This window comes from Theobroma cacao, chromosome 5 (genome assembly GCF_053813885.1).
Source record: "Theobroma cacao isolate CCN51 chromosome 5, ASM5381388v1, whole genome shotgun sequence".
Classification (NCBI taxonomy): Eukaryota; Viridiplantae; Streptophyta; class Magnoliopsida; order Malvales; family Malvaceae; genus Theobroma; species Theobroma cacao.
The window spans coordinates 39,778,831-39,899,989 of NC_142643.1; the positions used below are offsets into that span (position 1 = coordinate 39,778,831).

Genomic DNA, 121,159 nt, shown 5'->3' on the forward strand with positions numbered 1-121,159 from the left:
AGTTCTACTCTTACCTACCAATCGTAACTCTCTTTGCTCATTTACATACACATTGCTTGGTTGCTCACAAGCTACTCATGACCATCCAAATTCGACCTTTTGTAAATAGTCAAACTAGTGCATTTTCACACTTTTCCATACATTTCCAAAACACTTAAGCACTTCCTTTAATACAATTTTGTTGAGGATTTAAACAATCAAAGGCTTATCTCCAAAGCCTTTCATAACCTTAACATTTCAATGTATGCTTATTAACATTTCAGTTCATTGGTACCCAATGGACATTATTTTAAGATCTCCCAAAGTGTCCATGTTCTTAATCCGGACCATATAGAACTCACTTAGTATGATTACATTGATTATCCTTAAGCTTTTTATGCACAACGTAACAACATTCATATTTCTCCCATCATTCATCTCACTTTTCATTCACTCTTTCCTTAGCTTTTTAACAAGGCTTAATCTCTCGTCTCCCTTAATTCTTAGGACTTGGCTTTAGTCTGCGTAATGTTTATCTTAATATTTTGCATAGCAATTTAGAAACTTCTCTATTCATTTGTATAAAGACTTTCCAGGACTTTAAAACTCCAATTAACGAAGCTTAACATCAAGTCCAATGACCATAATTCAGCTTGTAAGTTTAATTTCACGCTTTTCCACCTTTTATTCATGCGTCCTAGACATGAAGTGTTCCTAGCACCTCGGCACGGTAGCTGTTGGAGTTTACTTAATCAACGTTATTCATCTAAATTTAAGGTTACGACATTAATCATCCTCAACCGTTTGGTTTTCCTCCAAGCTTACGTCACAATTTCCATAACTATTTATATTCTCTTGTGCTTATCACATATAATAGGCAAAGCCAATATTTTCAAATTCATCTCATCCTATAACACTTGTCAACAATCAATAAATCCCCCTTAATACTTAGATGTACAAGCTTCAAGTAAATCTCAATGATCATTATTTATTCCAATCAAATTATGCCTCTTATTACCATTATCGTATGTTCTCCTTTATATTAACCTCAAATACCATCCATAGTCATCAAATTTGCTTCCTTTTGACAATTATGACTCAAATTTTAACTTCACCAAATGACTACATTATTTTGAACCTATCAGTCCAGCTTTACTTTCCTCCATTCTTAATCGGAAGGATGCGTCATTACATTAATATTTCATTAGGAGCATTTTGTTTTAAGATCTTTTCAATAATGGCTCGTGTCTGGGGTGGCATCTCAAACCTAGGAAACGGTACCACTTATGCCCTTTATATGACGATAACAAAAGGGTAGGTTACTAAGAATAAGAGTTTATATAGCCTCATATCTATGACTTGTGCTGCAGTCACAAACCATAAACAAGACTCTACATTAACTCCGACAACTCCGTTAACTGACACAAGTATTCTTAGGACTCGACTAAACCTATGGCTCTGATACCAACTTTGTAACGACCCCTCCTCGATCACTATTGGCGTCCAAGACCTCCTGGAGATCTTGTCAAGTCCCAAACAAGCCTGAAAGAAATTTCTCAATAACTTATTGTACACTTATACTAAACCGTATTAATGTTTGATCTATATATATTTATAACATGAATTCAATAATAAGCATAGCCATTAAATTTTGACTTTAAGTCATGACATCACAATTAAATACATTGAGTTCAAAAATCCCAAATCTTCGTTTATATCAAAACTAATATTTGTTTACATAGTAAAACCAGAGTACTACAACTCAACCTCTAACAGCGGAGCGACTTGGGATAAAATGCTATGAGATGCCTTTACCTATTTGCGGTGGACCGTACGCGTCGATAATTACGCACTAGGCTAATCACTGTCTGTAAAAAGGAAAATAAAAAGGGGTGTGAGTCTCACAGACCCAGTGATCATCGGCTCCGTGAGTAGGGCGTAGATTGGAAACAAGCAAACAATAGATCAGTTGATATTAAAAATGCAAGATTATAAAAATAATTTATTTCAAACGGACGTTTGTGCCTTATATGAAATAATGAGAATTTCTTACGCATTATAAACACTTCAATTGGTAAATTAACCAAGGCAGATAAAAATTTTCGCTACAAAACAGATCAATAACCTTATTCAAGTCAATCATTTGAAATATTGAATTAAAACAATTTTTACATAAAGAAAATTTCGCCGTCAAGATCAATTGACATTTTTCTCAAATCAAACCAATATATTCGACAAGCTCCCATGAAATCAAATGTTAATCAAACTCATACGTAAATCACAAATCGCCTTGCACTCAAGGAGTTAAAATTCATTTCACCGCAAAAATAAAGGAGCTGCAGAAAAACCATTAAATTCCATTTTCACCATGCAAAGAAATATAAGTTTGAAAACCCAGAGATGCCGCTCTCGAGTAGGGAATGAAACTAAACCCGTGGTCCTGCTACCACGTAATAACATCCGGGAGCCTCTCTCCACCGGATCCCACATGCCATGGCCGTCTCACGATGTTAGCCGACATCGGAGATATCCGACCGTCACAACCGCATAAATCACTGGTGGCCTAGCCACGCATACATACATCACAGGCCATGGTCCCCACCACGCCTAACCGCCCGTCGGTGACCCAAAGGTTCTCTAGCTAGAGCTCACTCGTGCACGAGGGTCACACTTAACCGATGTGACATTCGGCCTACTCTCGACGCCCTCGGTTTGTAAAACCATTTTTTGAAATCGTTTTATGTCCTTAAAAACTCGTCTCAAAATTATTTCCAAAGCATTCAACATAGTGTATGATAAAATCTATCATTTTCTCAAAATGAATTTATGCATGAATTTCAAAACAATAATTTGCATGGTGGATAAGCAATATAACCATGGATGCACATTGCACAAATATAAGGCACAGATTTTGAGGTAAAACAGTGCGAAGGGCTTGTTTCTCCATTTTGAAAGCACTTTACATATAATTTATACATATATATATATTCAAAACAATTTTTGAAAATAATTTGCATTCACAATTCCCTAAAATTTCTACCAGCACATGCTATCCAGAATTTTGCATCTAAAATAAAATATACATACTTTTATACTATTATGAGAATTATAAAATTGACACCCCCTGCTCACCTCACAATAGCGGGATGTTACGTCGCTATTAATTCAAAAATGTATCTACTTATTCCTTCTTACCGGTCGCTCGTTATTTCCTCCGGCCTGCCAGCACAATATACCACCTTTACTCATTTCTCTTAAATATTGAAACCCACTATATATATATATATATATATATATATATATATATATGTATATTTTATTTTATTATATATATATTTTTCCTTTTATGCCCCCATTACCTTTCCTTCACTCGATCTCTTTCTCATCCTTTTTGCTACAACCTTCATCCTTCCTCCTTCACTCTCAACGCTGGCAGCAAGCTCTCTACTTTCACTCTCACCTCCGGTCACCATAATAGCCCAACTTACTCTCTTTTCCTTCCCAAAAATCCAGCAGCACAAGGTTTCTCTTTCCTCTCAAAAATCAGCTCCTTTCCCTTTTTTATTTAGCTCCATAAATGTCTTCCTCTCTGCTCTATTTCTCCCCTTAAGACCGGCTGCAACCACCCAAGAAACTCTTCCTTCAACACGTGACACTTCCTCCTTTCTCTCTCACATTTCGGCTCTTTTTCCCTTTCTCTTTTTCTCCCTAAATGGCTAAGGATAAAATGAAATAGACAAAGAAAGGTTGCATTTGATATGGCTTCATGGTGGGGCCGCCAATGACAAGTTTCTTGTCAATGTTCCCCCACTCCTTTTTCCTTTCTTCTTCTTTCTTTCTCTCTAAAATCCGGCTACTACTCCTTTAAATGGCTTTGACTTTTCTTTGCCTTTCTCTCTTTCATCTCTTCTATATCACTTGACCGGCCCCTCTTTTTTTTTTTTTTCTCTCTCCCTTGTGTTTTTAAGTCAGCCCCTACCATCATTTAACTTAAAAAAAATATTACATTTTGGCCTCCCTATCCAACACATGGGCGGCTGCCCATGTGATCTTTTATAATAATTTTTTTTTATTGTTGTTAGTATTTATTTTATTCCCTTTAATTATTAAAATTTACATGTAAGTCCTCAATTTCATTTTATTTACTACACAACCCTTCAACTTTCGTATTTTAAAATTTGATCTTTTCGATGCATTTAAAAATTTTAATTTCCATCTATCTTTCTTTCTTTACACGCGTACAACCAGAATATCAAAATTGCGCTTCAACGCGGTGTCACCATAATATTTTAAATATTTACTTACTCGCACTAACTCGATTTAATAAAATCACGCAAGCACAATTATCATCGTTTTTCTTTGAAATTCTTTCTTATTTCTTCTCTCACACTTAGATCAATCATATAATCCTTTTTCATGACTAATTCCAATAATAGATAAAATATTAATATTTTAATATTATTTTATTCATAAAATAATATTTTATTTTAAAATATTTTTTTCACTCGTAACCGCTTTTTGACCCTTAATTTACATCAAGTGACTCTTCGTTTTATCAATAGGATCTTATTGATGGTTAAACGAGAGTACAGGGTGTTACATTCTAATTGTCTGATCACCAATTAGATTGAATTGGAAACCTAAGTTAAACCTTGACGAAGGAGATTTAGGTAGACCTTGAATAGAAGAGCGTATGATCAAATGCATTTAGTTGATTAGGTGATTTGATTTGCACGTAGGGTAGATATACACCTATAAGCCATACGTAGTCAAAATTAGAGCACGAACTTAAGAAATCTTTCTTCAATTTAATTTGTATAGACATATAGTAAATTAATTGAGAGATATATTTTTATAAGAAACTCAACAAAAACTTATAAATAATTTAGAACTCTAGGTTAGCAACTTAATCCATTAAATTAAGTTAAGAGAGAGAGGCAATAATCAAATGAAGTATTGAGAGATATCATAATCTTAAGTCTGGTAATCACTAAAAGTTAATAAAATAATTTTGATAATATATTTTAGATTAGTTATTAGTTTAATTAGTTTTAATTTTAATTTTAATTGTGACATGGGGTGTTGTAAAGACACCTAGAAGTTGTGAAAGACACCAATCATGACGAGATTGAAAAGCCCATTAAGGTGAATCACCAATCTTGGCAAGGTTGAAAACCCCACTAAGGTGAAAAATAACGAAAATTCCAATTTGGTTGGTTAGGCCAAAGATAATAAAACGTCTTACTCTTTAAAAAGAGCCTAGAGAAATAAGCACTATTACTTAAGAAAATATTATTTATTAACTTTTAACTTGAATGTGTCATAACTAAGCCTAAGGGTCCTATTTATAGTATTATTGGCCCACATTCTAATAAAACTCTATTTCTAGTTGCCTAATACAATTAGAATAATTAACAAGAGATTTAAATAAAATAGGTGTTCTATTCTTAAATAGAACATGACTATCCAAATCAAATACTAATTCTTAAAAGTATTAAAATAAAAATAAGAAAAGAATCCTAATCTAAATAGAATAAAGAAAATAAATCCTATATCAACTAAAATTAGAAAAACTAAATAGAATCCTAGACACTCCTGCGTCAAATTATTTGGATAAAATTTGGGTGTGTTAATTTTCGTAATTAACAATAGGAATTAAAACAACTCTCTATGGGAACGATACTGTATTTCATCATTATATTACTTGTTAACGATACGTGCACTTGCATGAGAAATCAACAACATTAGCATAATTCATGCAAATCAAATCAATTAAAGAAAGAAAGCTTATCTAGTAAATTGCTGAAAATTTGGTTTTCTATTTTCTTTGTCAACATCAACCCTATCCAATGTTACAAAAACCAAAAGCCAATTCCCTCAATGTTCCAGTTGCAGCAATCATTATTAAAATGAAATAAAACCTTAATATTGTTAGAACACCGGCACATCAGCATTATGCCATGTCAGCATTGTGCCACATCACCGTGACCATGCCATATCAACACATAGTCAACGCCACATCATCATACTTAACGGTTAAATTTAACAATGTTAGAATTAAAGACTGTAATTAACAAATTCATAAAGTATAATGACCCAATTTACATAAATTATTATATAGGGACTAAATTGACTTATTTGATAAATAAACTAATCTCTTGATAATTAGTGAAGAGACAACGTGTGTCGAAGAATGACATCATTCTATTGATGTTTATAGACACGCTATACTTGTTGAATTTTTTTCCGTCACTTTGATTATGTTGTCTTTGAAATATTTTGACGACAGAATGACAACATGTTCATATTTAAGTTGAATGTTGACTTTGAATTTAATAATTTTGTTAAATTATTTTTATATGTTTTATTATTTTATAGTTAGTTTTCATGTAATATTGGCAACTGAACAAAAACAGTACAAAATTCACGTATATATTTTCAAGAATTAAATTAAAATCTTGCGTTCTTGATTTTAGAAATCCCAATAAAAGGATCACTCTATAATCCAACTAATTAGTGCAACAGAAAGAAGAAAATTCAAACAAATTCATTTTTGTCATGTCTACCTTTCTTGAAAAAGTTATAATTACTAGTGCTTACTCTCTATCCTTTTCCTAATTACACCAACTATATTTTTCTATTACTTATTTTCTTTTATTCTTTTTTTCTTTTAATCATTGTTTAACTTCAATAGATCATTTTTTATTTGATAAATAAACTAATCTCTTGATAACTAATGAAGGGGCAACGTGTATCAAAGAATGAAATCGTTCTATTGATGTTTATGAACACCCTATATTAGTTGATGCTTTTTCTGTCAATTTGATTGTGTTGTCTTTGAAATAATTTGACGGAAGAATGTCAACATTTTCATATTTAACTTGAATGTTAATTTTGAATTTAATAATTTTATTAAATTATTTTTATATGTTTTATTTTTTTTATGGTTAGTTTTTATGTAGTATTGGCAACTGGTCAATAAAATAGAAAAATTTAGGTATAAATATTCAAGAATTAGATTAAAATATTGCATTCTTGGCTTTAGAAATCCCAATAATAGGATTATAATAGGTCAACATTGCCTCTTTGGTCTCTTTCACAGGTCTCTATACGTGATAAAAAAAAAAAAATTCAAATAGTTGATTGCTATTAGCAGAAACAATGATATGCGAGTTTATTCCTCATTTTTTTTTCCTTTGTTCTTTCGACTCACCTTTTTTCCGGAACAACTAACACCTTCTAGAAGACGCACCCATTTTTGCGAACCATTCCCCCAAACAATCAAACCATTCTTGGAACTAATCTTAATTTTAAACACCCAATTTAGCTTTCAAATACGGATCTTCGAAAGTAATCAAGCAAAGAGTCCCAAAAATCCTTCTCACCTCAATCCCCATTCTCTCTTTCTCCTCTATCAGCTCGGCAATGCACTCAGATTCTATCAAATCCCTACATACCCCCACGATACTCCTCTCCAACAAGTGTAGAGTTTGCACCTCCACATGACCAGAACATTTTAAAACGTCAGTGTTCTTTTGTGATTCCTCCACTGACTAAAATATTGCTGCTTCACCTGATTCCGTAAATGCTTTTGCTTCCGCTTGATTGTAAATCTGCCCTCTCTTCTGGTCCCTCATTGCAAATCTATGTCTATTCATTTCTTGATTCTAATAATATATTTACATAAGCATAGGAAATGCTTAAGTTAATTGACTAAGCAAACTTAAAATGAAATACCATTTAAAGAGTCAGGTTGGCAAACTTATGGTTTGAGGTTCCCGACCTAGGAGACAAGTGTTTGCATAGAAGATTTAATGAGTAGGCACTCACCAAGATCAAGATTGAGAGCTTGATGTGTGTGTATATATATTGCGATTCTTGATTTGCTTATTTATATTGTGTAAAGTAATAAAATTATTACACGAAATTATATAATTTAAAAAAATTGAAGATAAAGATATAAGAAAAAATAGATAAAGAAAACAAGATCAGATCAGCAAATATTGTCATATTGCTAATGCTTTATGCTCAATAGTAGTTGGTGACTTAAATTATGAGTTCTTAAATTTTAATTTATTTAAAATATTAAAATTGTGAATAAAAATTATGGGCTTAGTTTGTAAGATCCTAACATCGAATAAGAAATCAAATTAATGAGTAAGGAAAACAAAGCGAGTGGTGGGAACCGCTTGCAGCGCCCAACCTCAAAGGTGCGCAAGAATTTGTAGAGGGATGATAGGCTGGTCGAGCGCTGACGCTGTGCTTACTTTGTGCAGAACTCGCTCGAGCGGGCCTCCCAATAAAAAAAATAAGAAATCAAATTAACCAAACTTAATTATTATATTTTAGTTTGATTTAATTTTTTTCATTATAATATGATTAGGTTTGATTTTTTCTAAAAAAAATAGAAACCAAAATTTACCATTTGATTTAGATTATCCTTTTTATTTTGACTTGCCCATTTGGGTAGGTCATATATAAGACTAGGTTTTCTAAGGCATGGTAATAGGTAAGACCATAAGAGAGGAGAGAGATAGAGGAATAAAAGCATGGAGGTGATACAAAATTTAAAAACAAAAAAACTTTGCTATCAATGACGATTCTTGCATTGATATGAGGGCATGAATCTTTTAATTACAAGAAGAGGTAGATGAATTGTCCTTTGCTGTAACAAGATCTTACATATAATTACTCTAATTTATTTAAACTCTGAATTCTATAAAGAGCCCTTTGTGACTTGAACAAGTGATATACAAAAAGCGGAAAAAGCCAATAAGAACTTGTAGTTTTACCTCCTAAATGTTGATAACCAGAGTTGCATTTATGTAGAAGGTCGTCATCCAGCTCATATATGAGATCAATGGCACATGCTTTTACACATAAATCGGAAAATACTGTACAGCTTATTTGATCACCATCTTCCAATTCACCCATAAATCTCCAAGAACTAAACCAATAAATGTTGTTCTTGATTTTAGGAATTCCAATGAAACATTTATGATGGATCCATTTGGTATCTTTGGTCTTATTGACAATCTCAATATGAGATAAAAAATCAAATATTTGATCATCTTCAGCAAAAAGAATGGCCATCAAGTTTAGATAGCCAATATGATGACCAGAGCTTCTAGGTACTATAAATGAAACCTTGTTCCCAGTAGCATGATGGCTGTACCTACCCTCCGGAAAACCGTATGTACCATATATGCTAATTATTCCACAATCATATAACACCTGTAATAATATTAAATTAATTATAAGTTATAAAAAGAAAAAAGAGATAATAAACGAAAAAGATTAGAAAAGAGATCAAGGAAACCTGAGGGGAAGCAATCATTTTTGATTCCTCTAAATAATTGTCAATTTGCATTTTAATGTTTCCACTGGTGTCCAATTTGAGTAACTCTTCATTTACTTTCAACTCAATCTCTTTCCAAGTACCTTCATTTTCTAAAAGATGCAAGAAATAGATGTGTCATTATTGTACAATTTTAATCATCAAATACTATGTTTCCATGAGAATTCCTATATAAATAAATTAACTTTAGAATATAATAAATCAAGCCCTTATAGAAATAATATAGTGGTGCATGATAAAAATCGTTAAATTTTAAAATTAGTATCCAATTTAAAATTAATGTTAATATATTAAAGGAATATGCCCCAATAATTAAGAATTTGACACCCAATTAATTTAGAAGACTTAAGTTCAAATCATAGGAAAAAGGATGAGAATACATGAGAAAGTGCGACATCTCATTTACGTAGCTTAAGATCATATGTATAAGAATATGGACAATATTATAAGTGAAGAGGTCATTGTTAAAGGGGAAACATCTCACATTTTTAAGAACCAAGGACTTTATTATATATGACTTATAAGTAAAGCCATGCCCCTTTTTCTATGAGGTACCTTTTCTTAAAAGAACAAAATCACAGTAGTTAATCTCAAAATGGATAATATCTCGTAATTGGACGCAATCCAACAACTCTAACACTAACAAATGGCTTTGTTTGTGGGACTCCCATACTATGATCCTCAAAGAAAACACAATCTACCCTCAACTGGGGGTTAATGTTGAGGGGAAAAGATTTTACATTTTTTTTTCTTAGAAAAGTTAGGTTCCACGTCTTTAAGAGCCTATGATTGGATTCTACCATATAAATAAGGGCATGTTCCCTCGCAAGTTGCCTTTTTTCAAAATGATAATATCGTGAGGGTAAGCCCCTAAAAGAGCAATACCTTATAACATGGTGCAGTCCAAAATCCTAACATCATCAGTTCTTATTATATTTATGGCTATACTTAATCTAAACTGATATATAGTTCATATTGACCTAAAGCAAGCATATACAGGTGCTTATAGGATAGACCAAGTCTAATTAACAATTCTAAAACTTAAGATTGGGCGACAAGGCCTATTTATTTTACCGTTTATTATTTTAAATATTAAAAATATTTTTATATTAATATTTTAAATAAATTTAAAAATTAAAAATAATAGAAATATAAATATATATTTTTATTAAAATATTATCTTTGAGTTGAATTTGACCCTAGAATTTGAAACCCAAGCCCCACCCCAAATGAACCGAGCCTTTGGGCCTACACGGTAAGTTCGGCCCTTGAATATATCTACTAGCAATGTCAAGCTTGACAACAATATTCTAACTTTTCTTCTTGGGTCATGGACCAAGGTGTTGTCAAAGTTAAAATAGGCAAGTCTAATGTACACACAATTATGTTGGGTCATTAGTATCTATCCCTATGACACTTTGCCCATCTCAATAAGTAATATATGGAACTTAACAATTACCGTTAAAAAGGTGGGATATATATATATATATATATACTCTTATTTCATTTTTTTAATTTAAATCATCAAATATATTTTTTTATATATATTTTACAGGTGTAAAAAATCACAATATGAATAACAATGATTTAAAATTTAATTTTAATTATCAAATCTATTAAAAAATATAATTAAATTTGCTGGGTATCTAGTTAAATTGCTTGATTACATGAAAAGTTAATGATTAGATATTCTCTAATGTATACATGATAGTTAAAAATATTTCGTACTTATTTTTATTTTCTAAAATATTCATAGATTAATATCAATAATTTTCATGAAGAAAGCAAGATATAAGAAACTATTGATATATAAAGTCAAGCCAAAAAGATGAAAAGTTCTTATAAATGCTATCAAGTGCAACCATACCTTGAGAGTATTGTGGAGTGTCATCTTCATACATTTCCTTGGTTTCTGATACACATGTAACACCAAATTCTCTTACGTTCAAACCAAAAGTTGATAATTTGCAAGTCACCAAATCACCATTTTCCAATTGGTAATCTTTTACTGGCCAATGGATTAGCCATAAGATTGTGTTACTATTGGTTTCAGGAATTCCAAGGAAACTTGAGAAATAAGACCACGTCAACTTCTTGGTCTCATTGATAATATGCACCGATGGTAGAAACTCAAATATTTCATCGCTAACAAGAGAATAGACTATGCATAGGTTTAGCCAACTAACTTTTTCACTGGGATTTTGTGGCAAAGAAAATGAAATTTTAGACCCTTCAGAATGATACTCAAACAAGATTGGAACCTCACTTCCAGAGATAAAGCAGCTAGTTATGCCGCAATCATGAAATACCTGAAACGTTGAAATCATTATTTATGAAAGTAATGAATGATGTAAAATAAGAAGAATAATAACTTTCAGTAGATTGAGAAAAGACCTGTGGAGTAGTAACCATCCTTGTGTCCGTAATATAGCTATAAATTTCCAATTGGATACTTTTGATTGAGTCCATATTGAATAAGCTTTTGATCTGTTCCACTTCAAAGTTTTCAATTGGTACCAACTTAAACACACTTTCAACCTCGGTTAGCTTTTCACAACCAAAAACAATACACCTTTTCAAATTTAATAAGTACGACAAACTTGAAATTCTGTACGACGATTGAGACCTTTTCACGAGCAAGCCGTTCGTTGGAAGCTTTGGAAGCCTTTGGAGCTCTTTGCAACAAGTCAGCAAAAGTTCGTCAAGCTTTGTAAGGTGGATAATGCTCTCAGGAAGGCTATGAATTGGGTTTCTACTTAAATTTAACGATTTCAAGGAAGGTAAGTAGCTAAAATCACCGGGCACAACATCATCAGATAGTCTACAACTTTGAAGGCTCAACTTTACCAAAGAACATGGCAAAGATACCCAAAAAAAACCCAACCCTTTGCTTATTTTCAATGATAGCCAAGACAACCACGAATTTGATTCACAAATAGCAGTTCCATCTAAATTAAGCACCCTCAATGATTTCATATTTTGCAAATTCCTAGGCACATCATCAAGTGTTGAGCAACCAGATAAAATAAGCTCTTCCAAATATTCTAATGAACCAATTGTCCTTGGAAGCTTCTTAAGACTTTTGCAACCTTTAAGGTTTAAAATAGTAAGAGTTTTTATCTCACCAATGGATTGATCAACTGTAATCAACTTTATGCAATCTTTCAGTATCAACCTCTCAAGACTATGAAGACATGATAAGTTAAGGATTTTGAGAAGGCCATGGGAGTGACTGAGATTAAGGATCTTCAAATTTGGGAGAAAGTACTGTAGCAAAGGAAAAAGAAAAAACATTTAGCCATATAATTTTGTTTTCACTTCACAAAAAGTAAAGAGAAATTAAATAGTATCATACCTTTGTGTCATTCCAAACACGTTTAAGGCTACTGTTGTGCATCTCAAGAACAACTAGCTTGGAAATATATAAATTTCTAGGAAGATATTCTAGAGGAAATCCATGCCAACACAACCATATTAAGCTTCTCGGAAAGTCTTTGTAGTCTCCTTTAAGTTTTACATAATCTAGCTGAAGTAGTTTAAGTCTCTGCATCTTTGCAAATGCGTCAGTTTCTATATCTTCCTCAATTGACATGAGAAGTGGATTTTTTGAATGATTTGCAATTGTCTTTCCATACTTGTCTTCCAGCAATCTATGTAGGTCAATGGTAAGGCACCTAATTGTTTTCGTACCCTGTTGGAAAAAAATGTTAGTTAAAAGACTACGATATAAGAAAATTGCATAACAGAAAGTAGAAGATAATGAAGTCTTTCTTACAATTTTTTCTCTTAATGCATCAAATGCGTCCTTATGCCACAACCTACTTCGTTTCCCAAGGTTAGGAGATTCTTGACGAATAATGTTCCTTCCTATCTCTCTAATCATTTGATGCATCATTAGCTTGTTTTTTTCATTAACAACTAAAAGAAACCTATTTATGAGATTTTCAATACCAATTGCTGTATAGTAATCACACTCATCTAGAATTGTAGTTGTGTAATCTTGATCCTTCCCGACGAATACACAAGCTATGTCAAGGAATAGATTTTTATCATGATCATCTTGTAGAGAATCATAGCTTATTCTTAGAATCTTTTGAATTTTGCTATCAGGGATTGCTTTCAATTTCTCTAATGCACTTCTCCACACATTTATACTTTTACCAGATAGAGAAGAACCTAAAACTTGAAGAGCTAATGGAAGCCCACCACAGTGTTCCACTACACTCTTTACATATTCCATATAACTGTCAATTGGATGACACTGTCCAAAGGCATACCACTTAAAAAGTTGAAGAGAATCATTAAAAGCTAATTCTTTTACCTCAAATACCTTACATAACTCTCCATAACTTGATGATGCTTCAAGATCAAACATTTGCCTAATAAAAGGATCACTCAGTAAACATCGATGTCTGCTAGTTATGATGATTTTACTCCCTGGATGAAAAGGAATTTGTGCTCCAATTATTTTAGTTATTTTTTCCGGATCATCCACATCATCTAGCACAAGAAGCACACGTCTACGATATATAGCTTCTTTGATCTTAGTGATTCCATCATCTGAATTGTGAATTTTGTTTACTTTGCCCTTCAAGATATCTGAAATAAGTTGTCTTTGCAAACGAACTAGGCCCTTGCGTTCTTGAGTAATCTCTCTAACATCAGCAAGGAAACTGTAACTTTCAAATCTTTGGATGTTAAGATTGTAAACAATTTTGGCAATGGTTGTCTTCCCAATCCCTCCAATTCCGCAAATTGTTGCTATGCCAACCTTATTTGATCCATCTCCCAACCACCAATTAATGCACGTCACAAGAGAATCTATTCCAACCACAATAGGAGGGACATATAAAGCGGTGTGATGGAGTTTATTTTGAACCTGTTTAATAATATCTTGAATAAACTGCCACTCATGCCTACAAATTTTAAAATATTTAAGTTATAATAAATATTCAAAATATAACTTAACAAGTGACATCTTGAAAATTGAGTAAAAATCCTTTAACATATTTGTCTATTTTTGCGTAATTTTGATTTTTAATTTCATCTTAACTCATCTTACTTGTCCTTAAAATTCTCAACTGTATGTTAAATATTAAGGGACACTTTTTTAGAAAATCTCATAAACTATTTTAGTAAATTTATTTAATAGGTTACTTTTTTAAAGAAAAAATCCTTACTTTTTTATTGGTATTTTCAAAGTTACCATTGAAAATTAGGGAGTCAATGGAAATTGACCATACCTAACCCAACCCAACTCTGTATTTTCTTATTTTGAACCCTCTCTACATTGACACTAGATTGACAACTTTAATGCCCAACCTCAAACAAAAGAAAATTGTATAACCCGTGTTTTTCTTGTGTTGCCTCAAAATTGTTTTTCTTTTAAGTTATTTTAATTTAATTTTCATATAAATTTTTATATTTTAATGTAAATTACATCTTAATTACTTTTAAATATATTATATTATTAAGTTAATACCTCTAATTTATAATAAGTAATAACTTTATTTGTACACTACACATATATCTATAAATATAATATAAAATATAATGTTTTCTATATGTACCTTGAGGGAGCACTCTAAACCTTGATCCGATTATTTATTAATGGTCAAAGTGCCCAATAAGTCCTTGTAGTATAGAGTTTTTATGAATTTAGTCTCTTTACCCTAAAATTGGTCAATTTAGTCCTTATACTTTGAGATTTTATGTAATTGAGTTCCTTCTCTTAAAGCCATCCAAATTAACTATTAATAGTACTGATATGGCATTGACATGTCAAACTATGCTAATGTAACGATGACATGCTGACATGGTAATGATAATGTGGCATGCTTGAGAAAAGAGTTTTTAGATTTTTTTTTTGGAAATTTTTTTCTCATGTCATTTTTTGGTAACACATTTTAGGATTAAATTGAATAAAAATGTAAAGTAACCGAGACTAAATTGAACAAAATTATGGAGTACAAAGATTTCTCATATTGGGACTAACTTGGGTACTTTTATCAGTTTTTTGTTTAACATTACGTTTTTACCAAAAAATTACTTTTACCCATTAGAGGTTATTCTTTAGTAATTAAAAATCATTAACTTTTCATTTTTTTAACTGAGGGAAGAGGGATTTGAACTCTGCTCTTTAGGCTGAGGGATCATGGATTAACCAATTAACCAAATGCTCGGATTCCATTAACTTTTCATTTGTACAATATAGGATATATTAATAGGAATGTCAACTTAGAAGTCAGTGAGAGCGAAGACACAAACATATATAAATATTTCAATTTCTTCCACTTAGAATATTATGCATAAACAATTTTAAGAAGTGAGATAAAAGTGATTAATTATATTCAAATTATCAATAATAATATGTAATGGAACTAATTCAATTAGTATTAAGAATTAAGAGACGTTAACTTAATTAAAATTATGAAAAAAATAAATAAAATAATAAAACCACATATAAAAATAAAGATATATATATATATATATATTCTTTTTTGTACTTACTCAATTCAATTTAAATTTCTTTAATATCTATTCGTTTCTCCTCTTAAAAAATTGCAAACTTTTATTTTAGAATTTTTCAAAAATTGTTTTTTGAAAATTTAATTACATATGAGAATATAATAAATAATAATCTAAGTTGATTTTATATGATTAAAAACAAGTGAAAGTGGACATTTGATTTGAAATAAGAGTAGTAAAATAGTTTGTTCACCCACGTAGTGAAAATACATAGAACTAGTGTCATGAAATAATGAGCATATATAAGTCTGCAATTTTTAAGAAGAGATCAAATAGTTTCCAACTTGCTTACCCGTCTTCTAGAAGCATGCCTCCCAAATCCGCAACTTCTGTTAAAGCAGCCCTCCATCTTTGTACCATGTCCATCTCAGACTTGAAGCTCTCTTCATGTCCAGCAAACGCTGCTGCAAAACTCCCTGTCTGCTTCTGGACTTGAGATGGATTTACGTCATAGAAAATTGGCAAAACAATGTGTTTGGAGAATTTGCTATGTTCCATTATCTTTACAAGTTCATTAAGGCACCATGTTGATGAAGCATAATTCTTTGAGAAGACAATGATAGATATTTTTGACTCATAAATTGCTCTTTCAATTTCATTTTTTATGTTCTCCCCTTTTCCAATTTCATCATCATCTCTAAATGTATGAATCCCTGCTTGCACCAAAGCCATGTAAAGGTGATCCGTAAAATTCTTACGCGTATCTACACCTCTAAAACTCAATAATACATCATACGTGTATTGAGAATCTGACAAGGAAGACTCCTGGTGATGGACCATTGAAACAGCCATTGAAGAAGAACACAAGAGAATCTGGATTGACTGATGAGGCACCTAAAATAATGTAGAACAACTTAATTATGTCATCAAAGAAACAATTTAATAAAAAAAATTGAAGGCCTTGTACCAAGATCAAAGAATAAAAAATAAGTAGTTATACAAGTTAAAGCTAGAGCTAGGAATATTAAAGATCATAACTAACCTGGTTAATGAATTTAGACAAGACAGCACCTTGCTAATACCTTTTCGTTGCACTTGTACTCTCTATGAAGAGAAAGTGGATTGTAAGACCAGAATAATGATCAAGAAATCGATAACTTTTGCTTGTTATATAAATATTAGACAAGATGGGTTCTAATGAACTAGGAACACTAGAATCAAGTACCAGCACTACAACCCTTCGTAATGTATTTTTATTTTTATGTATTGTAATTTTCACCTGCTCTTCACACCATAAATTAAAGGAGTTTAACTTAAGGAAAATATCATAATTCAGTATTTATTCACGACTAAGATTGCTAGAGTGTATATCTCAACATTTCGCTTGATGAAAAGCATATATATCTGTTATTTGAAAATTTTGTTTCAAATTTCCCTTTTTTTAAATAAGAAACTAGACTGTCAATGATATTCATATATGTTAATCATATTTAAGAAATTTTTTTTTGTAAAAGAATAACCTCAAGAAAAGTTGAGTTGGATATTATTTTTTTTTTATGAAGTGATCATTGCAATTCGTAACCGACGTTATATATTTTGGATATATAATTTGAAATACATATGAAGGAGTTAAATAAGAGAAAAGTTAACTAGAAAAAAAAGCCTAAATTGGAAACAATTTTCATTTAGGTTAATCATAACTAGGAAACTTTTCTTTTTTAAGAAAATAACATTAAGAAAAAAATAACAGTCACGAAGTAGGTAGAGCTTTTACATATATATCTTGGATATATAATTTTTAATATATATATACGTCATGAATTACAAGTATCACTTCACCAAAAATAATATTTGTCAATAAAAAATTTTAAAAACATATATGAGACAACAAGTTATAGTATATATAAATAATATCATAATAGTTTCACTGGATTTTCTAAAATTGAAATCTTGTGGAACTTGTTAATTTGTTCCTTCTTTCCACTATTTTAAGAGAAATTGTTTTTAATTACTATAACTTAATTGAGGGTTAATTGTAATTCATTAAAAAAATTAGTCGTCATATCATATCCAATCTCTGGCAAGATTTTTGCCCTTTTTTTTTCTCTCAATAGTGCAATTTTAGACCAGGACTTAATTTGCTGTCTCTCATTTTCTTGGCCTCAACACTGGAAACACTGTTAGAACAATCTCCTGACTTGTTGTGCAAGTTGCAAGTGAGTTGAGATCCAAAAGTTTCCGGCCGTTTATGGAAATCAATTTATGGTAAACGGTCAAGTCAAGCAAATGCATTTCTACTCCAAGTACATCTGCGGGTGAATCACTCCATATACCACACCAATTCACACCTCGAAAGAAGAAAATTCAAGAAAAATTCATTTTTCGTCGTGCCTACTTTTTCTAATTCATATTAATGCCACTCTTTATCTGTCAAACCCTACTTTGTAAAATAATTATAATGTCATTCACATGCTCGATAGAATGTTTGTATATTTAGGAAGTTCGAGAAATCGTTAAAAGACGATATTGCCCCTAATGGTATCATTGAGTCGATTAAGCCTCGAACTAGTTCAAATAGGAATTTTAAGGTGAAATTAAGAGTTTCACAGTTCAAGGATGACTCAAAATGGTAATTCGGAGTTCGAGGATCAATTCGGAGTCAAACAAGAATTTTCACTATCTAGGGGCAAAATCGTAATTTTACCACCCGAGGACGAAATTGAATTTTTCGAGAGAATTTAGATCAAATTTGATTAAATGGAGCATGATATGAGTATAAGGAGTGAAAATTATGCATTTTGGTAATTTTTCAATTTTTGGGGTAAAAATGTAATTTTTCACTTTACAGGGGTAAAAGTGTAATTTTTAAAAATTTGCTCCACCAAAACTTTGGAAAATTCTAGAAATTTCATGGAAGACATGGATAAGTGAAGAGGATTGAGTGGTGGAAAAAGAAAGTCAAAAAGATGGCTAGAAAAAAATAAAATAATAAAATATTCAAAAAATAAATAAAATAATAATATTTTATTAAGCCTATTAAAAGGCTTGAAAATTCCAGAATTCTTCATTTGGAGGGTCAGCCAAAACCAGCAGGAGAGAGAGAGAAATAAGAACAAACCCTAGAGTGAGAAAATTCAAAGAAAAAGTGTGATTTTTCAAGGAATCAAGTGTTTAAAGGTATGATTTTTCAAGCTTAGCTTAAGATTTATCATTTTCATGCATTTCTCATCATTTTCCATGGTTGAATCATGTGATTTGAGGATGAATTCAATTCTGGAAAAATGGGTTAGGAGAGAGAAACTTGTTAGATTAATTTGATTTTAAGTTATGTTAGTGTTTTAAGTTAGTTTAGCATATTTAGGAACAAAACAACAAGAAAAGAATTTATTTTCCTCCATTACCATTATTGGCTGAATTTTCTAGGGGAATATTGGCTGATGATCTTGATGTTTACTTGAGCAATTATGATGAATAATGATGAATTATGAGTCTAGAAAAATAATGGAAATTTTCGGAGCAAAAATACGAATTTTTACCCATTAGGGGTATTTTCGTAATTTGTTATCGGGACTGATAATTTGCACCACACTGAGGGACATTAAGTCAATTTGGGTGCAATTGAGGTATAGAAACTGAAAAAAATTAATTTGAGATTAAATTGGACGCGTTAGTAATTTAATCGAGTAATAGGCCGAATTAGGTTAGCACCGCATTTAAGCGGTAGTCGGATAAGTTGCATGTCATATCATGCATATATACCGAGCCTGAATTGATTTTATAATGGTCAAGCATTGATGTGGTGAATTATGTATTGTACATTGTGGATAGGTGGTGAGCAAATTACACTGGTAAAAGTACCAAAATTGTGCTTGAAGACTGGGATTAGGAGTACATCGACTCCTAGAACTGTGAGTGGACAATTTATCGTCTTAAATATCTAGAGTAATTATACTTGTTTGATGTTTTTATTGAATGGTGAATTTAAATTATAAAATATTATGTTTTCCAATTAAAATGTTTTTTTAATAAAAAATGAGATTTATACTGGTTTTGAAATCAAATATTGTTTTGGGAAAATTGAGTATATGGAGACTGTGTTGAAATTTATGATTTTATATGTTATTGAAATTGGGGCTTATGACACTATGGTAGCATGATGGCTAAATTTTTGGGGTTGGCATGAAATATATGAACAATTTTGGATTGGTCTCGGTAGATTGGATTACATTTTATTCGCCATATTATGCTACTGGAATTTTTATGGGTCTGGTGGTATATTAAACGGTCACTGCAGTGGTGGGGGTTTCCGTGGACTACCTATGAGAGGGGCACGGTAACTCAATTATATACTTACCTCCGGGGGGAGATGTTGGGTGAAGTATCTCCTGAGGTATGATTTGAGTGCACCTCACGTTCGGGCCACCACGTGAGAGTGAGACTCAGCCAACGCCAAGGAACGGCTGTGTGTCAGATGTGAAAACATGTTTATGGGTATGGGTCATTGAACAGCCTTGGCGGTCTCAGTGGGATACCTTGACGAAGGTACCCGCGAGAATGATATTGGCAGGGGCCAAGTTTAAAAAATTCATAAGTCGGGGAAATTTTGATGAAAAGAAATTATTTGGTATAGATTGAAACGAATTTTGTGTTATGAACATTATTGAGATATAACGTTTTTATATTGTCTCCATCTACTCGGCTTTAGATGCTTTTGATGGTAATTGTTTACTCACTGGGATTATTTAATCTCACCCCTCTTCCTATCCATTTTTCAGGCTCAGGACAGTTTGTTGATAGTTGATTAAGACGAGAATTAATCTCGGAGTTGCATCATAGGAAGTAAGAGTTCGTAGCTCTACACCTTCTTGGTTAATTGGGGGCCCACGTGTCACTGTAAACGAAATTTCATACTTTAATTATCTTTATTACTATATGAATAAATTTATTTTACTCTTACGCTACAAAAGTTATTTTAGGAAGACTTTGAAAATATTGTGTTTTAAGAAAATAGAATATTTTATTTAATGTTTTTATTATATTCAAATAGTTATAATTTTACTTTAAACGAATGTTTTAGACTTCAAAATTTAATTTAAATCATGAAATATGTGTTTCCACTTACATATTACATTTTTTCGGATTTCGAAATTTCAAAAAAAAAAGAAAATGACGAAAATGCCCCAGTGAGCTAGAAAATAATATTTTTATTGTTTTGAGTTGGAAACAACTTATGATTTCTTGAAATGCGAGATTTAATAACTGTCGCTCACCGGGGAGATGCGGAAGTTGATGCTAAGCCTTGCGGGGTTTCGATCGGCATTCGGGGTAATGAGTGCTTATCGGGACGTCGCGGCGGTTGTCACGGGCCCGATGCGAGTTCCGGGTCGTGACATTATCTTTTCCCAATTATACCAACTACACTTTTCTATTATTTCTTTTTAATTTTTTTTGTCTTTTCTTCATTTTATTATTGTTTAACTTATATTGAAAATATTTTATTTGATGTTTCAATTTTGATCCCATGCTAAAATTATTTTTTTGCCCCTCCGTTCGCTTTCTTTCTTTCATCTTCCTTGTATATATTAGTTAAATTCATGCTTATCATCATTATAATTTTTATTTTAGTGATTTATTTACTTTCTATAATTCTTTTTTCTTTCCTTCTTTTTTATTATTGTCTATTAAATTTATAATTTTCTATTGATTTAAATTAATTCAATAATGAAATATATTTTTACCTCAACATATATATTTTTCTCTCCTTTTTATATTTTTCAATGATGACAAGATTTTTGCCCTTTTTTTCTTCTCTCAATAGTCCAATCTCAGACCAAGACATAATTTGCTGTCTCCCATTTTCTTGGCCTGAACATGACTGTACAAACTATTAGTCCAATCTCCTGACTTCTTGTGCAAGCTGCAAGTGAGTTGTGATCCAAAAGTCTTCGGCCGTCCATTTCTGGAAATCAATTTATGATTAAAGGTCAAGTCAAGTAAATGCATTTCTACTCCAAAAACAATCACTCCTTAAACCACACCAATTCATACGTCAGAAGAAAAAAATTCAAGAAAAATTCATTTTCGTCGTGCCTACTTTTTCCAAATCATACTGGTGCCACTCTTTATCTTTTTCCAATGATACCAACTACTCTTTTCGATTTTTTTTTAAATCGTCTTTTCTTCTTTTTATTATTGTTTAACTTAAATTGATAATATTTTATTTGATGTTTCAATTTTGATCCCATGTTAAATTTATTTTTTGCCCCTCCATTCTCTTTCTTTCTTTCATCTTCCTTGTATATATTAGTTAAATTCATGCTTTATCATCATTATAAATTTATTATAGTGATTTATTTTCTATAATTTTTTTTCTTTCCTTCTTTTTATTATTGTTTATTAAATTTATAACTCTCTATTCTTGTCCGCTATAAACCTTAGCTGGGAGCAAAATTCTATCCATGCCTTGGTTTCACACCACATTCATACGAATCATGTCTAAATTCATACCAAAAAGCAATTTATGGTAAAAGGTCAATGCAAACAAATGCATTTCTACTCCAAATACATTTGCGGGTCAATCACTCCACTGACCACACCAATTCATACGTTAGGACAAGAAAATTAAAAGAAGTTCATTTTTGCGGGTCAATCACTTTACAGGACATAATGCACACCATATACCACACCAATTCACACCTCGAAAGAAGAAAATTCAAGAAAAATTCATTTTTCGTCATGCCTATTTTTTCTAATTGATGCTAGTGCCACTCTTTTATCCATTCCCAATTATACCAACGACACTTTTCTATTATTTCTTTTTAATTTTTTTGTCTTTTCTTCTTTTTATTATTGTTTAACTTATATTGATAATATTTTATTTTATGTTTCAATTTTGATCTCATGCTAAAATTATTTTTTGCCCCTCCGTTCTCTTTCTGTCTTTCATCTTCCTTGTATATTTTGGTTAAATTCATGCTTATCATCATTATAATTTTTATTATAGTGATTTATTTACGTTCTATAATTCTGTTTTCTTTCCTTCTTTTTATTATTGTTTATTAAATTTATAATTTTCTATTCATTTAAATTAATTCAATAATAAAATATATTTTTACCTCAACATTTATAATTTTCTCTCCTTTTTATTATTGTCTAATATAAATTTATAATTATTAATTTATTAAGTTAAATTAATTCAATAATAAACATATTTTTACCTCAATAATAACGTACAAGAAAACTAATGGCACATATAAAATACATCCAAAATCAACCCAACTAAAATATAACTAAACACTTTTGAATTTTTTTTAACCCAACCAAAAAGCCCCAAACGTATTAAATCCTAATTTAAAAAAAGTCCAAAAACCCACCCAAACAAAACCAACCCAATTTCCTTCCACCACCCTTTGAACAAATTGTTGCAAGTCAACACCAAATCCCTCAAATGGCAGTCCCTAAATCCCCATGCACTACCTCAACAAATTTTTCGCCCACTAAGCATAAAACTTGTGTAGCTGCTCTACTAGCTATCAACTACTTAACTAATCAGTGAATGATTGTTTAGCCTATGTTCAACCTATTTAAAGTCAACTGACTCAGATTAAAATTAATTAAGAGTTATCTTTATTTTATCGAGGTTCTGATAACTCTTTGTTTAGAATGTAAAGCTATAGGAGCTTTAATGCTATGTTGTAGTCCTTCCGATACTAGAGACAACTATTCTAGGAATCAGGTTTTAGGACGTACCCTGGCGTAGACAAATCTCCCCATATTGATGTTGCTCTTGTTGCTACCCATTCCAAGCTATCAAACCAGAAATCATGAGTTAAGTTTTGTAAGAATTATCGCCAAAAAGGTCACAACTTTTCTGATTGCTCTACAATATAAGGTTGGGCATATTATTGAGAACTGCCACGTTTGTTTACCTAAATGAAAAGATGACACCTTTAAACCTAAGGTAGATTTCTCAACATCTTGAACTTCATCCATTGCCACTCTTGCATTCAACGGCCCTCTATTAGTCTCACTATAAGTGATATTGAGGCTTTACTAAACTAGATTAATTCTTCCAATTCTTCTTTTCATACTACCCTCTCTTTTACTCCAGGTGATTCATTTTCGCTCCTTGATTATACTTGTTGTAATTATATGACTCTTAATCTTTTTATCTTATCCACTAAAATGTCCTCTTTGTCTTTTCCTTCTACCCATACTATCAATAACGATGGACCAAAGAATTTTTATGAGTGGTGTTATACTTAAGAGTAAGACTTAATTTTTTGAAAAAATAAAGTAGTTTAGGTTTTGTCTTTCTTTTAGTAAAATCTTAAATTATAAAAGGAATTTTTTTTGTCTTTCCATATAGTATTTAAATATGAGTATGTAAAATACTTTTTGATCAATCTAGGTTGACTTTGAGTCCTTGATCCCACTTTCTACAAAATTACAAAAAAGTTAGTAGATTCGTTATCATCATTAAATCCATAAATCTCTAACATAAATAGTATAACAAGTGAAAATTTTATATACTTTAGTGAATAAGTGGTGTCCTGTGACACTACTTGTCTAAAGGTAGGTCCGCCCACTGACTACCAATGATACAAAAATGAATATCACTCACATTAGACATTGTTTCTAAATCTTAATCTTTCAGATACTTATTGTGTACTTTAGCATTGAATCTTATTTCTATGAGTCAATTACATGATTGAGGCTTCACTATTCTCTTCTGTTCTTCTGGATCTTAGGTACAAGACCACAAACAAGGAAAATTCTTGGAACACCCGCAAGGTGGAAGGATTGTTGAAGCTTGTCTTCTTCTACCTCCATATGCAACATGTGTCTGTGTCAGTTGCCACTATATTTAGTTCTTTGAATCAATGGCATCTTTTTCTAAGTCATGCTTTAGCAAGTAATTACTACATCCTTTATTTTCTCGTGGGTTGTTAGGATGACCAGTTTTTTCATTTAATAATAATATTTCTATTTCAAATTAAAAATCAAAAGATTCAAAGAATTCTTCAAAAAGTTAAAAGAGGTAAAACCATTCAAGAACCTGAAAGGTTAAGCATAAAGAATCTTTAAAAGCTTAAACTTTAAAGATTGTTTTTATTTTTTTCATTTGAATTTTCTTTAATCTTGTAACATCGAATCTTTTAAGATTCATTTTTAGAAATATTGTTTGGTTAGAGAAAAAAGAATAAACAAAATTTAATATTGTTTTTTTGTCAAGAGTGAGAATTAGTCATCCAATCAATAACTATAAGGGTCCAGGACTATGAGGGAATCATACATGTACTTTTAGTTTGTTTAAAACAAAAGTAAAAGTGGCGTATATTTGTCTGCTTAGCATTTATCATGGGTGGATTGTTCCTGATAAGAGTTTTAGTCCATGCCTTGAATAAATTGAAGAGCTCCTGTAGAAGAATTTAGCCTTTTTGTCTCATGCTCACATTTGCTTACATCCCAATTAGAAGTTTTATTAATCGAAAAAAAGCCAAGGATTCTTGGTTTGCAAGTGCATAATTATAATAATTGAAGGATTGAGAAAATAATTACTGGAAAAATCATCTAAAACAGAGAGGCTGCTCCTCTATCTTGCCACCATTTAGTCTATTTTTGTTTTATTTCTTCTTGTATAGCTTAAGTTCTATTTGCTCGAGTTCTCTAGTTGGGATGTTTTGTAAGCAAGCCCTCGAAGTCCAATATGTAAAAAGTTTAAAACTAAAATCAAGTGTCAGATTATCAACAAAAGAATGTACATTCATTTAAATGATTGAAATGTAAGAAGGGTGGGAGATTTAATGATGTCTGTTTGGCAAATTTGCAATCCTAAAATAATGTAGAGCAATTTAATTATCTCATCAAAAGAAAGAATTTAATAAAAAAATAAAGATTTTATACCAAGACCAAAGAATTAAAATAAGTAGTTATAAGAGTTAAAGTTAGAGCTAACAATATTAAAGATCATAACTAAGCTGGTAAATGAATTTAGACAAGACAGCACCTTGCTAACAGCTTTTCGTTGCACTTGTACTCTCTATAAAGAGAAGGTGGATTGTAAAACCAAAATAATGATCAAGAACTATATAACTTTTGCTTGTTATATAGATATTAGACAGGATGGGTTGTTATGAACTAGGGACACTATAATCAAGTACCAGAGCTACAACCCTTTTTATGCTTCAAGTGCACATGACAAAGCCCTTCCTATTATATCTTTAGTGTTATGTGTTGTCATTTTCAGCTGACTCTTCACACCATTGAACAAAGGAATTGAACTCAAATGACTCATTATTTATTCACAACTAAGATTGCTGGATTGACATATCTCAACATTTCATTTAATGATAAGTGTATATATCTCTTATTTAAAAAAATTGTTTCGAAATAGTCTTTTCTTAAAAAAGAAATAGACTGCCAACAATTTTTACATATGTTAATCATAACTAGGATTTTTTTTTTTTAGCTAAATGCTCAAATTGGGGTTAAATATTTGGCACTTTTTCAATTAAATGTCAAACGTTTCAATTGTAACAATCAAAGGTCAAACATTTTTGATTCCTTACAATTAATGACTAAGTTAATAGGTGGATAGAGTGTGAATCACATGCGACAGAAAATTGTGTGAGCTAATGTCATGGCAGTTGACTTGGCATGTTATTCAAATTGTGTCATTTTGATCTAAATCCTACACCTAATTTTCCTCCAATTTAACCCGTTCTACTTCATCTCCTCTCTAATTCAGCTCTCTTCTCATCAGAGATAGGCACGTGAACGGTCATCGGTAAGGTGATACCAACTCATGACATCAAACATCGCAAAATGTGATAACTCGTGTCTGAAGCATACAAGACAAATGTCAATCACCGTTTTGATTAAGTTCATTAGATACATGTTCTAGCATTGTTTTCATGAGCGACACGAGCAAGTCATCAAAGTTTCCACGCCCTGCAAGCCTTGGGCTACCTCTCGGTTGATCCAAAAATTCAATGAAGCACATCATTTTACAGTTAAGCCTATCGATCAAGTGGATGATTTGTATATGAAATGTTAGCCATTTCCATTAGATGTTAACTTATTAATGATTTGTATGAAGTGTTGCTAATGATTTGCACAAAGTGCTGATTTTTTTTTTAAAAGGAAACAACACTAAGAAGAAAAATTACAGATAGCATTTCTAGGAAATCCTAGAGCCACAACTTAAGTTTCTTCTCTTTATTCTTTTCTTTGACAAATTTATTCTTCATCTTCCTTATCACCTTCTCATCAAACATCTCGTACAATCTCCTCAACTGATCCTTCACCTTCTCCCCACACCTTTTTATTTGGTCCCCGTACGTCACATATATCAAAGGAACTATCATGACCATCTTAATGCCTATCTAAAAAAGTGTTGATATACCAAGATGTGTATGCTTTTTGGGTGTCTATGAACTCTTCAGAATATGCAAATATGTGAGAGCCAGGCCTGTATAATGTGTTGTTAAACGCCATGGTCAAAAAAATTGTTCCACAGCACGTAAAAAAAATGATGTTGAATATTTATTACACGACATGTTGGGAAATGTTATTGTTACTTTTTATGAAAAAAATATTGTTATTGCCATGTTGAAAAATGTAGTGTCATGCGCCATGTTCTAAAATTTAGTTGTTACACGACATATTGAAAAATGCAGTTGTTACACGTCATGTTGAAAATTTAGTTGTTACACCTCATGTTGAAAAAAGTAGTTGTTATATGTTATGTTGAAAATTGTAGTTGTTACATATCATGATGAAAAATTTAGTTACTACCTAACTGTTTCTGGTTTGGCCAACAACGACAAGATGATGGCGATGGGAACCCACAAACAAGTGACGCTTGATAAATTGATAGCAACGACACCCAACTGGACGGTGAGATGGTGAGAGGAAAAATGATCCGAGAAAAAAGGTGGATCGGAGAGGAAAAAAGGCATAGTGTGGGTAATTTAGGTCGATGGTGGGAAAATCGAAATGGTGGGAAATTTGATGTCACGACCCGGAACCTGCCTCAGGCCCATGACAATCGCCGCGACGTCCCGATTGACACTCATTATCCGGAATGCCAACCGGAACCCCGCAAGGCTTACATATCAGTTTCTTTCCTTTCCTGTGAGCAATCATTGTTAAATATCGAGTTTTTAGAGAATATATACTATTTTAGATCAAAAACAATCAAAATAAAATTTTCGTCACACAAGGGTATTTTGGTCATTTTTTTCTCAAAAATTTCAAAACTGGCTAAAACGTAATATACAAGTACAAAATACATAATTCATATTCAAAATGAGTTTAAAAGTCTAAAATCTTCATTTAAAACGAAATTACGATTATTTGAATATAATAAGAAAATAAAAGAAATATTAAGGGAAATATTCTATTTTCTTATAAAACAATATTTATAGAGTTATACGTGAATAATTTTTATAGCGTAAAAGCTAAATAAATTTATACATACTGAAATACAGTAAGCCAAAATATTTAATTTAATTTACAATAACAAGAGGGCCCCCGAATAAACCAAAGTAAAGAGGACTGTGAACCTACGGTTTGAAAAATGCAGATCCAATGGTAGTCCTCGATGAGATCAGCTATCTACAGTCTATACTGAACCTGAAATGGGTGGAAATGAGGGTGGTGAGATTATAAAATCCCAATGAGTAAACAAACATTATCATAAATATCTAAAGGCGAGTAAAATGGAGGCAAGTTTAAACAACAAATTTCAACCTATTTCATAATGTTTTCAATTTATTTCTTAAACCATAAAATATTTGTAATTTACCAAAACAGTTGTTAAGGGTTATGTCTTTTATTAAAGCAAGGCTCAAGCCAAAACTAATCCTCGGGGATACCTTGGCCGAGGCATCTAACTGAGTCCGCCAAGGGTGTTAAAATATTCACACGTGAAACACATTTTTATTTTTAAAAACCAGCCGTTCCTTGGCGTTGGCTGAGTTACACATTCACGTGGGGGTTCGACGTGAAGTGAGCTCTAATACTATCCCAAGAGTTACCCTCCTCGCCTCTAAGACCGGAGTAACTATATAACTGGGTTTACCGTGCCCCTCTAATAGGCAGTCCACGGAAACCCGTCACTGCAGTGACTAACCCACCAATTTTAATAAAATTTCGACAGTATAACATGGCTTTTATTTATTTATCCAGCCTGCATAGTAAAATCAACTTACATAAATTTCCCAAATGCACTCACAAAATATAGCCACATATACTCATTTCTCATAAGCCATTCCTAGGAAAATATATATTTTTCAAGTGAGTTTGCAGCCTCCAATTACTCAATTTCATAATCAATACAATATATTTTTATTTATCACATTTATTCCTAAAACATCAAAAATCCCGTTTTCATTTCATAAAATACATAAAGGGCATTTAAAAATAAACTCTAGATAATTTACAATAATAATAAGTTTACTCACCGTTTGTACAAACTAAAAGCTTTCTAAGCGCCCCGATCACTACTCGTCGGGTACGACTTCTTTGCCTTTTTCGGAAGGCTCTCCTCCTAGACACATTACAAAAATTTACACAATTCATCACATTGATGCTAAATCACTATATAATTAACTTAAATCCTATACTAATGCATGGTATGAAATGCAATAGCCTAAAACGGCTTAAACGCGGTATTAACCTATTTTTGGCACTTTGCCCGATAAATTGCTAACGCGCTCCATTTTAGCTCTAAATCATCCCATTCTCTCTCCAACATTTCTAATCATTAAATATCAACCAATAACCTTCTAAAAACAACAAAATCAGCTCACTCCCTTCCTTGGAAAATTTGGCCAAAAATGGGACATTAACTCGGTTAATTTTCTACTTTGTTTTTCTATCACGTTTTATCGTTTTTCATCATTTCTCTTCATTTTCCTTAGAATAAAATCAATTCATCATCATTGTACAGCATTGAGCATCCAGCCAAGAGTGGGTATTGTGAAAATTCAATGATTTCTTGCCCAATTTAATTTCTAAACACATTTAACTAACTAAAACTATCAATTTAACTAAAAATCAAAACCTAAAAATTTCAATTTCTCTCCCCTAGAATTTCGTCCAGGCCTTGATATCACTTTTTGATCTCTCTCCTCAAGCATGCTAAATGGAAATAAAGGCATAGGAAAGGTAGAAATCAAGCTAAAATCTAAAAATCTTACCGTTAGACGCGTAAACGGTCGAAAATCGCGAATTTCCCTTTGAATTTTCTTGTTTCTCTTTGGTTTTTCTTTTTTTCTTCCTTTCCTCTCTATTTCCTCTCTTGTTCTTCCTTATGGCCGGCCAGCACTCAAAATTTGGGTTTAAATGGGCTGACTTTTCATTAAAATAATATTATTTCATTAAAAAAATGCCACATGTCACTTTCCCATTGGCCCATTTTTAAAATTTCATCCATTTGTTTCCAAATTTTCACCATACACTTGTCTCATATATTCATAGCTTAGATAAAATTCTCAGACTCATCCAAAGTCTCGGTGGAGTAATTTTATAATTTACACTTTTGCCCCTGCAAAAGTTAAAAATTACATTTTTGCCCCAAAAATTGAAAAATTGCCCATAGACATATTTTTCACCCCTTATACTCATACCATTCTCCAATTTATCAAATTTGATCTAAATTCTCTCAAAATCTCAAATTTTGTCAGTGGGTGGCAACATTACGATTTTGCCCCTACACTCTAAAAATCATCAGAATTAAACTTTTTCACTTCCTATCATTAAATTATACTCCAAATAGTTAATCTTGGTCAAAAATTTCACTCAATGATCAAATTATTATCTTAGGTGGCAAAATGACGATTTTGCCCTCGAATATCAAAATTTCTAATTTTACCCCAAATGAACCCTCGAACTCCGAACAATCATTTTTAGTCATTCCTGGACTATAAAATATTAAATTTCATCCTACAATTCCTATTTGAACTAGTTCGAGGTTAAATCCATTTAAGTGTACCGTTAGGTACAATATCGGGTTTCGTCTATTCTTAGGTGCTTTTCTAGCGTAATAGCATGCTACTCAATGCATGTATGTCATGACATGTATTTATAGGGTCGGGTTTTACATTTGAATTGATGGGAGTAATCAAATAGGGGAAAACAAAATTATTTTTGCTTGGACAAAACGACGTCTTTTGCCAAAAATCCAATTCACCTACCATGTGAAAGGAAAAATCCAAGTTAGCGTCCACCTTAGGCGTGTGTCCTACACACGCCGAATACCTCTCATCTTAGCCCTTAATTGTAAGGAACCGAAAACATTTTGCCTTTGATTGTTACAGACTAAATAATCAATTTGGGGCCAAAACCTTCGGGTTTTTGTCAATTTAGGACCAAACATTTCAATTATAACAATCAAGGGCCAAACATTTCGGTTCCTTACAATTAAGGGCTAAGGTGAGAAGTGTTTGGTACGTGTAGGACGTACGCATGATGTGGACGTTGACTTGCCGTGTAAGATATAAAAGGGTAGCTTCGTCATAAAGCCTTTTTTGTCACGACCCGGAACTCCCATCGAGCCCGTGACAACCGTCGCGAAGCCTCGACAGACATTTTTTCCCCGAATGCCCTTCGAGACTTCGCAAGGCTTTTGTACCAGTTTTTCCATTTCTCTCTCTTTTTTTCTTTTTTTTTTTTTGAATAATAAAATAAACTAAAAATATTAATTAAAATAATCTATTTTAATGTAAAACAATATATATATGTATATTTTTGAAACATCAAAAAATTAGTTTTCTGCACATAAAAACAAAATAAATTTATACATACTGTAATATAAAAAAACTGGAGTATGCAATTTAAATTACAATGACACGTGGGCCCCCAAATAACTGAGAAGGTTTAAGTCTATAACCTTGCTTTCTAGGATGCAACTCCAAAATTTACTTCTCGATGCAATTGACAGTCTACTGCCTATTCTGAGCCTGAAAAATATATAGGAAGAAGGGGTGAGATTATAAAATCCCAGTGAGTAGACAGACATCATCAAAATAATCTAAAGCCGAGTAATAGGAGACAATTAAAATAATTCATCCCAACCTATATAAATAATTGGATTTCATTCAATTACTCAATATGGCTTATGCACTTTTCAAAAACTTGGCCCTTGCCAAAAATCCATTCTCGGGAATACCCCGCGGAGGCATCTTACCGAGACCGCCAAGGCTGTTTATTGTCACACACACAAACACATTTCACCTCTGACAACACAACCGTTCCTTGGAGTTGGTTGAGTCCCAATTTCACGTGGTGGCCAGCGTGAAGTGTACTCAAATCCTACCTCGGGAGTTATCCTACGCGCCTCTCCAATCGAGGTAAGCTCAATAATTGGGAACCGTGCCCCTCTAATTAGGCTGACCCACGGAACCCCCGTCATTGCAGTGCCCACTTTATAATCCACCAACCAATAAAATCACAATAGTACGACATGGCTCACTTAACACATTCAAGGCAAATCAAAGCAGTTCACATATTCTTAAAATCATAAAAATAACCAGTCATACCCACATTTACCATAAGCCATTTAATGTAAAATCAAGGATAAACAACACAATCATAGTATAGGTCTCCAATTACTCTATTTTTGAAATCATTATTAAATTTTCAAAACTTTTATAAAATTATTTTATAAAATCTCATTTTCCCATAAAACACAATAATTTTCCAATTAAACCATTTTTTCATAAAATCACACAATTAAATAAATCTACTCTAGATAATTAAGACGATAGTAAGTTTACTCACTGTACTAGGAGTAGATATACTCCTATTATCGGTCCTCGGGTGTAGTCTTTTACCCGTATCAGATAGCTCACCACCTATCCACAATACATGACACAAAAAATTCAATAATTTGTGTCAAATCAATATATATTATTTCAGGTTCTTATCCATGCGTATGCACTAGATAGGGTGTGAAATGTTTGGACAATCGCTTAATCACAGTGTCCGACCTAACTCACCTATACACGGTGTAAACTTCTAAAATCTCCAATTCAACTCCAATTCCATCCATTTCAATTTCAATTATCCAATTATATCCACAATACCTCAATGACTATGAATGTGGTCCAATTTATCAGTTCGGATCACAAATTACGCTTTTACCCCTAGTGGGTAAAAATTTCAATTTTTTTTTTGCACCAAAAATTCCCATTTAATTTCCAACCTCATAATTCATCATTTTTCCATCTAATTCTCTTAAAATAAAGTCAACCTCATCCTCACACACCATTGGCTAGATTCGGCCTATAGAAATTTATGGAGAAAATGAATATTTTTCTTATTGTTTTACTCATAAACATGCTAAACTAACACTAAACACTAGCATAGTTCAAAATCAAATTAATCTAACAACTTTCTCTCTCTAAACCCATATGATCAGATTTGAATCCATTATCAAAACACATAATTTAACCATGGAAAATAAAGAGAAATGCATGGAAATGATAGATCTTAAGCTAAGCTTGAAAAATCATACCTTTAAACACTTGATTCTTTGAAAAATCACACTTTTTCTTTGAATTTTCTCACTCTAGGGTTTGTTCTTATTTCTCTCTCTCTCCTGCTGGTTTTGGCTGACCCTCCAAATGAAGAATTCTAAAATTTTCAAGCCTTTTAATAGGCTTAATAAAATATTATTATTTTATTTACCTTTTGAATATTTTATTATTTTATTTTTTTTTAGCCATCTTTTTGACTTTCATTTTCTACCACTCAATCCTCTTCACTTATCCATGTCTTCCATGAAATTTCTAGACTTTTTCAAAGTTTTGGTGGAGCAAATTTTTAAAAATTACACTTTTGCCACCGTAAAAGTGAAAAATTACGTTTTTACCCCAAAAACTGAAAAATTGCCCATAGACATATTTTTCATCCCTTATACTCATATCATTCTCCAATTTGTCAAATGTGATCTAAATTCTCTCAAAATCTCAAAATTTATCCGTGGGTGGAAAAATTACGATTTTGCCCCTAGATAGTGAAAATTCCGATTTGACTCCGAATTGATCCTCAAACTCCGAATTACCGTTTTGAGTCATCCCTGAACTGTGAAACTCTTAATTTCACCTTAAAATTCCTATTTGAACTAGTTCGAGGCTTAATCGACTCAATAGTACCATTAGGGGCAATATCATCTTTTAACGATTTTTCGAACTTCTTAAATATACAAACATTCCATCGAGCATGTGAATGACATTATAATTATTTTACAAAGCAGGGTTTGACATTTTTCCTCAAGTCAAAATGGTTCAAATTATGGTGTGACGTGTAACAAATTTTTCATCATGACATGTAATAATTAAACTTTTCAACATGATGTATAACAACTAAATCTTCAACAAGGAGTGTAACAATTACATTTTTCAGCATAATATATAATAACTAAATCTTCAATATGGCGTATAACAACAAAATTTTTAACATGGCGTACAATAACTACATCTTAAACATGGCGTGTAACAGCTATATTTTCAACATGGCTTGTAACAATTAAATTTCAACATGACATGTAACAACTATATTTTTTAACATGGCGTATAACAATTAAATTTTCAACATGACGTGTAACAACTACGTTTTTCAACATGATATATAACAACTAAATTTTCAACATAATGTGTAACAGCTACATTTTTCAATATGGCGTGCAACACCTAAATTTTCAACATGACGTGTAACACATACATTTTCAACATGACGTATAACAATTATTTCTAACATAGCGTGTAACAACTATATTTTAGAACATAATAAGTTAGTTGCCATATCATCAATTCACGCGATTTTTTGTCGCGTGTGATACACGCTTCATCCACCTATTAGCTTAACTCTTAATTATAAGTAATCGAAAATGTTTGGCCTTTGATTATTACAATTGAAACCTTTGATCCTTAATTGCAAAAGTGTCCAAATGTTTAGCTTCAATTTGAGCATTTAGTCATTGTTGTAATTGAAACATTTGATCCTAAAGTGACAAAAACTCAAAAGTTTTGACCCCAAATTGAGTATTTTGTCTTTTTTTTGTTAAGTGACCATTGTAATTCATGACCGACTACTAATGATAAAATTTGCTTTAAATAAGATTTGATTGGTTACATTAATGCTTTTGACTGCTAAGGTTTTCAACACTTTTTCATTGAAAATATTTTATCTAAGTGGCTTACAAAGTGAGTTATCAAACACAATAAAAAATTTAAATCATTGAAACCCAAAGTCATGTAACAGATATATTATTTTTGATATGATTGATTAGTAATTTCAACACTGGGTAGAAATTCAAATATTCTAACACTAACGAGGGAAAACACAATGCATGTATAGATTAAAACAATTTATCTGCTCATAAAGATATGGTGGCAAAGAAAAAGCAATCTTAGACCCTTTAAACCCACGCTCAACCGATCCTGGAACCTCACTTCTCGAAACAAATGTTCTACTTATGCCACATTCATCTAATACCTAATTAGCCATTGAAATTGTTAGTTAGTTATGAAAGTTTAGATTACTGCAAAATAAGGAGAAAAAAATAATATAAAACCTTATACTAAGTGAAAATTTACAAAAATATTCTGTCTGTAATTCTGTTGGTAAAATATGCAGGATAGATCTTTTATATGTTTGCATTTTCATTGTTCCCTCACTCAGTTTGATAAAGCAGCGTAGTGAATTGGCAATGTTTTGAAAAGCGAATTAGCGATTTGATTACTTTTTCAAAAGTAATCAAGCAAAGGTTCCCAAAAATCCTTCTCACTTCAATCCCCATTCTCTCTTTCTCCTTTATCAGCCCGGCAATGCACTCAGATTCTATCGAATCCCTACATATCCCCACGACACTCCTCTCCAACAAGAGTAGAGTTTCTACCTCCACATGACCAGAGCATTTTATAACATCAGTGTTCTTTTGTGATTCCTCTGCTGACTAAAAAATTGCTGCTTCACCTGATTCCATAAATACTTTTGCTTCCACTTGATTGCAAATCTGCCCTATCCTCTGGTCTCTCATTGCAAATCTATATCTACTCATTTCTTGATTATAATAATATACCTATATAAGGATAGGAAATGCTTAAGTTAATTGACTAAGCAAACTTAAAATGAAATACCAACTTAAGAGTCAGGTTGACAAACCTATGGTTTGAGGTTTGAGCTTGATTTGTATATATATTTTTTTGCAACATTTGATTTGCAAATTTATATTGTGTAAAGTGATAAAGTTGTTACACGAGATTACATGATTAAAAAAAATTAAAGACAAAAATATAAGAAAGGATAGATCAAGAAAACAAGATCAAATCAGCAAATATTGTCATGTAGTTGATGCTTTATGCTCAATAGTAGTTGGTGACCTAAATTATGAGTTCTTAAATTTTAATTTATTTAAAATATTAAAATTGTGAAAAAAATTTATAGACTTAGTTGCAAGATCCTAAAATAGAATAAAAAACCAAATTAACCAAACTAAATTATTATATTTTAGTTTGATTTAATTAGATTTTCACTATAATATGATTTGATTTATTTTTTTTAATAGAAACCAAAATTTATGATTTGATTTAGATTATCCTTTTTATTTTGGCTTGTCGATTTGGGTCATATATAAACGTAGATTTTCAAAAGCAAGGTAATAGCTAAGCTTGTAAGAGAGGAGAAAGATAGAGAAATAATAGCATGAAAGTGATATGAAATTTAAAAAATAAAAAACTTTGTCAGATAGAGGAATAATAACATGGAAGTGATACGAAATTTAAAACATAAAGAAACTTTGCCATCAATGACAATTCTTGCATTAATAGGAGGACATGAATCTTTTAATTACAACAAGAGGTAGATGAATTGTCCTGTTTGTTCCAACAAGATCCTATATATAATTACTCTAATTTATCTAAACTATGAATCCTATAAAGAGATCTTTGAGACTTGAACAAGTGATGTAAAAAAAGTGGTAAAAGCCAACCAGAACTTATAGTTTTACCTCGCAAATGTTGATAACCAGAGTTGCATTTATGTAGAAGGTCATCATCTGGTTCATATTCAAGATCAACAGTACATCTTTTTACACTTAAATCAGAAAACACTGTACAGTTTACTTGATCACCATCTTCCAATTCACCCATAAATCTCCATAAACTAAACCAATAAATATTGTTCTTGGCTTTAGGAATTCCGATGAAACGTTTATAAAAGATCCACTTTGTATCTTTAGTCTTGTTGACGATCTCAATACGAGATAAAAAATCAGATATATTATCTTCTTCAGCATAAAGAATGGCCACCAATTTTAGATAGCCAATATGTTGACCAGAGCTTCGAGCCACTACAAATGAAACCTTATTCCCAACAGCATGATTTGCATGACGGCTGCATCCATCCTCCGGAAGGTCATATGGATTAAATGTGCTAATTAACCCACAATCATATAACACCTGTAACAATATTGAATTAATTATAAGTTATAAAAAGAAAGAAAAGAATAATAAATCGAAAACATTAGAAAGGAGATCAAGGAAACCTTAGGGGAAGCAATCATTTTTGATTCGTCTAAATCATTGTAAATTTGCACTTTGATATTTTCACTGGAGCCCAATCTGAGTAACTCTTCATCTTTCAACTCAATCTCTCTCCAACTATCTTCATTTGCTAAAAGATGCCAAAAATAGATATGTTTTTATTATACAATACTAATCATCAAATACTATGTTTCCATCAGTATCTGTGTATAAATAAATTGAATTTAGAACAAACAAAAAAAAAAGCACTTATAGATACAATAATACAATGGTGCATGAAAAAAATTAATTAAATTTTAGAATTAGGATCCAACTTGAAATTAATATTAACATACTAAAAGAATGCCACAAAAATTAAGAATTTGAAACCCTATTAATTTAGAAGACTCAAGTTCAAATCATAGGAAAAAGGATGAGAATAAATGAGAAAGTGCTAGATCTCATTTTTGTAGCTTAAGATCATATGTATAAGAATATGGACAATATTATAAGTGATGAGGTCATTGTTAAGGGGGAAAGATCTCGCATTTTTAAGAAGCAAGGATTAAATTATATATGACTTATAAATAAGGGCATGCCCCTTTCCCTACAAGGTACCTTTTCTTAAAAGGACAAAATCAAAATAGTGAATCTCAAAATAGATAATATCTTGTAATCAATCCAATCCAACAACTTTAACATTAACAAATAGCTTTGTTTGTGGGACTTCCATACTTTGACTTTAAAAAAAAAAACACACACACACACACAATCTACTCTTGATTGAGGGGTTAATGTTGAGGAAAAAAGATTCCATAGTTTTTTTTAAAAAAAAAGTTAAGTTCCACGTCTATAAGAGCCAAAGAAAGTAAGGACATGTGCGCTCACAAGATGCATTTTTTCAAAAATGATAATATTGTTAGAGTAGGCCCAACAAGAACAATACCTTGTAACATGGTGCAGTCCAACAATCCTAACATCATTAGATCTTATTATATTTATTGTTGTACTTAACGTAAAGTGATTTATAAATTATATTGACCTAAAACAAGCATTTGTAGGTGTTTATATGATAGACCAAGCCCAATTAACAATTCAAAAACTTAAGCTTGGGCAACAAGGCCTATTCATTTGCCTATTTATTATTTAAACATTAAAATTATTTTTAACATAATATCTAAAAAAGTTTTTAAACTATTTAAGAAAATTCAATAAATCTTTATACTTTTATTACTTTAAACCAAGTCTTAATATTTTTATTTTGAATCAAATAAGTTATTTGTTGTTTGATGCCACGTGATGCTACCATAATATGTTAACATGTCATAATTAATAATGATGTGGCATGTTGGTATATTATAATTGATGATAATGTGACATGCTAATGTAGCATAATAATATAATTATGTGACATTTTTTACCTTCAATATCAATACCATGTTAGTGCCATGCAAATATAAATTAACAAGTCACAGTTTGATTAATGACAATTCGTCAATCGTTAGTCATAATGACTTATTTGATCTAAAATAAAAATATAAGGGTTTGATTACAAGCAATAAAAGAAAAAGTGTTTATTTGAATTTTCTTATATAGTTTAGAGACTTTTTTGAGCATAATGTCAATATTTTTATATTAATATTTTAAATAAATTTAAAAATAAAAAATATATTATTAATATATTAAAAACTTAAGTTTGGGTAACAAGACCTATTTATTGTATTGTTTATTATTTGAAATATTAAAAATATTTTTATATTCATATTTTAAATAAATAAAAAATATATAAATATATATTTTTTATTCAAATATCATCTTCGAATTGAATTTGATCCTAAAAATAGAAGCCCAAGCTTGACCCCAATTGAACCGAGCTTTCGGACCTAAACGGAGAGTTCAACCTTTAAATATATCTACTAGCAACATCAAGCATGACAACCATCTTCTAACTTTTCTTATTAGATCTTGTGTAGACACAATAATGTTGCATCAGTACATCGATCTTAACAATTATTGTTAAAAAGGTCGAATATATTTGCACTCTCATTTCATTCTTTTAGTTTAAAATCATCGAATATACCTTTTTATATATATGCTTTTTATATATTTTACAAGCATACAAAATCACAACACGGGTAATTATGACCTAAAATTTTGATTTACCAAATCAATTAGAAAATATAATTAAATTTGCTGGGTTACTACTTAAATTGCTTGATTACAAGAAAAGTTCATGATTAAAATATTCTTCGATGCATATACAGTAGCTAAAAAATATGTCATAGTTAGTATTTCTTTTTCAAATATTCATAGATTAATATAAAAAATTTCCATGAAGAAAGAAAGATATAAGAAACTATTAATATATAAAGTCTAGTCAAAAAGATAAAAAGTTCTTATAAATGCTATCAGGTGCAATCATACCTTGAGAGTTTTGTGGAGTGTCATCTTCATACGTAACCTTGGTTTCTGATAAGCATGTAACACCAAATTCTCTTATGTTGAGACCAGATGTTGATAATTTGCAGCTCACCAAATCACCATTTTCCAACTGATAATCCATTACTGGCCAATGGATTAGCCATAAGATTGTATTACTATTGGTTTCAGGAATTCCAATGAAACTTGAGAAATAAGACCACGTCAACTTCTTGGTCTCATTAACAATATGCACAGATGGTAGAAACTCAAATATCTCATCGCTAACAAGGGAATAGACTATGCATAGGTTTAACCAGCTAACTGTTTCACCAAGATTTTGTGGCAAAGAAAAAGAAATTTCAGACCCTTTAGAGCGATACTCAAACAAGATTGGAACCTCACTTCCAGAGACAAAACAACTAGTTATGCCGCTATCATGAAATACCTGAGACATTGAATCCATTATTATGAAAATATTGAATAATATAAAATAAAAAAATAAAAATTTTTAGTAGATTGAGAAAAAACCTGAGGGGTTGCAACCATCTTTGTGTCTGTAAGATAGTTATAAATTTGCAATTCAGTGCTTCTGATCGAGTCCAAAGTGAATAAGCTTTTAATCTGCTCCACTTTAAAGTTTTCAATTGGTTCCAACTTGAACACACCTTGAACCTCAGTTAGTTTTTCACAACCAAAGACAACACACCTTTTCAAATTTAATAAGCATGGCAAACTTGAAATCTTGTACAATGATTGAGACATTATCATGTGCAAGCCACTCGTTGGAAGCATTGGAAGCCATTTGAGCTCTTTGCAACAAGTCAACAAAAGTTCATCAAGCTTTGTAAGGTGGATAATGCTCTCGGGAAGGCTATGAATTGGGTTTCTGCTTAAATTTAACGATTTCAAGGAAGGTAAGTAGCTCAAATCAGAAGGCATAACATCCTCAGATAATCTGCAACTCTCAAGACTCAACTTTACCAAAGAACATGGCAAAGATGCCCAAAAGAAACCTAACTCTTTGCTTCTTTTCAGTGATAGCCAAGACAACCACGAATTTGATTCATAAATAGCAGTTCCATCTAAGCTAAGCACCCTCAATGATTTCATATTCTGCAAATCCCTAGGCACATCATTAAATGTTGAGCAACCAGTTAAAATAAGCTCTTCCAAAGATTCTAACGAACCAATTGTCCGTGGAAGTTTCTTAAGACTTTTGCAACCTTTAAGGTTTAAAACAGTCAGAGTCTTTATCTCACCAATGGATTGATCAACCTCAGTCAACTTTATGCAATCTTTCAGCATCAACCTTTCAAGACTATGAAGACTTGATAAGTTAAGGATTTTAAGAAGGCTATGGGAGTGACTGAGATTAAGGATCTTCAAATTTGGAAGAAAGTACTGCAGGAAAGGGAAAAAAAACACTTAGCCATATAATTTTGTTTTTGCTTCAAAAACAATAAAGAAAAATTAAATAGTATCATACCTTTGTATCATTCCAAACACGTTTGAGGCTACTGTTGCGCATTTCAAGAACAACTAGCCTAGAAATATCTAAATCTGTAGAAAGATAATCTTGAGGAAATCCATGCCAACATAACCATATTAAGCATCTCGGAAAGTCACTGTAGTCTCCTTTAAGTTTTACATAATCTAGCTGAAGTAGTTTAAGTCTTTTCATCTTTACAAAAGCATCTGTTTCTATAACTACCTCATTTGAATTAAGAAATGGATTTTTTGAATGATTTTCAATCATTTTTCCATACTTCTCTTCCAACAATCTTTGTAGGTCAATTGTGAGGCACTTGATTGTTTTTGTACCCTGTTGGAGAAAGAATAATTTAGTTAAAAAAGTAGGACATATGAAAGTATATTGCCTAAAAGAAAATAGAAGAAAATGAAGTATTTCTTACAATTTTCTCTCTCAATGCATCAAATGCATCCTTATGCCACAACCTGCTTCGTTTCCCAAGGTCAGAAGATTCTTGACGAATAATGTTCCTTCCTGTATCTCTAATCATTTGATGCATCATTAGCTTGTTTTTTTCATTAACCACCAAAAGAGACCTATTTATGAGATTTTCAATACCAATTGTTGTATAGTAATCACAACCATCTAGAATTGTAGTTGTGTAATCTCTATCCTTCCCGACGAATACACAAGCTATGTCAAGGAATAGATTTTTATCATGATCATCTTGCAGGGAATCATAACTTATTCTTAAAATCTTCTGAATTTTGCTATCAGGGATCGCTTGCAATTTCTCTAATGCACTTCTCCACACATTTATACTTTTACCAGATAGAGAAGAACCCAAAACTTGAAGAGCTAATGGAAGCCCACCGCAATGTTTCACTACACTCCTTGCATATTCTATATAACTGTCAATTGGATCATTCTGTCCGAAGGCATACCAATTAAAAAGTTGAAGGGATTCATTGAAAGCTAATTCTTTTACCTCAAATACCTTGCATAAGTCTCCATAACTTGATGATGCTTCAAGATCAAACATTTGTCTAATAAAAGGATCACTCAATAGACATTGATGCCTGCTAGTTATGATGATTTTACTTCCTGGATGAAAAGGAATTTGTGCCCCAATTATTTTAGTTATTATATCTGAATCATCCACATCATCTAGGACAAGAAGCACACGTCTACGGCGTACAGCTTCTTTGATCTTAATGATTCCATCATCTGAATTGTATATTTTGTTTGCTTTCCCCTTCAAGATATCTGAAATAAGCTGTCTTTGCAAACGAACAAGGCCATTGCGTTCTTGAATAGTCTCTCTAACATCAGCAAGGAAACTAAAACTTTCAAATCTTTGGATGTTAAGATTGTAAATAACTTTGGCCATGGTTGTCTTCCCAATCCCTCCAATTCCACATAATATTGCTATGCCAACCTTATTTGATCCATCTCCCAACCACCAATTAATGCGAGTCACAAGAAAATCTATTCCAACTAAATATGGAGGGACATATAAAGTGTTTCGATGGAGTTTATTTTGAACTTGTTTAATAATGTCTTGAATGAACTGCGACTCATGCCTACAAATTTTGAAATATACAAGTTATAATATATATTCAAAGTATAAATTAACAAGTGACAACTTGAAAATTGAGTAAAAATCTTTTAACAGATATGTTTGTTTCTTGCATAATTATGATTTTTGATTTCATCTTAACTCGTCCTTAAAATTCTAAAGTGTATGTTAAATATTAAGGGACACTTTTTCAGAAAATCTCATAAACTATTTTATTTAATTCATATAATAGGTTACTTTCTTTTTAAAAAAAACTTATTTTTTATTAGTATTTTCAAAGGTACCATTGAAATTGAGGAGGCAATGGAAATTACCCATACCCAACCCGACCCAACTCTATATTTTTTTGTTCTGAACCCACTCCACCTTGACACTAGATTATCAACTTTAATAACCAACCTCGAACTGAAAAACTACATAACTTGTGTTTGACTTGTCTTGCCTCAAAATTCTTTTTTTGTTAAATTATTTTAATTTATTTTTCATGTAAATTTTTTTACTTTAATGTAAATTACATCATAATTACTTTTAAATATATTATATTATTTAGTTAGTCCCTGTAATTAATAATAAATAATGCCTTTATTCATCTACTATACATATATCTAGAAATATAACAATTAAATATAATATTTTTATATATACCTCTAGGAAGGCACTCTAAACCTCGATCTAACTGTATGTTAATGGTCAAAGTGTCCACTAGGTCCTTGTACTAAGGGTTTTTGTCAATTTAGTCCCTCTACCTCAAAACTAGTCAATTTAGTCCATATACTTTGAGATTTTGTGCAATCAAGTCCCTTTCCTTAATGTCGTCCAAATTAAAGGTTAATGGTGTTGATGTGCCATTGACGTGACACTAACATATCAGACTCTGCTAACATGGCAATGATGTGGCGATGACATGGTAAAGATGATGTGGCATGCTTGAAAAAAAATTTTTTGATAAATTTTTTTTTGAAATTTTTTTCTCATGTCATTTATTGGTAACATACCATAAGAACTAAATTGAATAAAACTGTAGAGTACATGGATTAAATTGAACAAAATTGTAGAGTATAGGGACTAAATTGAACAAAGATCTCTCATATAGAGACTAAATTGGTTACCTTTACCAATTTTTGTTTAGCATTATGTTTATACCAAAAATTTATTTTTACACATCCAAAGTTATTTTTTAGTAATTAAAAACGATTAATTCTCCATTTATACAAAAGATGTATAAACTAATTATACTATTTTTTTGTCCCTATATTTTAACTTTTTGGTCTTGTACAATTTATTGTGTAATATAGGATATACTAATAGGAATGTCAACTTAGAAGTCACCAGAGAGTGGAGACATAACACATATAAATATTTCAATTTATTCCACTTAGAATATTGAGCACAAATAATTTTAAAAAGTGAGATAAAAGTCATTAATTATACTCACATTAACAATACTAATATATAATGTAACTAGATAAATTAATATTAAGAATTAAGAGACGTAAACTTAATTAAAATTTTGAAAAAAGTAAATAAAATAGTAAAAACACATATAAAAATAAAGATGTATATTCTTTTTTTTTTGTTTGCTTACTTAATTCAATTTAAATTTCTTTAATATCTATTCTTTTTTCCTCTAAATAATTGTCTTTGTAGTATACCTACTTTTTTATGTACTCAAGTAATAAAATAACTAGAATTGTTACTTTCTTTTTTTTTTCCCCCTTTTGCTCAATGCTAGGTAAAAATTTAAAGTAGAATCCTAGGTCAGTAAACCTAAACATACGGCCACCTAGACCCAAGGAAGAACACGCCCACATGATAAGTACAAATGAAATAAGGTCTTAGATAAGGGTGCCCTCTTTCACCCCTATTGTTTAGATGATTTTTAAGGCTGAGGAAATTCAGCTTGTCCAAAGGGTTAGGGTCGAATCATCAAGAATCTCATTAAGTTATTTGCAATATGTCGACTATATGTTTATTTTCTTGGAATCCAATATCTCCTTTATTATTAATAGTAAATGCATATTGAGATCTTTTCAGGTCATCTTAGTTTTAAGAATAAACTTTTAGAAGAGTTCTTTCCTGGAAGTGGGGTAGATCAGAATCTTGTCGTTGATTGGGCAAGCCACATTAACTGTAATATGGGTACATTGCATACTACTTATCCGAGTATGCCTCTTGAGGCTAAGGTGACATCTGTTAGTGTGTGGCAACTTACTATCAAATGGGTTGAAAACAAACTAGCTATGTGGAACGCTAGATCCATGTCTATGGGTGCTCGAGTTACTTTGCTAAAATTGGTAATGGGGAGTTTGCCCAATTTTACATGTCATTGTTCTCCTTGCCTGCTACAATTTGTCAAATCATTGAGAAGATTCAACGAAGGTTTCTATGAAGGGACCTAACTTGGTCAAAGAGCTCCACCATGTGAGATGGGAGGTGGCTGCACTTACAAAGATATGGGAGGACTTGGGATGGTTGAGTTGGGGCTTAAAAATAGAGCCATATTGAACAAATGGCTATGGAGGTTCGAAATGAGCCGAAAGGTCTGTGGCAAAATATTATTGTTGAAAAATTATAGCTGGATAGCAAATCACTTGTGCCCAGAGGAGGAAGAGGTAAGGAGGCCTTAGAGTCTATGAAAAAATATTATCAAACCCCCATCGAGTGAAGGAATTTATGGAAGTTTTATGTTGGCTGGTATTGGTATTTCTATTGGTGATGGTAGACGAGTTACTTTCTAGGAGGAAGAATAGATCGAAGGCTTTATACTTAAAAAGGACTTCTTGAGAATTTTTGCTTTGTCTAATAAAAAAGAAAGTAATGTTAAAGAATTTGGTACTCGGGATGGGAACAAGTGGATATGGAATAGAGCTACGATGTGCAATTTTTGGTTGGGAAACAGAACAATGGAGTAAATTTTTTATGGTAATCAAAGACCAGGTTCTGGAGAGAGAGTTTGATGACAAGCTCATTTGCAAAGGTGAACTTAGTGGCTCCTATTATGTTAAAAGCTTTTACGAAGAAGTCCTGGCTTCTAACAATTCTTAATCTAGTATCTATAAACAATTATGGATAGGACTCGCTCCCCATAAGGTCGAAATCTTCATTTGGTAGCTAATTTGGGGCAAACTTCAAGTTAAAGACATGCTGGCTTTATTGGGTATCATTGGTGAAGCTGCTTCTCTTATTATGATGTGCAAAAAGGAAAAAGAAATGGTGAGCCATTTATTCTTTGGTTGTTTTTACTCTTGGCATCTTCGGCAATTATGGTATGGACTATAGGACCTACAATGGGTTGCACATAAGGACCCGATGATTTGCTTTTCATCCTGGTTTGGATTGGAATCTTTGATGCAGAATGGAATGATATGAAAAATGGCTTTTTTCACCATTTGTTGAGGCATATGGACTGCTTAAAATGAACTTGTCTTTAAAGGTAAATCTTGGGATGAGGACATGATTTTTGAGTTGGTTAAAGTTCGAATAGCTTGGTGGACTAAGGCTAAATGGTTGAACCTTAATATTTTAGTGAAGGACCTAATGAGATTCCTAAATCAAGGAGAAAATCACTCCTTCTCTGCCATTGCTAGAAGACAAGTAGCTTGCTCCAGGCCGAATGATGGGTGGATCAAGTTTAACATAGACAGTGCATCTAGAGGCAACCCAAGAGAGTCTAGCATTGGTGGAATCCTTAGAGATAGTAGAGGTACGATTCTTGATATATTCTCTAAGTAAATGAGGATCAATGATTCTAATATGGCTGAGATTATTGAGGTTAGGGAAGCTATTTCCCTGTTTGTTGGGTCAAATTTGAGTGATTACTAGTTGGTTATTGAATCAGATTCCACAAATGTGGTTAACTGGGTCCAAAATCCTCATGTGGTTCCTTGGAGGATGAAACGGGTGCTAATCCAAATCTCTAATTTGCTCCACTCTGTTCAACAATGGAAAATCAAACACATCCCTCACTGTTCCAATAGGGAAGTTGATGATCTTGCTAAATATGGGGTTCAAAGACAGTTAGAGATCAGGAGGAGTCGATGGATCATTTTCTTTTGAATGTTCAGAGAATTGAAAGATTTAGACAGGATTAACTAAGCAATAGGGCATTAATTGGGAGGCGCCTATTAAGGTAGTTCAGTTTTTCTTGACTGGAATGACCTAATGCATAAGGGTGATAAAAGATTGTGGCATCTAGCGTTTTTTGCTATCATTTAGTCCATCTGGTTAATGAGGAATGAAGTGATCTTTCAAGGCAAAGTGTGAGATAGCGAGTAATGTTTAGATATTGCCAAGTTAAGAGATGCGTGGTGGGCGAAAACACGATGACTAAGTGAATTTGGACAAATAAGAGAGACCATGGGATGTCCAAAAATTAATAAATTGATAAGCCCCAATAATAAAGAAAGGAAAAATTCAATATGAGAACCATTGCCTAAATGATGGCTCAATTTCAATATAGACAAGGCGGTAAGAGGGAACCTGGTCCGGTAGCTATAGGAGGTGTGTTGAAGGATGATGAAGAAGCAATAAAGATTATGTTCACAAAACCAATGGGAGTTAATGAGGTTAACATGACCAAAGTTCTGGCTATTTGAGAGGCTTTCAAATTGTTCAGCACTTCAAAATGGGTAATGAACTGGTCATTTCTAATTGAGAGTGACTAAAACAATGCTATTAGAGAGGCTTTCAAATTGTTCAACACTTCAAAGTAGGCAATAAACTGGTCATTTCTAATTGAGAGTGACTTAAACAATGCTATGGGTTGAATACTTGATCTTAGTAAAACTCCTTGGAGAATAAAGAGAGAGTTATTAGGATTACAAGTTTTTAAGAGAGGGGCAGGGGAGTGGCAACTTAGGAAAGTTCCTAGGGGAGTGAATGAGATGGTGGACAAATTGGCAAAGTCAGGCCTTTACAGGGAGCAAGATTTGGTCCTAGTGGCGGAATAATGGAAGGTGTACTAGAAGGAAAAGAAAAGGGAAAAGGGAAGAAGAGGGCATTTTTCTTTTTACTTTTTTTCTTGGTTTTACAAGTTTCCTAGTTTAACCTTTCCTCAAGATTTTGTGCAGGGTTCAAGGTGAGGCTTTTTTGCCTTTTTCTTTCCTTTCTCCTTGGTTTCAGTTAAACTTGACAATTTTGGACACGACATGTTAATACAACACGAGAAAACATAGGGTTAAACAGGTTTGGATTGGCTTTAACATGTTTCACATCTAATCGTGTCTAACACGTTTCATATAAGAAAATTTTCATATCTTAACGTGTCAAATACAAATAACACGTTTAATTAAACATGTTATCATGTTTAAATGTGAATACGTAACATGTTTATCAACCTATTAAAAATTAATAGTCAAAGACTATTTTAGCTTTACTTAAATAATTTTGATTTGGGTGTTTGGAATTGTTCATGGTTGATGATGTTGTTAATGATATGTATTTAATTATAGATAAACATTATGGATGATTTTATATATTATTAGTATTTTAAAGTTAGATGTTAATAATGGATTTTATCATATTACATGATAAAGAATTTTATGTTTGTTATTTATGTTAAATTTTATTATATTTGATGTTATTATAATTTTGTTTTGTTATAATTGTTTTTATAATTATTGATTTTAAATTTAAATAATAAAATTATATTTACTTGTAAATATTTTATTTAGTCGTGTTAAACATATCAATCGTATTATTAATGGTATCATGTCGTATATTGACACGTTTAATAAACATGTTAATCGTGTCATGTCGTGTTACACAATAATTAGATATACACATATACGTGTTTTAGATTTAAGACACGAGTATTATTCGTGTTGTGTTCGTATTTAACCTTAACGTGTTTTGTATTTAATCGTGTTTAACACGTTTAAGACACGAAATACGAATTGTCAAGTCTAGTTTCGATTGCTAGGAGCCTTGAAGGAACAAATTGGAAAAAAAAAAAGGAGAAAATTAAAAGGAGAGGGAGAGAGAGAAAGAGAAGATAAAGAAGTAAAAGGAGATTAAAAAATTGTAGAAAGAAAGGAGTGAAAAAAAAAAAGAGAGAAATAGGTAAAGAGAAAGAAGTGAGTGAAAGAAACAGGAAAAAGAGATGAAAAAAAAAAAAAAGAGAGGATATGAGAAAGGACATTTGTCTGATTGGATTGAGGACTGGTGGTTTGTCGTTCTGTCTTTGGGGCACTTTCTTTTGTTGTCCGCACGTCTGCTTTGAGAGAGTTGTCTTTTGCTTTTGGGTGTGTGAGTTGTGACCACTGTTTCTTCCCTTTCATGCTGTTCTTTTTTATTCTTGTGGGTGGTTATTTTGTGATTTGGCCTTGAGTATCTTAGGGTTTTGCTTGCTCCGAAGGGGGGTTGTATGGGCAGTGAGAGTTTGGCTAACTGTTCCCTGGCCTCGTTTTTTTTTTTCCTTCCTGTTTTGTTCTTGGTCTGTTGATGCTCAGGGATAGGGGGAGATCTTTTTTCTTTCCTTCTTTTCTCTTTCTGTTCTTGGTCCTTTGTGCCCTGCTCTTTGTTCTTGTCATGTTGAGTGCTGTTCTCCTGACTTTGAGTAGTTTTTCTTGGTTTTTTGACATTGGGTTTTTGGTGAGGGCTTTTCATCAATATGCTCAGGGCAAGCTCTTGCTATGGTGCCCAGATACTATTTTTTGCAAATAAAATAAAATAAAATAAAATAAAAAAAGAAGAGAAAAAACAAGAATGAAAAAAAAAAGAGAGAAAGGAAAAAAGAGGTGAAAAAAAAAAAGAAGAAGGAAGAAAAAAGAGAAAAGAAAAAAAAAAGAAAAAGCAAAAAAGAGATAAATGAAAAAAAACCCAACATAAATCCTCATATAAAGAGGAACAAATCTTCAGAACGCAGTCTTTTTCTTTCTTCTTGGGGGGCATTGTTTGATCCTTTAGGGCTGTTTTGACGAGTGGTTTTGTGCTGTGTGTTACCCGTTTTTTCTTTTTCTTTACAGGCGGGTGTTTCATGTTTCATTTCAGGGCTTGGATACTGGGGGTTTGGGATGTTGGAATTTTTAGGATCATGACTCCAGCAGGTCGACGAGCTTTTGACTCCTGTCTCATGTTTGATTGAGAATGGTGACGAATGGTGGGTGGGCGAGTGATTCGTGAGAATTCTGATGAGTGTGGGGGGTGGAGGTAGGGCCTTGAGATGTTACTGTGGGTCACTGAAGTGAGGGGCGCCATTTGGGGGGGTTCCGATTGTTTTTTCTTTCCTGGTGTGCTGAATCAGTTCATGCATGAACTCATGTGGTTTCCTTTTGGGGTGGGTTTCGGGGATGGGTTTCTTCTAGTCTGGGGGTTGGGTTTGATGATAGGGTGGTCGTGGATCTTGTGCTTCACGGTTGCTCTCATGTTTGGTCGTGATGATCTGACGGGGGACTCTTTTTTCTCTCGGTGGTGTTTAAGCTTTGTGGCCAAGGGGTTCCCTTTGACATTTGTTGGGCTGATGAGTTTTGGTTGTGAACTGCGTCCGTGGTTGCGGTTTGTTTTTGAGGCGGCTGCGGGCTGACAGGTTTCTTTTTTGATCTCTTCGTGGTTCGGGATGCTAGTTGTGTTTCTCTGGTTTTACGCTTGATGCTAGTTGTGTTATGCCAAGAGGAGTCTTACACTGATTTGGTGTGAGACTTGTGTTGGCACTCAAGCTCGATTATCTTATGAATTCACCTTTCAAAAAAACCAAGAAAAGGCAGTTAGATTTCATGTGGACTAACCCTGAGGTGTTACAGCCCGTGTGTTGATGCTTGATGTTCATTGTTTGCAGGCTGTTTTTTTCCTTGGCTTAGTGTCACGTTGTTTTGGCTGATCCGAGGCTTTGATGTTTATACTTCTTGTGATTTTTTTTCTCTTTTGCTTGTAACTATACAGAGCAACTATCTAGGTTTATACCCAAGCTGTGGGGATGTAACAATCCAAAATCTGAGATTCTTTTGTATTTGGAGAGGGCGTGCTTTCTAAGGTATAAAATTCTAACTTTTAAAAAAAGCAAAAAAAAAAAAAAAAAAAGAAGAACACGCCTTGGCACAAAGTAATCCCATAAAAACATGCCAAAGAAAAACATCCATCATACAACTTACCCACCTAACACACTATATATATTATATAGAATTGCTATTTTCTTATATTCTTTTCTTATTAAATTTATTTTAAGTACTCTCTTCATTTCAAAATTGAATATTCACTTTCCTTTTATTGAGTCAAACTTAATCACTTTGAATTTTAATTTTAAAATTTTCAACATTTAAAATAATTAAAATTGCTTAATTTGTTTTCAATATACCTTGTGGAATTAAAAATTAAAAAAATAAATTTTTTATTTTAGAATTTTTCAAAAATTATTTTTTGAAATTTTACTTACATATGAAAATATAATAAATAATAATCAAAGTCGAATTTGTATGATAAAAAGAAGACATCCGATTTGAAATAGAAGTAGTAAAGTAGGTTGTTCACTAACTTAGTGAAAAAACTATCATCAAATTATGGGCATATATAAGATTCCAATTTATATAAGATTGTTTCTAAGAAGGGATCGAATAGTTTCAAACTTGCTTACCTATCTTCTAAAGGCATGCCTCCCAAATCAGCAACTTCTCTTAAAGCAGCCCTCCATCTTTGTACCATGTCCATCTCAGACTTGAAGCTTTCTTCATGTCTAGCAAACCCTTCGGCAAAACTCCCTGTCTGCTTCCTCACTTGAGATGGCTTCACGTCATAGAAAATTGGCAAAACAATGTGTTTGGAGAATTTCCTATGTTCCATTATCTTTACAAGTTCATTGAGGCACCATGTTGATGAAGCATAATTCTTTGAGAAGACAATGATAGATATTTTTGACTCATGCAAAATTGCTCTTTCAATTTCATCTTTTGTGCTCTTCCCTCTCTCAATTTCATCATCATCTCTAAATGTATGAATCCCTGCTTGCACCAAAGCCATGTAAAGGTGATCCGTAAAATTTTTACCCGTATCTGTACCTTTAAAACTCAAAAATACGTCGTAAGTGCATCGAGAAATTGACGAAGAGGACTCTTGAAGCATCGAAACAGCCATTGAAGAAGAACACAAGAGAATTTATATTGGCTGATGAGGGACCTAAAATAATGTAGAATAACTTAATTATGTCATCAAAGGAAAGAATTCAATAAAAAAATGAAGGGCTTATATATAACCAAGATCAAAGAATTAAATATAAGTAGTTATAGAAGTTAAAACTAAAGCGGGAATTAAAGATCATGATTAAGCCGGTTAAAGAATTTAGACAAGACGACGGTACCTTGCGAACAGCTTTTCGTTGCAGTTGTACTCTCTACGAAGAGAAAGTGGATTGTAAAACCAGAATACTGATCAAGAAATAGATAACTTTTACTTTTCTATAGATATTGGAGAGAATGTGTTTTTATCAACTGAGAGCAGTAAGTCCCAGCACTAGAACCCTTTTTAAACTTAAAAATTGACATGATAAAGTCCTTTCTGACGTATAATTATTTTTATTGGTTGTAATTTTCAACTGACTTTTTACGCCATTGAACAAAAGAGTTGTTGAACTTAAGGCAAAATATCGTGATTCATTATTTGTTCATTAGTTGTACATTTGATTGGATGAAAAGTGTATGTATCTTTTATTTAAAAAATTTATTTCTTTTCTTAAAAAAAATACAATTAGATTGTCAACAATTTTCAAATATGTTAACCATAACAAGGAATTGTTCTTTGTAACAAAAAAACCCTTAAGACAAGTTAAGTGAGATATTATATATATATTTTTTATGAAGTGGTCATAGTAATTCTAATTTGGAATACACAGGAAGGAGTCGAGAAAAGTTAATTATAAAAAAAAAAAAACACTAGACATGCAAGATTTTTATATACGTTAATTATATAACTAGGAAATTTTTTGATACAAAAATAACATTAAGTAAAAAATAAAAGTCAGTACTACGTAGAGCTTTGATGTATATATCTTCGATATATAATTTTGAATACATATGTTAGTAAGACTTACAGCTATCACTTCACCAAAATTAATCGATAAAGAATTTTAAACATATACATGAAACAGCAAGTTATAGTATATATAAATAATATCATAATAGTTTTAAGGAACTTTCTAAAATTGAAATCTTGTGGAACTCATTTATTCTTTCACTATGAACAATCTTTCAGGAGAAATTGTTTTGAGTAGCACATACTTATTTGAGGGTTGAATGTAATTTCCTAAAAAAAAAGACTATGTTTGACAAATTAAAGATTTCAACATAGAAAATTTAAGTATCAAATTAATATTTCTAAAACTTTTATGTAATAAATTTTTACGGCCGATCTTTTCTAGTATTCTACTAAAATATGAATAATTATTTATTTATTTATTTTAAGTATTTTACATTAATAAATGTTAAAAAAGAAAGAATATAAATTAATTTAATTATGTCACGACCCGGAACTCCCATGGGGCCCGTGACAACCGCCGCGATGTCCCGATAAGCACTCATTACCCCGAATGCCGATCGAAACTCCGCAAGGCTTAGCATCAACTTCCGCATCTCCCCGGTGAGCGACAGTTATTAAATCTCGTATTTCAAGAAAATATAAGTTGGTTCCAACTCAAAACAATAAAATATTATTTTCTAGCTCACAGGGGCATTTTCGTCAATTTTTTTTTTGAAATTTCGAAATCCGAAAAAATGTAATATGTAAGTGGAAACACATATTTCATGATTTAAATTAAATTTTGAAGTCTAAAACATTCGTTTAAAGTAAAATTATAGCTATTTGAATATAATAAAAATATTAAATAAAATATTCTATTTTCTTAAAACACAATATTTTCAAAGTCTTCCTAAAATAACTTTTATAGCGTCAGAGTAAAATAAATTTATTCATATAGTAATAAAGATAATTGAAGTATGAAATTTCGTTTACAGTGACACATGGGCCCCTAACTAACCAAGAAAGTGTAGAGCTACGAACCCTTACTTCCTATGATGCAACTTCGAGATTAATTCTCGTCTTAATCAACTATCAACAAACTGTCCTGAGCCTGAAAAATGGATAGGAAGAGGGGTGAGATTAAATAATCCCATTGAGTAAACAATTACCATCAAAAGCATCTAAAGCCGAGTAGATGGAGATAATATAAAAACGTTATATCTCAATAATGTTCATAACACAAATTTCATTTCAATCTATACCAAACAATTTATTTTCATCAAAATTTCCCGGCTTATGAATTTCTTAAACTTGGCCCCTGCCATAATCCTTCTCGCGGGTACCTTCGTCAAGGTATCCCACTGAGACCGCCAAGGCTGTTCAATGACCCATACCCATAAACATGTTTTCACATTTGACACACAGTCGTTCCTTGGCGTTGGCTGAGTCTCACTCTCACGTGGTGGCCCGAACGTGAGGTGCACTCAAATCATACCTCAGGAGATACTTCACCCAACATCTCCCCCCGGAGGTAAGTATATAATTGAGTTACCGTGCCCCTCTCATAGGCAGTCCACGGAAACCCCCACCACTGTAGTGACCATGAGGTGCATTCAAATCTTACCTCAGGAGATACTTCATCCAACATTTTCCCCCGGAGGTAAATATATAATTGGGTTACCGTGCCCCTCTCATAGGCAGTCCACGGAAACCCCCACCACTGCAGTGACCGTTTAATATACCACCAGACCCATAAAAATTTTAATAGCATAATATGGCCAATAAAATGTAATTCAGTCTACCAAGACCAATCCAAAATTGTTCATATATTTCATGCCAACCCCAAAAATTTAGCCATCATGCTACCATATTGTCATAAGCCTCAATTTCAATAACATATAAAATCATAAATTTCAACACAGTCTCTATATACTCAATTTTCCCAAAATAATATTTTATTTTAAAACCAGTATAAATCTCATTTTTATTAAAAAACATTTTAATTGGAAAACATAATATTTTATAATTTAAATTCACCATTCAATAAAAGCATCAAACAAGTATAATTACTCTAGATATTTAAAACGATAAATTGTCCACTCACAGTTTTAGGAGTCGATGTACTCCTAATCTCAGTCTTCAAGCACAATTTCTGTACTTTTACCAGTGCAATTTGCTCACCACCTATCCACAATGTACTATACATAATTCACCACATCAATGTTTGACCATTATAAAATCAATTCAGGCTCGGTATATATGCATGATATGACATGCAACTTATCCGACTACCGCTTAAATGCGGTGCTAACCTAATTCGGTCTATTACCCGATTAAATTACTAACGCGTCCAATTTAATCTCAAATTAATTTTTTTCAGTTTCTATACCTCAATTGCACCCAAATTGACTTAATGTCCCTCAGTGTGGTGCAAATTATCAGTCCCGATAGCAAATTATGAAAATACCCCTAATGGGTAAAAATTCGTATTTTTACTCCAAAAATTCCCATTATTTTTCTAAACTCATAATTCATCATTATTCATCATAATTCCTCAAATAAACATCAAGATCATCAGCCAATATTCCCCTAGAAAATTCGGCCAATAATGGTAATGGAGGAAAATAAATTCTTTTCTTGTTGTTTTGTTCCTAAATATACTAAACTAACTTAAAACACTAACATAACTTAAAATCAAATTAATCTAACAAGTTTCTCTCTCCTAACCCATTTTTCCAGAATTGAATTCATCCTCAAATCACATGATTCAACCATGAAAAATGATGGGAAATGCATGGGAAAGGTAAAGCACAAGTCAAAATCAAGAAATTTTACCTTTTGTCACTTGTTTCCTTGAATTTTCACCAAATTTTCCTTGAATTTCTCCCCCTAGGTTTTTGTTTTTCTTTTCCCCTTTGTTTTCTTGCTATGGCCGGCCATAATGAAGAGAAAATGGTGGTGTGGGCTGATTTTTATAGTTAAATAATATAATAATCTAAACTTGCCACATGTCACTACATTATTGGTCCATTTTTTAAATTCTTAACTTTTAAGCTTTAAATCTCCACCACACATTATTCCTTAAAATATCCATAACTTAGATAAAATTCTCAAACTTATCCAAAGTCTTGGTGAAGTAATTTTTGAAATTTACACTTTTGCCCCCGTAAAAATCAAAAATTACATTTTTACCCCAAAAACTGAAAAATTGCCCATAGACATATTTCTCATCCCTTATACTCATACCATTCTCCAATTTGTCAAATGTGATCTAAATTCTCTCAAAATCTCAAATTTTGTCCGTAAGTGGAAAAATTACAATTTTACCCCTAGATAGTGAAAATTCCGGTTTGACTCCGAATTGATTCTCGAACTCCTAATTACCATTTTGAGTCATCTCTGAACTGTGAAACTCTTAATTTCACCTTAAAATTCCTATTTGAACTAGTTCGAGGCTTAATCGACTTAATGATACCATTAGGGGTAATATCGTCTTTTAACGATTTTTCAAACTTCCTAAATATACAAACATTCTATCGAGCATGTGAATGACATTATAATTATTTTACAAAGCAGGGTTTGACAAATTAAATGATAAACTTTTCTTTAAATAAGATTTGATTGGATACATTAATGCTTTTAACTACTAAGTTTTTGAATTTTTAAATGAAAATATTTTATTTAATTGGTTTCCAAAGTGAGTTATCAAACACACTAAAATATTAAATCATTGAAAATTTTAATTTAATTGAAAATTTTTCAATAGTTTATCAAAGACTCTTTTTTATTGCTACTATTACTTAAAAAGTACATTTCACAACCAAAGTAAGAATATTTTTGAAGAACTAAAAAGTTAAAATTTTAAATGTATAAATAAAAAAATGCATGCTTTATCTTAATTTTATAGGAGATAATTACATTTGAATCTATTGTTTTATTTGTAAATTTTAATTAGATATTATGCTTAATCCATAAATTGGATGGTAATGCTTTACATGTCAACCTTTATCTTTAAAAGTTATATCTAGAAATGACAAATGTCATTATTTAATTGGCTAGCTCGAAATATTTTTTTTTCTCTTTTTTTTTTACTCCTTCATTTTCCCCGCATCGTGGACTAACATTAACTCTAACGAAATGCTTGGAGCCCTCTCCAATGTTGGATCAAACCAAGGAAAGGCTGGATTGGAACTCCCGTCATCTGATCTACACTAGGAGCAACCAAATTTGGCAATGAGGTCCCTTGATCCTCCCACGCCATTCAATGGCGTTGACCATTTCAATGGCTATGTCTAGCAAATTGTGGCCGCTTTGACCCTCACAGTCCTATAATTGGCCTTTAGTCGGTGGGAAGAGAAAACAAAAAAGAAAGAAAATTAGAGAGTATTGCGAAAACTGTCCAAGAAACAACAAATATAAAACTAGAAGAAATCAAGTAAATGTAAAACATAAGAATTTACATGTTCAACTATCATTGAGAAATTAAACTACAATAAATTGACATGTATAGTTTATCAAACCAATCCAAGATCCCTTGAATACCCTTTCTCAATAGCCTTCGAAAATACTATTCACTCTTCTAAAGTCTACAAACCCACTTTTAAAATATAAAAATCCAAAGTAAAATGAGATTTGGACTCAATGTGGGCAACAACTTTAGAACTATATAACTACTCAATGTTGTATACAAACAAGAATTCTAATCAAATAAGATTTAGAATTCTAATCAACTTAAAACTCAACAAATCTCCACCTTTGACTTAATTCAAACACCTTAAACTTGTTTCACTAGTTGCACCCAATTGCAACTCTCTAACTCCACCTACTTTCCAACACCTTAAACAACTCTCCAAGCACATGACTTTCCGAACCATTAGCCTTAAAACAATTACCCCAACTACACAATATTGAATCGAGCATGGTTCAATACTCAATTTCACAAATGGCCAATGCACCTATATAGCCTTAAAGTCAATAGCACTAATTGACTTTAAAAAGGAACCTCGACAACCCTTCCAACTCACCAACAAGATTTTATGTCCTTTCATGATCACCTACACCACGAGAACCTTTCATCACCTCCTCGGTAAATGAAATCTCACTTTGGTAGCTACCATATCTTGTGCACTAATCTTATCCCTTCCAAGCCTTAATTTTTAGATGATACAAACCATGCAAATTCCCCCTAAGGACTATGTCACCTTGTGTGACTTTTACCACTCCACCACAGGTAGAAAATCCATATCGTTCGGAGTTTAATAAGCTCAATGATATTATATTCTTATGCATCTTTAGGAGATAGGCCACACCACCCAAATATTGCGCAACCCAATCAAATATTTTGATTTTCACCATTCCAAGACCTATGACCCTCATTATTTACTTATCACCCAAAGTCAAATTTTTGACCATCCCTTTTTGAAGTAAATCAAAATAATCCTTTTGATAGTATAAGCGAATGACACAAGCAGAATCTAAATACCAACTAAAATTTTGCATACATATCTTCTGAGATTGCTAGGATTGCACAATCATCATAATTACTAATGAAAACACACTCACCTTTGTTCCTATTACTTTCATCCCTTATTGTAAGATAATCCCTCTAAATGTGCCTATACCTTTGTATCAAAAACACTAAACACTGCTGGATCTAAACTTATTACCCTTAAATCCCATGCTTGTAATGTTGAGTCAACTAAATCTCTGCCTCCTTGATCTAACATTATTGTATCCTTCCCACAAATCAGAGATTCCACAACCACAAGTGATGTGGGGAATAATAGTGCCTTCTCTCATTCCTTCACTTTCACGTCGACCTCTTTCAACTGATCAATGATCTCGTTGAATCCGTTCATATATTTCATAAAGCCTCCATTCTCCTCATTTTTTAAGCCATACAACTTTCACTTAAACTGCAACTTGTTGAAATAACTTTTTGCCAAATAAATCTAATCTTGGAGAAGAATCCTCATCAATAACATGGTTAAACATGTTATCCCCAATGCAAAGCTTCAAATAGCTTTCCTCCAACTCTGCCTATTCAACATGCTTCATGCCATCTAGTTGCCCTTTCTCCATCTCTATCAAGGAACGCATCAAACCTTGTTACACAAGGAGATCTTTCATCATTTTCGGTCATTGCGTGAAACTAATTTTCCCATCAAACTTCTTAATTGTGGAATTTCAATAGCTTGTAACTTTCGACATCTTTGTTGAATCTTGATTTATCAAACTCAAAGCTCTAATACAAGTTTGTTACGAAAATCATCCAAGAAACAATAAAGATAAAATCTAGAAAAATCAAACAAGTGGAAAAACACATGAATTTATGTGGTTTGGCCCTACATCCACAAAGTAAAACTATTCTACTACTATTGATAAGTTAAACTACAATATAAATTGACATATATGGTTTCCCAAACAAACTCAAAATCTCTTGTACACCCATTCTCAATAGCCTCCCAAGAATACTCATCCACACCACTCTAACTCCATCTAGAGTAAAAATCAGAGTTATAAGGTGTTCCCTTTTTAAGGCTTCCAAAGCACTATTCACCCTTAGTGACCTACTCTTATAATATAAAAGTATCAAAGTAGAATGGCGTTAGGACTCAATATGGGACAATAAATTTAAAACCATACAACTACTCAATATTGTATACAACAAGGGCAGAGCTATAACATTTTCAAAATGGGGCCAAACAGAAAGAGACATTAAATAGTTAAAGAAAATTTTATATATAATTCAATTATCGCTCATCTAAAAGATTAAATAAAATTCAAAAGACATTGAACATACAAAAAAATACACATTAACAGTAATGATTGTGTTATTTATATATATGACTGAATGAACTATAAAAAGAGTTTCTCTCACTCTTTGCGTGTAAGAGCGGAAGAGAAAATAATTTTTCAAACTCAAATGAATTGCCTCTTCACTTTGCATGTCCTAGCTCTTCTCTTATTTTCTATTTACCTCTTAAATTGCTAATTAACATATTGGGTTACTAGATTGAATTATTGAGATATAATATATTATGATAGGCTATTATGTTGCACTGTTAAGATATAATATGTTATGATAGACTTAGATTTATATTAAAACTTAATGGGTTTGGATTAGTGGACTCACTTTTTTTTTTTTTGTAAATTTGATAGGCTTAACATATTAGTTTAGAATTTATTTATTGGGCTAAACTAGCAATATGCTAACTATAATGACTATAATTTTATCAAACAGTTTGAAGATTAAAACTAATTATTAAATAAAAAATTATTTTGAGAACCATTAAAAATAAATATAATAAATAAAATTGTATTGAAAGAAATACAATTATTTCATTCTATCGATTTATATGTATATCATTGTTACTTAAAGTTTGCAACATACATGCTAGAATGCATTGGTTATTCTAAATAAAAAATGATATATTGATGAAATTCTAAGTAACAGTGCAACACTGCAACTTATACTTGATAAATACATAATAATTGATTTATTTTTAAAGATTAAAATCATAGAAAATAAAATTCATATAACAAAAAAAAGAAGAACATGACAAGTACAAGATAGAATCCACATATGACATAATTAAAAAAAAAAGAATATGATTGATGGTTCGTAGAAATTTATGAAAGAAAATTTATAGAGCTTTAGAATATATGAGTAAATACAATAGAAATAAATAAATAAATAATAACAATATAAATTGAAAAAAAAAAGAAAACTTTAAATGAAATTATTTTGTTATTCTTTATTTATATTAATCATTAAATAAAAAATTATTTTGGAGGGCCATTAAAAAAATTTATAAAAAAAATTTTAAAAATTTATATAGTATGTAAAAAAAATTTAAAATTTTGGGAGCCATAAGGGGGCTCAGCCCCTGATATACAATAAGAATCCTTGTCAAATAAGATATAGAATTTTAATCAACCTAAAACTCAATAGAGAAAATATCATTTAGATAAAGTTTCTTTCTTTTTGAAAAAATTAAATATAATTATATAAATTTATTAAAAATTTTAAATTATAGTTATAACCATAAAATTATAAATTTAAATGTATAAACTTTAAGAAAAATGTAATTAATTTTGATCATAGAAAAAAATTAGTCATCCTATGTCAAACCCTGTTCTATAAAATAATTACGACGTCATTTACATGCTCAATAGAATGTTTGCATATTTAAGACATTGGAGAAATCGTTAAAAGACGATATTGCCCCTAATGGTACCATTAAGTTGATTAAGCCTCGAACTAGTTCAAATAGGAATTTTAAAGTGAAATTAAGAGTTTCACAGTTCAGAGATGACTCAAAATGGTAATTCGGAGTTCGAGAATCAATTTGGAGTCAAACCGAAATTTTCATTATCTAGGGGTAAAATGGTCATTTGCCACCTAGAGACAAAATGAAAATTTTTAGAAAAGCTCTTTTTGGCCCCATTTGACTTATTGGAGTATGATTTGAGTATTGGAATATGATTTGAGGTTTAGAAAGTGAAAAATTTTAATTTCGGTATAATTTGGAGTATAGGGGTGAAATTGTAATTTTGTTACTCCCGGGGCAAAACGGTAATTTTGCACCTCCAGAGCATTTTTCCAGCACAAGGTCTTCACCTATCATCACTTTTGACCCTTGAATAATGTGTGGTGGAGATTTAAAGCTTAAAAGATAAGAATTTAAAAAAATGGACCAATCATGGAATGCCATGTGGCAAGTTTAAATTGTTATATTATTTAACTATAAAAATCAGCCCACACCACCATTTCTCTCTCATAAGGGTTGGCTTTGGCAAGAAAACAAAGGGAAAAAAAAGAACAAACCCTAGGTGGAAAGAAATTCCAGAGAAAAGTGTGGATTTTCAAGAAAATCAAGTGGAAAAAGGTACAATTTCTTGATTTTAGTTTATGAACTATTTTTCCTATGCATTTTCCCTTAATTTCCATGGTTGAAAAGCATGCTTTCATGATGAATTCATGGCTGGTCAAAATGAGTATGGAGAGAGAATGATCTTGGATTGGTTTGATTTTTAGGTATGTTAGTGTTTTTAGGTGATTAATGATGTGTAGCATGAAAACAAGTGAAGAAAACCACCAAAGGTTTGGTGCCCATCAATAGCCGAATTCTCTAAGTGAATAATGAGGAAGAATGTGATGTTATTCTAGGTGATTTGATTAAGAAATAATAGTTTTTGGTGTAGGAATTAATGAATTATGGAGAGAAAATTAAGTAGGAAAAATCACGGAATTAGTGTACCATTGTTGGCCGAAAGTTCCAAGAAGAAAAGTGAAGATAAATTTTGCCTAATTGTGTGTTAATTAGTTTGTGTTTGGTGAATTGAGGGATTGGAAAAGAAATGGAGCAAGTTGGAGTGAAATTGGACGCATTGGCCAAATTATCGGATGAAAAATCGACTTAGGCCAATACCGGGTCTAGATGGCTACCTATGCATTTTTCATTTCATATCATGCATATATATATATCGAGCTTGAAATAGCTTATGACTGTTAGACACAATTTAGTTGGAATATGTGTCATGGATTATGGCTAGGTGGTGAGCCATTAGATACGGGTAAAGGACTATACTCGCAGACTGAAAATAAGAGTATTTCTACTCCTAATACTGTGAGTGGACAATTTATCGTCTTCAATATCTAGAGTAATTATACTTGTTTGATGCTTTTATTGAATGGTGAGTTTAAATTATAAAATATTATGTTTTCCAATTAAAATATTTTTTAACAAAAATGAGATTTATACTGGTTTTGAAATCAAATATTGTTTTGAGAAAATTGAGTATATGGAGACTATATTGAATTTATGATTTTATATGTTATTGAAATTGTGGCTTATGACACTATGGTAGCATGATGGCTAAATTTTTAGGGTTGGCATGAAATATATGAACAGTTTTGGATTGGTCTTGGTAGATTGGATTAAATTTTATTCGCCATATTATGCTACTGAAAATTTTATGGGTCTGGTGGCATATTAAACGATCACTGCAGTGGTAGGGGTTTCCGTAGACTGCCTATGAGAAGGGCACGGTAACCCAATTATATACTTACCTCCGGGGCGAGATGTTGGATAATGTATCTCCTGAGGTAAGATTTGAGTGCACCTCACATTCGGACCACCACATGAAAGTGAGACTCAACCAACGCTAAGGAACGGTTGTGTGTCAGATGTGAAAACATGTTTATGGGTATGGGACATTTAACAGCCTTGGCAGTCTCAATGGGATACCTTGACAAAGGTACCTGCGAGAATGATTCTAGCAGGGACCAAGTTTAAGAAATTCATAAGCCGATAATTTTTGATGAAAATAAATTGTTTGGTATAGATTGAAACGAATTTTGCGTTACGAATATTATTGAGAAATAACGTTTTTATATTATCTCCGTCTATTTGGCTTTAGATGCTTTTAATGGTAATTGTTTACTCACTGGGATTATGTAATCTCACCCCTCTTCCTATCTATTTTTCAGGCTCAGGACAGTTTGTTGATAGTTGATTAAGACGAGAATTAATCTCGGATCCTAGAAAGTAAGGGTTCGTAGCCCAACACCTTCTTGGTCAGTTAGGGGCCCACGTATCACTGTAAATGAAATTTCATACTTTAATTATCTTTATTACTATATGAATAAATTTATTTTACTCTTACGCTACAAAAGTTATTTTAGGAAGACTTTGAAAATATTGTGTTTTAAAAAAATAAAATATTTTATTTAATATTTTTATTATATTCAAATAGCTATAATTTTACTTTAAACGAATGTTTTAGACTTCAAAATTTAATTTAAATCATGAAATATGTGTTTCCACTTACATATTACATTTTTTACGGATTTCAAAATTTTCGAAAAAAAAATAAAAATGACTAAACTACCCTTGTAAGGTAGAAATAAATTTTCATTGTTTTTGGATGAGAAAATGGTCCAAATCGTTTGAAAACACGATTTTAGTTACTGTCGATCACAAGGGAGGTAAGAAAACTGATACGAAAGCCTTGCGAGGTTTCGGTCAGCATTCGGGATAAAAAATATCTGACGAGACTTCGCGACGGTTGTCACAGGCTCGATGGGAGTTCCAGGTCGTGACATCCTATCACATTCTTAATCTTACACACACCAAACATAGTATAATATAAAAATTATCATATTTTACTCTTAATCCTTGAACACAAATACAAAATAAGATGATATTATCCAATAGCATTCACTTATCTTGTTTATAATCGTACAACTTACGCACCAAACACACCCTGTAAATATTATATAAAATTCAATCTTCTAACTACCAAATTTTGGTGGTCAAAATGCAAAATAAAAGTAAAATAACTTGAATATATAATTAGTATAATTTGGTTTTAAATCTTTACTTTTATTTTTATAATAATTTTCAAGGAACAAAACTAGAAAGTGAGAAACCAAACGAAAAAATACCCAATATCGGACAAGACTTTTGCCTTTTTTTTTTTTCTCGATAGTTCAATTATTTCAGACCACATGACTTGCTCTCTTTGACTTTCTGGGTCTGAACAAGACTGGACCAGCTGTTATTCCAATCCTCCTGACTCTTTCTTCAACTTGAAAGTGTGTTGACGTCCAAAAATTTTTTGCCGGTCATTCCTGGGAGTCAATTGATGCGAAAAAGGTCAATTCCAGCCAATGCATTTTCAATCCAAATATATTTGCGAGTCAATCACTCCAAAGACCTTTCGCAATTCAAGCCAATTCTTACGACGGAAGAAGAAAAATTCATTTTCCGTCATGTCTGCCTTTTTCAATTCATACGATGGTGACTCTTGACCCGTTTCCAGTTATATCAATTATGCTTTTTTAATATATCTTTTTTCTTTTTTTCCTTTTCTTCTTTTTATCATTATTTAACTTAAATTGATAATATTTTATTTGATATTTGAAAAATTAAATCAATGAAAATTTCAATTTTCATTGACTTTAAATTTTTTAGTAATTTATCAAAGATTCTTTTATATTGCGACCATTTACTTAAAAAGTACATTTCGCAACCAAAGTAAAAAATTTTGAAAGGATTAAAATGTTCAAATTTTAAATTTATAAATAAAAAATGCATGCATAACCTTATTTTTATATGAGACAATTACATTTAAATCTATGGTCTTATTTGTCACTTTTAATCAGATATTATTATTAATCCATACAATAGTATGATGAAGGCTTTACATGTTCCATTTTATCCTTAAAACTTATATCAAAAAATGGCAAGTGTCATTATTTGATTAGCTAGCTTGAAATTTTTTCACCCTTTTTCTTTGTCCTCCTTCATTTTCCCCCCACCATCGGCCAATAAGATGATATTATCTAATACCGTTCACTTATCTTATTCATCGTCTTATAACATACACACTAAACAAATCCTATATTTATTAGATAAAATTCAATTTTATAACTACAAAAATTTTGGTGTTAAAAATGCAAAATAAAGGTAAAATAACTTGAATGTATAATTAGTATGATTTTGTTTTAAACTCTTTATTTTTATTTTATAACAATTTTTAAGGACAAAACTCGAAAGTAAGAAATCAAAGAAAAAAATCCAATCTCAGACAAGATTTTTGTCTTTTTTTTCTCAATAGTCCAATCTCAGACCAAGACTTTAATTTGCTCTCTCTCATTTTCTTGGCCTGAACATGACTGGACACACTGTAATTAGTCCAATCTCCTGACCTGTTCTTCAATTTATGGTAAAAGGTCAATTCAAGCAAATGAATTTCTACTCCAAATACATTTGCGGGTCAATCACTCCATAGACCACACCAATTCATACGTAAGAAGAACCGAAGAAGAAAATTCTAGAAAAATGCATATTTGGTCATGCCTACTTTTTTCCAATTCATAATAGTGCCACTCTTTATCTTTTTCCAATTATGCCAAACTATACTTTTTTTTCTTTTGTCTTTTCTTCTTCTCATCATTGTTTAACTTAAATTGATAATATTTTATTTTGATGTCTCAATTTCGATCCCTAGCTAAAATTATTTTTTGCCTCTCCGTTGGTATTTGTTAATTAAATTCATGCTTGTCATCATTATAATTTTTATTATAGTGATTTATTTATTTTCTATTTTCCTTTCTTTTATTATTGATTATTAAGTTCATAATTTTTTATTGATTTAAATTAATTCAATAATAAAATATTTTTACCCAAACAATTATATTCTTCTCTCCGTTTTATTATTGTCTACATAAATTTATAATCATTAATTTAAATTAATTCAATAATAAATATATTTTTTATTTAAGAAGAAGAAAACTAATGGCACATATGATATACATCCAAAATCAACCCAATTAAAATAACTCAACTCTTTTGAATTTTCTTACCCCAACCAAAAAGCCTCAAACACATCAAATTCAAATTTAAGAAAAGTCCAAAAACCCACCCAAACAAAAACCCAGATCCAAAAACCAAACCAACCCAATTTCCTTCCACCACCCATCGAACAAATTGTTGCAAGTCAACGCAAAATCCCTTCAAGTGTCAGTCCCTGAATCCACTTCCACTACTTCAACAAATTTTCCGGCACTAAATATAAAACTTCTTGAGCTGCTTCTCAGCTATCCACTAATCTTTTCACGATCTCGAACAGAAATTTGGCTAATCAATGAATGATTTTTGACCCAACCCAAGTTCAACTATTTAAAAATTAAAACAAATGAGAATCACCATTATCTTGTCGAGATTTAGGATAGGTCTTTATTTAGAATGTGTAGTTATCAGAGTTTTAATACTTTTTTTTTAAGATGTAAATTAAATTAAATTAAAATAAAATTTTAATTTAAATATTATTCATCTAAATTAAATTTTTTAATATTATTTTTATTTTGTAATTTTATTTAGATAAAGAGCTATTAGCTTGCAAATCCTCCCTCAATTCATTTATAAAAAAAACGAGTCTTACTTTCTTAATATTTTTCTTTCATAATTATTTTTTAAAATTATATTTCACAACATATATAACATGTTTTTCCCTTAAATTTCTCTTAATCTTAATCATTGGGTTATCAACATTGAGGTTATCAAGTTTTTTTGCAATCCTGAGATTTCTCTTCCGTGACACATCCTATCTATACCTCACAAACCTAAAATTTCTCACCCTTATGGATCTCTTCTTAAAGATAAATGCATCCAAAACCCTCTCATATTTCCCACAAATTGTTTTTAGCCACCTCCAATCACTCACAAAGATAGCCACCAAGTTGGTCCAATTCTTCCGTGACACATGCTGTCTATATTTTTTATTGATTCTAATAATCTACCTATATAAGCCATTTATAAAATATAAGCATAAAGTTAATTGAATAAGTAAACTTGAGACGAAATACCAACTTAAGAGTCAGGTTGGCAAACTTATGGTTTTGAAGTTCTCGACCTCGAAGGAGACGAGTGTTTGCATAGAAGTTTTAATGACTAGGCATTCACCAAGATCAAGATTGAGAGCTTGATCTCTATAGTTATATTGTGTAAAGTGATAAAATTGTTATATGAGATTGCATGATTTAAAAAAAAAATTAAGGACAAAAGGTATAAGAAAGGATGGATAAGAAAACAAGATCAGATAAGCAAATATTTGTTGATGTTTTATGCTCAACAGTTGTTGATGACATAAATTAGGAGTTCTTAAATTTTAATTTATTTAAAATATTAAAATTGTGAAAAAAAATTATAAGTTTAGTTGTAAGATCCTAAAATAGAATAAGAAACCAAATTAACCAAACTAAATTATTATATTTTAGTTTGATTTAACTTGATTTTCATAATAATATGATTTGGTTTGATTTTTTAAAAAAAGATAGAAACCAAAATTTACGATTTGATTTAGATTATCGTTTTTATTTGGCTTGTCAATTTGGGAAGGTAATATATAAGACTAGGTTTTCAAAGGCATGGTAATAGGTAATGTCACTACATGCGAGTTTAGGAACCCGTCCACCTCGATGAGAATAAAATATTAAGGAGTTGTCATTAATCTTTTTTGTCTAAGTATGATTGGCTATCTATGAAATATATTCTATTCGATGAGGTTTTAAATTGATTTTAGGTTCATCTAAATAACAAAACCTAGTCTACGAAATTTGGAGTTGAGCTTAGAAGTACGGTTATGCAAAGAAAGATTAGCAGCACCATGACGCCTGTTTAACGAACAATTCTAAATAATCATTTGTTATCTTATTGTAACTTTATTTTTAGTTTTATTCTTATGTATTTTTCCTTAATCATTATTCTTTTCATTTTGAATCCTATTTTAATTTTTGACTAAGAATGATAATCTTTATATTGAAGATATTTCCCCAATTCTTCCATCTTTTTAGTCAGATACGGAAATATCTTTTCACTTAGAGAATTTATCAGAGAAATTTATCTTTTCAAATTTTTCAAAAAAATCTTATTATTGGGATCATCATTGGAACTTTATTTTGAAGATAAAATATGCATGATGATTAAGAAATGCAAAGATGATGAATGTTACAGAATTCAATTTATTAAATACGAATTATAATCGTTTATTAAAAGCATTCCTCATATTCTTCCATCTTTTTGGTAAAATCCAAGATTGCTCTCTCACCTAGAGAATTTCTTGAGAAACTTATCTTTTTAAATTTCACAAAGAAATCTTATCGTCAAGACCATTGTTTGTATGTAGGCGTGTTAATGGAATGCAAATTCATAGTTAATTATCACAATTGACAACCTTTTATCGAGGCCATTTCCTTGATACTCCCATCATTTTAGTAAAATTCAAGAATGTCACATCACCTAGAGAATTCCCCAAGGAAACTTATCCTTACAAGTCTCTTGGAAAAATCACATTATCAAGATTAGCAATTGTGCATAGAATAGGTGTTGCGTGTCATGATGCATATTACAATCTATTAAATATGAATCAAAGTTTTGTATTGGAAATGTGTCTCGGATCCTCCCGTCATTCTGGATAATCTGAGAACAAATTCTCACCTGGAGAATTTTTCGGGAAAATTTATCCTTACAAACTTCCTAAAAAGATCTCATCATCGAAACCTTAATTCGCATGCAAGATATAAAACCGAAATGTATGGAATGACAATTAAAAAATGTAATGATAATGGGCAATGATCTCGATATTATTTTACTTAGCCATTGTGCTAAATTAAATTTTCTTGCTATGATTTTTAATTTTGTTACCCATAATTAGATACTAAAATTAAATTTTGATTTCTATTTTCTATATTTATTATTTTTATAAACTTTAATTGGAATGAGTTATTTGAATTGGGTGATATTAGGACATACATTTAAAACCTTCCCATCTTTCAGGTAGGATTTTAATTTAATCCTTCATCTAGGAAAAATAGTTCGAGATTGAAACCTTTTACGTCCCTTGCCAAAATTCCATCTTCGGCCCAATTCTAATAGTATACCATTACATTTTTATTTTTCCTCTTTTTAAAGCATAAATATTCTATTTTTTCTAAAGAGTATTATATTTTTCTATTTTTGAGCTAATAATATTGCATTTTCTATTATATAGTTTACAGTATTATTCGCCATTGTTCATTATTACTAAATGTTTCTTTTCTATACTAATATCTACTTTATTTCTCATGGTCTATATAGACACATATTATTTCATATAACCGACTATCCTATTTGATCATTATATATAGGTATTTTTTTTAAAACAAAACGTTATTGCATTCACACATTAAATGAAAAATACCAATTGAAAATAATAAACACATCTAATAAGCCGAAACCCCGCCCAACAGAAAAAACCAAACCAAATTTAACAGAGAAATCCATTACCTAGCTGGGATTTTGTCTAAACCAAGATTCAGCAAGACCTTTAAGTGGGCCAATGGATTAACCCGACTCCAAGGGATAGCAATGGGATTGCTGCAAAGTGGGTTTCAGCTGACCCGCTCCAAAATCTCCAACCCTCTTCTCCTGCAACACCGTCCGATGGTTTTTTAGCTTGCTTCAAAGTGATGTCGTTTCAAGCACTTTCCTCCACTAAACCCTAACTATAAAATGGTTATTTTCCTTCCTTTTCAAACGGCATGCCCTCTCTCTGCTCTCCTTTCTTGAACAACTCCTCTCTTTTTCGCTTTTTGTTTTCCCTTTTTTTGGTTTCCTATTTTTTCTTAAAATCGTTCGAGGTATTTCCATTTTTTCTACTGTTTTCTATTTATACGTGCGGCACCCTCTATTACTGTCCATTGGATGTTGTTTTCCTGTCCTCTGCCAAGGCGTGTGATTGCCCCTGGCAGAGGCAATTTGTTTGCTCTTGTACGGTTGTTTTGGGCCTACTGGCCTTGTGTCTTTTTATTTTTCCTTACTTCCAAAACATTCCTACGTCAAACTTGTTTTGATCTTAAATTCATGTTTTAATTTCGTTTTTCTTAATTAAACATGATTGGGCATATTTTAATTAACGGGCTCTACATTAAACCCGATTTTTAAGCTTCAATGGCCATTTAGTATAAATCCATATGCCTAGTCACATATGGCTCAGATGAGATCCAAATAAGATTTGGGACTTTTGAAAGGATTACGATAAAAAATAAATTAAAATGAATAAAAAAGGAAAATGATAAAAATAAAATAAAAAATGAAATCGATATATTAAAAAAAGGTAATATGAAATTTGAAAAACAAGAAAACTTTGCTATAAATGACAATTCTTGCATTGATACGAGGGCATGAATGTTTTAGTTACAGTAAGAGGTACAGGAATTGTCCTGTTTGCTCCAACAAGATCTTACATGTAATTATTCTAATTTATCTAAATTCTGAATCCTGTAAAAAGTCCTTTGAGACTTGAACAAGTGGTGTACAAAAAGTGGGAAAAGCCAATAAGAATTTAAAGTTTTACTTTGCAAATGTTGATGACCAAAGTTGCATTTACGTAGAAGGTCATTATCCGGTTCATATATGAAATCAATGACACATCCCTTTACACATAAATCAGAAAATACTGTACAGCTCACTTGATCACCATCTTCCAATTCACCCATAAATCTCCAAGAACTTAACCAAAAAATATTATTCTTGACTTGAGGAATTCCGGTGAAACGTTTATAATAGATCCACTTATTATCTTTGGTCTTGTTGACAATCTCAATACGAGATAAAAAATCAAATATTTTATCGTCTTCAGCAACAAGAAAGGCCACCAAGTTTAGATAGCCAATATGTTGAGCGGGCCTTTGAGCCACTACAAATGAAACCTTGGTCCCGATAGCATAATGAGCATGATGCCCGTAACTACTCTCCAAAAGTTCGGATGTATCAAATATGCTAATTATCCCATAATCATATAACACCTGTAACAATATTGAATTAATTATAAATTATAAAAAGAAAAAAATAATAATAAACCGAAAACGTTAGAAAGGAGATCAAGGAAACCTTAGGGGAAGCAATCATTTTTGATTCCTCTAAATCATTGTCAATTTGCATTTTGATGTTTCCACTGGAGCCCAATTTGAGTAACTCTTCATCTTTAATCTCAATCTCCCTCCAAATATCTTCATTTTCTAAAAGATGAAAAAAATGGATATGTCATTATTATACAATTTTAATCATCAAATTCTATGTTTCCGTGAGTATTCTTGTATAAATAAATTGAATTTAGAAATACAACAAAAAAAAGCCTTTATAGGTACAATAGTACAGTGGTGCATGCAAAAAACAAATAAAGTTTAGAATTAAGATCCAACTTAAAATTAACATTAATATATTAAAAGAATGCCCCAACAATTAAGAATTTGAGACCCAATTAATTTAGAAGACTCAAGTTCAAATCATAGGAAAAAGGATAAGAATAGATGAGAAAGTGCTACATTTCATTTATGTAGCTTAAGATCATATATAAAAGTATATAGACAATATTATAAGTGAAGACAATATTATTTATGACTTATAAATAAGGGCATGCCCTTTTCCCAACTAGGTACTTTTTCTTAAAAGAACAATATCACAATAGTCAGATCTCAAAATAGATAATATCTTATAATCGTGTGCAGTCCAACAACTTTAGCATTAACAAATGGCTTCAAATTTGTTCATGAGACTCCCATACTCTAACCTTCAAAGAAAACACAATCTACTCTCAATTGGGGGTTTAATGTTGAGAGGAAAAGATTTCACTTTTTTTTTTTGAAAAGTTAGGTTCCACGTCTTTAAAGGCAAAAAATGGAATGTACCTTATAAATAAGGGCATGTTCCTTCACAATGTGCCTTCTTTTCAAAATGATAATATCACTAGGGTAGACCCCAAAAAGAACAATACCTTGTAACATGATGCAATCCAACAATCCTAACATCATCATTTCTTATTATATTTATGGCTATACTTAACATAAAGTGATTTATAAATTATATTGACCTAAAACAAGCATCTATTGGTGTTTATAGGTTAGACTAAGCCAAATTAACAATTCAAAAACTTAAGCTTGGGCAACAAGGCCTATTTATTATTTAAATATTAAAAATATTTTTGACATAATATCTAAAAAAGTCTTTAAACTATTCAAGAAAATTCAATAAATCTTTATACTTTTATAGCATTCAATCAAGTGCTTGTACTTTTATTTGAGTTAAATAAGTTTTTGTAATTAAAGATTGACTTAGTTAAAATGTCATTTATCATTCAATGTCACATGGCACGGACATGACATATTAACATGTCATAATTAATAATGATGCGGCATGTTGATATATTAAAATTGATGATGATGTGGCATAATCATATAGTCATATGATAATTTTCACCCTCCATATCAATATCATGTCAGTGCCATGTAGATATAAAATGACAAGTGATATTTTGACTAATGACAATTAATCAATTATTAATCATAAGGGCTTGTTTGACTCACCATAATAATATAAGAGTTTAATTAAACACAATAAAAAAAAAAGAGTTTACTTGATTTTTTTTGAATAGTTTAGGGACTTTTTTTAGCATTATACTAATATGTTTCTATTAATATTTTAAATAAATTTAAAAATTAAAAATAAAGAATACATATTTTTAATATATATCTTTCATTAGAATATATTTTAAAAGTTCTTGATTAGATATACTCCGATGCATATATGGTAGCTAAAAAATATCTTGTACTAATTTTTTTCCTCAAATATTCATAAATTAACATAAAAAATTTCCATGAAGAAAACAAGTTATAAATAAACTATATATATATAAAGTAAAGTCAAAAAAGGGTTCTTTTAAATACTATCACTTGCAATCGTACCTTGATAGCAAAGTCGAGAGTCATTTTCATGTATAGCCTTCTTCTCTGATACATATGTAACACCAAATTCTTTGATGTCTAAACCAGAAGATACTAATTTGCAGCTCACCAAATCGCCATTTTCCATCTGATAATCCTTTACTGGCCAGTGGATTAGCCATAAGATTGTGTTACTATTGGTTTCAGGAATTCCAATGAAACTTGAGACATAAAGCCACTTCAACTGCTTGGTCTCATTAGCAATATGCACAGATGGTGTAAATTCAAATATTTCATGGCTAACAAGAGAATAAACTACGCATAGGTTTAACCAACTAACTTTTTCACCAGGATTTTGTGACAAAGAAAAAGAAATTTTAGACCCTTCAGAGTGATGCTCAAACAAAATTGGAACCTCACTTCCAGAGACAAAACAGCTAGTTATGCCGCTATCATAAATTACCTGAGACATTGAAAATATTATTTATAAAAGTGTTGAATAATGTAAAATAAGAAATTAAAAAGTTTTTGTAGACTAAGAAAAAACCTGAGGGGTAGAGACCATTTTTGTGTCCGTAATATAGTTATAAATTTGCAATTCAATGCTTCTAATCGAGTTCATATTGAATAAGCTTTCAATCTGTTCCACTTCAAAGTTTTCAATTGGTTCCAACTTGAACACATCTTCAACCTCAGTTAGCTTTTCACAACCAAAGACAATACACTTTTTAAAATTTAATAAGCATGGTAGACTTGAAATAAACCTGATCAACGATTTAACCATTATCTTGGACAAACCACTTGTTGGAAGTTTTGGAAGCCATTGGAGCTCTTTGCAACAAGTCAGTAGAAGTTCGTCAAGCTTTGTAAGGCGGATAATGCTTTCAGGAAGGCTATGAATTGGGTTCCTACTTAAATTTAAGGATTTCAAGGAAGGTAAATAGCTCAAATCAACAGGCATAGCATCATCAGATAGTCTGCAATTTTCAAGACTCAACTTTACTAAAGAACATGGCAAAGATGCCCAAAAGAAACCCAACTCTTTGCTTCTTTTCAGTGATAGCCAAGACAACCACGAATTGGATTCATATATAGCAGTTCCATCTAAGCTAAGCACCCTTAATGATTTCATATTCTGCAAATCCCTTGGTACATCATCGAATGTTGAGCAACCAGATAGAATAAGCTCTTCCAAAGATTCTAACGAACCAATTGTCCTTGGAAGTTTCTTAAGACTTTTGCAACCTTTAAGGTTTAAAACAATAAGAGTCTTTATCTCACCAATGGATTGATCAACCTCAATCAACTTTATGTAGTGTTTTAGCATCAACCTTTGAAGACTATGAAGACCTGATAAGTTGAGGATTTTGAAAAGGCCATGAGAGTGACTGAGATTAAGGATCTTCAAATTTGGAAGAAAGTACTGTAAAAAAGGGAAAAAAACACTTAGCCATATAATTTTGTTTTTGCTTCCATAAAGTAAAGAGAAATTAGATAGTATCACACCTTTGTATCACTCCAAACATGTTTGAGGCTACTATTGCACATCTCAAGAACAACTAGCCTAGAAATATCTAAATTTGTAGAAAGATATTCTTGAGGAAACCCATGCCAACACAACCATATTAAGCTTCTCGGAAAGTCTTTGTAGTCTCTTTTAAGTTTTACATAATCCAACTGAAGTAGTTTAAGTCTCTGCATCTTTGCAAATGCTTCAATTTCTATATCTACCTCATTTGACATGAGAAATGGATATTTTGAATGATCTGCAATTGTCTTTCCATACTTCTCTTCCAGCAATCTTCGTAGGTCAATGGTCAGGCACGTGATTGTTTTTGTACCCTGTTGGAGAAAGAATAATTTAGTTAAAAAAAAGTACGACATAACAAAATATGTTGCATAAAAGAAAGTTGAAGAAAATGAAGTCTTTCTTACAATTTTCCCTCTCAATGCATCAAATGCATCCTTATGCCACAACCTGCTTCATTTCCCAAGGTCAGGAGATTCTTGACGAATAATGTTCCTTCCTATATCTTTAATCATTTGATGCATCATTAGTTTGTTTTTTTCATTAACAACCAAAAGAGACCTGTTCATGAGATTTTCAATACCAATTGTTGTATAGTAATCACAACCATCTAGAATTGTAGTTGTGTAATCTCTATCCTTCCCGACGAATACACAAGCTATGTCAAGGAATAGATTTTTATCATGATCATCTTGCAGGGAATCATAGCTTATTCTTAGAATCTTCTGAATTTTGCTATCAGGGATTGCTTTCAATTTCTCTAATGCATTTCTCCATGCGGTTATACTTTTACCAGACAAAGAAGAACCCAAAACTTGAAGAGCTAATGGAAGCCCACCACAGTGTTTCACTACACTTCTTGCATATTCCATATAACTGTCAATTGGATCATTTTGTCCGAATGCATACCGATTAAAAAGTTGAAGTGATTCATTGAAAGCTAATTCTTTTACCTCAAATACCTTGCACAATTCTCCATAACTTGATGATACTTCAAGATCAAACATCTGCCTAATAAAAGGATCACTTAGTAAACATCGATGCCTGCTAGTTATGATGATTTTACTTCCCAAGTGAAAAGGAATTTGCGCTCCAATTATTTTAGTTATTTTGTCTGAATCATCCACATCGTCTAAGACAAGAAGCACACGTCTACGACATATAGCTTCTTTGATCTTAGTGATTCCATCATCTGAATTATATATTTTGTTTACTTTTCCCTTAAGGATATCTGAAATAAGTTGTCTTTGCAAACGAACTAGACCATTGCGTTCTTCAGTAGTCTCTCTAACATCAGCAAGAAAACTGTAACCTTCAAATTTTTGAATGTTAAGATTGTAAACAACTTTGGCAATGGTTGTCTTCCCAATCCCTCTAATTCCACATATTGTTGCTATGCCAACCTTATTTGATCCATCTCCTAACCACCAATTAATGCATGTCACAAGAAAATCTATTCCAACTAAATAAGGAGGCACATATAAAGCAGTACGATGGAGTTTAGTTTGAACCTGTTTAATAATATCTTGAATGAATTGTGACTCATACCTACAAAATTTAAAATATATAAGTTATAGTATATTTTTGAAATATAACTTAGTAGGTGACATCTTGAAAATGGAGTAAAAATCCTTTAACTTGTTTGTTTAATCTTTAACTCATCTTACTTATGTTAAAATTCTCAAGTGTATCTTAATTCTTAAATATTAAGGGATACTTTTTTAAAAAATCTCATAAACTGTTTTATTTACTTCATTTAATAAGTTATTTTCTTCACATTAAAAGAAAAACTTACTTTCTTTATTGGTATTTTCTTTACGTTAAATATTTATTGTTTATTGAGTCAATATTTGGTTTCTTATTGTTTTGGTTAGATTAAGTTAAAAGTAAAATGTCAATAAAAGAGTGTTTTACTTGATGATGGATAGAATTTTATTGAAGAAGGATGAGATATTTTAGGAGGAATGATGCTATCCCTATAGATATACGTACAATGCATGTGATGTGATTTTAGTCAAGCGTCACACAAGCCAAAATAATACATAAAGCTTATTTCTCCAAATTCTTCTTTTTGTCCCACTTTGAATAAGTATTTTTCTTCCTTTCTGTTTTGATTTGGATACCAATCAAAATTAAGGATGGCAACAGAAAATTTCTGGTTCCAAACCCAACTCCACTTTATATTTTCTTATTCTAAACCCATTTGGTCTTGACATCGGGTTATAAATTTTAATACCCAACCTCAAGCCAAGAGAATTATAGTAAAATTTTTATAAATTAATCCTATTGAGACAACGAAAATTTATTAATTAATGGAGATATTATTGAATCGATAAATTAATAAATTTATAATTTTTATGTACTCTAGCATTTGGCTCATTAGTTGGTGCATTATACCTTTACTTAAAAAAGTAAGGTTCGAATCCCCCCTCCCCCAATTATAAAAAAAATTAATAATTTATATATTAATTAATAAAAAATTAATATCATCATGAGATTCTTTATTTTTTTTCTCAAAACATTAAACTTGATATATGTATTGTGTATTTTAATTATATGCAAATATAAATTATCATTATTCTATATATTTGTTTAAGCAAAATAAGTTCATAAATGAACTTTGTCTTATTAAATAGAAGTCATGAATCCATTCATTTTTGCAAACAAACTAAAGTTACATTCAATGTATACTTAATTAATATACTTCATGAACATTAAGTCAAGCATAAACTTCTAGGAAAAAAATATAAAACTAAACACAATGGTTTTTCATCTCAAAGGTGTAAAGAAATCAACAATAACAAATTAAATGCGTAAAGCATTGTGTGAATATAACATATAAAATCCAAATTGTACTCAAAAGCAATTGCAACAATGGATCTCAAAAACGTTGAACTTGTAAGTGAGCCAAGCAACAACATCAAATACGATCAAGAGGTCATCAGAGTATTTAATAGTCAATATCAATTTTCTTTTTTAATACGAGAACACTATATCAGAGCTTTTTAATGCATTAAGAAATGTTAGAGATGAGATCTAAGGAGTGTAGATACTGTAAAAAAAAAAAAGAAAAAGAAAAATTATAATTAATTAAAAATAAATGAAAAATAAACAAAAAAAAATAAGAGGAAAAAAAGAGAAAGAGGTACGATTGGCAGGGTGCGGATGCACCCTGCCAGCCACCACCCTCACCCTGTCAGACGCAAAAAATTCGCGTTTGGCAAGGTAGTGGGAGCGTGCCCCCTTCAACCTAGTATAAAGGGGGCATTGTAGCAACCGAGCAAGCGACAACCAGCAATGAAAAACCAGGAACCTAGAAGCCAAAAAAACAAGCAATCAAAAAACCCTATTCCCTAGCAGCCGAATACCACAACAAAAATTTTTCTCTACTCGATTACCAACAAAAACAACCACAAATCCTCAACCAAAAAAAAATAAAAAAATATGCCCTAGAAATCTAGCAGCCAAGAACCACAATCAACGATCAAAAAATACAAAAAAAAAACAATACAATGAAATCGGAGAATAGGAAGATGGTTGGCTTTTAGGATTTGCAGTATTTTTTGATGAGATTTGGAATGGGGGTTCTAGTGACTGGAGGTTAGGAAAGCTGTGGGTTTTTGCATTGCTGGTTGGGTGTTTGAGCTAGGTTTTTAAAGGAGATCGGCAAAAATCGATCATCGGGGGGCAGAGAGAGAGTGAAGAGGGAACGACGCTGCTTGTTGGGGAAAGTCGACCGTTGGGGGAGCGACACCGCCAGTTAGGGAGAGCCGATCGTTGAGGAGCGACGTCGTCGGTTGGGGAGAGCTGACGGTTGGGGAGCAACGCCGCCGGTTGGGGAGAGTCGACGGTTGGGTAGTAGCCGGCGGTTTGGTAGAGAGAAAGGAGAGAGTTTGGGTTTTAAAGAAAGAAACAAGAAGGAATAAATGAAGAAAGAAGGGAGAGAAGATAGTTTAAATACCTAGGGTTAGAAGCGTTAAACGACGTCATTTTGGGCACATCAAAGGCTGCTGAAAAAGGCACCGAAACGGTGCGTTTTGGAAGAGATCTGTCAGCTTTAGAATAGCAGATTGGATTGGAACAGGCTGGGTAGTTGGGTCAATTTGGCCCATAAAGGTAAATTTCTTATCATTTTCTTCAGAACTGTTGTGATTTGGGCTAGTCCATCTTGTTGATCCTTAGGATTATTGATTAATAATTATGTAAGATTAGGATTATATTATTTTAGTATAATATTTTTAAAATATATTATTTTTAGGATTAAGAAGATGATAAAAATAGAGAATTATAAATATATATAAATATTAATAAAAAAATATAATCAAGGAAATTTAAATGTAAGATAATATTTATTAAAAGAATTTTAGCTAAGGTAAGTGAAGTATATATATATATATATAAATGAATTGCAAATTGTGTTTCTAGAGAAATGTAGATGGAGATAAATAATGAATATAAAAATGAATGAAACAAATAAATGATAGGCTAAAAAATATATATAGATTAAATTAAAAAATTAGAAAATATTAGATTAATTATTAAAATAATTACAATAAAATAGTTATGAGAATCAATCTTAGAAAATTTAACTCTTAAAAAATACCATGATATTAATTACAAATAAAAAATACCATGATATTAATTACAAATATAATATACCGATGATGGGATGATTGGTCGAGACGCGAGAAGTCGTAATCCCGGGCCAATTTTTTCTAGGTTCGAAATTCGAATTAAGGCTCCACTAGTACGATGGGAGGGCTTCAATTTCAAAATCTCAAAATTTTTTATAAAAATAAAAATTAACACAAAATCATCAAAAAATAATAAATAAACAAATAATAGATAAAAAGGAAAAAAATGAAAAATAAATAAAATAAAACAATAATGATAATAATTCATATATGTATATAATAAATTTGTGAAAAGGTAATATCCATGACATTAAATAAATAGACAAATAATAAAAACTATTAATGAGGAAAACCCAAAGCACTAAATGATTTAAAATCAAGTATTAAATATCTAATGGTATAAGGTATAGATTAATAAATATTATGGAAAAATGATAAGATAAGAAATATGAAGGAATATATAGGAGAAACTTAGAGTATAAAAAAATAAAATATAGGAGAATAAAGAATAGAAAATACGATTATATGAAATAAAATGAAAATAATAATTAAATAATAAAAAATGACAAAAGAATAGATAATTGCATTAGCATAGCATATATAGATGTTGCATCATGCATATCATTGCATATAAATATTTATGTTTTCGAGTTTAAGCCCCGATGATGGGATCTTCTGAGAATCTTGCGAATGCGGGTATTCCTCGAAAAGTTCCCTAGGTGAAAAGATGTCCTCGGGTCCCACCAGTACAATGGGAGGGCTCAGGAAACATCTTTAATAAAAGACTTTTGCCCGAATTAGGTTCATCATGCATGAAAGTATTATTTTAAAAGAAAACGTAAGATGACCCTAATGACGGGATTTATTCGTCGAATTTGCGAAGGTGAATTTCTCGAATAATTCCCTAGGTGAGAGAATACCCCAGATCCCACCAGTATGATGGGCGGATCCAGGAGAATATCCTCGATAAAAGGTTATTCGTTCGACATATTTTTATCCCACGCCATGCATTTCATCTTGCCTCACATTTGCATTCCATTTTATGTTAAATAGGAGATAAAATAAGAGAATAATAACTAAGAAAATATAATGAAATTAAAAATTAAAGCCTAATAGGATAATCTAAAAATGGTACCGTTCATGGAACGGGCGTCCGGGGGTGCTAATCTTTCCCTGAGCGTAACCGTACTCCCGAACTTATATCTAAAAAAACGTAGACCAGTTTAAGGTTCTTTTCGGTGGGCTTAAAATTAATTTAAGGCTTCATCGATTAGAATTGAGTCAATAGGTGGCCAATCGCACCTAGTAAAAAAAGATTGGTGCCGACTCCTAGTTTTTTTTAGAATTTTCACTCGCGTCTGGCGATAGGGTTCTCGGACCTACACGTTACAACAGTTGGCAACTCCACTGGAGAATGCCGAGAGTCGAACCATTAAATAGTAATAGGTTATCCAAGGCTTTAAATAATTCGATGTTTCCTAAGTGTTGATGATTTGTTCTGCATATATTTGTTTAGTGCATTTGTTTATTTTGCATTTGTTACTTTATTGGTTTTAATAAATTGTGGGGATTTAGGATAGAGGGATGTGAGAATGTTACTCCAAACTCGATGTTTTCATTCACACATACAGCACATTTTGTATTCATGCATAAACCCTCCACCCAAGTTATGTCCTTTTTAGGAGGGAGTTTAGTAGCTACGCTCTCGTAAGGTGATAACCTCTACACGGGCTAGTGAAGACTCCCACTCAAATTGAACCTAGTCCGTTTGAAGCCTGTAATGGATGAGGATCGAGGTGCCTTACTAGTTCGCGTGGACAACAGTGAGGAACGATTTGGGAACCTTAACTCTGTCTATAAACCTCGCTCAGCATATAGAATACCAAGAGTAGCTTAACCCTAGGTAAGGTCATACCTGTGAGAATATACCCTATAAATAGGTACACATGAAGGAATTTCTTCCACTCCCTCTATTTTAAATTATGCCACGAGATAATAAAGTATCGTGGAGTAGACAGTAATACCCATGATATTACTTATTATTCTCTCATTATTTTTTTACACTCCACTCTTTCTACCATACTAACTTAAGTTTATTTTGCTTGTCATGTGCATGTTACATGTTCATTTGCATGCATCGTAATTGCATATAGGAGAAATATTGGCTACACAACATCCAACCTAAGAGATCCCGGTTACATCCATGGCATCATCATCAGCAGGTCCACTCAACATATACAGAAATGACTATGAGATAGAGTTACAGATGGGGCAGATTCAACAAGAAAAAGGAGACTGTTTGACTCAGGGACATATCCCAACTTTACCCGAGAGAGTTCACTTGGACCTTCAGCAGAATGACTTCACAGAGATGATAGGAATTTGGGAACAGTGGAGACGTGCTCACCAGACAATTTTCAGAGCAAGTATGGACACATTGCATGGCTCCTATATGTACCTCTTGATGACCAGATGCTCTGAGCCATCGTCCAGTTTTGGGATCCTTCATACCGTTGCTTTGTCTTTAACAAGGTGGACATGACCCCTACCATAGAAGAGTACTCATCTCTACTACGGATAGATCACATGCAGCCTGACAAGATCTATTGAAGGCCTCAGCAGACGGGACACCAACGAAAGTTGGCCAAGTTGCTAGAAATGACTACGGTAGAAGTGGATCAGCACTTGAAGAAGAAAGGAGACACAGAATGCCTTCCGTGGAGTTTTTTGAACGGATATATTAAAAACACATTGAGGATGAACAAGGCATCCTAGCTTTCGCAATGGCAATCTATGGTTTAGTGGTCTTCCCGAAGGTTCTAGGTCATGTGGAGGTATCAATCATAGATTTCTTTGATCAGGTGATAAGGAGCATCAACCCGGCTCCATCCATCTTAGCTGAAACCTTCAGATCCTTGAATTTTTGTTGGCGCAAAGGCGAGGGACGATTCATCGGATGTGCCCAACTCTTAACCGTATGGGTCAAAATCCATTTCGAATGCAAAGAGAATAAATTTCGAAAACCTTATCTGTTTGCAAGTTGCCCTATCCTTGAATTCTACGAAAATGTATGGCCCAACTGCAAGAGGAAAAAAGAGTGGATCGCGAATCTTTGGAGGTTAATGAGCGTTGAAGTAACTTGGAGAGCTCCATGGATGCCATGAATGCAAGTGATGTATAAATGCAGAGACAAGCCGCGGGTGCCGCTGATGGGACCATGGGGAGCCATTAGTTATGCACCAATAATGGTACGGAGACAATTCAGATCTGAGTAATTCGTGCCCATGACTCACTAGCTCAACCAGTTAGACTTTACATATGGAGAGTCAAAAACGCTAAAGAAAATTGAGGAAATTGCACAAGACTGGAAAAAAACGTGCCGAGTGGATTAAGGGAAGGTTACCGATGAAGTCGCCACAGGATATCATACTTGGCACGACCAAAGGGTGAAAGATGTCGTATGCCCTCTAAAAAATCCATCAAAATATCTCATAAACCCAAAACCTCAATATGTCCTACTAGAGAGCGAGTTGACAAGAAAAAGACTTGAAAAATAAATGATGAATATGAAGTGAAGACATGAGGATGAGCTAGAAGAAGTGAAGAAAGAGACGGCAAGAAAGGTATGGATGGCTTTGGAAGAGCAGGATGAGCGGCAAAGCAAGTTTGAGGAAGTGAACGTAGCAAATTCTTCTTTGATAACCAAAATGCAAGAACTCCAAAGTGCCAACAATGCTTTGCAGCACGAGGTACGAAGACAAGAATAAACTATCCAAGAGTTGAGAAATGACTGCGGCTTGTTGAAAACTGCCATGAAGGGCTACAAGGCACAGTATAAAGCAGTAAGGCAAGAGTATTTCCAAATGAGGGAAAGAAATGATTCGTGCACATAAAGCCTTCAAAGGAAAGAAGCTGAAATGCGATGGATACTGAGACAGATGAGAGAAGTGGCATTTAGAGAGCGAGTAATGGCAGATAAGACCGAAGAACTCAGGCGAGAGATTCTTCCAAAGGATGAATTGAGTGAGCGGTTGATCGATCACCTTAAGATGGTTAGGGACCAATATGACAAAGTTGGTTTTTCCTTTTGGTAGTTATGTAATAGTTTTAGACAATGATGTAATCGGATATTTCAGTTCTATGGATATGGATTTTCTTATGGTAAATGTTGGATGGCCAATATTTTTCCTATTTTTCTTCTTCTTTTCAAGCACATTTCACTTGCATCATAGTTGCATGATTCATATAAATAATAACAAATGACAATGTATTCATCAACATAAAATTCTAACTTATCCATTTGACCCATAAAGAACAAAATTCCAAAGAAACGAACCCTACACAGATACAACACAAGAGCTCGCTCTAAGATCATGGGGGACAAACAGTCGGAGAGAATGGACAAGATCGAAAAGAAACAAGAAAAGATCATGGGTCAGTTGTCAAAGATTTTGGAGTTGATGTCGACAGATAAAGGGAAAAGAGTGGCGGGGAGTTCTGGTGTGCCAGAAGATGTTTAACAGACAAAAGCCAATACGGACCCCGTATATCCACCAGGATTCACACCACCCCCGACAAGGAATGCGTCTATCCCCATGCATTGATAGGACAATATCCGTTCTTTGGGATGCTAGTGCCTACAGGGCCACCACCGACTTATGCCCAATATAGGCCAATTAGAGGGGTAAATCCTTCAGACCCCATCTCTGTACCTGATCTGGACAATCCGAAGGAATAAGAGAAGCTCAAGTGTGGATCCGTTGAATCAAAAGACAATCCTGATACCCACCAAAAATTTAACCTTTTTGAGGAGAGACTACACATGATAGAAGGAATAGGAATGTATTGCTCTATGGATGCAATCGAACATCTGTCTCGTTCTAGATGTGGTTATACCCCCGAAATTTAAAGTTTCAGACTTTGAAAAGTATGATGGAACCAAGTGCCCGGTCACATACATCACCATGTATTGCAGAAGGATGGCTGCATATGCCTATGATGACAAGCTCTTAATACATTGCTTCTAAGATAGCCTCACTGGTGTTGCAGCAAAGTGGTATGTCCAACTGGACTGCAATCGAATCCATACATGGAAGGACTTTGCTCGGGCGTTTGTAGCTCAGTATAAGCATGTTACAAATATGGCTATGGATGGCCTTTTTTTACAAAACATGGAAAAGAAACCCACTGAAAGCTTCAAAGAATATGCTTAAAAATGGAAGAATATGGCTTCTCAAGTTCAGCCACCATTGATTGAGAAAGAGACCACCGTGATGTTCGTTAACATTCTGCGAGCCCCTTACTATGAACGATTGGTCGATAGTGCCACAAAGAACTTCACTGATATGGTGATTTCAGGAAAGATGATAGAGACTGCCATTAAACAAGGGAAAATAGAAGGAGGTGATGCAGTACACACGAAAAAAGGGAGAACTTTTAAGAAGAATGAAGGAGAAGCCCAAGACATCACTTCAGGACAACCCTAAGAAGGAAGCTACAACCCTTACCAGCCATATCCACCATACCCCTATTACCCAGTTGTGAATAACACTTCATAAAGCCCATACCTATATCCATCCATGCTAAATGCCTTTTCTAACTTGTACCCATATGCTCCCATCCAACGGACACCTTACCCCATAAATATCCACCCACCTACTTTCACACTCGTTACAGCTTCAACCACACAACAAACAATACCTTCAAACAACCATACTGCCGGTGAATCAAAAGGATGGCGAAACAAGTAAGAAAAATTATAGTTTGATCCAATCCCAATCCCATATGCTAAACTCTTCACTCAGTTAGTTGCAAACCATCTGGTGGCACCTTTATACATAGAGCCATTAAAACCTCCATTCCCGAGATGGTATGACGCTTTCGCCCATTGTGATTATCATTATGAAATCAAAAGTCACTTGATCGAGAATTGTACAACGTTCAAACATAAGGTGCAAGGGTTGATCAAGGCAGGAATCCTGAATTTTGAAAAAAAGCCAGAACAGAATATTAACAATAACCCACTGCCAAATCATGTTGGGGCAGAGGTAAATGCAATCGAAAAAAAGGTGTATGTTAAAAGGAACATTCGGGAAGTAGAAACCCTCATGGAGAAAGTGTTAGAAGCCTTGATAAAGGCCAATATGCTTGAAGTTTGGCCGAAATGTCCTAACATGAATGACTCGAGAGATATCCGAGGACCATACCACTTATATCACAAGGGATGTGTGGGGCATTTAATTCAAGATTGTAGTTCTTTCCGGAAGGAAGTGCAAAGGATGATGGACGAATTAAGGATTAAATTCTACATGGAAGCCTTAGGGCAAACAGTAAACATGATGGCTAAAGATTCCACTCACCCAACGAAGATAAAACCTTTAACCATTTTCTATGAACCAAGAGGAGAGTCTGTGGAAGACAGAACCCATGCCAAAATGACCATCGAAGTCCTTAAACCTTTCCCCTACAAGATGGTAAAGCTGTCCCGTGAAACTACAATTGCAATGTACAAGTTTCAAATACGAGAAAATGGATGGCCGAATCTCAAGGTAATGCTGCAAATATAATTGGTGTTGGGAAAATTACCTGCAGCGGACGTTGCTATACACCAGAGGCATTAAAGAATCTCAGGAAGAAGAAGGGAAAAGGAAAAGAGCAAAATTAGAGAGAAAAAAAAGTGCAATATCAAGAATCGACAGATGGCTCAAAGGGACCGGTGATGGAAAAAGAAGCTGCAGAGTTCCTCAAGTTCATCAAACACAGTGAGTACAATGTAGTCGAGCAATTAAACAGGTTGCTTGTTGTATCTCACTATTATCATTGCTCCTTAGCTCAGAACCACATAGGAACTCTTTGATGAGGATTCTGAACCAAGCATATGTGGATCACAACATTTCAGCTGAAAATTTGGACTACATCATTGGAAACATTTCAGTGGGTAACATAATATCCTTTAGCGATGAAGAAATCCTTTCTGGAGGTAGGGGAAACTACAAAGCCTTGCATATCACTACCAAGTGTAAAAGCTATACCGTCACAAAAGTGCTGCTTGATAACGGATCATCCTTGAATATGATGCTCATGAGGACCTTGGCCCGCTTACCTATCGACATGTCTTACATGAGAAAGAGCCAGATGATTGTGAGAGCCTTTGATGGGACAAGGAGAGAAGTAGTGAGGGATATTTAGATACCGATAGAAATTGGCCCGTGTACCTTTACCATTGAATTCCAGGTTATGGATATCGCTCCTTCATACAATTATTTGTTAGGAAGACCTTGGATCCACTTGGCTGGGGCCATACCTTTATCGCTTCACCAAAAGGTCAAGTTCATCGTGGATGGGAAGATTGTATGTGTTAACCGGGAAGAAGACTTACTCATAAGCAAGCCAGCGGATACTCCTTACATGGAAGCGACAGAAAAAGTGCCTGAATGTTTCTTTCGATCTTTCGAGTTTGTTAACACCACATATGTTGGAAAAGGAATCACACCACCCATTCCGAGGCTTTCTAAAACCACCAATATGGCTGTCAGTCAAATAGTAGAAAAAGGATATCGAGCGAAGGTAGGACTGAGAAGAGAACTGCAAGGCATTAAAAGGCCAATACGTGCTACCAAAAATGAAGAAAGGTTTAGCCTGGGATATAAGCCGACCAAGAAGGAAAGAGAAGAAATGATAGCCGAAAGAAGAAGGGAAAGGTTGGCTCACTTTAAGGGGCACATGTTAGAAAATCATAGAGTGAAATATCTTCATCCCTACGAGATATTTCGGTCCGGAGGCTGCATCTTTCCTGAATCACTCACCATTGGGAGCCGAGAATCAGTGTCAGCATTAGGGGAAACCTTTTCTGATTTATCAATATGTGTAACGGAGGAAGATGAAGAACAGCTAGGAAATGTGGAGGGGATCCTTACTACATACCTTAGACCACCCGAGCTGAAGTTGAGCAGTTGGACCACAATGAGTTTACCAGTCACTTGTGATTCAATTTCAAAGTAATGCAAACTAAACATCTGTGCTTATGCCCAAGAGCATTGAAAATTTTATGTATCGGGCTTTTTATCATTTATCATTCCAATAAATTGACATGCGTAGTGCATTTCTCATATCTCCCCTCATGATTCACCATTTCCATTCTTGTCATCTCATCCCTTTATTTTAACTGTTTATCTATACAATAGCTCTACATCTTTCAATTCCCTTTACCTTTCAGGATTCCAAATAATGAATGTGAAGATGATAATGACAGTGGTTTTGAGGTTAATTTTGAAAAAGGTACAAGTGTCAGTGAACTTGACAATACGAAAAACGTGGAGGATTATGATTTAACTCCGGACTTGTTAAGACTAGTAGAACAGGAGGGGAGACAAATTGTCTCACATCAAGAGACACTTGAAATGATTAATATAGGAAATGAAGATAATAAGAAAGAAGTTAGAATTGGTCCGATGTTGATGCCGATTGAAAAAGAAAAACTAATAAAGCTACTCCATGAATATGTAGATGTGTTTGCATGGTCCTATCAAGATATGCCAGGACTCAATACAGACATTGTAGCCCATAAACTGCCATTGTAACCCGAATGCAAACCAATTAACCAAAAGTTGAGAAGAATGAAACCTGAAATGCTATTGAAAATTAAGGAAGAGGTGAAAAAGCAGTTTGATGCAGGATTCTTGGAAGTAGCTAAATACCTTGAATAGGTCGCAAATATTGTCCTAGTGCCTAAAAAAGATGGGAAAGTAAGAATGTGTGTGGACTATCGAGATTTGAATAGGGCTAGCCCAAAAGATAATTTTTCTTTGCCTCACATCGACACCCTCGTTGACAATACTGCTCGTCATTCCATGTTTTCCTTTATGGATGGTTTTTCAGGGTATAACCAAATTAAGATGGCACTAGAGGACAGAGAAAAAACTACCTTCATAACTAAGTGGGGGACCTTTTGTTATAAGGTAATGCCATTTGGTTTGAAGAATGTTGGGGTAACTTATCAACGAGCCATGGTGACTCTTTTCCATGACATGATGCACAGAGAGGTTGAGATGTATGTGGATGATATGATTATAAAAGCTCGCAAAACAGAAGACCATGCGACCAATCTTGAAAGGTTATTTAAGAGGTTACGGAAGTTTCAGCTCAGATTAAATCCAGCAAAGTGCACTTTTGTGGTCACTTCAGGAAAGTTACTTGGTTTCGTCGTCAGTGAAAGAGGAATAGAAGTTGACCCAGATAAGGTTCAAGCAATCCGTGATTTGCCTCCTCCCAAAATGCAAAAAGAAGTTAGAGGATTCTTGGGAAGGTTAAATTATATAGCCCGGTTCATATCACAACTCACACTCAAATGTGACCTTCGCAAACACAATCCTGAGGCATGGTACGAGGAGTGCCAAGTTGCTTTTGACAAGGTTAAAGAATATCTATTGAGTCCACCAGTGTTGGTACCACTTGTGGCCGGGAGACCCCTCATTTTGTACCTAACAGTAAATGAAGGATCCATGGGATATGTGTTCGGACAGCATGATGAAACAGGTAAGAAAGAAAGAGTAGTTTACTACTTGAGTAAAAAGTTCACTGAGTACGAGTCCAAGTATTCCTCGTTGGAAAAAATGTGTTGTGCTTTAGCATGGACGGCAAATCGACTTAAGCAGTACATGCTATATCATACCACTTGGCTCATTGCGAAGTTGGATCCTATTAAATACATCTTCGAGAAACCATCCTTATCAGGTAGAGTGGCAAGATGGCAAGTGTTGTTATCTGAATATGATATTGTATATGTGTCCCAAAAAGCTATCAAAAGAAGTGCAATCGTAGATTTTCTGACAGAAATGGTGGAGAAGGATTATGAACCAATGGAGTTTTAGTTCCCCGATGAGGACCTGATGTCGGTTTGTCAAACAAATGAGAAGGAATCAAAGGAGAAAGAGAATTGGAAGATGTTTTTCGACAGAGCTTCGAATGCCTTGGGGCATGGCATAGGGGTCATGTTAATGTCACCAGAAGGAGATCATTATCCCGTCATAGCTAAACTCAACTTCTATTGCACCAATAATTTGGCTGAATATGAAGCTTGTGTCATGGGTCTTCAGGCAGCGATCGAGAGGAAAATTCACGTTTTGGAAGTGTATGAGGATTTTGCTTTGGTCATTTATCAGTTGCGAGGAGAATGGGAGACACACGACTCCAAGTTAGTCCAGTATCATAAGTATATTTCAAAGCTGATTAAAAATTTTAATAAGATTTGCTTCACCCATTTGCCCCGATAGGAGAACCAAATGGCGGATGCATTAGCCATACTGGTAGTAATGTTCAAAGTTGGTACCGATGTCAAGATTCAACCCATCATGATTAATCTTCGAGAGTGCCCTGCACATTGCTCTAGTGTAGAGGAAGAAGTAGATGGGAAACCGTGGTATCATGATATTATGCATTATCTCAAGTTTCAGCAGTATCTGGAACAAAGCTTAAAAAATGATAAGAAAACCATTAGAAGGTTGGCAATGAATTTCTTCTTGGATTAGGACATCTTGTACAAGAAAAGTAAGGATCAAGTGCTTTTGAGATGTGTGGATTCAACCGAAGATAGGAGAATAGTTGAGGAAATCCACAAAGGAATTTGTGGGGCACATGCAAGTGGGCATATGTTGGCAAGACAGGTCATGAGAGCAGGGTATTACTAGCTCACGTTAGAAACGGATTGTATAGATTTCGCTTGAAAGTGTCACAAGTGTCAGATATACGCAGACAGAATCTACACTCTTGCAAATTCACTGAATGTATTAACATCACCGTGGCCATTCTCAATGTGGGGCATGGATGTGATTGGGTTAATAACCCCAAAGGCTTCAAATGGGCATCAGTTTATTCTGGTGGCAATTGACTACTTCACTAAGTGGGTAAAAGCAGCGTCTTATGCTAATGTGACCCAGAAAGTGGTATGTAAGTTCATCCAAAAAGAAATAATATGCCGTTATGGTCTCCTGGAAAGGATCATCGCAGATAACGCTAGTAACCTCAATGGTTCAATGATGAAAGAGGTTTGTGCCAAGTTCAAGATCAAACATCACAATTCAGCGCCTTATCTCCCAAAAATGAATGGAGCGGTAGAAGCAGCCAATAAGAACATCAAAAGGATAATTGACAAGATGATAGATGTATACAAAGATTGGCATGAGAAGTTACCCTTTGCTTTGCATGCTTATCGCACAACTATCCGAACTTCGACGGGAGCTACGCCATTCTCTTTGGTATATGGGATGGAAACAGTTTTACCAATCGAAGTAGAAATCCCTTCCCTAAGGGTCCTTAAAGAAGTACAGTTGGAAGAAGCCAAAAGGGTTAACGCTCGTTATGAGCAACTGAATCTCATAGAAGAAAAAAGGTTGACGGCACTTTGCCATGGGCAATTATATCAAAAGAGAATGATGAGGGCATATGGCAAGAAAGTACATCCTCCTCAGTTCCAAGAGAGAGAGTTAGTATTGAAAAGAATTCTTCCGAACCAGCAGGATCCTCGCGGGAAATGGACGCCGAATTAGGAAAGACCATTTGTGGTGAAAAAAGCTTTTTTAGGAGGAGCACTAAATTTGGCAGAGATGGACGAAAGGGAGTTTTCCAACCTAGTGAATGTCGATGTTGTCAAGAAATATTTTGAGTAAAAAAATTAAAAAAAAAATTTCAAGTTGAAAACCTGAAAATGCGGCTTGAGTATGGGAGATGTGTTTAGGACGAAAACCCGAAAGGGCGATCTAGACAAAAAGGAGGTCTAAGTACTACAAGGGCTTAACACAGAAAGGGTAAAAATCATGATCCGAGATGTTCAGACAAAAGACAAGGGAACTGAAGCTTGTGTCTGCTTTGAGATAAAATTTTGAGGTTACTGTCAATATCTATCGAAACAATCATTAAGAAAAAACTGTATCTCTTTTGTATGAATTGGTTTTCTCCTGTTCCTTGTCATTATGCCTGATTGTAGAAACTTCCCTTTTTTCTAATGAAAAGTAGCCCTTCTGCTCCCAACATTGTCATCATTTCCATTCTACCAAGAGATGAGATATGAGTACATTGCATTGCATTTGTCATAAAATTGGAATGATATTTAATAAAGAGCATGATAAAGTACGAAATGTTTGCAATATTTTGAAAAATGATCGTAATTGATGGGGAATGAAATGGAGTCTGGTAATGTAAAAAAGAAAGAGAAAAGACTAAGAAAAGAGAGAAAGAAATGGAAATAGCAACAGAATGGATAACAGTAAAAAATGTGAAGAATGATTAGACCATGCATATGATAGAGGAAGAAAACAGTTGTGAGCAATGAATTGGGGAAGACAAGAGATCGGAAGCGTGATCAGTTCATCCCCCATTGATCAAAGAGAAAACTCTAAACCACCAAAAACAAAACAACTAATGAAGATGATTAGGATATTTAAATTGCCATGTTCAAAGTTTTAAAACAACTGAAAAAGAGGAAAATCCATCTTTAAAGTCGTAGTGCCTCAGATGAAGAATTGATTTTTCACCACATCAAAAAAGAAAAAAGGTTTCGTTTCCTCAATTTTGAGGAGTTCATTTTTAGAAGTTTCGTTGCCTCAAGCTTTGAGGAGTTCATTTTAAAAGTTTCGTTGCCTCAGTTTTGAGGAGTTTAATTTCAAAAGTTTTGTTGCCTCAGTTTTGAGGAGTTCATTTTTAAAAGTGTCATTGCCTCAACTTTAAGGAGTTCATTTTTAAAAGTTTCGTTGCCTCAGCCTTAAGGAGTTCATTTTTAAAAGTCTCGTTGCCTCAACTTTGAGGAGTTCATTTAAAGAAGTTTCATTACCTCAGCTTTGAGGAGTTCATTTTTTAAAGTTTCGTTGCCTCAGCCTTGAGGAGTTCATTTTTAAAAGTTTCGTTGCCTCAGCTTTGAGTTTATTTTTAAAGTTTCATTTGCCTTAATTTTGAGGAGTTTATTCTTAAAAGTGTCATTACCTCAATCTTGATAAGTTCATTTAAAAAAAAAAACAAAAAAACAAAAACAAAAAAAATGTAAAAAAACAAAAAATAAAAAAAAACTAAACTTGGTAAGAGAATTAAAGAATTAGTCAAATACAGTGTCTACATCTTTGCACTATTTCGGATTTTCGAAATACGCAAAGAGGGGCAGCTGTAGACACTGTAAAAAAAAAGAAAAATCATAATTAATTAAAAATAAATGAAAAATAAACAAAAAAAAAAGAGGAAAAAAGGAGAGAGAGGTACATCTGGCAGGGTAGTGGGAGCATGCCCCCTTCAACCCAGTATAAAGGGGGCATTATAGTAACCGAGCAAGCGACAAAAAAACAAGCAATCAAAAAACCATATTCCCTAACAGCCGAATACCACAACAAAAATTTTTCTCTACTCGTCTACTAGCAGAAACAGCCACAAATCCTCAACAAAAAAAAATCAAAAAATATGCCCTAGAAATCTAGCAGCCAAAAACCACAATCAACGATCAAAAAATACCAAAAAAAATAATACAATGAAATCGGAGAATAAGAAAATGGTTGGTTTTTAGGATTTACAGTATTTTTTGATGAGATTTGGAGGGGGGGTTCTGGTGACTGGAGGTTAGGAAAGCTGTGGGTTTTTTCATTGCCGGTTGGGTGTTTGAGCTGGGTTTTTAAAGGAGACCTACAAAAGTCGATCATCTGCAGGTAGAGAAAGAGTGAAGAGGGAACGATGTCGCCGGTTGGGGAGAGCCGATCGTTGGGGAGCGACACCGCCTGTTGGGGAGAGCCGATCTTTGGGGAGCGACGTCGCTAGTTGGGGAGAGCCGACCGTTGGGGAGCGACGCCATCGGTTAGGGAGAGCCGACCGTTGGGTAGTGGCCGGCGGTTTGGTAGAGAGAAGGGAGAGAGTCTAGGTTTTAGAGAGAGAAACAAGAAGGAAGCAATGAAGAAAGAAGGGAGAGACGAGAGTTTAAATACCTAAGGTTAGAAGCGTTAAACGACGTCATTTTGGGCACATCAAGGGCTGCTGAACAAGGCACCGAAACGGTGCGTTTTGGAAGAGATATGCGGACTTTAGAATAGCAGATTGGACTGGACCAAGCTGGGTAGTTGGGTCAATTTGGCCCATAAAGGTAAATTCCTTATCATTTTCTTCAGAACTGTTGTGATTTGGGCTAGTCCATCTTGTTGATCTTTAGGATTATTGATTAATAATTATGTAGGATTAGGATTATATTATTTTAGTATAATATTTTAAAATATATTATTTTTAGGATTAAGAAGATGATAAAAATATAGAATTATAAATATATATAAATATTAATAAAAAATATAAGCAAGGAAATTTAAATGTAAGATAATATTTATTAAAAGAATTTTAGCTAAGGTAAGTGAAGTATATATATATATAAAAAAAATCAATTGCAAATTGGGATGTGTTTCCAGAGAAATGTAGATGGAGATAAATAATGAATATAAAAATGAATGAAACAAATAAATGATAGGCTAAAAAATATATATAGATTAAATTAAAAAATTAGAAAATATTAGATTAATTATTAAAATAATTACAATCAAATAGTTATGAGAATCAATCTTAGAAAATTTAACTCTTAAAAAATACCATGATATTAATTACAAATAAAAAAATACCATGATATTGATTACAAATATAATATACCGATGATGGGATGATTGGTCGGGACGCGAGAAGTCACAATCCCGGGTCAATTTTTTCTAGGTTTGGAATTCGAATTAAGGCTCCACCAGTATGATGGGAGGGCCTCGATTTCGAAATCCCGAAATTTTTTATAAAAATAAAAATTAACAACACAAAATCATCAAAAAATAATAAATAAACAAATAATAGATAAAAAGGAAAAAAATGAAAAATAAATAAAATAAAACAATAATGATAATAATTCATATATGTATATAATAAATTTATGAAAAGGTAATATCCATGACATTAAATAAATAGACAAATAATAAAAACTATTAACGAGGAAAACCCAAAGCACTAAATGATTTAAAATCAAGTATTAAATATCTAATGGTATAAGGTATAGATTAATAAATATTATGTAAAAATGATAAGATAAGAAATATGAAGGAATATATAGGAGAAACTTAGAGTATAAAAAAATAAAATATAGGAGAATAAAGAATAAAAAATACGATTATATGAAATAAAATGAAAATAATAATTAAATAATAAAAAAATGACAAAAGAATAGATAATTGCATTAACATTGCATATATATATGTTGCATCATGCATATCATTGCATATAAATATTTCTGTTTTCGAGTTTAAGCCTCGATGATGGGATCTTTCAAGAATCTTGCGAAGGCAGGTATTCCTCGAAAAGTTTTCTAGGTGAAAAGATGTCCTCGAGTCTCACCAATACGATGGGAGGACTCGAGAAACATCTTTAATAAAAAGTTTTTGCCCGAATTAGGTTCATCATGCACGAAAGTATTATTTTAAAAGAAAACGTATGATGACCCCGATGGCAGGATTTGTTCGTCGAATTTACGAAGGTAAATTTCTCAAATAATTCGCTAAGTGAGAGAATACCCCAGATCCCACTAGTATGATGGGCGGATCCGGGAGAATATCCTCGATAAAAGGTTATTCATCCGACATATTTTTATCCCACGCCATGCATTTCATCTTGCCTCACATTTACATTCCATTTTAGGTTAAATAAGAGATAAAATAAGAGAATAATAACTAAGAAAATATAATAAAATTAAAAATTAAAGCCTGATAGGATAATCTAAAAATGGTACCGTTCATGGAACCGGCGTCCCGGGGGTGCTAATCCTTCCCCTAACGTAACCGTACTCTCGAACTTAGATCTAAAAAAATGTAGACCAGTTTAAGGTTCTTTTCGGTGGGCTTAAAATTAATTTAAGGCTTCATCGATTAGAATCGAGTCAATAGGTGGCCAATCGCACCTAGTAAAAAAAGATTGATGGCGACTCTTAGTTTTTTTTTAAATTTTCACTCGCGTCTGGCGGTCGGGTTCTCGGACCCGCACGTTACGACAAGGAGATATTAATTTCAAGGAGAAACAAATAATATTGGAGTCATATTTTACCAAGGCTTCATAATTGAATCATGTATATATATAATTTTGATGTATAAAGAGATTATTAATTTATATATCAAGTGGGACGTATGTATTTTTTAAAAAATATATTATCTTATAAATTTAACAAATCATTAATTTACCACATTGATTTTATGTCGAGATCGACAAAAAATAATATTTAATCAAAATTATTAATTTATTGAGTATTAATTTATCGAAGTTTTATTGTATATAGCCTACGTTCAACTCAACATTTGTTTTTTATATTATTTTAGTTTAATTTTAATGTAAATTACATCTTAATTACTTTAAATATATTATATTTTTATGTTGATATCTCTAATTAATACTAAATATAAATAAACTAATAAGCTATAAATATAACTATAAATATAAAATATTAATATTTTTTATATTTACCTCAAGACGGAAACCCTAAACTGGACCCAACCTCGACCCTATTTTTTTAATCGTAAAACCCGACCCAACTAGCCTTAGCCCCCAGTTGCCAAACAAAGAACCCACCCTACAGGGTCGGGACAAGACCAAACCCGTCAAGTACCGGATTTTTGCGATCCTTAATTTTTCTCTAGTTCTTTTGTTTGGTTTCTATTTTTTATGATAAATGTTGGTCCCTATTTTAATAGTACAGAATTTAAGAAAAGTGTGTTGGTTTCAGTAAATTACATCTTTATTCCTAGTCATTATAACCTTTTGTTCTTGTGAAATTTATATATAGAATATACTAATAGGAATGTCAACTTAGAAGTGAATGAACTTTTTTAGTTATGAAAATAACAATTTGAGAAATTAAAAAAAAAATGGGCCAGTCATTTCATGACTCATGAGGTAGATGGAGTAATTATTTTTCACTAGATTGATGCTTTTACTTGATTATATCCGATAGCCCTATAAATCAAAATCAAGTATAAAATTCAATGTTTAGCACTATATCTGTACGGGGCTAAGGAAGAGAATATTTAGACTTTGAACTTAAACCTCAATTGGGAGACTAATATTCCTTTACCAAGTCAAAGAAACATTAAAATATTCAACCACGTAATGAAAAAATTATCATGAAATTATGGGCATATATAAGATTGCAACTTGTAAGAAGGGATCAAATAGTTTAAAACTTGCTTACCTATCTTGAAGAAGCATGCCTCCCAAATCCGCAACTTCTCTTAAAGCAGCCCTCCATCTTTGTACCATGTCCATCTCAGACTTGAAGCTCTTTTCATGTCTAGCAAACGCTTCTGCAAAACTCCCTGTCTGCTTCTTGACTTGAGATGGATTCACGTCATAGAAAATTGGCAAAACAATGTGTTTGGAGAATTTTCTATGTTCCATTATCTTTACAAGTTCATTAAGACACCATGTTGATGAGGCATAATTCTTGGAGAGGATAATGATAGATATTTTTGACTCATATATTGCTCTTTCAATTTTGTCTCTTATCTTCTCTCCTCTCTCAATTTTATCATCATCCCTAAATGTGTGAATCCCTACATGCACCAAAGCCATGTAAAGGTGATTTGTAAAATTCTTACGCGTATCTGCACCTCTAAAACTCAAAAATACATCGTAAGGGCATCGAGAAATGGACAAAGACTCTTCAACCATCGAAACAGTCATTGAAGAAGAACACGAGAATTTATATCGGTTGATGAGGCACCTAAAATAATGTAGAACAACTTAATTACGCCATCAAAGGAAAGAATTTAATAAAAAATAGGAAGGCCTTATATATAACCAAGATCAAAGAATTAAAAATAAGTAGTTATACAAGTTAAAGCTAAAGTTAGGATTAAAGATCATAATTAAGCTGGTAAATGACTTTAGACAAGACAGTACCCTGCTAACAGCTTTTCGTTGCACTTGTACCCTCTATGAAGAGAAAGTGGATTGTAAAACCAGAAATAGATAACTTTTGCCTTTTTTTTAATAGATATTAGAGAGGATGTGTTCTTGTGAACTAAGAACAGTAAGTCCCAGCACTACAACCCTTCTTATACTTAAAAGTTGATATGATAAAGCCCTTTCTGATGTATATTTATTTTCGTTGGTTGTAATTTTCAGCTGACTTTTCACACCGTTGAACAAAAGAGTTGAACTTAAGGCAAAATATCATGATTCATTTTTTGTTCATGACCAAGACTGTGGGATTGTTATGATCCCACAAATTGTGGAGTTTGAATTGGAGTAGAAAGTTGTCTGTTATATTTAAATAAACATGGATTTAAGTGGGTGTTTGGTGGAGATTAGGTTGGTGTGCTGATAAAGTTGGTGGAACAACCAATTTTTTTTTTTTTTCGAACATGGCTATATGCAGACATCAATTATTGGCCCGCAAAATGTGGATTAGTGGTTTGTTTTTGGCCAATATTGAATAGCGGTTTAAAGGAATTTGAACACGTATGTAACGGAGGTAGGGTGGTGTTTTGAGTTTACTTGAAAGCTTGTTATTGAGATAAGCTAAGAGGAATTTAATTTTTTGCTTTTTTTATTTTTGTCATTATTTAACTTAAAGGGATAATATTTTATTTGATGTTTAAAAAATTAAATCATTGAAAATTTTAATTTTCTCTAACTTTAAATTTTTCAATAGTTTCTCAAAGATCCTTTTATATTGCTACTATTAATTAAAAAGTACATTTCGCAACCAAAGTAAAATTTCTTGAAAGAATTAAAAAGTTCAAATTTTAAATTTATAAATAAAAAATGCATGCATAATCTTATTTTTATATGAGATAATTACACTTGAATTATAATTTTATTTGTCACTTTTAATCAGATATTATTAACGATCGATGAAGGCTTTTCATGGTTCATTTTGCCCTTAAAACTAATATCTAAAAATGACAAGTGTCATTATTTGATTAGCTACCTCAAAATTTTTTTGTCCTGGCTTCATCGTCTTACGACTTACACACTAAACACATCCCATGTGTATTATATAAAATTATTTGAGGGTTAGCCGCCTCTCATTTCTTGGTATGAAAGTACCAGCACACGCGGTTTGTCCAATATACTGATAGTCTTTCAATCAATTTATGGTAAAAGGTCAAGTCAAGCAAACGCGTTTCTACTCGAATTACATCAGCGGGTCAATCACTCCATTGACCACACCAATTCAAACGTCAAAGAAACAAATTCAAGAAAAATTCATTTTTCGTCGTACTCACCTTTTTCAAATCATAGTAGTGCCACTCTCTATCTCTTTCCGATTATACGAACCACACTTTTCTATTTTTTTTATTTTATAATTTTTTTATATTTAAAAAAAAATTCAAATCATACTTTTTAAATAAAAAAATTATATACTAATTAATAAATCAAATATTCAAATATTTCTTCATTTTACCAATGTTGAACTTAAATTGATAATATTTTATTTTGATGTCTCAATTTTGATCCCATGCTAAAATTATTTTTTGCCTGTGTTGGTATATATTAAATAAATTCATGCTTATCATCATTATAATTTTATGATAGTGATTTATTTATTTTCTAGTTTCCTTCCTTTTATTATTGATTATTAAGTTCATATCATTTTTTATTTATTTAAATTATGCAATAATAAAATATTTTTACCTCAACAACTATATTTTTCTCTCCTTCTTTTTATTATTGTCTATTTAAATTTGAAATTATTGATTTATTAATTTAAATTAATTCAATAAAAAAAATATTTTTACGTCAATAATAACAATTAAGACAACTAATGACACATATAAAATGCATCCAAAATCAACCCAACTAGAATAACTCTTCTCTTTTGAATTTTCCTAACCCAACCAAAAGCCCCAAACACATTGAATCCAAATTCAAGAAAAGTCCAAAAACCCACCCAAACAAAACTCTATACACCGAATTTAGAAAACCAGGTCCAGAAAACCAAAATCAACCCAATTTCCTTCCACCACCAACCATCCAACAGATTGTTGCAGGTCAACACCAAACCCCTTCAAATGACAGTCCTTAAATCCCCATGCACTACTTCAACAAATTCTCCGGCACTAAATATAAACCTTTTATCTGCTCTCCAGCTATCCACCACTCTTCACAATCTCAATCAGAAATTTGGCTAATCAATAAACTATTTTTTGACCCAACCCAAGTTCAACCTATTTAGAAGCTAAAACAAATGAGAATAATCTTTTATCTTATGGATGTTCTGATAGCTCTTTGTGTAGAATGTGGCTTTGTTTAGTTTTAATACTCTCTGTTTAGATGTAGATTAGATTAAATTAAAATTAAAATTTAATTTGAATATTATCCATCCAAATTAAATTTTTTTATATTATTTTTATTTTGTAATTTTATTTAAATTAAAGGCTATTAGCTTATAAATCCTCCCACTCTTCATTTATAAAAACATGAGTCTTATTTTCTTAATATTTTTCTCTCATAATTATTTTTTCAAATTATATTTCATTACATGTACAACGTTTTTTCTTTAAATTTCTCTTAATGATTGTGTTATCAACATTGAGATTATCAAGTTTTTTATAGTCCTGATATTTTTCTTCAATGTCACATCCTATCTATAACTTACATACCCAAAATTCCTCACTCTTATGGATCTCTTCTTAAATATAAATGCATCCAAAACCCTACCATATTCACCAAAAATTGTTTGTACCCCCCCTCCGATCACTCACAAAGATTGCCACCAAGTCCGCCAGATTCTTCTGTGACACATCCTATCTATATCTATTCATTTCTTGATTCTAATAATATACATATATATAAGCACAAGCTGTTTGGCCTAAGTTTTTTAATTTAAAAGTTATTATAAAATTTTTATGAAAAATAATTGTTATTAAAATAAAGTTAAAATTTTTTGGTAAGCTGCTTGACAAAATAAATTATATAAGCTCCTATTTTAGTTAAAATTACCATAAAAGTATTTATGTCATCTCTAATCATCTAATAAACCAAAACAAAACAAATTTACTTCTAACTTGTATACGATTTTAGATGTTAAAATCAAATAATACAGAAGTAAAACAACTCTCAAACTTTATATAGTAGTAATAATATTATATTTTTGTTGATCTAGTAAGCAATTAGACTATGATACTTTAATTCCTCACGAAAGAAGAAAAAGAGGAAACGATATATTTGATATTTAAATCTTTTTTGTTAAGGAAGAGAGAAAATTTTTAAATAGTATCTTAATACAACTTTGAATTTTGGATCTTATTTTCTCTTAATCTTTGTAAGAACAAAAAAATTTTAGATTTCTATATTCTGTTGCTAAGTCTTCTGTTTTCTAATAATCTTTGTAGAGAGAGATAGAAGAGATGGATATCGCGATTTGCATTGGAGAAGGATGATTTGTAAAGGAAAATAGAGAGGACAGAGAGAAGGGTGATTTGCAGAAGGAAAGAGAGAGGACAGAGAGATTAATTAAGGGAAAGAGAGGTATTTTTTGAAAAGTTGGTGTATTTTTAAAAAAAGAGAAGAGAAAGCTCCTCTCTGAAAGCTTTTTTTTTTTAATATTGTTTTTTTTAAATGGTGCTTTTTTTTAAGAGCTTTTCAAAATCCAGTTTGGCACAGCTTAAGAAATAGATAAGTTAAAAAAAAAAAATCAAGCCAAATAGACACTAAACAAACTTAAAATGAAATTTAAGAGTAAGGTTGGCAAATCTATAGTTTAAGGTTCTCGGCCTAGAAGGAGACAAGTGTTCGCATAGAAGATTTAATGACTAGGCACTCGCCAAGATCAAGATTGAGAGCTTGATTTGTATATTCTTTTTGCAACACTTGATTTGTGTATTTATATTGAGTAATGTGATAAAATTGTTACACAAGATTATATGATTTGAAAAAAATTAAAGATAAAGATATAAAAAAGGATAGATGAAGAAAACAAGATCATATCAACAAATATTGTCATGTTGCTAAATAGTAGTTGGTGACTTAAATTATGAGTTCTTAAATTTTAATTTTTTAAAATATTAAAATTACAAAAAAAAATAAAGGCTTAGTTGTAAGATCCTAATATAGAATAAGAAACCAAATTAACCAAACTAAATTATTATATTTTAGTTTGATTTAATTTGATTTTCATTAAAATATGATTTGGTTCTATTTTTTAAAAAAATAAAAATTAAAATTTACGAATTGATTTAGATTATTCTTTTTATTTGGCTTGTCGATTTAGGTAGATCATGTATAAGACTAGCTTTTCAAAGGCATGGTAATAGGTAAGACCGTACAAGGGGAGAAAGATAGAGAAATATAGCATGGAGGTGATATAAAATTTTAAAAACAAGAAGACTTTGCTATCAATGACAATTCTTGCATTGATATGAGGGCATGAATCTTTTAATTAGAACAAGAGGTAGATGAATTGGCATGTTTGCTCTAAAAAGATCCTACATATAATTACTCTAATTTGTCTAAAATTTTGAAGCCTATAAAGAGTCCTTTAGGACTTGAACAATTGATATAAAAAAGCAATAAAAGTCAACAAGAGGTTATAGTTTTAACTTGGAAATGTTAACAACTAAAGTTGCATTTATGCATGAGGTCGTCATTCGATTCATATATGAGATCAATATCACATCTTTTTACACATAAATAAAAAAACACTATACAGCTCACTTAATCATCTTCTTTTAATTCATCCATAAATCTCCATAAACTAAATCAATAAATGTTGTTATTGGCTTTAGGAATTTTGATGAAATGTTCATAATAGATCCACTTAGTATCTTTGGTCTTGTTGACAATCTCAATACGAGATAAAAAATCAAATATTTTATCATCTTTAACAAAAAGAATGGCCATCAAGTGTAGATAGCTAATATGTTGACCAGAGCTTCAGGCCATTACAAATGAAACCTCGTTCCCAACAGCATTATGGCTGTACCTAGGCTCTGGAAAGTCGTATGTACCATATATGCTCCCACAATCATGTAACACTTGTAACAATATTGAATTAATTATAAGTTATAAAAAGAAAAAAGAGAATAATAAATCGAAAACATTAGAAAAGAGATCAAGAACCTGAGGGGAAGCAATCATTTGTGATTCTTCAAAATATTGTCAATTTGCATTTTTATGTGTCCATTGGTGTCCAATTTGAGTAACTCTTCATTTACTTTCAACTCAATCTCTCTGCAAGTATCTTTATTTTCTAAAAGATGAGAAAAATAGATATGTCATTATTACACAATTTTAATCATCAAATACTATGTTTCCATGAGAATTCCTGTATCAATAAATTGAATATAGAAATACAATAAATCAAGCCCTTATAGATACAATATAGTGGTGCATGAAACAAATGGTTAAATTTTAGAATTAGCATCCAACTTAAAATTAATATCTAAACTATAATGATTTTAAGCTACACAGGTTTTCTATATATACTGAACACCTGTTTTTGAAATTTCATTATATTTGAAGGGTATTTTGGACTTTCCTTTTCCCTCACCTCTGGTTACTTAATCACTCTCTTTTTACATTCTCCATTTCAACTTATCCCCATTCCTAATGCTAAAGTTCTCAACTAATGAGAGAATTATAGGGGACAAAGAAAAGGTTAAGGCAAAGTGGGCGGGGGATGAGGGGATAATTAACTAATGGTTGAAACTCAAATATCTCATCGCTAACAAGAGAACAGACTATGTATAGGTTTAACCAACTAACTTTTTCACCAAATTTTATGGCAAAGAAAAACAAATTTTAGACCTAAAAGAACGATACTCAAACAAGATTGGAACCTCACTTCTGGAGACAAAACAGCTAGTTATGTCGCTATCATGAAATACCTAAGACATTGAAACCATTATTTATGAAAGTATTAAATGATGTAAAATAAGAAAAATAAAAACTTTACAATTCTTATCATCAAATGATGAAACAAAGATGCATATATGATATATTCAATTTGTTGCTATGATAACATTATGCAAAACCATTGAGAAAAAAGTGAAATGGTGAAAGCAGTAAGGTGATGTCATCCCTTCCATGATCAAGTTTAAGATCGAGGTAAGCATGATGGGGATCAGAACAAATGGCTCTTTTTTCTACACACAATGTATGTTGATAACCTCAACCTTAGTGTCATCTGGGGCAAGCTCAAGGAGATTTTTTACTTTTTCAGCAAAGTCATGGCTATTTACATATCTATGAGCAATCATCAAATGCGAGTTAAAGGCACTAAGTTCGCCTTCGTTCGCTACAAAGACCTTGTTGAGATGCACAATGCCATCAAGTATGGCAACCTAAGACTTATCAATAGTTATATTGTCAAAGTGGAAAAACCTTACCATAATTGGAATGACTAGAAAAGTCACCCACTTCCCACCCCGACACTACCACTTAGAAAATGACCTTTCCCCACCAAACCCACTTGTGACAACAAAACCTACAAAGAAGTCATCCAACACCTCAAACCCTTCCTCCTCATCCATGCCATGCCCCCAATTCCCCCACTCAACAAAATAAGCCATAATCTAAACACAAAGTCTGTAACCTCACTCAACAAAGGCAATCAAACATTCTTCGAACCATCAACAACTCTAAACCGTCGATTTTTGCTCTACTCAAATCCTCTTACCACTAGAGATTTAGAGTGGCTATTGCAGTCGATCTCTTGATGAGTGACATAAGCATCAAAGTTGCTCAGATGGGCCTCTTCACTACAGGAATTCCAACCAAAGTTCGCCCCTTAAAAGGTCAATTTGTGCTTGTGACCTTTGCCAACCCGTATGAAATGAACTTTCTTTTGGGATCTAAATATGAAACCTTCAACCCTAGTTTAAATCCATTTTCTCTTATGAAGCAATCCCTCATTTCCTCCCTCTCCGAGTGTAGGTCAAGCTCGAAAAAAACCCACTTCACCACTAGCACAATTCACTTTTCAAATTATTGGGAAATGCTTGGGGCACTTATATGTAGTCACATAAATCAACTCATAAATAAGATAGACTTGATTTCACCCTAATTCTAATTGAAGTTGCTAGGAAAGCCCTCATACCTATCGTAATCTAAATTATTGTCAATGGTAAATGTTTTGAAATCTTCTCGACCATCATCGATTTTGAAGGTTGTAATGATGTAGAGCGCATTGAGATACCCATTGCCGCCATTAGCACCAACCGTCCAACACTGCCTAGTCTTCTTCCTCCCCTCTTTCGTAACTTGTCTTCCCATAAGTCTTCAAAGATTGTGCCTAATATGACAAATCTATCAAAAAATCTGGAAGCAGTCTGTAAGTCAACCTCAAGCCTTGTTTTCTCTTTTACTCAAAGAAGTTGCTTTTTACTTGAGGACAAACAAAGAGACGATAGCAATAAACTAAATTTAGACTAACTCCCTCTCCCTTCATCTGGTTGAGTCAAACCCTACATTTCAATATAGTCGATCTGTTAATCTCTTTTTCCCCTCAACCTACCATCATTAAAAAACTAACGGGTATTTGTGTAAGTGCCTCCAAATCTAATACGGGCCTGAAGAGAGCTTCTAACTACTATGGACCTTCCTTTATCCTTTTTTTTTAGAATTTTGCTCAAGGGAATTTTATCACTAACTCAGATATTGCCCACCTAAATTCCCTCATCAAAAAGGAAGTGCGTAAAACATTTAAAGTAGATATTAACATAGGTCTAGTCTTGATCCTGATCAAAACTTTGTTGAGGAAAGCATTGAAATTTTCAAATGAGAGGACTGCCAACGATTAACAATTTGAGATAACAGGTATTCTCCTTCTAGTGATTTACCTTTAGATTAAGATTATTATATGAAATGTAAGAGGATTCAACAGCTCTATTAAACAAAGAGTTATTAAAAATTTAGTCCTCCCCTGTATATTGTTTTTATAGGAAACTAAGCTCACAACCCTAGACATCCAACTTGTTGAGTCTTTGTGGGCTAACTGTTCTTTTAATTCCAACTCTCCCCCTCTGAAAGCACTTCTAAAGGCTTTCGCTTAATCAAGAATGCCTATTTCTTCGATCTTCACACCGTTATCTCTACCAAACACTTTATCCTTTTCTTTGGGAAACTTCGATCCTTAGGACTTGTTTGTGGCTTCGACAACACCTATGGACCCAATGACAATAGGGATAAAGCTTAGCTATGGAATGACTTTCTCTACTCTTGAGAGTTTTAGTATCCCATGGTGCTTTGCAAGAGATTTTAATGTAGTAATGAACACAAATGAAAAAACTAGTAACACTTGCTCCACTCGAACAAATGAGGACTTCAACGACTTTGCCTTCCATGCAGGCCGCTCTAAATTAATTAATAATTTAAATAAATTAAAATTTTAATATTAAAAATATATATTTTTATTAAAATAATATCTTTGAATTGAATTTGAATGTAAATATTGAAGCCCAAGCTTGACCCAAGCTTTCAAGCCTAAATGGAAAGTCCAACTTTTGAATCTACTAACGACGTCAAGCATGACGACTATCTCCTAACTTTTCTTCTTGGGTCATAATGTTACTGGCCCACGTTTTCAACCCAAAAGACATGCTTAATAGGTAGTGAAAGGTCCATGTTTATACACCCAAAACGCATTCAATCTCGTATTGATATGGGATATGTGACATTTTACCTCACCCAATTATGCAATGCCTACTTTTTACCCATAAAGGAGAGGAACTTTAATATTAGTTTGGGTCTACCTTGACCCTTGTATCTCTCATGGAGCCCTACATTAAAGAAGATCAGAGTTTGCTCTTATACCACTTATCATGAACTTACGTTTTCAACTCGAAAGACATATCTAGTTAGTGGTGGAAGACCCATGTTTATATACCTAAGATTCTTCCTATCTATTATTGATATGGGACCCATGACAATGGACCAAGGTGGTGTTAAGGTCAAATAGGTAAGTCTTGTGTAGACACAGTAATCAACTATTGAGGTAATACATAGATCTTAACAATTACTGTTAAAAAAGGTCGAATATATATGCACTCTTATTTCATTTTTTTTAAATTTAAAATCATCAAATATACTTTTTTTATATATTCTTTTTATATATTTAATAGGTGTAAAAAATCACAACATGGTTAACTATGACTTGAAATTTTTAATTATCAAATCAATTAGCAATTATAATTAAATTTGCCAAATTACTAGTTAAATTGCTTAATGACATGAAAAGCTCATAATTAGATACTCCTCGATGTATATACGATAGTTGAAAAATATGTTGTTCTTAGTTTTTTTTTTTTTGTCAAATATTCATAAATTAATATAAAAAATTTTCATGAAGAAAGCAAGATATAAGAAACTATTGATATATGAAGTCAAGCCAAAAATAAAAAAATAAAAAAATAAAAAGTTCTTATAAATGCAATCAGTTACAATCATACCTTGAGAGTGTTGTGGAGTGTCATCTTCATACATAACCTTGATTTTTTATACACATGTAACACCAAATTCTCTTATGTTGAAACCATAATTTTCTAATTTGCAGCTCACAAAATCGCCATTTTCCAAGTGATAATCCATTTTTGGCTAATGGATTAGCCATAAGATTGTTTCACTACTGGTTTCAAGAATTCTAATGAAACTTGAGAAATAAGACCATGTGAACTTCTTGGTCTCATTAAAAATATCCATAGATGGTAGAAACTCAAATATCTCATCTCCAACAAGAGAATAGACTATGTATAGCTTTAACCAATTAACTTTTTCACTAGGATTTTGTGGTAAAGAAAAAGAAATTTTATACCCTTTAAAACGATACTCAAAAAAGATTGGAACCTCACTTCCAAAGACAAAACAGCTAGCTATGACGCCATCACGAAATACTTAAGACATTGAAACCATTATTTATGAAAGTATTGAATAATGTAAAATAAGAAAATAAAAACTTTTACTAGACTGAAAAAATACGTGGGGGTAGCGACCATTTTCATGTCTGTAAGATAATTATAAATTTGCAATTCAATGCTTTCGATCGAGTCCATATTGAATAAGCTTTCAATCTATTTCACTTTAAAGTTTTCAATTGGTTCCAACTTGAACACACCTTCAACCTCAATTAGCTTTTCACAACCAAAGACAATACACCTTCTCAAATTTAATAAGCATGGAAGACTTGAAATCATATACAATGATTGAGACATTATCACATGCAAGCCACTTGTTGGAAGCTTTGGAAGCCATTAGAGCTCTTTGCAACAAGTTAGTAAAAGTTCATCAAGCTTTGTAAGGTGGATAATTCTCTTAAAGAAGGTTATGAATTGCGTTTCTACTTAAATCTAATGATTTCAAAGAAGGTAAGTAGGTCAAATCAACAAGCATAACATCATCAAATAGTATGCAACTTTCAAGACTCAACATTACCAAAGAACATGGCAAAGATGCCCAAAAGAAACTCAGCTCTTTTCTTCTTTTCATTGATAGCCAAGACAACCACGAATTTGATTCATATATTACAATTTCATGTAAGTTAAGCACCCTTAATGATTTCATATTCTGCAAATCCCTAGGCATATCATCAAATGTTGAGCAACTAGATAAAATAAGCTCTTCCAAAGATTCTAATGAACCAATTGTTGGTGTATTTTCAAAATTAAAGGTTATTTCACATGATAGAAAAGCTATGATTAGCTCAAAAGTTATGTTACGAAAAGTAACATAATATGCCTATTAGATATATACATGTTTTTCATGTGAATGATTATGTCTATTAGAAAATCATATTCAAAAGTTAAGAGACATGATTGAAAAGACACCATTACTCAAAAGTTAAGGTGAATAGTTATTGTTTTAAGATATAACTCAAAGGTTATAATTTGTAGGATGAATAGTTATCTATTCATAAGATGACTATTGAATCAATAACTATATTTAAAAGTTGTGTTGGCAAAAATCATAAAGATGCTTTCTATGCAAAGAGGTGTCTTTGTGAAAGGGTTGTGTCCTTGAAGAAAAGACACTTGGAAGCCTATATAAAAGGCTTGGTGCCAACCATTTTAGACACACCAAAAGACAACCAAAAAATCATAAATAGAGCAAGAGCAAAAGCAACAAAAGTGTTATGTTTTATTATAAACATAAACACTAAAGTTCCCATCATCTTCAAGATATTTCAAATTCCTTATTATCTACTTACTGCAGAAAGTTGGTTCTAAGGTCAAACAACTTTGCAAACTCTCGAGTGTATCAGCAGTTTACTTCGTAAGTGTAATACGAAAGTTAGACGTTGGCTTTATTGTATCCTTAAGACTATTCTCATTATTTCCCTTTGCATACCGAGTGGTGATGGCGAAATAAGTCTTAAAGATAGACGTCTATTTGAAAGGTTCGCCTTGAAGCTAATTTTGCCTATTCTTGAATACCATATCAAAACCCCCCGTAAACACCAACGGTTTTAAAACTTATTTTCGTGGTATTCAAAATGGCTTCACTCAAGGAGATGGCTACCAACATTGTCAAGTTATATCGCTTTGATGAAGGAGATTTCATTCGATGGCAGAAAAAGATGCGATTCCTTCTCACAACACTCAAGGTCGCATATGTTCTAGATACACCACGACCAAGTAAGGAAGATGGTGAAGAATCCGTGGAAAGAACTCGTTCGAGACGAAAATGGGATAATGATGACTACATATGCATGGGACACATTCTTAATGGAATGTTAGATGCATTGTTCGATGCGTACCAGAATGAGGCTAGTGCAAAGCAACTTTAGGACCAGTTGGAAGCATGATACATGGCAAAAGACGCAAGCAGCAAAAAATCCTAGTTAGTCATTTCAATAACTTTAAAAGGGTTGATAATCATTCTATTATAGAACAATTGCATGAGCTTGAACGCATTCTCAATAGCTTTAAGCGATATGGTCTTAAAATGGATGAAGCTATTGTGGTTTTTTCAATAATCGATAAGCTTCCCCCTTCATGGAGAGACACAAAGAAATTCCTTAAACATAAAAATGAGGATATGTCTCTCGAGGACCTTGGTAATCATCATCAAATAGAAAAAGATTATCGAAAACAAGAAGAAGTCAAGTAAGATGAAAAAAAAAAAGATTCTAATGAGAAGAATCTTGAGACTTCAAAGGTCCATGTGATGAAACACAAACCATCAAACAAGCCGGTCAAAAAAAGACATTCCGTGGTATGAATGACAAAAGTCATAAGTTCGAAAGGAACAGAAAAGGCCCATGTTTTTATTGTAACAAACTTGGTCACTTTAAGGCAGAATGTAGACTTTTGAAAAGCAAGACACAAGGTGTGAACAATCACAAGTTTGTGGCTGTGGTTTTCGAGGTCAATCTTCACCAAGACAATGGAGCATGGTGGATTGACACTGGTGCAACTAATCATGTATACAACGACAAAAGTTTTTTCAAGATTTTGGAAGAAGTTGATGATGGAAACGTGCTATACATGGGAAATTCCTCCACTACACAAGTGAAAGAAAAAGGCACCGTGGAACTTGTGTTTACTTCTGGAAAGACACTTGTACTAAACAATGTCTTTTATATACCGAAAGTAAGAAAGAACCTTGTGTCAGGTGGTTTGTTGAATAAGTTTGGCTTTAAACTAATATTTGAAGCAGATAAGTTCATCTTTACAAAAGGTGGACATTATGTGGGAAGCGGATATTATTGTGAAAATATGTTCAAGCTTAATGTCAATAAAAGTATTACTAGTTCTGTTTATGTTAATGCATTGTTTCATGTTCATGATAGTGAAGCAATCCTAACTAATCTATGGCATAATAGATTAAGTCATGTTCATTATAGAAGAATGCATGATATGACTAAATTAGAATTAATACCCAACATTTATGAAAGCAATAATATGTGCAAGACATGCATGGTCACTAAAGTCACAATAAGTTCATTTCCTAAGGTAGAAAAAAGCACAAAATCATTTCCTAAGGTAGAAAGAAGCACAAAATTACTTGAATGAATACATTCTAATGTTTGTGACATGCATAGTACTCTTTTTATCGATGGAAAGAAATACTTCGTAACATTTATTGATGACTTCTCTAGATATTGCTATGTTTACTTATTGCATGCTAAAAATGAAGCAATAAAGAAATTTAGAATTTATAAATGAGTAGTTGAATTGTGTTGTGAATTGTTTATTAAATGTTTACGAAGTGATAGAGAAGGTGAATATTATGATCCCAAATATTTTAAGTCCACTAAAATTATACACGAGACTACAGCTCCATACACACCAGAACCAAATGGTGTAGCGGAACGTAAGAATTAAGTTTTTATGAAAATGGTCAATGCTTTGCTTTCTAATTCAGGTTTGGGAAAAGGATTTTGAGGCGAAGCCTTGTTAACGGCTTGCCATATATTAAATAAAATCCCAAACAAAAGGAGTAAAACTACTCCTTATGAACTATGGAAAGGACCAAAGCCAAACCTTAATTATTTAAGAGTTTGGGGATGTCGAGCCATAGTAAGGGTTTCGGAGCCAAAGAAAAGGAAATTGGGTGAAAAAGGAATTGAATGCATATTTATAGGATATGCTGAACATAATAAAGCATATCGTTTCATGGTGATAGAGCCTAATGATTCATATTTTGTTAATACAGTCATAGAATCAAGGGATGTTATTTTTGATGAAACAAGGTTTAACAAGACCCAAGGAACAAATAACAAAAAACGATAGTTTCTTAGAAAATGACGAGAAAACTATCGAGCTTCGGAGAAGTAAAAGAACTAGAAAAGCAAAGACATATGGATCCGATTTGCTCATGTACTTAGTAGAAGGTACAAGAGAGAAAACATGTGAATACCTACCTTACTGCTTTAATGTAGAAGGTGAAGGTGATCCTCTAACTTATGAGGAGGCAATGAAGTCTCGAGATGCTTCTTTTTGGAGAGAAGCAATACAAGATGAGATGGACTCAATAATGGGAAACAAAACATGAAAATTGGTAGACCTTCCACCAGGTTCTAAGCCAATAGGCTGTAAGTGGATTTTCAAAAAGAAAATGAAAGTTGATGGAACTGTGGAAAAGTTTAAAGCAAGGCTAGTGGCAAAAGGCTTTAATCAAAATGAAGGTGTTGATTATTTTGATACATATGCACCGGTAGCAAGAACAGCTACAATTAGAGTGTTTATAGCACTTGCATCTATATATAAGATGGTAATTCACCAAATGGATGTTAAAACAGTATTCCTAAATGGTGAATTAGATGAAGAGGTGTATATGGAACAACCCGAAGGGTTTGTCTTTCATGGTCAAGAAAGGAAAGTGTGTAAGCTTGTAAAGTCCTTGTATGGATTAAAACAAGTGCTTAAACAATGGCATCAAAAGTTTGATGAGGTTGTGCTAACTAATGGCTACGAGATCAATCAATTTGACAAATGTGTCTATAGTAAGTTCCATAATGGTAAAGGCGTCATCATTTGCTTATATGTAGATGACATGTTAATATTCGGTACCGATTTAGAACAAGTGAAAGACACAAAAAGGTTCTTGTCAAAGAATTATGATATGAAAGATATGGGCATGGCGGATGTTATTCTTGGTATAAGAATAATGAGAGACAATAATGGCCTAACATTGTCTCAATCTCATTACATCGAAAAGATTGTAATGAAATATGGAAAGTTAGATTGTATGCCCAGGATCGCGCCTTATGATTCTAATCTAAGGCTAGTAGCTAATGAAGACAAGCCAATAGCACAAAATGAATATGCAAGGGTGATTGGTTGCCTTATGTATGCAATGGTCTGTATAAAGTCAGATATTGCATTTGCAGTTGGGATGCTAAGTCGGTTTACAAGTAATCCGAGTAAACAGCATTGGTATATTGTTTATAGAGTTCTAAGGTACTTAAAGAGTACAAAGCATTATGGCATCTGCTATTCAGGTTTTCCTTCAGTTCTAGAAGGGTATACAGATGCAAGTTGGAACTCAAATAGAATGGATTAAACATCCACGATTGGATGAATTTTTACACTTGGTGGGGGTGCTGTTTCTTAAGGTTTTAAGAAACAATCTTGTCAACTAGACTCCACAATAGCAGTTGAATTTATAGCCTTAGCATCTGCCACTTAAGAAGCGGAATGATTGAGAGATTTACTTTATGAAATTTCGATGTGGCCTAAGCCAATGGCACCAATCTTGATACATTGCGACAATGAAGCAACTGTATCAAAGGCAAGTAATCAAGCTTACAATGGAAAGAGTCGATATATTGGACTTCGACACAGCATTGTCAGGCAAAGGATTGGTGACGGTATAGTCACTACAAGTTATGTGAGGTCTGGTGAAAATTCAACGGACCCGTTTACTAAAAGTCTAAAAAAAAGGACCTGGTTATAAAGACCTCAAAGGGGATGGGTCTCAAGCCTATTAATTAAATCGCCAATAGTGGGAGCTCACCTCGACGCTTGCGGCTGACTTGTAAGTCTCGAGAACTGACCATTCTACCACATGGTGATTGCAAGCACTAAATTATATTTTTCATCCCAAGGTGTATAATGCTTGGTTCGCGTAATGTGTAAGGTAAGGTTGAACGAAAAGTTCTTAACAGACCCATAATATATATATGTTGAAGTAGTATAATTATGGGGTACTTCCGATGAGGGCTACCTATATGAGTGGAAGTGCGGCTGCTTCTAGGAGTTAAAGGCTTGACTCTGACAGCACTCATGAATGAGTGCAAAACACATGGCCATAAACGTGTTGGCAAAACTAGATACAATGTGAGCAAGGAAGCTTGTGTGTGTTTAGTGGCTCGACTAGTCAATGAAGAATCGATGGTTCAATACTTGGTCAACCACTTTATTCAGACTAAAACCAACAACACTCACTAAGTGAAGGTTCAAATCTGTGGGATACCTTTATTTATGCACAAGTTTTCCAAAGTTGTTGGTATTTGAAAATTTTGAAAATGGTGGGGGATTGTTGGTGTATTTTCAAAATTAAAGGTTATTTCACATGATAAAAAAGCTATCATTAGCTCAAAAGTTATGTTACGAAAAGTAACATAATGTGTCTATTAGATATAGATATTTTTTTCATGTGAATGATTATATCTCTTGAAAAATCATATCCAAAAATTAGGAAACATGATTGAAAAGACACCATTGCTCAAAAGTTAAAGTGAATAGTTATTGTTTCAAGGTATAACTCAAAGGTTATAATTTGTGAGATGAATAGTCATCTATTCATAAGATGACTATTGAATCAATAACTATATCTAAAAGTTATGTTGGCAAAAATCGTAAAGATGTTTTCTAGACAAAGAGGTGTCTTTATGAAAAGGTTGTGTCCTTAAAGAAGAGACACTTGGAAGCCTATATAAAGGCCTTGGTGCCAACCATTTTAGACACACCAAAGACAACCAAAAAATCAGAAGTAGAGCAAGAGCGAGAGCAAGGGCAAGAAAAGTGTTATGTTTTATTATAAATATAAACACTAAAGTTCCCATCATCTTCAAGATAGTCCAAATTCCTTATTATCTACTTGTTGCAGAAAGTTGGTTCTAAAGCCAAACAACTTTGCAAACCCTCGAGTGTATCTAACGGTCTACTTCGTAAGTGCAATACGAAAGTTAGACGTTGGCTTCATTGTATCCTTGAGACTATTTGCATTATTCCCCTTTACATACCGAGTGGTGAGGGCGAAATAAGTCTTAAAGATAGACATCTATTTGAAAGGCTCACCTTGAAGCCAATTTTGCCTATTCTTGAATACCGTATCAAAACCCCCCGTAAACACCAACACCAATTATCCTTGGAAGATTCTTAAGACTTTTGCAACCTTTAAGGTTTAAAACAATAAGTGTCTTTAGCACACCAATCGATTGATCAACCTCAATCAGTTTTATGCAATCTTAGAGCATCAACCTCCCAAGACTACGAAAACCTAATAAGTGAAGGATTTTGATAAGCCCATGGGAGTGATTGAGATTTTCAAATTTGGAAGAAAACATTGTAGAAAAGGGAAGAAAACACTTAGCCATATAATTATATTTTTGCTTCACAAAAAGTAAAGAGAAATTGAATAATATCACCTTTTTATCATTCCAAACACGTTTTAGGCTATTATTGCGCATCTCAAGAACAATTAGCATAGAAACATATAAATCTGTAGAAAGATATTCTTGAGGAAATCCATGCTAACACAACCATATTAAACAAACATGTATATCTATAGGAAGATATTCTAGAGGAAATCCATGCCAACACAACCATATTAAGCCTCCCAAAAGTCTTTATAGTCTTTTTTAAGTTTTACATAATCCAGTTAAAGTAGTTTAAGTCTCTATATCTTTGCAAATGCATCAATTTCAATATCTACCTCATTTGACATGAGAAATCGATTTTTTGAATGATTTGCAATTGTCTTTCCATACTTCTCTTCCAATAATCTTTGTAGGTTAATGGTGAGGCACTTGATTGTTTTTGTACCCTGTTGGAGAAAGAATAATTTAGTTAAAAAAAAGTACGACATAACAAATCTGCTGCATAAAAAAAGTAGAAGAAAATGAAGTCTTTCTTACAATTTTCCCTCTCAATGCATCAAATGCATCCTTATGCCACAACCTGCTTCATTTCCCAAGGTCAAGAGATTCTTGATGAATGATGTTCCTTCCTACACCTTGGATATTGAGTAAAAATCCTTTAATGTCAAACCCTATTCTATAAAATAATTACGACGTCATTTACATGCTCAATAGAATGTTTTCATATTTAGGAAGTTCAAGAAATCGTTAAAAGATAATATTGCCACTAATGGTACCATTAAGTCGATTAAACCTTGAACTAGTTCAAATAGGAATTTTAAGGTGAAATTAAGAGTTTCACAGTTCAGGGATGACTCAAAATGGTAATTCAGAGTTTGAGGATCAATTTGGAGTCAAATCGAAATTTTCACTATCTAGGGGTAAAATGGTCATTTGCCACTTGGAGACAAAATGAGAATTTTAGAAAAGATTTTTTTTTTTTGCCCCATTTGACTTATTGGAGTATGATTTGAGTATTGGAGTATGATTTGAGGTTTAGAAGTGAAAAAAAAATTTTAATTTTTAGTATAATTTGGAGCATAGGGGCGAAATGGTAATTTTGCCACTCCGAGAACAAATCGATAAATTTTCACCCCTGACACTTGTCAAGACCAAGGGATTTTATTCATCATGAAAATGGATAAACATGAGAAATGTGTGGTGGAGAATTAAAGAATTAAAAGTCAAATATTTAAAATTTGAACCAATAAGGAAATACCATGTGTCATGCTTTTATTATTTTATTATTTTATTATAAAAAGAAAAAAAAATCAGCCCATTTCTCCCATAGTGATCAGCCAAATCAGAAGAGAAGAGAAACCAAGGAAGAACAAACCCTAGGTGGGAAAAATCAAAGAGAAAGTGTTGGAATTCAAGAATTTGATCAAGCAAAGGTAAAATTTCTTTGATTTTGCTAGTGATTTACCTTACCCATGCATTTTTCCTTAATTTTCATGGTTAAATTACATGTTTTCATGATGAATTCATGGCTGGTCAAAATGGGTAAGGAGAGAGAAAGATGTTGGATTGAATTAATTTTAAGATATGTTAGTGTTTTTACTTAGTTTAGCATATTTAGAAGCAAAACAACAAGAAAAAAATCTATTTTCCCCATGAATCTTCATTGGCCGAATCTTCCTTGATGTGTGTGGGTGATGGATTGTTATTATTTCAAGAGAAATGGCTTAGAAAATGATGAATAATGGTAAGAAAATTAAGTAGGAAAAATCACGGTGTTAGTGCACTGTAATGGTCGAATTTTTCCATGAAGAAATGGGAAGGTTTTGATGCTGAAATTGGTGTTATTTGAATAATGTTTGGTGAATTGAGGTATTAGAAATGAAATGGAGCAATTTGGAGCCAAATCGGATACAATTGTCATTTAATCGGGTAATAGGTCGAATTAGGTCAACACCGCATTTAAGCGGTAGTCGGATAAGTTGCATATCATATCATGCATATACACCGAGCCTAAATTGATTTTATAATGGTCAAGCATTAATGTGGTGAATTATGTATTATACATTGTGGATAGGTGGTGAGTAAATTACACTGGTAAAAGTACAGAGATTGTGCTTGAAGACTGCGATTAGGAGTACATCGACTCCTAGAACTGTGAGTAAACTTATTATCGTCTTAATTATCTAGAGTAGTTTTATTCAATTGTGTGATTTTATAAAAAAAAATGGGTTTAAATGGTAAATTACTATGTTTTAGGAGAATTTGTGATTTTGTAAAATGATTTTATAAATTTTCTGAAAAATTTAATACTGGTTTTGAAAATAGAGTAATTGGAGACTGTCTGCTTGTGTTGTAAATTTATAGTTTTAAATTGAATGGCTTATGACAATATATGAGCATGAATGGCTAAACTGATTTTTGGTGTTAGAATTATTTATATTGTGTATTCAGCCTTGAGAGGCTAGGTTGCGATAAATTGACATGTCATGTAGAAAAAGATTTTATAAATCAGGTGGTAGATAAAATAATCCATAGTCACTGCAATGGTGGGGGATTCCGTGGACTGCCTATGAGGGGGCACGGTAACCCAATTATATATTTACCTCCAAGGGGAGATGTTGGATGAAGTATCTCCTGAGGTAAATATTTGAGTACACTCCACGTGGACCACCGCATGATAGTGAAACTCAGCCAACGCCAAGGCATGGCTAAAATTTCGGATGTAAAGATATTTAACCGCCTTGGTGGTCTCGGTCAGATGCCTAGGCCAAGGCATCCCCGGGAATGATTTTGGCAGGAGCCAAGTTTTGTGAGATATATAAGCCATGTTGATTAATTGAGTAAACTGAATATTCATGTTATGAAATATATATTGGAAAAAATATTTTAATTCGTCTCCATTTACTCGCCTTTAGATAGTTTAGATGGTGTTTGTTTACTCACTGGAATTTTATAATCTCACCACCTTCCTTTCCTCACATTTCAGGCTCAGGGAATTTCATAGTTAGTTAACTTTGACAAGGACCTTCATTTGGACTTGAATCGACAAAAGCTGTAGGTTTTCAGCTTTCGATGCATTTTGGTCAGTTGAGGGCCCACGTGTCACTGTAAAAGTAATTATATACTTCAATTATCTTATTTAAAGTATGTATGAACATATTTAGCTTTTACACCATGTTTTTGGCGGGTTTCGGTATTTTTGAAGAAAAATGACGAAAATGCCCCTGTGAGCCAAAAAATAATATTTTATTGTTTGATTTGGAAACGACTTATGATTTCTTGCAATACGAGATTTAATAACTGTCATTCACCTGGAAGATGCGAAAGCTGATACTAAGCCTTGTGGGGTTCCGATCGGCATTCAGGGTAAGGAGTGCCTATTGGGACGTCGCGGCGGTTGTCATGGACTCGATGGGAGTTTCGGGTCGTGACATTTAACATATTTGTTTGTTTCTTGCATAATTTTGATTTTTAATTTCATCTTAAATCAACTTACTCATACTTAAAATTCTCAAGAGCATGTTAAATATTAAAGGACACTTTTTTAGAAAATCTCATAAAAAAATTTATTTAATTCATTTAATAGGTTACTTTCCTTTAAAAAAACTTACTTTTTTTATTGGTATTTTCAAAGGTACCACTCAAAATTAGGGAGGCAAGTCATTCCACCTTGACACCAGATTATCAACTTTAATACCCAACTTCAAACCAAAAAACCTATTTAACCTACATTCAAATTGTCTTACCTTAAAATTGTTTTTCTTTTCAATTATTTTAGTTCAATTTTCATGTAAATTTTTATTTTTAATTTAAATTACATCTTAATTACTTTTAAATGTGTTATTATTAAGTTAATACCTATAATTAATAATAAATAATAACTTTATTCATATACTATACATCTCTATAAATATAATAATTAAAGATAATATAAAATATAATATTTTTTATATATAGCTTGAGGAAGGCACTCTAAACCTCGATCCGACTATTTTTTAATAGTCAAAGCACCTAATAGGTCCTTATACTATGACATTTTCATCAATTTAATCCCTCTACCTCAAAGCTGGTATATTTAGTCCCTATATTTTGAGATTTTGTACAATCAAGTCCATCCCCTACCGTTGTCCCAATTAACTATTAATAAAGCTAACAAGGCGCTAACATGGCAAACTATGTTGATGTGGCAATGACATGGCACTGAGGTGTTGATGTGGCATGCCCAAAAAAAATATTTTGATAATTTTTTCTTTTGAAAAGTTTTTTCCCAACATCAATTTTTTGGTACTACGTCATAAGAACTAAATTGAACAAAGATTTATCATATAGGAACTAAATTGGGTACTTTTACCAATTTTTGTTTAGCATTATGTTTGTAACAAAAATTTACTTTTACACCTCAAAGGTTATTCTTTAGTAAATAAAAACTATTAACTTTCCATTTATACAAAAAAATTACAAACTAATTACACTACTTTCTTTTTGAAAAGCTAATAAATATTCTTATTTCACTGGAAAATATTCTTATTTCATTGGAGTAATCCAATTACTTCAAATAAGCTGAACAAAAAGACCTCATGCTTCTACAACACCCACTAGATTATCCAAAAAACAAAATGTACATCACCCAATCTTTTCAAGAGGCTTGTAACCTTTATCAAAACAAAAATCAAGTAAAAGTATAGCCCATGTACAATATCCACTCTTTACAAAAAAAAAATAATGGCTGACTAATTGATATATAAATGTAAGACCGATAGACCCAAAACCTTTATTTTATAACGAGTTTAAGGTTTAGTTTGTCTAGCCATGTCAACCATGGCATGTCAACCAAATCATAAATAAAAGTAAAACAATGGTTGACATGGCAACAAACTATATTCTACACCCTAAACCTTTTACAAAATAAAGATTTGAGGTCTGTGGGTCTTGAATCTGTATATCAATTGGTCAATCATTGCTCTACTTATATTATATATATATATATATATATATATATGTATATATATATATATATATATATATATATGTATATATATATATATATATATATATATATATGTATATATATATATTATATAAGTAGAGCAATGGTTGCCGAACCATGTTAGTCATGGCATATGAACCAAATCATAAATAAAAGTAAAACAATGGTTGATATGGCAGCAACCTAAAACCTAAACCCTAAACCTTTACCAAATAAAGATTGGAGGTTTGTACATTTTGGACCTATATATCAATTGGTCAATCATTACTCTACTTATATATATATATATATATATATATATATATATATATATATGTACACTTAATTTGCTATCGTGATTGAATTTGTTGAAATAAGGGTCTCTATATTTTTATCTATATTGTGTATATTTGGTGGCTTCCTTTTACACCATTAATGGTTATTTTGGACAACATTAGGAAGAAGAATTTGATTGCACAAAATCTTAAAATATAAAGACTAAATTGACCAACTTTGAATTAGAGGGTTTAACTGTCGAAAACCCTATAATATAGGGACTTATAGAGTACTTAAATCATTTTTAATTATCCAATCCAACTGAACCAGCCTCAACCCCCAATTTCAAACCAAATAAAAAAAACCCAACCCTACTAGGTTAGGGCAAGACGAAACCCATAATGGATTATTTTGCCATTGTTAATCTTGTCTAATTCTTCTTGTTGGTCCCTATTTATATAGTGCCGAATTTAAGAAAAGCTGGTTTCAATGAATTACATGTTGTAGACATCTACACCCATGGTTCCCAAATAAAAAATAATAAATAAAATAAATAAATCAACTGTAAAAAAAATGAAACTTGGCCTCCATAGTCAACCTTCAGGAAACAGTCTACACAAAGCATTCAATGCTCCTTGGGCAGCCGGATTTGAGGTTACCTTCGGTTTATTTTCTTTGACTTGGAGGCCCTCATTTGTGAAATCATGCTCAGAAGAGTATGATTTCACCTTCTGATTGTCCAAAAACTTGGACAATCGAGTTCTTTAAGAACCCTCAAATTTTTTGTTTTAAAGGGTCAGACTCTAAAAAAAATAAAACCCTAGATATAAATCCCAAGAACTCCATTTTTCAAGAACCCTAGCACCCATGAAAACGCAATAACCAAAAGACCCTAGTTAGAAATCCAAAAATCCCTAAAAAAATCCCAAGCTTCTAACCAGCTGTATACCGCAATAAAAAAAAACAAACAATAAATAGCAAAAAGAAATCAACAAAAATACATAAAGAAAATGGAATGGAAGGATGGTAAAAGGGGGTTTTTCTTTTATGGTTTTTGGGGTTTTGGGGAATCTTTCGGTTTGATGATTCTTTTTCTCTTTCTATTTCGATCAAAGGAAATGAGTGGTCTTTAACGCTAAGACAATAGTCAGGGTGAAGGATCCGTCGTACCACAATGAGGAAATGGTGGAGAGAAAGAGAGAAAAGGGAAAGGTCTCTGTCTTAGAGATAAAGCTGGGAAAGAAGTGGTAGAGAGAGAAACAAAGGGAAGAAAATGAAGAAAAGGGAGAAAAAGAGAGTTTTTATTGGTAGCTGTTAAACGACGTCGTTTAGGGGGTGTGAGGGACTAGGCAAAACGGCATAGTTTTGAGAGGACTTTAAGTTGTCATTCAAGCACCAAAACGGTGTGTTTTGAGTGAGGCTTCAGAAGCTAGCTGATGTCGACCTCTCCTAGCCCACCAAGGTAAAGCTTCCCCCCTTTTTATTTGTTGATATGCTATTGGATTGTGTATTAGGGCTTCACCACTTATCTAACCCAAATTTGTTGTTTGAAAATTTTTTTAATTTAAGTAAAAATATACAAAGTGGTAAATGAAAAGGATGGGTAAATATTTGATTACAAATAATAGAGCAAGTTAAATAGAATATAGATATATATATATATATATATATATATGAATGTTTGATCTAAAAATAGAAATAGTAGATCTAGGTTAAAAATAAAA

The 121,159-nt window shown here is 32.4% G+C and overlaps 3 protein-coding genes and 1 long non-coding RNA gene across 9 annotated transcripts; all 4 read right to left on the reverse strand.

The window, feature by feature from the left end:
* Positions 1 to 8,562: 8,562 nt before the first annotated feature.
* Positions 8,563 to 17,008, reverse strand: LOC18599481 (disease resistance protein RPV1-like). 3 transcript variants are annotated; one of them, XM_088806473.1, is made up of 8 exons: positions 16,848 to 17,008; positions 16,158 to 16,699; positions 13,659 to 14,253; positions 12,693 to 13,028; positions 11,732 to 12,604; positions 11,205 to 11,646; positions 9,299 to 9,429; positions 8,563 to 9,213 (listed from the first exon to the last, which is right to left on the reverse strand). In XM_088806473.1, the coding sequence occupies exons 2-8, from the start codon at positions 16,655 to 16,657 to the stop codon at positions 8,668 to 8,670; spliced, it is 3,423 nt and encodes a 1,140-aa protein (XP_088662599.1). In that variant the 5' UTR covers positions 16,658 to 16,699; positions 16,848 to 17,008; the 3' UTR covers positions 8,563 to 8,667. The 3 variants fall into 3 exon arrangements, with proteins under 3 accessions (XP_088662599.1, XP_017976509.2, XP_088662598.1); XM_018121020.2 differs by having other exon boundaries at positions 13,113 to 14,253; XM_088806472.1 differs by lacking the exon at positions 16,848 to 17,008 and having other exon boundaries at positions 13,113 to 14,216; positions 16,158 to 16,351.
* Positions 17,009 to 36,604: 19,596 nt separating this feature from the next.
* Positions 36,605 to 52,221, reverse strand: LOC108662007 (disease resistance protein RPV1-like). 4 transcript variants are annotated; one of them, XM_088806470.1, is made up of 8 exons: positions 52,096 to 52,221; positions 51,376 to 51,914; positions 41,673 to 41,772; positions 41,246 to 41,581; positions 40,288 to 41,160; positions 39,763 to 40,204; positions 37,362 to 37,489; positions 36,605 to 37,275 (listed from the first exon to the last, which is right to left on the reverse strand). In XM_088806470.1, exons 2-8 carry the CDS (start codon positions 51,870 to 51,872, stop codon positions 36,721 to 36,723), a joined length of 2,931 nt encoding a protein of 976 aa, XP_088662596.1. In that variant the 5' UTR covers positions 51,873 to 51,914; positions 52,096 to 52,221; the 3' UTR covers positions 36,605 to 36,720. The 4 variants fall into 4 exon arrangements, with proteins under 4 accessions (XP_088662596.1, XP_088662594.1, XP_088662593.1 ...); XM_088806468.1 differs by having other exon boundaries at positions 37,362 to 37,480; positions 41,673 to 42,813; XM_088806467.1 differs by having other exon boundaries at positions 41,673 to 42,813.
* A 1,529-nt stretch (positions 52,222 to 53,750) lies between these two features.
* On the reverse strand, positions 53,751 to 55,680 carry LOC148762875 (uncharacterized). The gene is made up of 3 exons (XR_016026334.1): positions 55,584 to 55,680; positions 54,853 to 54,932; positions 53,751 to 53,859 (listed from the first exon to the last, which is right to left on the reverse strand). It is a non-coding gene; the product is annotated as an uncharacterized LOC148762875 (long non-coding RNA).
* Positions 55,681 to 70,466: 14,786 nt separating this feature from the next.
* LOC18599485 (TMV resistance protein N-like) lies at positions 70,467 to 97,399 on the reverse strand. Its single transcript, XM_088806474.1, is given in 8 exon segments — positions 70,467 to 71,103; positions 71,189 to 71,316; positions 73,039 to 73,480; positions 73,565 to 74,440; positions 74,524 to 74,859; positions 74,953 to 76,093; positions 96,398 to 96,928; positions 97,108 to 97,399. Coding segments are annotated over 7 exon segments (3,969 nt in total). The 5' UTR covers positions 96,889 to 96,928; positions 97,108 to 97,399; the 3' UTR covers positions 70,467 to 70,548.
* Between the last annotated feature and the right edge of the window lie 23,760 nt (positions 97,400 to 121,159).

What these genes read in the sequence shown, in the direction of transcription:
- LOC108662007 (XM_088806467.1), bottom strand. Translation starts at nt 51,872, where the DNA reads ATGGCTGTTTCGATGCTTCAAGAGTCCTCTTCGTCAATTTCTCGATGC. An exon ending in AGATGGTTGCAACCCCTCAG is followed by an intron (nt 40,205 to 40,287) that starts GTTTTTTCTCAA and finishes TCAATGTCTCAG; the next exon opens with GTATTTCATGATAGCGGCAT. An exon ending in AAATGATTGCTTCCCCTAAG is followed by an intron (nt 37,276 to 37,361) that starts GTTTCCTTGATC and finishes ATATTGTTACAG; the next exon opens with GTGTTATATGATTGTGGGTT.
- LOC18599481 (XM_018121020.2), bottom strand. Translation starts at nt 16,657, where the DNA reads ATGGCTGTTTCAATGGTCCATCACCAGGAGTCTTCCTTGTCAGATTCT. An exon ending in GGATGGTTACTACTCCACAG is followed by an intron (nt 11,647 to 11,731) that starts GTCTTTTCTCAA and finishes TCAACGTTTCAG; the next exon opens with GTATTTCATGATTGCGGCAT. An exon ending in CACTCCACAATACTCTCAAG is followed by an intron (nt 9,430 to 11,204) that starts GTATGGTTGCAC and finishes TGCATCTTTTAG; the next exon opens with AAAATGAAGGTACTTGGAAA.